Here is a 144,179-nt window from a genome sequence, read left to right on the forward strand (position 1 = left end):
TTTCACACATCCCCTAATATTTTTCATTTTTTGTATAGTAATTTGAACAAGATTACAAAAGTTAAAATATGTTCATACCTTTTTTTAATTTAATTCATCATTTGATAATATATGTTCTTGTTCTTTGAAGAAAGATTTGTAATTTATTTTTATTTGATATAAATTTTAAGTTTATAAATATTATTACAAATAAAGATGGTGCAAAGTAAAGTCATGTCATTTTTTTTCTTACTTTTTAAAAGCAAATTATTTTTATAATAAGTTAGTCAAATATAAAATTTTATATATGTTATAAATTTTAAAAATTTGAATATAAATTTTAAAAATTTAAATATAAATTTAAAACTATTAACTCATATATATAAATATACATATATACATAAAATAAATAAATATTTTCCTATAAGTCACAATCTTTTTTTTTATAAAAAGAAACACAGCCACAACGAAGCAAAGTATCCCATAAGCAAGGAAACCCAAGTAACATTTAAGAATAAAAAAATAAAGTAAATAAAGTTGCAGCTATTGTTACTCCCACTATAAATCTTCGACCGTTCTCTAACTAATTTAATTCTTGGTGATAACTGATATGGGCCTAAACGACAACTATTTATATTAAGTTTGAAGGTTTTTTTTTCTTTTCATTCCCTATTTTTTACTTAATTAATACAAATTTATATGGTCATTTAATTAATAAAATATTTTTATTTAATTTTATTTTAAAAATATATGTAAAATATTAAAATATTTCTACTTTTAATTTGTAAAAAAATTTTTAAATCTCTCAAACTCAATGAACTAAATAAAAATTTTGAAAAATGAATTTGATTCAAGTTAGAGATATTTAATTTGGAATTGTTTTTTAAAATTTTAATATATATTATTCTTATTTTTCACTTTTCACAAGATTCCTGTTGACATTGTCATTTGATTTTCAATATGTATATACATAATTTTTTTTTTTGAAATTATAGAATTTTTAATTTAATATACTAGTTTCTTCTTTTACATTTTTTTGTTACATTGCAAACACCATTTTGATAGTTTGTTCTTTTTGCATATTATTAAAATAATATACAAAGAAATGAAATATTTTGTCTCTATTCGAATTTGTACATTAATGCATATAAAATGTAAATATAGTACTATAAAATTTAATAATTTTTTTGGCCAATCTAACATTTAATAATTAAAAACATATTTTATTAACTATTCATATTTACATGGATAAGTTTTATCATAGTAATATTAATAAAAATAAATGATAGTATCTTATATTAAGTACTTTAATTCGTTTGAAAATACATTTTCAAATTAAAATAAAAATAGTGGATTTTTTACTAAAAATTTTTTTAGCAGTGAAATTAGGATAAACATTTTTTGAATTAATTAAGAATTTAAATTGGACTTGATTCTTGTGAAAAAAATTAAAATCATAAAATTTGATTTCAATAAAAAAAGTTCGTAAAATATAATAATACAGTAATCTTTTTGTTAAAATAAAACAATATTCAAAATAAAATAAGTACAAAAATAAAACTAACTAGCTTTTCACCCATGCAACTCATGGGATTTTTAGTTTTCATAAAATTATTTTAATTAATTAAGTTTCTAAAAATATTATTTTTTTAAATTTTAAATTTATATGCTGTAGTTATTTCAATTTGAAAATAAAGTATAAAATTTTTTTATATATAATTGTACTTAAAATTGAAGAATGTATTTTTTTTTATTTTTTCCAATAACCTATAGATTGTGTTTAGAAACTTAAATTTTAAAAAAATATATTTGGATTTTACAATTTATATAAATATATAAAAACCAAAACCTCTAATAAAAAAAATATGATGTGGTTAGTTTACATTTTTAACATATAGATAATCTAAAAAATTGACACATGTTCAAAATTAATTATGCATTTCAAATTTAAAATTTAAATTTTAATGATAAAATAGATTTAATTTAAAACATCTCATTCCCATTATTATAAAACCCATTCAATGATTTTTATATTATATAAATATATAAAAGCCAAAACTTTTGGCAAAAAAGGAAAATGTCAAATGTGGATGGATTATAATATTAACATATGAACAAACTTTATCTATTATCACATGTCCTATATTAATTATATTTATTCATATTTATTTTTCTTTAAATTGATGTGAATTGAGTTGATTTCATAAAAAATTTTAAATATTTAAATGCATTAATTATATTTATTTTCTTTTGAATTTTCAATTGACATATCTTTTATTTTCAATAAAATATCCTAAATTATAAATCAAAGCTAAATAAATGATGCATTATAATCAAAGAATTTCTCAATAATTCAAAGAATTAAAACACTATAATTAAGGTCATTAAACATTTTTAATTATTCAAAGAATTTCTATTGAAATCTAATAGGAAATATTATAAAAAGTTAATAATTACTATAATTACGGTCAAGAATTATCTCCTTAATCAATTATTTGATACATTCATATTTTATTAAATATGATATTCAACTAAGTAATAAATGTTTTATATATAATATAATAATTTTATATATTTATATCTTATATCTTATATAAATATATAAAAGCCAAAACATTTAGCAAAAAAAAAAAAAAAAGTCCAATATGGATGGACTATAATATTGACATGTGGATAATTTTTAACAATCACCACGTGTCCTATATTAATTATATTTATTCATATTTATTTTCCTTTAAATGGATATGAATTGATTTGATTTCATAAAAATTTTAAAATATTTCAATGCATTAATTATATTTATTTTCTTTTGAATTTTTAATTGACTTTATTTTCTTTTGAATTTTCAATTGACTTACTTTTTATTTCCAATAAAATATCCTAAATTATAAATCAAAGCTAAATCAATGATACATTATAATGAAAGAATTTCTTAATGATTCAAAGAATTAATAAACATTATAATTACAATCATTAAATATTTTTTTAATGATTCAAAAAATTTCCATGGAAATCTAATAAGGAATATTATAAAAAAAATTTTATAATCACTATAATTACGATTAATAGTTGACTCTTTAATCAATTTTTTGATACTCTCATATTTAATTAAATATGACATCCAATTGAGTAATGGATGTTATTCGTGTATAAATATATATATATATATAAATAATATACTAATTTTATATATTTATATAAGATTAATGATACATTATAATGTTAGATTTTTGTCTTTGTTATAAGATTAATCATACATTATAATGTTAGATTTTATATATAAGGGTTGTGATCATTAAGTTATGCATCCCATATACAGTAATTGCTCAAAATAATTTAATCAATAATATGGATCATAATTAAATCAATGATACAATATAATCAAATATAGAAGTCAATGCATATATATATATATAATTAATTCTCCATTATTAATATTTCAATCTCAACCAATCTATCAAAATAAATATTTTCTTAAATTGACAAATTAAATCAATCAATATATTGTTATCATAACTAAATTCAATTTTTACTTAATTTTATAAATGATTCAAAGAATTAATAAACATTATAATTATGGTTATAAAAGATTTTGTTTAATGATTTAAGAATATCTAAAGAAATATAATTAATAAATACTACAATTACAATCATAAAAGAGTTTATTCTCTAATCAATTATTTGATACATTTATATTTGATTAAATATGATATCTATTTAAATAATTGATGTATTTCATATATTAATATAGAAAAGCAAATATATCAAATTAATTATCCATAATTAAGTTAATGAAACAAAATATTTCAATCTCAATCTCAACCGATGATCATCATTTACTCACAATTTTTATTATTTCAATATTAACTTTCATAATTTAAAGTTGTCTCATTAATTAATGTACAACACACCTTTTATATAAATAGCTCTAGGTTTTTTATTTTGACAAGCAGTGCATCCCTAACCACATTTTACTAATTTTTTTATCTTTTGATTACCACTCAATTCCACTTCAATTTTCATTCCAATTTTCACTTTGCATCATTTCTTACTCTCCATTGCTCAAAGGTTTTATCACTTTATACTGATATTTTATAACTCTTTAGCCATGATATTAGCTTTCTTTTTTAAATACTTTTTGTTGTTTCTTAAGTATCATTTTGTTTTTATTGCAAAATTATAATTGATCTGTTTCATAATATATATATATATATATATATATTAGTTTTTTTGGATTTATATGGCTTATTTAATAAATTATTTATATTTTACTGGTAACTAAGGTTTCTATATGTAGTATGAACATAAAATTAAATAGACAAAGGAGAATGGCAATTTTAACACAAAAGCAATCTTCACAACATATTATGCCACGTAGACCAATTGAAAATAGATTTTGAAGCTCACATTCTATCATGAATATTGGAAGTTGCTCTAAATATCAATCAAGAACCATTCAAAAAACACAAAATACCAAAAGTATTTTTGAAGTATGAGATTTTTGAAACCTTGTGCACTTACTATGGTGTAATACTTTGGTATGAAGAATATATAGTGAAATAAAAAAAGGTCACGATACCAAACTTACAGTGAATAAGGTGTATAATTTTGATGCTTAGTTTAAATATAAAAAATTATTGGAATAGTTATATATAAGCTTATTATAATGGTTATATTTGTTACAAAGTTATATAGTATAGATTATAATTGAAACTTTAATCAAATTATGTATTGTTGCTTATTTGTCTCTTTACCTCCATTTGTTAAATTTATTGACTTATCAAGTAAAAGTACACATTCTTCAAAGATAGTAGGAAATACTTAAGAATCAGATACCGCATTTTCACTCAAATAATTTATGAAAGAATCTCCTGTAAAAAAAGTTTGTGCATAAGATTGATTTCATGTTGACGAAAATTTTAATTTTTTAGAATCGAAAACATTATTGTCTTTTGTTTAGAGATTATTTGGATTCAACAAATTATAGTTTAAGTTTCTTTAAATTTGATAATAATTGCATAAGTATATTTAATATGTAATTAACTTAGTTTATTATATTAAAATATACAAAATTGAAATAAAAAAAATGATTACATAAATTTTGAGGTGTTCATAAATTTCAAAGCTTATATTGTCATTTTAGAAAAGAAAACTTTTATTATATATAAATTTATTGATATATGAATATATTTTCGTGTATTGCGCGTGTTTAAAACTAGTTAACATTTATTTTTAAAATGATTAATTGACTAAAATAAATTAAGAACCGAATCAAGAGTAATGGTATCTTAAATTGAGAGTAATTTATTATTGATAATTAGAATATTTAAGTATAATATGTATTCAATATATTTGGGAGAAATGAAAAAAGAGATTTTGAAATTAATATGATAATGATAATAAAATTAATTTGATTTGACATATTAAAATTAAATTTAATTGATTTGATCATCTATTAATTATTTTAAAATCAATATATTAAATATATCTTATATAAATATCCAAACATAAAATTTGGAAACAATATAATCATTTAAACAATTAATATATTTTTTATAAAAATAATTTATTAATTTTATTACTTTATTTAGACAAATTTCAACTATAGTTAAAATGGTACCACCTAATACTGATTTGATTTTTATATTATGTAGTTTTTCATATTTATAATTTAGCATCAAGTTTAATCTAAAAATAACCAACAACTGTGTAGGTTATTGGTATAATACTAAACTTTTAGTTAAGTGATCACGGTTCTAATTCTGATAACTTTAAATACTAAAACAATATAATCTAAAAATATCTATTAAAATGCATGTACATAGAAAAGCAAAAAAAAAAAAAAAATCAATAAATACATGACTAAAAATCATTTAAGACTTTAAAAGCTTGTAATACATAGATAGAGTCAAGGTGTGATAAAAATAATCTTAAATATTTTAACAATGCATTACTTTCATAAAATCATTTAAGGTTGAGCTTTCAAGATTAAAAAAGGTAAGAGCTTTTCTAAAGAATCATCCCAACACTTTTCTTTTTGCATACTTCTTTTTTTTTTTTTTTCTTATTATCATTATTATTATTATTACTTTTCACATTCTTTTCATTTTTTCTTTTTCTTTTATTCTTCACAACTTTTTTTTCTTTTTGCAAGCTCTTTTTAGTGAATGATTTATATTATTGGCTTGTTAATCGTTTTAAAAAATGTCATGTTTCTTTTAATAAATGTATTTTATTTTATATATTTTTAATTTAAAAATTAATTCAAAAAATTAAATTAATTAAATTATTAATTTATTAATTGCTTTAAATTACTCTCATTGAATTCGTTGAAAGATGTTAAAACTTTGATTGCCATTATTAATAAATAAAATAACTTGATATCTCTTTTTTCAATTATAAATATTTAACTTTTGAATTATATTTATTAAAAAACATACTTTCCATTTTTTTTAAAATAAGACTTATTGGCTCTACCTTTTAAGCTATACGTGTGTGTATATATATATATATATATATAATTTAATATATTAATTTTAAAAATGATTAGCAAATACTCAAATCAATTAAAATTAATTTTAATATATCAAATCAAATTAATTTTATCATCATTATCACATTAATTTCAAAGTATCTATTTTTTTATTTTTTTATTACATACACATTATATTTGACTATTTTAATTATTAAGCATAAATTACTCTTAATTTAAAATATTATTACTCTTGATTTAGTTTTTAATTTATTTTAATCAATTAATCATTTAAAAATAAATATTAATAAGAATCATTGAATTGAATGTGTTTTACAATAATAAAAATAAGATATTGTAAATTAAATTTATTTTATCATTAAATTTAAATTTTAAAATGTATAATTAATTTGGAATATATATCAATTTTTTAAATTATTTACATATTCAAAATATAAACTATCCATATCAAATTTTTTTTAAAATTTTAATTTTTATAAAATGTACATTAAAAAAATAAATAAAACTAATATAGAAGGACAATGTGAGTCAACGCGGTCTGAGATTTCAAATAAACTTGAGCGATTAAAGAGCGACAGCTGTCCAACTGCAGAATGTTGACCTAATTCTGTTTTCAGAGAATCTAAAAGAACGTTTCCTCGTGATTAGTATGTTGGTGCAGATATTTTCTTCTCTCACTTCATTGTGACGATTTTGATAATAGAGGACAGAACGTTTCATTTTTTGGTTTAAAAAAAGAAACAGATCTATCTCCACTTCCTTTTACCCTTTTTACTGTGTTCTTTCTTCTCTGCATCTTCACTTTGAATTTCATTTTTTTGTACAGTGTCATTCTGCAATTGCTTTCTTTGAGCACTTTCATTGCGATCGCTGCATATTAATGGTTGTGTTAAGGGCTTTTTCTTTGTTTTGATTCCCATTCCCTTTAGTATTTTTTATTTTTTGCCTTTCCTTTCTCTGTTTTTGTTTTTATTTTATTCCGTTTCTTGATATGCTGTTTTCTAATGCTTTTAAGAATATGTTAAGTCCGTGTATTCAAAAGCTTCTTCGAGAAAGTGCTTAATTCTATACTTTTATTTCGTTTGCTTTTGAAATATACAAGTTCACGTATGATTTGATTTTCTATGTTGTTTGATTCTTTTTAACTTCTTTGGATAATGTTATGAGTTTGATGTGTTTTTTTTGTACTTTATTTGTTGAGTTTACTCGCGGCCTTTTGTTTCGATTTTTTTAATGTTATTTTTTTTCTTTAATCCGTATTTTGGAAAGTTTATTAATTGCTATTACTAGCTTCATTATACTATTCATTTTTACTTCACTGAAATTGCATGCGATAAACTAAAAATCTTCAACAAAATGTTTTTGTTTTGTTGATTTTGATCTTGGTGGTTGTGGCCGGTGGTTGATGGTTCTATGTGTAGGGATTATTAGAGATGCTACCCATAACTGAGAATTGAGAAGTGGGATTGATTATCTTTTCAAGTTCGAGTGCTGTTATTGTATGGTTAAATTGTCAAGGGATAGTATTGCTTTAATGAAAATGAGTTGGAATTTCTGTAGAATACTTTTGGATAATGAAAAAGAGAAAAGGGAGTAAGGAAATTGATTATGTTTTCAAATGAAGAAAACAAGTAAGAAATCAAATTGCTGTCTATAAGACATGCTATCTGGATTCGTCTTATTAGACCATAATGTCTGATTTACTTTTGGATAAGCTTAATGGAGGTAAAATATAAATTGCTGCACTATGAATTGTCTATTTGTGGTACAAGGTTATTTAATGCATTCAGGTTGTACTTTGTTTGTCATATTGGATTAGAAACTAATTTTAATTGAGTTTCTATAATGCTGTCATTTGCGTTTCCTATCTTTGTAATAATTAATTGAAGTTCTAACCTATATTAATGTGTAAAATATTGCTTAAAAATCTTTTTCCTTGAATTATTCTGAATAGGTGTACCATCCTTAAAGTTATAAAAGAAGTGTTTTATCATTATCATTGCTCATTAAATTCGATTTCCAAAAAAAATTTATGCGATTCATTTTTTTTTTTTTTTTTTTTGGGATAAGAAATAGTTGTTGCCTCTTCGGTGAGCTATGGTTTTATTATCATAATGATATTTCATCCGGGGGATTGGGGAGGGGGTTTAATAGATTTGTATTGATTGATTTTTTTTTTTGGGGTGTATTTACATATAAGGGAATCGCTAAAATAGTTTGATCAATTGACCTCTAAGTTATGCTACCAGTAGTAATTTGTTAAAATTTTATTGTTGTTGTGATATTTGAATTCAGTAACTGGTCATTAATCTTTTCTCCTCTGATAATCCTTTTGGGTTCTTAGGTGAAGTATTCAAGCCGTAAGAGTAGCACTAAATAAATTCCTTAACCTTGATGGAAGTACGAGTCCAGTTTGTAAAATTTTCTGTTCTTTATTGGCATGTCTGTTGGCAACTCTGTCTACATTGTTTGCATTCAGGATGCAAGTGTCAAATATGGTAATTGTCCACCACAAATACATTCAATCTTCTTAATTTTTCCCTTATACTTGGAGGATCACCCTTGATACCCATGTAATCTTTGAATTGTCCAGTACAGGTGTGCTAGGAAAGTAAAAGAGTTGGAGCAACATTATATGGATTGTTCAAGGGCTGATATTTTATAATTTTAAAGGTTTTGTAGTGAACAGAATGGGTTTTTTTTTTTTTTTTTCCCTGAAGTTTAAGGATATTTAATGGATAGTTTATGGCTTTAATTTTCATTAGATCATGCTCTGTATTTCTATTTCAAAAGTAACTTAATTGTCAGCTAAAACTGAACTCCTAGAATTGTCACTCCAATGCGTACCCTTTGTCTAATCCTTATCAGTTGAAGGAAGCATGATCGAACTCTATTAGAATCTTGATTTTTTAAAAAATCTTTGGCATCATATTAGCTTCTGATAGATTAGAATCTGTCTCAAATAAGATATAATTAAAAATGGCTTGCATAAACTCATTATGCAAATTAGTACAACATGATGTATTTGAAAATTTTAAGTGCTTGGTTGTCTGATTTTATTGAAAATTCTAGCTATGCCATGTCTTTGGTCTGAAAATTGATTTATATTAAGAAGCAGCTTCAAAAAAATTCAATAGAAGGATAACAAAGATAGTGGTTAAAACTTAGGTACTTCAAGGGTAGGTAAACAGACAAAAAAGTGCACCCCATGCTGAAAATTTTGGAAACTCTTCATATGTACCTTACAAGGGCCTTGAAAAGATTATTTATAGTTAGTATTTAGTAACTTTAGGGTCCTGATCTCTGTGATTACTTGTACATTCCTTATACAGATTTCCAAGCAAATTAAACTCACATGCTTATCACTTGAATTTTGAGAATATGAAGGTTTTTAAATAGAAAGTTGAAAATGTTTAGCAGTATACTTTTTACTTTATTGTTTGTGTGTACTAGTCCAATTGGACCAAGGAAATCCAGTAGTTTTGGGCCGCTATCTGGCTAAAGGGGCTGTTGTAATGGTGGTGGCATTGCAAGTAATTTAGGTTTGCCTCAAGTCAAGCTTTACTTGTTCTTTTGTTGTTGGTGGAGATCGAGACTTGGAATCTTTGGTTGTAGCATTAGTTATTTTTATATGATACAGATATTTAGAGCTTTTTTTGAGTTGATAGGTGGAGCTAGAAGCTGACTTAGAGGTATAGAGTTATATAGGGCAAACCTGTTGGGGAAGTCCAAAGCTAAACCTTGTAAAAAACCATGCGAATTAAGAAGATTATGTGCTTGGAAAATTTGGGTGTATGATAGATTTAGTTTAGTTATTTTCATTGGATATTCATTAAATTAGAGTTAAATATCTTACGACTCTTATTGTTGAGAAATAAATACGTGAAGTCTTTGTACATTTACCTTACTATAGTTGCCAAATGTTTACATCATTCTAGGGTTTACTTTTCATATTTCGTAGCACTGCTGATTACTCTAGGAGTTGTTCTGTAATTTTTGTTTTTCATATTTATTTTCAAATAGGCTTTGATGGCTTCTATGTGGCATTTGATTTAACTGCACAATTAGAGAGGAGAGGAGAATGTGATCTTATAGGAGCTTGAAATCCAATTGTTTGGTCCTGGCATACCAGTTTAAAAATTTGGTTCAATGGTTCTTCATTTATAGCATTGAAACATATATCGACCTTTCAGTTTGGATTATGGGAACTACCTTTCTTCTAATTGAAGGCAAGCACATACTTGAGTGGTGCTAAAATTTTGATAGATTTGGTCATTTATTAAACTTATAGGTTTGTGGTCTTTTGTTGTGGTAGCATATAGCCTGTTTGATTAAATAGATATAAGTCATTTAACGTCTTGTGCTTAGAATCCTTAATTCTTAAAATTATGTTTTACCTTGTGCCTCTGGCTTTCATCTTAGGATCAAGTAGCATAAATAATTGGTTGCTCTTTATCAATAGCTTACCTTCTTCTGTCTCTAATTATTTTTTAAAAATTATTTCAAATAACAGAAATGTAGTTTTCGTAAGGGTTTATCTACATTCAAACTGAGTTGTTTTTTTATTAATCTGCAATATAATGCTTTGTGCTCAATTACTGTCTCAATGGTTTGTTGTATGACTTATAAGCGTAAGGACTACATGGTTTCTGTGGTATAATAGAGAAAATTAGTTCTTGTTAATAGTTATCAGAAGGCTTCTCTTCCATTATTAGTTACTTAAGTCCTTAAAATATCATTGGACAAACTAGTTAGCTAAGACATGCTCACATCACCTCAATGGCTCTAAACCTCAATTGGGATCTTGTCATATCATACAAGCTGGAATATCTTCACTTATCTGGGTGTTCATGTACTTCTGCTTGATTATGTTATTCCATCTTGGAGTTGGAAAATTACCTAGAATCATAACTTTAAATCCCTTTTCATTACTTGTCTTAAGATATTGGCGAATTTGGGGAGCACTTTGCCTGCAGTCAGCAGATGACAACTTGTTGAATGGATGAACCTGTAAAGCACAATAATTCTCCATATTATAATTCAAGGAAAAACAGCATATATGTTTTCTTGAAGCTACTGCCTTAACTTTTCTGGAAGAAAAATTTTCTCCTGTAACTGATACACATACTGACAGATCTTCTCCTCATGCGTTTAATGCATCATGTTTAATTTTCTCATCTTGGAATGTGAGCCCAAATATCATGATTATCATGTTTATCACTGCAATAAATCCATGTGCTTTTTTAGTCAGATGCAATGTGCAGCCTAAGATTGTAAAAAATAGATTTTTTACCTTATAGTTCTGAAGGGGGTACTTACCTGACATCCTGCCTGCCAACATGCCACTTCTGGCATTTATGACTACATTTCTGTTTAACTAACATGAATCGGATTCAGGAGAAGAGTGCTGATACTATAAAAACATTGAAAGTTTCAAGGGTTCAAGACTTCTGCACTGAGCACGAGAACTGTTCTTTACCTGCCTGCTGGAAATTAATTATGCTAATTATGTGTATGGAGTGGGTTTCAAATTTCTTGTAGCTCCTTTTCCTGTGAGGATATTATAGTGCGAGAATATGGCTACCTTTATTGTTATAACTCTTTTCCCAGCCTCCCATGATCCGAATAGTTTTTCTCCTTTTGCTCAATTCTACGAAGCAGTTCTAATTATATTCTGTTTTCATATCTACGTTTGATGTATGCATGAATGCCTGCAGTTGACTACGACCTTTTCACATACTATGTAATTATATCACCTATTATCATCACATTTATCAGTATGAATTATTTGATTTCAAGTAGTTGTTGATTTTCTCCAATATAGTCAATACAATTACTGACGAAGATGAAACTTAGTCGTATAACCTTTGTATTTGACCTTGAGGATTGATAAAAGGTAAAATTACTGAGCAGTAAGGAGTACGCTGCTGAAATGGCGACTATACCGGCAAGGTAGTGTGCTAAGAAAGTTTTGGCCTGTCTAGATCAGTTACTAAAGCATGTTTTTTGTAATGTAAATCCCGCAAATCATTTCTTATTTTCAAACGAAGTTGCTTGTTATCCTGTTAGTGCTCTATTAATTATGTATATTCAGTTATCAGTTCATTTGATTCCCCCCCTCCCACTCCCTTTTTTTCTGTTTTAAGTTTTTTCTTTCATCAAGGTCAAGGATGCGAAGCTATAAGCAAAAAGAAAACCAATCTAAGAATTTTTTTATTGGATAAAACACGTAGTAAAATTGCAATTTGCAGTCAGTAAATCAATTTTGTTGAACACAATAAGTTCACAAGGCAGCAGAGTAACACCAGACACAAACAGTGCATTCTAATAATTGTGTAAATTACACAGGATAACTTGTTTCTCTGTTCATTTTACTGCAATTCTAAAGTTTATTTCATATGAAATCCTTTTCTTTATGCTGAACATACTCTATCTAATAGCTGGAATACGAAAGCTCACTGGTAGAAGCTTTAGTTTTTAATCGTGGACAAGTTGTTGATAGGTTGCTGATGATGTCCATTGACGGTTGTCTGGCCAGCTTGCTAATGCAGTTGTAATCTGTTGCAAATTTAAGAATTTATTTTTAGATTGATATTGAAGTAATTTGCTTTCTTAGTTTGTTTTATTTACTGTAGTTTTTAAAACAGTATTGAGTGGAAGAATTACCCAAACTTTGTTGATTTTGCCAGTGCATCATTCTTAGGAGGTTGGGGCTGGCTTAATTGGAGATGAACAGGTGCGTGCAAATCATATCTGATGTTGAAAGTATAATTTGGGTGCGAGCTTCTGCTAGCTCCATTTGCTTCCCTTGTTCCATAAACCTGAGACGCAAAAATTGTGCTGTAGATTATCAGGAGGAAAAATTTTCATTTGCTTAAATTTCAAGATTATTTTAGGGGTCTTATGGCCTAGTGGTTTTAGTTTGTCATTTTCATTCTATTACCTTATGAGAACCAAGGAAAAGAGAGGAAGTATGAGTCATAGGTGAATATGAAATATTCTTAGTACTTATCTATTTATCTAGGCCAATACCTTCTTTTGAAGTTCAGTATTTTCTTGGCGGAGGAGGTCTACCTTGTTATACAGTTCTAGATTCTCCTGATGAATGAGGTGTCCCTGCCATTGAATAAAGGAAAATTACACAACCAGAAAATATCTACAGATGTAAATCTGAAAAAATAAAATTGCAGCAAAACTTTCAAAGAAACCTTGCTGTTTAGCTCTTTGATTTCGTCTGTTCGAATTTGGTCCTACAAGAAAAAAATAACAGAGGAGCAGTTGCATTAAATATTATCATCTGATCTTGAATGCTATAGGTAAAAATTTCATCCAATTCTGAAGCTGTCATACTTTTTTCATACGGACACTTTTCAAACTCATTTCAAGTTGGTTTTCCAGGTTCTGTAGATCTTTGACACTTAAACCAGATAGTTCTTCTCCCATCAATTTCCTGAAACACATCACAATCGAATGTTACATAAGCTATTGTTTATCTTATGTTCTGGATGATCCCAGTATGTCATGTTTTAAAGGTTCTTATAAGCCATCAATAGTGTCCTATTAAGAATTCTGTTAATAACAGTGTTTTAAGTGATCTTACCTTTTTTAATATCATGTTATGCATGTCATACAATAGATACTTAACATTTTATGAAACCCCGATAGCAAGCATTGCTGTTGATTTTGTGTTTTATGCTATCTAGCCTTGAAAATTCCTTGTTTTAGTGGTTTGTTTATAAAATTATACATGAGATCTGTATTAAAGGATGGATCAGATCCAGTGACAATTGACAAAGATGGGAGCTAGTTTTGGTCTTTTGGGATTGGCCTAAAATCTAATTCCAAAATCAATTGATTTTAGTTTTCCTTTAAGTCCATCATGTAAGTTGGTGCTTTTTCTTACGTTGAAATAAGAGAATTCTTATCCATGTTCACCCTAAAGTTTGAGGCTAGTTGTGTTAGAAACAAGTAGAGAAGATGCTTGAGGTTTACATATAACCAGTACAATCATGAAGAAAATGATATGTGGCAAAACATGGTGACTTTAATATATTTGTTTGGGACAATATTTTTTTTAGTTTTTGGAATTGCTTGTTGAAAAGCTCAATTTGCTAGTTGAAAACATAATTCATAAAACATTTTGTTATATGCAATGGGCAGTGGGACATAATCAGAGTTTGGAACCCTTTGATTACTACATTCAAAAGACCTAATGTTTACTAAGCTTACTGAGGATATGTAAATATAAATAAAATAAGATTTTATAATTAATTTGTTTATTGATAGGGGACTGTTCAAAGCTTTGAAAAACTACAAAACAACAAAAAATGAGATATTTATAAGCTAGAAAGTTGTCTTCTACCTCACTTGTTTTTTGCATCCAAAAAAAGTTCAACATAACAAAAGTAAAGGATGAACCGGTACAAAACTAAAGGAATAATCAATACAAAAATGAACATAGACAAGAAAATTTGTGAAAAAGAATGCCAAAGAAACAGTGGGGTTGGACCGCCATTTTCTTCCTTCAAAGCTCACACATATTCAAGCGAGCAATTGTTTTCTTTGTATTTTGATAGTTGGTGATTATGATAGAGTATTTATTTAGTATTTGAAAATTTTTATACTATAAAATTATTTGGTGTATGCAGAGAAATAACCAAAGAGTTTTTTGAAAATAAAGAACATTGTCAATTCTGAAGGGAGATTATTGAGTGAAAGATTGTTTGGTTATATATATATATATATATATATATATATATGTAGAAGTTTTTTGGTATTGATAATTAAAGAATTTTATTATGCTTCCAAGCTATGAAAAACCTAGAGAACATTTGTAATATATTATATTTAAAAAAAGAAACATAGCAATTTTTGTTGTACTTGAGTTAGTTTGTATTTAACCATTTGTATATTTAATATTATATATTCATTTGTCCCGATTGAACTTAAATCTTGGGTCCATCCCTGACATTCATTGTACTTGTATATTTTAAGAAAGGTAAGCAGAGTTACACATTGAAACTTAGTTCTAAAAACAATGTAGCTGATGCATTTATTACTATCAAAAAATTTTGAAGTTGGGGCATGATTTGTGCACTTCTCAGCAAATTTACAAAGATAAAAGTATTGTATAGTCTACAAAAGCAGCTAACTTCTTGCATTAAATCTATACGTTCAGAGATTGTTAAAGAGTGTTTTAGTGATGAATTAGTGGAGGTTTTTAGTACCTGTGGTATTCTTGCAAGTGTTGTAGTTGTTGCCTCAAGCTTGCTGCCTCCCTTTGCCAAAACTATCAAGTACAAAATCAATTATTAAATAAGAAAGACATATTCTTGAATGTGATGTATTATATGTAAATTAGTATCATAAGAGATGTAAATATTGAAGTACATGATGAAAAACTTGGGAGATTAGTCTCCATTCAATGACAATACAATGTCAACTACTTGTGAGTTACTTGGACTTGACTTAGTTACTCTGACTCAAACTCATTTTGTTGTTGAGCTCACATAAAAAATAAGCAAGTAGAGTGAATGCAAGTGGTTTAATACTTAGACTGAAGCTATTTGCAAGCCTAATTTAGCATTTGAATTTTCACATATTTTATTAAAAGGCTTGGTCTCAAGCGTGAGCTAGATTCTCCTTTGATGATAATAAAGCTGAATTAAGTTGAGTGTTGACTAAATTTGATGCAGAATGTGTATGCTTTTAAAACTTCTTGAACAGGCAAGGTTTTAAACTGTTATCTGTCTCTAACATCATGCTTGATAGGAAGGAAGACAGACAAAAGGGAGAAAATTGAGGAATGGAAAGAGGGAAGAAAAGGAAGGAAACTCAGTTTTTTTTCCTTCCCTTTGTTTGGTAGAGGAGATACTAAATGAAGAGAAGCAAAGTTAACGGTAAACTTGTGAATGTAATTATGATCTTAGTTGAATGAGTGGTTTCCTTTCACTTGTGCAAGGATTGGGTTTTGAGAGAATGGAAAGGTGCAAATTCACTCATTTTCCACTCTATATTTCCTTGTGAAGGAAAATAAGGTCTCTTCCATCTTTTCATTCCAACTCTTTTCTTCCTCTTTTTCTGCTTCCAAACAGTTTTTTTTTTTTTTTTTTGACTTTGGGTTAGATTTTATTTGTCTTTGTTGTGCCAACATTCTAAATTTTAGAAATTTCTACATAACTATCATTGAAAAAATGAAGAATTGGCTATGTATCTATATTGTCCTAACGTTGTCTCTTATATCTCATGTTACTCTTGTTTGTGTCTTGTTTTTTCTTGGAATTTATGCTATGTTTGGTAGGAAGGATGAAAAATTTTTTAATCTAATGGTTGAGATTTATAAAACATGTACTATTTTGTAGCTCAACTATTAGATTAATGCTTTTTCCATCCATTCCTCTTTCTATTCTTCCGACCAAACAAACAGCAAAGATTTATGATCTCCTCTTAATACTTGGTTCCTTAAGACCATGATTAGATGGAGGTAATATTTCTGTTGATGTAGTGACTGCAAATCAAAATCTGTAAACATGAAGTTCTTTCTAAAAAGTTTGAGTGTGTTTTTTAATGATAGCTACTATAAGTTTGTTATTGGGATAAGGTATATATTTTGCTAACGGCTGAAGTGTGGTGGTTTATTTGCTGAAAACTTGCTTTCAAATGATTTGGTGGTCTATAGGTCATCACCTTAAGATTGTGCTTGTTAGAGGGTAAAGGACTTACACTCATCACTCGAGCCATAGGTGTATTTATGCAATGTCCTGGTGAGGTTGGGATTAGGCTATGGCTGCAACCTCATGAGGGAGTGCTCATGTCCATGCAGCAAGCCCCTAAAGAAAGGCACATTGTTGGTAAGTTTTTGCATTCAAGTCTTTCATGACATTGATTCCTTGGTAGGTAGGGCTCCTATGCCACACCCAAGGAGATTTGTAATTACTGGTAATTTCCTTTTCCATTTATCTATTTATGAAAAAGAGGTTATATAGGTTGTTAGCATGTGCCGGCTAGTAGATTGGCTATTGAAAAATAATATACTATTTTTGAAGGAAAAATAATTTATTTTAATTTCATAATGTTTTTGTTTGGGGGACAGGGAAGGGTCGAAGGGGACTTGGATTTGCGAAGAGTGCAAAAAGGTTATGTGTAGCTTATTGAAGTCATCTTATGCTCTTTGGAGGAATTTATTTATGAGAGTGTAACAAGTTATTTGTCCTCCACCATTGAAGTCACTCTGCCCCCTCCTAGTTTTTATGCTTATAGTGTGGTCAAACTTGGTGCTTTCTAAGGAGGAGAACAATGTTCCTTTCATAATCTTTTTGAGTATAGAGGTATGATCAGCTGATATGTTCATTGCGATTTATTACTGTGTATTTTGTGCTATATTGGCATTTTGTGACATTTGCATATTGATGCCTCTTATCTCTTTGTTTGCTATTTGGTCCTCACTAACAATAACTTTAATTCACCACTCACAAGCAAATGGGCTAGAAATCAATCCTAGATATTGGTTTAGACTGATTTTCCCAATCACCACCCAAGTGGGCTGGTGAATTACCCTTTTTTTGTTTGGCCACATTGAGAGCACCTGCACTTCAGCTATAAGAAATTTATTAAGACTTTGTTGTTGACTGTACCATCTATTGAATATCCTTGTTTGAATTTACTGCAACAATGCCCGTGTTAGCTTGTTAACTGTTTTAAAGTAAGATATTTGAAAGAATAATGATATTTGGATGCTAAGTGTGTTATCTTCCAATGGCTAAATCTTGGAGGGCTGACAAAATTCATGATACAAGAATGCAAATTGATAGCAAGGTATATCCCATGAAAAATGATACTAAGCTATTTCAAAAATACAACTGCCGAAGTGCTATGGGCATGCATATGCGATTGAGCGGATAGATTTGTTGATCAGAAAAATGAGTGTCATGCTTTGAAGTTGTTTATGCCTTCATGAATTCGACTTTAGACTAAAAAAGAGATACTTGATCCCATAATGCAAAGCAAGGAAACTTAGTGATTGCCTTGTGGAGCAGTGTCCTGACCTACTTGAGGTAACAAATAGTGGATTTGCTGAATGTATGATAGGATTGTTGCTTTAGATTTAGAGCAGAGGGTGGCAGCTTAGTTAGGAAAGACAGTAGTTGGCTAGAAGTAGTGATGGAGTCTACTGAACATAAACCTGCAGATGCAGTGGAAAAACACTTGTAAGTGACTTTGGGTACACCAAAGGGAGGTTATGATTTTTGAATTGTAATGTCACTTCTGAGAGTATTTAACCATCCAAGGATCTGATTGGGGCAAAGGAAAATCAATCTGCAATGTAAACCGTGAGTATGCTTTTCTTTAAGATCCTTTACTAAAGCTTTTCTTGAAGATCCTTTACTAACACCATCAATGATAGTTTGATAAAAATGCTCAATATCTGGCGACCCTTCCAAATATTTTGTGGCATCCAGTTGGTGGTTGTGGTAATTTTTGCCTTTCGACTTTAAATATTGGTGTGCAACAACAGCATGGGAGATTCAAGTATGAATCTCTGCCATTAGCATAATTATTACTGACATTTCACCTGGTAGTTGTTACTAATCTCTTCTACTAATGGAAAAATTCAGGTTTCTTGTCTTGCTATTTAGTAGTAAATCATGAATGATGCAGCAGGAATTCATTTTTGTGGTCCACTTGAGGTGCCACCAATATACTATCATGGAGACTCCGAGAGGGGTTGCAGGGTTTAGTCTTGTAAAGCCTTTGTGTGATGGTTTCTTTTACCCTTTGACTGAGAAGGAACACCATGATGGTTTTGCTGAAAGGGAGATACTCGTACGCTTGGATGGTTTTCATTTTTCAATATGTTGAAGTTTTCCTCACACTACATTTCTTGGTTAAGATGTGCTAGAAACTCCTTGCTGAAGCTGATATATGAGACGTAGCTGAAGTTTAAGACATTTTTGTGGCATCATTTCTTCTCAATCTCATATGGTTTGCAGGTAATAGACTTTTTCCTTAGCACAATGACTGGCTTGGATTTGCACACTATTCATTCATAGATCTATGGGTGCCCATGCTGGAAACAATGCTTTACACTCCATGAGGAGAAAGAGGAGCCCCTCGTGCCAGTTATGTAATACATCTTACTGTAAAACTTGGTAAGCATGAGCTTAACTCAGTTAAGTACCCTTATCAATCCCTTTGGTTCATCTAAGAGATCTGGTCTGTTTTGATATGTTTACCTATACTGTTTAAACCAACTTCCAGCATCGAGGATGTAAATCTTGCTTTACAGTTTTTCAAAATAGAGCTGTAGTGATATTCCAAAGCCTTCTAATAGGAAGTTTTTGGTAGATTTACGTTAGCTCTCGGCCATGCCTTGTTGCAAGCATATTGTTATGCACTAGGGGATGGGATATTTTTCTTATGCTGTGTGGAGCAGCAGTATATTTTCATGGTATGTTTTTGGAAAGTGGGAAGCTGATGACCGGCAGAGATCTTATATAGTCCTTAAATGACTATATCTACGGGAAGTTGGAAATATGACGAATTTTCCGATTGTCTGGCAGCACAACATGCCATCGGTATGTCTTTTTCTTCCCTTCAGTGCTCCACTTGACAATAAATGAAGTATCAGCCAGGTTCTTTATTTTCTGCTTCTCTTTCTTTTCTTTGATGGTCCTAATTTCGGAAGAAAGTTGGTCATAGCTTCACATGAGCATGGTTTCTGTTTTGTTGCTTGGTGGTTCATCCAATTTGTTGTGCCTCTTTTTGTAGTTTTCCATTTACTTGGTACTAGTGAGAAGCATGCCTTTGAAGCAGGAAGTCATATTGTTATTAGGTATTCTGAAATCGTTCGGAAAAAGAAAAAAACAATGTAGATGATCGTCACCATAAAACCACATATCGCCAACAAGATTAAAAACTTCATCGTTGTGTTCACTGATGTTTATTGAACCTTTAACCAAGACAGTGAGTTGCTACATGTCCAGTTACCTTGAGTTGTTATGCGCAAAAGTATAATGAAAAACACAGTCATGTCAAAGGTTTAATTATTTCTAGGCAAAAGTGGACATTTTAAAATATTAGCCAAACCCAGAAGTTAAGTCTTTTTTATGATGTTCATTTCCTTCACTAACTGCAAACTATGGTTTTTTTTTTTTTCCTTCCAAAACTTGATCACTTGCTAAAGAGAAAGTAGGGAAAGTGCCAATTAAAGCAATTTAAAATTTCAAACTATAAGCATATTACTACTTTCAATGTAATGGCAAGGCTAAGAGAAAGCAACCGGAGTTTCGTAAAAAAAACAGAATGTGTGTGCATGGTTTAGATAATGAAATGAATACGAGGATTTGTAAGCAATTATGAGACGGTAATTTGTGGAATAAATGGAAGTAAGTGAAGGAAAATTACCTTGACTTCAGAAGCGGGATTCATTAGTTGATGATGTTCTTTTTGGTTGTTGTAGCGATCGATGACAGATTTCATGCTGATAAAAGTGAGTCAACATCAGTATTGTAAAAGGCGGATGCCACTTCGTAGTTCCTGTCGGTACACTTGATGGATTTGGGCACTACCTTACTTTTGCACAGTGATTGTGTTTCTAAGCATTACTAATTTATTATTATTGTAGTGGCTAATTTTAAGAAAATATGAACGTATCTTCCAAATTACCTAACCAATGAAAGAATAAGGATTTAAAGATCAACAACTTACTTTATGGTATGAGATGATGATGATGATGAAATTAATTAAGAGTAATTAGTAGATGAAGGAAAATAAAAAAAAATGCACGTAATAATTAGTTTATTATTAACAGCTTGTAACTAATGTTATCATGGTAAGCAACTGTCTGTCTTATGATAAACTAGTCTAGTGTAGCTACAAATAAAATTCTGGCAAGAAATGACTAAATAATTAACCTTTTTGCTAAGTACATTAATGGTTGAATCTATCATAGGTTATAGATCAATTATTCAAACAAACCTTCAGTACATCTTTCTGCCATCATTAACACTTCGAATTAAAGAGTAGCAATTAATGTTATTAATATTAATCTCAAGTGAAAGCGAAATTTGGTGAGAAATTACATCTTCCATCTTCATCTGAATCAACTCACACCTTCTTAGATTTTTGAATAATTAGATTCACACTTTGTATGTAATGCAAGTTACTTATTTTTCAAATATGAGGATTTGAAAAATCATTTCATATACTTTGTTCATTAGAACGAGAGAGAAGGAAATGCATTAATCATTTACCTGTTCAAAGATTGCATATTTTATCATTTTTCTTTTGTACAAAAGAGATTACTCTAAAAGATGTTATTGGGTTTTATACTTGTCGAGAGTTTAGTATGAGGTGTGTGTAATTATTTTTTGATTTTGTTATTTTTTTAGAATTCTTACAAGATATTAGGATTATATATATTGCTCAAAGTTAGGAATTTTTGCCCCCATAAACTCATCTACTTAATTAATAAACTCATCTACGTTATATTGCTTATAAACCAATAAAAAATGGAGCCTCAATATTAAGTTAGTTGGTATCCACCAATTTAAGATCCATGTATAGTGATCTAAAGGAAAAACTATTAACAATATAGGATGTTTTTAGTGCTTACTCATGTTCATGCATGCATAAGCACATTCGCAAAATACTTAAGTTTCATCATACAATTCTATTGTAGAAATCTGATTCTCTTACATTAGTGTAGATCCAATTCTTCTATATTAATGCAGTTTAATTTTTTAATTTATTTTCAAAATATTTCTCATTTACTTTTCTGAATTAGTCAAGTATTCTAATTATCAAGTTTTTAGGGATTTGTTTTTATTTTAAAATAGAATAATTTTTCTTTTTTTTAGTATTTATTATTTTTTATTTCATGTAAGTTGTTTCCTAATAAGGAACTTCACTGTTCTTATTTATTTAGATGTACTCTTTATTGTTGATTGAATAAGAAAAAAATAAGGACAATTGTTATTTAAGTTTTTTTATATGGTATCAGAGCTAAGATTTATTTTCATTGCCCTTTCTTAATTTGTTACGTGGAAGGTTTTTTTCATCTTCGCCTACACATGATAAGAGCTTGTTAAAGTGGATTTTTCACATCTAATAAATTTCTAATATCCTCCAGTCTTATATTTAAGTTGGACCCCTTCATTTACTATAATTTAGTTTTAAATTAGATGCTTAACATGATATCATTAGACTGTAACCACACGAGTTTCCATTATGACTAACAGGATTGAGAATTTTTCTTCTGCAGAGGTATGGCATGAAGAAAGTAATAAATAGGTGAAGCTTCAACAAATCCTTCAAAACAAGTTTGCAACCTCTGAAACTAGTTTACTAGCACGAAAAAGTAATTTCCTAAATGCATTAAGTGTTCAACGAGAAAATACACAACCTTGGATTATTGATTCAGGAGCATCAGATCACGTGATTGAATATGCATTCTTATTCAACACATAAGTTTTGCTATGATAATTCTACTGTAAAAATTACTGATGGTTCTCTCTCAAAGATGGTAGGAACATGTTTTATTGTAGTTTCAAAAAACATAACACTCGACTCTGTCCTTCATGTCTTTAATTTAAGTTGTAACATATTTTTCATCAGTAAGCTTACAAAAGATAGATGTTGTGTCACTAAATTTTTTAGCTTATGAGAATTTTAGGAATTGGGCTCAAGGAGGATTATTGACAGTTCTAGGATGTCTGTAAGGCTTTATCTTTTTCAAGATGATACACTTGAGGGACCATAAAACTCTTGTACAGTCTTAACCTCTAGTATTGGTAAGGATGACCTTATCATGTTATGATATTATAGATTAGGGCATTCAAATATTTCATACCTATAAATGTTATTTCTTTCATTATTCAATAACATCTCTAAAGATTTTCAATGTGAAATTTGTTAACTTTTTAAGCACACTCAAAATATTTACCCTAGTTTTTTCTATAAATCATTTCGGCATTTCGGCATTTCTCAATGATTCACAATGACATTTGAGGATTGTCAAAAGTTAACAATATCACAAGTTTTAGGTGGTATATTACATTCATCGATGATTATACTCGATTCACTTGGAAATTCCTTATGAAAAAAAAATCCAAAGTTAACCAAATCTTCCAAAACTTCAATAGCATGGTACAAATTTAATTTCAAGCCAAAATTCAAGTTCTAAAAACTAACAACGAAAATGAATACTTCAACTTTATTCTTGATCCTTACCTCAACAATCATGGTATTATCCATCAAAGCTTTTGCGTTGATACTCCACAATAAAATGGGATTGTTGAATGTAAAAATAAACATTTGATAAAAGTGACAAAATCTCTCTTGTTGATTTTCAATGTGCCTAAATATTTTTGGGAAAAAGCTATCCTCACTGTAACCTATTTGGTTAACCGAATACCTTCTCGAGTTCTTGGCTTTAAAATAACTTAGCAAACTCTTTTCGTTTTTTACCCACAAACTTGGTTGATCTCTTTCATTCTTATCAAACTCTTTGGCTACATTGCCTTTGTTTATGTTAGTCAATAAAATCATAGCAAGTTTGATCCCAAACCTTTAAAATGTGTATTCTTTGGTTATTCCCAAAATCAAAAAAGTTATAGATGTTACTCATCCATCACATAAAGATTTTATAACTCTATGGATATCACCTTTTTTGAGAATCTTTCATACTACAGTAAGAATGATATTCAATGAGAGAATACTACTCAATAATATCAATTCTTAGTTGTTGACTTACTAATTTTTCAACCAACCCCTTCAAAACTAAATTCTCAACTAGATTTCCAACCAACCATTTCAAAATTAGAATATCAACTAGCCCATTTAAAATTAGATTCTCAACCTGCCTAACCTATTAGTCATTTAGATTCAGAAATCCAACCTATTCAGACAACTTTTAACTCTACAAACCTAAAGGTTATGCAAAAAAAAAAAAAAATGAATAGTCTATTCAAGGAAGTAAAATCACAGGAAAAAATAGACAACTGTACATAATCTAGCACTAAAAATCAACCTGATTCGAGTTTTCAAGTACCTAAAACCAATACAGATAATGTCTTTATTGAATATGAAATTGAAACTTATGAGCCAATTGGTGACCTAAACATTTCTATTGTATTAATAAAAGGTGTAAGATCATGCACCTGGTACTTTATCTGCAAGTGTATCTCACATGACAAGTTAAATATAAACTTTCGAGCCTTTACTACTAATCTTGACAATGTGTAAATTTCAAAAAAAATTCAAGAAACCCTTAATGAATTAAATTAAAAGATAACAGTTTTTGAAGAAATCAAAGCACTAAAGAAAAATGAAACATGAAAAATTTTAGATTATTGCATTAATAAAAGGTGTAAGATCATGCACCTGGTACTTTATCTGTAAGTACATCTCACATGACAAGTTAAGTACAAACTTTTAAGCCTTTACTACTAATCTTGACAATGTGTAAATTTCAAAAAAAATTCAAGAAACCCTTAATGAATTAAATTGAAATATAGCAATTCTTGAAGAAATCAAGACACTAAAGAAAAATGAAACATGAAAAATTTTAGATTTGCCCCAAAAAAATTGGTTGGATGTAAGTGAAGCTTCACAATAAATCACAATATAGATGAAAGTATAAATATATTTAAAGCTAGACTTGTTGCAAAAGGGTTGACTTAATCCTATGGGATAGAATATGAGGAGACATTTGCTTTAACAGTTAAACGTAATTCAATTAAAATTCTATTGTCATTAGTAGCTAACTTAGATTAGCCTTTTCACCAACTTGATATAAAGAATGCATTCTTAAATGACGACTTAGAGTAAGATGTCTACATAAAAATTTTCTCTAGTTTCAAAAGGCAAGACATCATAGGCAAAGTGTACAAACTCTGAAAATCTTTGTATGGACTTAAACAGTCTCCTTAGGCTTGATTTGAACAATTGATCAGGGCAATGAATAATATGGATTCCTTCAATGTTAATTTGACCATACTATGTTTGTTAATTGCACTAATGAAGGAAAAATAGTTATTCTTATTGTTTATATGGATGATATCATTGAAGATCACAATAAAAGAATAGATGTTTGAAGCAACTTTTTACAAAAAAATTTGAAATGAAAGACTTCGGTTTCTTAAATATTTCCTTGAAATGAAAATGGCTTGGTCTAATAATAGAATATCAATATCTCAACATAAGTATATACTTGATCTACTCAAAAAAATTGACATGACTGGAAGCAAACTTGTCGATACATCCATGGACTCAACTAATAAAATTAGAAGTAAAAATGAAAGCTTTCTTACTAATAAAGGGCGATACCAAAGACTAGTTGAGAAGCTTATTTACTTTTTTTACACATGACCTAATATCGGGTTTGCAATAGAAATGGTGAGTAGATACATGAATAATCTAACCAAAAAACATCTTAAGATTGTTCATCGCATCCTAGAATACTTAAAGAAGAGTCTTGACGAAAGTTTATATTTTAAGAAGTTAATGGATAGAGCAGTCGAGGTGACATAGATGCTGACTACGTTGGATCAGTAATAGATAGAAAGTTCATTATTGGATATTGCACTTATGTTTGAGAAAATTTAGTCATTTTGAAAAGCAAAAAATAAGCTGTTGTATTTAAGAGCAGTGCTAAAAATGAGTTTAGAGCAATGTCCCATGGTATTTGTAAAAGAATTTGACTGGTGAGGTTACTTAAAGAATTAAAAGTTTAAACTGTGACATCTATGACACTGTTTTATGACAATAAGGCTACTATAAGTATTACCAAAAATCTTGTTTATCATGATAAAATCAAGCACATAGAGTTGGACCGACATTTCATAAAGGAAAAGATAAAAAATTGGTAGATCAAACTAGCATATATCCTTACAAGTTCACAAATTATAGGTATTTTGACTAAAGCTCTTCCTAAAAGCATTTTTTACGGTTTGAAATTTAAAATGAATATGATTAACATTTATAACCTAGCTTGAGAGGGAGTGTAAAAATCTAATTCTCTTACATTAGTGCAAATTTGATTCTCCTATATTAATGCAGCTTAATTTCCTAATTTATTTTAGGAATATTTTTCATTTACTCTTTTAATTTAGTCAACTATTCTAATTATCAAGTTTTTAAGGATTTGTTTTTATTCTAGAATAGAATAATTTTTCTTCCTTTTATTATTTATTATTTATTGTTTCATGTAAGTTATTTTCTAATAAGGAACTCCATTATTCTTATTTATTTAGATGTACTCCTTCATTGTAGCTTGAATAAGAAAAAATATAGACAATTGTTCTTTAAGTTTTCTACATCCACCAAACATTCTTATTTTAAAAGATTGAATTCCAAACAATTGATTGATTTAGTGCAAATAGATTCTTTTGGTTACTTTCTATTGTTTACTTTTAAAAGTAAAAAGCACAAAATTCATTTGAACACAAAAGCAAATATGTTTTTGAAGGATTATATACCTTAAATTAGTTTCACTTTTATAGATTAGAATGCAAGAAAATATGTTTTGGATGGACTAATATATAATAAAAAGTTCACTTATCGATTACAACATTATACTTATTTCAAGTAATTGTATATCATCAGAAGAAAATTCATTTTTAGCAATAAAAGTGTATGAAATGGTTTATACAAATATTGCTAGATAGTACATCTTTTTTAGCATAAAAAGTATTATGTTGCAATTGGTCACTATAAAACATTTCCGAGCAATAATGTATACAAAATTGTTACAAATGCTTTTTTCATCACAACTATTTGTAGCATCGTTTAAATACTTCATTCAAGATTTAATGTTTGGATCAATTTTTAAATAAAGATATAATTTTTAATTTGGTCCAAATTAAGAAAAAATATTTCAAGTTTACTCAAATAAAATTTTTTTTACAATAGCGAATAACATACGTGATTTAATAGCGTTATATCTTGAAATATGCTACTGACATATCATTTTTGCACATATGGCATGGTAGCGTTAACTTTTTAACCTCACTTATGTAATTAAAAAATTAGGTGATAATATATCAAATACTAACTTTTATAAAATTTTGGGCAATTAAAAAAAAGGTAAAATACACCATTGGTCATTCAACCATAGTTATAATTTTAAAATGACTACTTAACTAGTAATTTTCTCAACTTAGTCACTTAAGTTTAAGTAAGTCTTTTTTTTTTTGTCATTTAAACTTTAGTCTTTAACAGCATTACCACATCAACTATCAAGCATCACGTGACATTGCCATGTCAGCTATCAATATGCCACGTGTCATGTCAAATGACGTAATAGTGCTATGTGGTGCATAATCGCTGACATGACAGTCACATTTGTACACAGTTAAAAACTAATTGTTGAGTGACGAAAAAACAAAACATTACTCAACTTTAAGTGATTAAATTGAAAAAAAAATTAATAGCTAAATGATCATATTAAACATACTAATATAGTTGGGTGACTAATTATATATCTTACTTTTAAAAAAATCTTAACCTAATTTGAAAAATTAATCTCAAATTTAAATGATACCATTTTGGCACTTTATATAAAAAAAAATTAATTCTTATTTTTCTTCCTTTCTACTCTTTCATACTTGAACCTCTCTCTAAACTTACTTTTTTCTTTCACTAAAATTTGAAAACACCAAAGAACAATCATATCTTGCTTGAAATCGATCCATCTCTACCTTTACCACCATCAGCTGCCATTAAAGTCAAAATTTCTCTAAAAGTCATAAAAAATTCCTCATTTCCTCATTCTTCTTTTTTTTTTTTATAATTAGGTTCTTCAAAAAATATTTAAATACTCATAAATCTAGCCCAAAAGCCTGTGACGACTCCACCTTAAGAGTTTCATCTCGCCACTTTAAATGCCTTTATCTTTTAATATGTTTCTTTCTTATCAAATTTGAAGTTTCAAAACTCTCTAAAATGAATTATATCTAAAAAATTAAGAAAGAGAAAATCACCATCTTTTAACTTTTTTTTTTGTGTGTTTTTCTTGGTTGATTTTGGTTTTTTCCTTTGGTTGTTAAATTATGGTTATTTTTTTATAACTTTTTTAACTTTTTTCTTTTTTTTTTTTTTAAGAAAAGACTTTTGCTTTTTGAGTTTTTGGATAAAGGAATTATTGTGTGGCGAAAAGAAAAAAAGTTTTGATTTTTTTAAAATATTTTTTCACTTGATAATTAATTTTTTTTTCATTTAACAAAAAATTTTATAAATTGTGACAAATTACATATATACACACATGTTGGCAAGCTTAAATGTCATCTATTACTATTATTTAACTTAATGGCATGTGTTATCATTCTCATCAACAAATCCTTATTTAAGTAAATAAAAAAATGCTAGATCTTTAATTGGATCAAATTAAAAATTATGTCCTTAATTGAGAATTAGTTCAAACATTAGACTTTGAATTGAGAATTTAAATTTTTTGTATATTGCAACAAACCCTTTTTGTAGCATAAAAAATCTTATGTTACAAAAGGTGTTGCATTTAATTTTTTATTACAAAATTATGAATAAAAATTATTGCAAAAACTTTTTTTAACACAACTATTTACAACATCTTACATTAAAACATAAAAATTTTGTTGCTAAAAGTCACATTTCTTATAGTATGTTTGATTTGGTATTACATTGTATCCATTTATTCGTTTTTAATGAGATATAATTTATGTTTTAGACTTTCTTTTTGTTTTATAACTTGAAAAAGGTAAAGACTAATTAGCAAAACAAAAAAAAAATCAAATACAACTTTAATTAAAGGTTTATTTACTATTAACCTAAATAAAAATGTTAGGTTGTCTCAAATTTTGGGGATTTGTTTTTTAAGCTAATAACTTAGGGATGGAGAAAATTTTTAGCATAATTAGTTATTTTCTTATAAAAAGGAAATATTAATATCTTTTATTATTTTTTTAAAAGAAAATCATGCCATTCAAAAGAAAATGCCTAAAAGAATGAACCTTCTAGCATTGGATTCATTGACAGGTTGTTCTACAAAATTTTCTTTTTTTTTGCTCAAATGAATGTTCTACACATTTTTAAATGCTCTCAATTCCATAACCTGCAAACTTTATGGAATTCAACTATATACATACATATATATATATATTTATCCTTTGAATACAATACATGAGTACCGTTCTTTTTAATTTTTCTCTCAACTACCAAGGCACAACCCTCCTAAAGAATGGATAAAAGCATACATTAGGCTCTCCAAGCTAATATGAAATAATGTAAGCTAAAATTACACATCATTACTTTAAAATTTTCTTTGTTTTCTCTCCAGGAAGAGTTGATAAATTCCCTGTGAAAATTTCCTTTAATCTTTTACATGAAGAAAGACAAATACATTCATCACAAGCTCAATATTAAGTTTCTCTTTTATGGAAATACAAGTATAATAGATCATTAACAAGACATAATAAGCAAAAGCAATACACTGATATATACTAAGCCCGTTGTGATAATGCTTCATAAACTTATTATGGTATATTGATATACATTATTGGTTTTTCTTTGATGGCTTCCATTCTTTGATGATTTCCATTCTTAGCAACATATTGCATGGTTATTTTGCCTTAAGTATTTTAGAGGTTTTGTTGCAACTTATGTATAAGTATTCTAAAGGTGTAATATTAGCTATTATGGTGTTTGTGATCTTTAGTTTCTCCTTTAATTAATTTGTTTTTAAATTTCAAGTAGAACTTTGTTCTATGTTTAATTTGCTGGTTTTTTGTTGTTTTTGCAATCTCTTGATTGCTTAATAAATATTTTTGGTTGCATTCAAGTGTTTGATTTCAGGGTTGGTGTATGATCAATCCCCTGCTTAAAGAGTAAAGCTCAAATCTTTCTTTTTCAAAATTAAGAAAATGTTTAATATACCATCAATATGCATAAATCTTCAAATTATTTTTTCATAAAAAAATGATTTAGGTTTACATATATATATATATATTATACTAGCTAGTGAAAGGTATATAGTAATAGAAAGTCTATAATCTATCCATCATGCATGGGACAATAAAAGCAAAAACAATATTGTAATATCAAGTGTATAAATAATGTATTAAAAAAGACATTAATGTAGCTTCTTTATAAGATTATAATCATATTAATTAGGGAAGAGAAAAGATGAACAAGAAAGATAAACTGAGGTCATCCAAATTAGGATTGTAATTGAATAGAAGAAAAATGAAGCCTTAGTTAGTTTAAAGATGATGTTTGGAAGCTTCCAAATGCACAGAATTCAACTACAATGATAAAACATTATTACTATATATAGTTCAATCCATGGATTTGTAAGTTTGCTTTTCAATCCATTGTTTAAAATTGTTGTATTTGGATTTTTTTTTGGTTGCTAAATCAGGTTTGATTTTATTAATAGAAAATGAAACTTGGTAAGAGGTAACCCTCTACCAATACAGCCCAAACTACCATAGTCCTTCCATAACAAAACTACAAAACCTAGAAATCATAGGCCACATGATTCATTCACCATAACATAAATATATTTGATCTGTCCACTACTACTTTCCCCAGCACATGTCCCATTCAATTCGCCTTATAACAAATGATAACCTTTTAAACTAGAAATATCTCTCTACTTAATACCTCAATTGTTGAACAAACATCCTTAAACCTTTATGGTCGATTGCTCTCACTTTGATACTAGCTCATACAAATTTTGAGTCAGACTCAATTACCAACACACCTTATGCCTCTATACTGTTTTCATAAAAATTTCTAAGGCCATTTTCATGGCCAACAATTTAGCTTCATTAAAGTCTTATATAACCCCACCAAACCAAAAAACATGGCTAACTCCTTGGCGTCTATTGAAATTGATACAACCACCTTTTGTTGATACCAGAAACCTATCCAATTTACTTCTTTTATTTCCAGGACCAATCCAAGTATAATTTATCCCATTTAGTTGGATAACAAGAAGTTCACTATCGTAATATTTAGATTTGTAAAAGATTATGACTAAAGGGGAAAGTTTGTGTTGTAATATTTAGAGCTATTACTCCTTTCTATTATAAGAAAATGAACTAATTATACTATACATAAATGTAATATCTTTAATGTTTTTAAGTTATTGTTATAATCTCAAACTTTCTAAACTTAATATTTGCATACATGTTAACAACAATGTAAGGAGAACTTCACCTTTTTACATGGCAAATTCTATTTAATGTTGACTTTAAATGAAGAGAAGAAAACCCAAACTTTTTCCTATAGTAATTAGTATTAATATTTTCATGTAAATCTAAATAGCCATCGATCGTTTCTCAGATAACAAAAAAGAGAGAGAGGGGGAGAGAGGGAGAGAAAGAATTAAGAAGATTAAGAAGATCTGACTGACCTAGTGCTGGCATAATCGTAAAGCTTGCCGGTGCTAGAAAAGATGATCAAACCGACCTCAACATCGCAAAGGATAGATAACTCCCTTGCTTTCTTCAACAACCCATTCCTTCTCTTAGAGAAAGTCACTTGCCTACTTGTTGAATTATCTATCCTTCTAATCAATATCTTTCCTCTTCCCATCTTTTCGTTTGGTTTGTTATAAACAATCTTAGCTAGGGTTATTCCCTTCGCTTCTCTTTTCCTAGATCGCCATAGTTATCATCCAACAAATACCTCAAATCAATATCCCAAAAAAAAAAAAATACACCAACACAAAAACATAACATATACTAGTCAAAACCAAGTAAAAAAAAAAAAAAGGAAAACATGATTTTGAGCTATAAAAAGATTTATAGATTTTTGCAAAGAAATATAAAGAAAAAAGCTTACTTGTTTTAAACTGATTGTGGAGAAAATAAGTTGAAAGATAGATTCAAAGAGACGCAAGCCTTTTCTTTTTTTTTTTTCTTATTTGGAGAGAAAGCTTTTTAGAAAAGAAAATATGAACTCAAGAGGAAAAAAATATTTATGCTCTAAATGGAAAGCTAAAAACGGTTTTCTACCATTTATGCTCCAAGTAAAACCTCCCTTTAGACCTTTTTGAAGCTTACTTGAATTTTTTTTTTAAATTGAAGAGAAATATATATTTTTAACCCTTTTTTTAATGGAAAAAATGATGAAAGCATGCATATGCATGTGCATGTGTTTTAGTCACTCTGATTTCCAAGTTTGTATTAATTATTTTTATTCTCTTTGCTTATTGTAGTGGAAACACTTCTAGTATTTACTATGTATCACGAATCGATCGAATTTTCATCTTCTTTAAGGTTGGGGCATTTCAGTGTCATTGCTCTAGCATTGTCTGATGCAACCATAGGCAGATTCATGTGGAAGACACAATCATCGCCCACCACTAGTTTCTGCCTTTGCACGCCCTTTTCGAGCTTAGTCCAATGGGGAAACAGTCGTACAAATGAGCCATAGGCTTTGGAGTTTTACAATGATTTTGAGGACTTGATCATTTGGTTTTTAACTTATATATACCCATAATTAATCTATAACATACATAAAATCAAATTTATGTTTATTATAATCCACCTTGAAAAGGCATATATATATTTATAGCATAAAGAAATTATCACATTTACTAATTTAAAAATAAGAAATTATCACATTTACTTATAAAAAAATTTAAACTCTATCATTGAAATTAGTAAAATGGCATATATCATTTAAAATATTAAAAACAAAAAAAAAATGTAATGTGAAATTATTTTTTAATTTTGTTTATAAAATTAAAAAAATTTACTATCCAATATATAAAAATTGAAATCTATAACTTTACTAATTATTTCACTTTATTTTATATAACTTTTAGGGGGACCAGTCTACATGTCTCCAAGTCATTTAATATTGGATTAAGTGTGAAGTGTTTGTAGACAGAGCTTCTGATTGGGCAGACCCATGTGATCAGGATTCCAATATCCAATTGAGATACGGTGTTTCCTCGTAATAGTAAAGTCCTAGGATTAAAAACGCTCTAATTGAGGAACAGAATTTAAGTACAATACTAATGGAACTACCTGCTAAGTTTTGATCCCTTCAAAATATGGAGCTTGGCCAAGTGTCAATCATCATCAGTACATCATGGGTTAATTTTGACTAAGTACAAAAAGTTTGGTGCATACCCCCATTAGTCACCATCTTTCCTGGTTTTTATACTATATATACGTTCTTGGCAGATGTGATTTCCATTAGTCAAGGAAAATAAGGGAAAATAATTTACTGGCTTTCAATGCTAGGAACGAGGAAAAGAAGCAAAAGAGTTCGAACCCCATTGATATATACATATATATATATATATATATAGAGAGAGAGAGAGAGAGAGAGAGAGAGAGACCAATAAATGTTAGGTATCGATTTTAAATTGGCGAAAACTATCGCCTAAATGAGCTATTTAAGTTAATAACGGGTTCAACAAGTACAATAATTTAGAAATGATAAAAAAACCTTGATTGTTTTTCATCAAGATGATAAGAAAAAAAAAGTTGATTAATCCCTTAACAGATATTAATTGCATTTTTAAAAGGTATTCACACTCAAATCCCAATTTTAATATGGGAATTTGAATAGATTAAAACGTGTTAACACTCAAATCCCAATTTAAAAATGGGAATTGGAAATAGTTTAAAGGGTGTTCACACCCAAGTCCCAATTTTAAACTAGGAGCTAATTTACTTGGATTTTACGTAAAGAGACGATCATATTCAGAACTTGTGATTAATTTAAATTAATCACATGCTTGCTGTACAGGCAAAAGGATACGTGTTGCAGGTTTTTGCAATATCAAGCCAAAACCGATCTCCTCCACCTACTTTTTTCATACATATTGGAGAAGGTTAAGCAACTGATACACGGAATCTTGCAACTCCACCAATGCTATTCCAATAAAAAAAAAAAAAAGTATTCTTTGGTTTTTCTGGGAGAGGTGATTCGCGTATTACTCTTTTCTTCATATTCCTCGCATCAAAATATATTCTGATTTCATACCTACCCTCAATTCAAAGTGATCAAATATACGAAGAGTTGTTATTCATGTTTAATTGAAGGTTTATACATATATATATATATATAAATTATTGAAAATTTGAAGTTGATCATTAGAATTAAAAATTCAGGATTATACGAATAAATCACATGATTATTAATAATTAAATATTGATTTAATATTTATATATATTTTGCATATTCAAGGATTATTATATGAATTATACTTTTTGGATAAATGGCATTCCATTAATCCAGAGTAATAGAAGGCTTACTACCAGTCAACAATCAAAGAATGAACCTTAACACTTTTTTATACAATCCCTCAATTTTACATACAAAACTAATAAAAGAATTATTCATAATTTTTTACGAATTTTAAAAGACAAAATTTTACATTAAAATTATGTCTTACAAAATATTTTCAATGTTTTATATGAATTATATTACTTTATATACTGTTAATAAAGTTTTTAAAATTTACAATTAAAGTTAAAAAATTGTCAAATTTTTTTATTTATTATAATTTTTTAAATATATATAGAGTGCTACTCTAACATCGATAGATTTTTTAGACTTTACTAATTGTGTATTAATTATTTTTTTATATATTGTGATAATATTTTCATCACACCTTTTAATCAATTTTTATATCATATTTTGCTTGCAAATTTAATAGAGTGCATTAACTTTTGTTACATATTTATTTGTTATTAATTTTCGAAACAATAGTTCAATTATATAATAATAACTGTGGGTCTAATCGTAAATAGCATAATAAAAGTTTCGCTGTCAATCAATCATCTTATTGTTTTTAATTTCCAATTAAGAATATAATGAAATTATATAAAGATTCGAAGTATGACAATAGCATATATATCGTCATTAATTTGATAAATATAGTGTTAAACTTAATTTAACAGAGTAAATTGTGATGAAATGATATAAAAATGATTTTTAATTGGGAGGAGAAATCTGTTTTCGTTAGACATTTAAACCTGCAATGGATATATATATATATATATATATAACATAATTTTATTTAAATATATAGTTTTCTCAAAAGATATCTTGTTTCAACTTCATAAATAAACTATTCTCTTAATTTTAGAAAAACCTTTCTATTTTTTTGATTCTATAATTTCACAAATTGATTTGACCTTTCAACCTACAAATTAAAACTCTACAATTACTTAAGAGAATTTTCAAATAAAAAAGTATTTAATTTCAACAATTATTAATTTCTTCACTCCATTATCACAATTAATTCATTCATGAAGAGGAAGTGAAAAGTTTAATTCATTAAACCCATAGATGATAAAATCTCTCCCTCTTTCTTATCCAACTATTTTCATATCAATATGTTTAATGTTGTTGACCTTTCAAAAGCTCTTATAAGAAAACCTTAAACAAAAATGATACCAACTTTTAATCTTTCAGTTTTCATCCAGATTTTGTTTCTAAAAAAAAAACCTCTTCGATTTGTAAGTATTTTTTATATTTTTACTTAAACTCTTATGATTTATTGATGAAAATACTCACTAATTTATAATTTTCTTTTGCAGAATCCATAAGTTAAAATACCTAACTTATAAATTCGAAAGATATTAAAAAAATCTAATCATGAATTTATTAACTTGTGTTGTAAAATTCTCAACCCATTTCAATTTTTTTTTTTATTCATGACAGATCTTCACATTTGTTTTTAAAAAGTTTACTATTTCAAAGGTTAATAAAATAGATATGTAAAAATATATTTTAGTGTTTTTAATTATTGTTATTATTGAATTGTAACATCATGCCAGAAACTACCCAAAATATATGAGAGAACATTAATGTAAAATTTTTTAATTTTATATATTTTTAGTCATTGATTTCAATACATTAAAGGATAAAATTAAACTATTTTTTTTATTTGTTTTTCTAATTCATTTGATTTATTTAAATCAATGATTAAAAAAATATAAAATTAAAAAAAATTTCACTACAATAACTGGATCCTGAGGGATCCATATATACAGTGTAATTCTTTCACTTTTTTGAACCTTTAAATCAAAATTACTAAATTTAAAAATATTGCTAGGTGGGTTCCTCCAACATATATATATATATATATATATATATATATATATATATTACTAGGTAGGGTGCCACGCATCCACCGCTCTTTTTTTTTTTTTTGTTTTATCATGCTATTCATCGAGTTTTTTTTTTGTAAAATTTACCTAATAAAAAAAAAGAAACAAACGGTGAAAAGTTAAAAATAAAATCAAATGGAGATGATATGTTGATATCTCAATCGACCTCATATTCTTATAAAAATTATTTTAAAAAAATGAAAAAAAGTAAAAAAGATAAAATTGAAAAATAAAAATCATAAAGAGTGCCATATGAACAGTTCATCATGTTTAAAATATTAATTTTTTAAATTAAGTTTCAAATATATATAATTATAAAATTAAATTAATAATAAAATATATACTTTTATATATACCTTGAAATAAGTTAGGTCAAATTATCCTAAACAAGCTTCTATCCCCATTTTATTTCTCATAATTTGACTTATCCCAAATCGATTTTGACTTTAAAAAATAAAAAAATAATTGTTTTCTTACAAATTTATTTAAATTAAAAATAAAAAGTTGGCAAAAAATGAAAGAAAAAATTAAAAAAATATATATATAATGTGTCACATTGACACCTTGAATGTGAGTGAAATAAAAGTCAAAATAAGCAAAATTTATATAATGGACTAATGAATTTAATAATTATTATATCTTAATTATTTATAAATATAGTATTTTTATTCTTAAAAAAAGTTACAAAACCAAAAAGAAAATCCATATAAAGCAAGTCCCATTTTTTATAAATAAAATCTAAAAAATATTTATTAAATATAAAAAATTTGAGGAAAAAAAAGAAAAAAAAGTGAATTAGCTTAAATTTTAGTCATGTACTGTTCATCTTTACATTACCAAAATTTAAGTTATAGATTTTGATTCAAATAGTCATGAATTTAATTTTAATCCAATGTCCAAAAAAATGTAAGAATTACATTAATATAAGTGTAAAATTACCCTAATCTTATCATTTAAAGATCCATTTACAATAATATAACTCTTACACTTTTTCAGACTTTTTGATTAAAATTAAATCTATAACTTATTTGAATCAAAATAATATTTTTAAATTTAGTCATTTTGATTCAAAATATCCAAAAATATAAAAGTTACACTAATATAAATAAATATTTTTTCGTATAAATTAATTAAATTAAAATTTAAAACCTCATGTGATAAATTTTTCAACATTTTACTAATCGAACTAGATATTCAAAACTTTGGACATATAAAATTGAGCTTGACACAAATATATGCTACTTGCGCAACAAAACATGCAGGCGCAACTCAAAACAAATATTTACAAACTAAAATTTTGAAGTCACGATCTTAAGACCAATAAGCTTATAAAACAGGATTGAAATCCTCTTTCTCGAAATTAAAAAGAGTACAATATATCTTGGATAAAATATGTCATAAATTAACGTGGAGTTTTTAAACTTTAAAAGTTTTTAAAAGTTAGAGGATTGACAAAGTGACTCATTAAAGTTTATTTTTTGGAGAAATTAATAAATAAATGAATTTGGTTATATATATATATATATATATATACTAATATTAAAACTTAAATATTTTAAGTTAAACCCAAATAATATTGAAATTTGCTCATTTTTGTAAAAAAAAAAAAAATGTAATCTAAGAATAAAAAAAATAATTACAATATTTGAATTTAAATTTTACACCTATTGAATATCATCTTATATGATTATATATAAAAATTAAGTTCTGAATTTAATATGATTTGCTTATTTAAATTTTAAAATTAATGAATTTGATATTAAAAAATAAAGGTCAATGACTATATTTTCGTTTATAAACAATTCATTTAATTATAACTATAGAACGATGATAGATTAATAACAATATAAATATAATTTAAGACTCAAGACATCTTTCCTACAATAAAAAAAAGGTTAGTCAAAATATTTATTTAAGTAAAGCATAAATACCTTTTAATAAAAAATTTAAACTAAAAGGATCTATTAATCGATCCACAGTTGTTGGTTTCAATATTTATTCTTTTCATTTTATTTTAATTAATTCCTTTGCTAAGCTCATGTGATGAGAACAAAGGAAAAGGCACTTCAGGCAATAGCAGTCGGTTGGTTTGGGCTCATTCATTGTATACTACGCTAGCATGAATATGATACTTCGAAACTTGGGGAGTACTGGCAATTGGCAAGGGTGCCTCAAAATTATGAACCTGCCTTACAGATGGTCTTAAACTGCAATTAGGATGGGCACACATAATCCCACAATCATCAACCGTTCCATTTGTTCCATATCAAAATCCGTGTACAATTTCTCATTGGCCACATTAACAAGTCTTCCATTTTCATACCAGCCCCAAACCCAACCAATCAATGAGATTTCAGCTTTCTTATTCTGTTTTTGATTCAATCGATCTCCTTCCACAAGCAATTTCAAATGCAACCACACCAAAAGCATATGATGCTTTGCTAGCTTTTCCCTTGCTAACATATTCTGGTGCCATGTAGCCAAATGTTACTGCGGGCCTTCTTGTCCAGATGCCCAATACCTGATCCATTAACCTTCCTTGCCTAATCAAAATTTCCTAGCTAGCCCGGCGTTGAAATTGGAATCCAACATCACATTGCTTGATTTAATATCTCTATATTTAACATATATAGTTCCCATTCTTCATGGGGATAAAGCAATGCACAGGCCAAACCCAGGGCAATCGTATATCTTTGTGCCCATGGAAGTGGACTTCACCTCCAAAGAGAAGAGATTCAAGGCTACTATTGGGAATAAGCATCAACCCTCCCTCGCCAAGTTTTCCTTCAGCATAGTTATTTGTGGCTTGAACCAATTCAGAAAAAAGAACCTCTTAAACCTAGCTCCATGCTCATATTCATGAATGGAATCTTTCTGCTCCGAGTCCTCCTGTTTCTTCTTTTGATTGATCTTCTTCCTCAAGAAAAAGACCAATTCTGCGATGGTCGACCCAACAACCAGAAAAGATCCACCAACTACACACAGTCCAATATTTACTCCTCCTTGATTATTAGGTCCTACTGATAATTTTGTTGAAATATTTGTAGACCATCAATTTTGTTCAAGTTTCAGTTTAAGTTTTTGAGTTTTATCCGGTTCATGGGCTAAGGCCCGATTTCTTCTTCAGGCCTGAGCCCGTTTCTGTTTCATTGAAAAGTCATCATGTTAATTTCAATGTTTGTATGCATTATTTGTTTGTTAATAAATTAACATAAAAAAATAGAATACGAAGAATTAGCATATTTATCTATATATACATAATTAGATTCCAAATAATAAATATACTCATTAATGATGTATAAATGTTACATATTAAGTTGTTAATTCAATATTTATTTGAAGTAAAAAGTAAAATACGAAGGGTTAGAATATTAATTTTTTATATTTTCACATTTTAATAATTAATGATTTAAAAATAAATATTTAAAAAGAGAAAAAAATATAAATCAACTTTTCAAACTTTCATAATTTTCTACTACCAAAGCGAATTAAAATGATAGAAAAAAATCTATAAAATATTATCATATTAATTTCAATCTTTTCATAATCAATTTATTTTTAAAAACTTTCCTAATTCTACTAACAATTGAATTTAAGAAAAATGACAAAAATGTGAATAAGTCATATAAATATTATATTAATTTTAATAGAGGGATCAAATTACAAAAGTATAAAATTAATATGTTTTACACCATTTTATAACTTCGTATATAATAAATGTTTTTTTAAACCGATAATTAAATTTAACAACATATGTGTACCTATCATTCACATAATGTTTCAAATCAATTCAATATTCTTATAATTTCGATTGAGAATAATATCATTCCAATATATACTAATGATTAACATTTTATTATTATCACACAGATAGTTATATATTTTAAATTTACTTGAAATTTGGCAAGAATGTTTTATTTGAATAGTGCATAAAATTTAATAGTTGGATTATCAAATATAAATTAGATAAAAATAAATCTTTGAATATGATTATTTAAATTTTTTTTAATTTTATTTTAAAATTATTTTATTTTTTATTTTAATTTTTATTTCAATAAAGTAATATGAATATATTATTTTTAAAGAATAACTTTTTAAAATTTAAAAAATTTATATATGTATAAGCGTGTGTACATATATACACATATATATATATTTGTGCATATATATATACATTATTTCAGTATTTTTTAAGATAAAATCTTATTCATGCGAAGTAGAAGTAAAAAAATTTATTCTAATATAACATTAAAGTAAATTTATAGACAATAAAATTTGAACTTAAGATTTTAAATTTTTAAAATCTTTTCTTTATGACTAAATCAAGATCTCGAAAGCATTAATAATTAATTAATTGTTGATACTGCCGATTGAAATTTTCAGTTTCCAACAATTTGTGTAATTGTAGATATTCTTTTTTATCACTTTACTAAAATGTGTATTAATTCTATTAGCAGTTATGCAATAGATTATCAATTACACATTATTTTTATCAATTACACGTTACTTTTTAAATTTATTTTTATTTTTTGTCAAATATAATTGGTAAATGGAACACATCTTCTATAATAATTATAATATAATTAATTAATTATAATTCAAAATTATATAAAAATCATCAAAATTTTATATAAAAGTCTTATTTATAAATGAAATTTTATGTAATTTTTTATTATAATAAAAAAATTTATAAGTGAAATGTTTCCGGTGCAATGGCATGTTCTAAAGTATTGCTGAAATTTGTCACTGAAAAAAATGTGCTTTCAATGCTCTGATCAACATTTGCTAATTACAAACAGGCTGGCACGGCTGAAACTTCCTTCTCTTCCACGACGAATTTTCTTTCCCCAGTTATTTATTATTTCCGCGTAAGAGTTGTATTAAGGGGATGTCCCGTCACACACGCTTTCAATTTTGAGATTTTCCACAAGAAGAAAAAGCAACAGTCAAGCCAAGTACCGTGGTCCATACGCACCCAAAACATAGTTGTCCTATCCTCAATAATTCAATGTCATGGGTCCATGTGTTTTATCCAAGGTATAACTTGAGTTAGATAAACTTGAGAATAAGAGTTCAATACGGGTCAAGCCGAATTGTTGTTGATGGGTCAATAACAGATTAGGAGTTCTATCATGAGTTACCCTACCCGGTTCATATTTGAAAAAAATATGTTTTTTTTTTTCTAAACAAACTTCACCACCCATAGCTCTTAGCACTTCAAACATAATCTGAGTCGGATCGTAAATAGAGACAAGGTTCTCAAAAATTTTGAACAAATTTAATTTGGCTTTCAAAATTAATATAGTTTGTTAATTTTTGTTAACGCTCGTTTATTTAGTTAATTTTTTGTTAACATGGCAACCCTTTGGATTGTTTGGATGGAGCACATTCAATCATCACATCATCTTTATACAAAGAAATGGCTTGTTTCTCATTAAGGAAATGGCTCATTTAGCATCTTTAATAACGTCTCATCGTATCAAAATTGAACACTTAATCTCTAATTTACATTAAATTATTAAATATAATATGTTCTTATTTGAAATTATTAAATTCAACGTGAATTCTACTTAAGCTCTACATATCATTCTCACCAATTGTTAGATAATCACCCATTATTTTATATATAAGATGAAAAGGAAATCTAAGTACATAAGATAATTTTTATATTTCATACCTAAAATATCTTTTCCTCCATTGAAACTTCTCACATACACATCACCTTCTTTTTTACCTGACCTTTTATCTCCATAAACTTGAGTGTCAAAATATGTCTTAAAGAAACAACTCTAACATCACTTGACCGTTTCTTTTAGTTACAAGTTTAGATCTTCTTATCCTCAACCTTTATTCCATTCCAGCTAAGATACTCAAAATTATTATCAATAATTTTATTTGATTATTTTATAATTATCATTAAAAAAGTTAAAATTGCACTGTTATTTATTTATTATGTCCATCATCAATCATTATTTATAAATCTTTTAAATTAAGACTTATAACAAATATTAAGTGACAATCATGTAAATTTTAAAAAACACAAATTAACTTTCTAATTTTTCTAACAATATTCCAAGTTTTCAACACTATTCTATTGTTTTTTCTTTTATCGAGTATCGACTATACCTTTTTTTTATTTTTTATTTTTTTACCAAGTTAAAATTATTTTTAGGTTTTGCTGGACATGAAAGAAAAAAAAAGGTGATAACGAAAAACTTGTTAATTTAATAATTAAAATTTATAACAACTTTTTTACTTTATAGTTTAACTATTAAATGAACAAATTTTTTTATCTTCATTGCTTTTCATCTTTCCAACCAAACAAATTCTTAATATTTGTTTATTAATACATATATATAATTTATATTTGATGTATTATTAGTATATAGATTTTATATATTATCAATGAATTAGATAATGATATCTCATTAATGAAACGAATCAAATGATGTCATCTCATTAATGAATAATTTTTTTTAAATATTAATTTTGAGTAAATTTTTTTAAAATATTAATTTTTATGTATTTATTTTAAGAATTGATATTTGTTTATTAATGAGATGACATCATATGTATAGAGTTTATGCATTAATAATATATCAAATATAAATACATATATATATATATATTCTTAGTTTTTTGGCTTAGTTAAATACATAAAGGTTATGATTTCGAACTATGAGCTTTTTTCTTTCTCTTATGAACTACACGTATCTTATATATCAATATATATATATATATATATATGTATGTATATTTTTAAATTTCTTTTCATCATATACATGGGAATCTTAATTTATTTTTTTATGTTTTGTCGGGTTCTTTCTTAATTTTTGCTATATACTCTATAAATTGACATGTATTACCCATTTATGAAAAGCTCTTCTAATATCGAGTTTTGACACTTTTGCTATTTAAAAATATATATATATATATATCATCAAAGTCAAATTAGGGCCAATTTATAAAAGATAGAAAAATACTATAATATATAATCTCAAATTTTGAATTTTATTAAACTTAAAATTTAATCCAAATATTCTATCTATTTTTTTAAATGCCTAAAAAGTGGATTTTTGCAAGGCTGCCACGTGCAAATCTCTTCCCTTATCTCCCTCCTTTGTAAAAAAAATGTTTCAGTTTTATTTTTTAATATATTTTTATTTTTCTTTTTTTATTAAAAAATATTGATTAAATATAATAATTATTTATATATAAATTTTAGTTTTAAATTATTTATTTGATGTATTTTTATTTCTGTATTATTTTGTTTATAAATTGATAAAACTTACAATTATATGAATTTATTATGTTTTAGTATTATATTACTTGCATCTATTATATATTAATAAAAAATATGACATACTTCAAATTATATATATATATTTTTAATTGATCCCAAAGCCAAATATCATGATCGGGCGCTGAACGTGAACATTGCTGCTTCAAGTTGCCAAAGACCAAAAACTTAAACCTCCCTTAGATTTTTGGCCAAAAAAATTCTGACTGAAGTCCTAAATTAAAATTAATCTAACAGTATCATACAATAGACTGCCGTCAAAGGAGTCCCAAAAGGGCTCAACCATTAAGGATAACTTAATACAAAAGGGCTCAGCCATTAAGGATCACAACCGTTAAGACATGTTTTATGTGACTTAATTACGGCATACATGGATTACAGAAAAAAGAAAAAAAAATAAAAAAACCCCGTGATCCGATATCTGAATAATTAAATGGACCACTTGGCAAATCATCACATAAAGTGGGTCGTTTTTTATTGTGTCTTTGTATTATGTTTAAAATTATTAAATTTACTCTTATAGTTGGAAGGTTTTAGGCACCAGATTTTTGTAGGTTCTGTTTCAGTCTATAAGATTTTTAAAAAAATTAAAATAATAAAAAAAATTCTTGAATTTTATAATTTTACTTAAATAAATTTTTATACTCTTTTTGCATTTAAATTAACTCTTAATCTTTAATTTACACTAAAAAAATCTTTAATTTTTAATTTAAACCTAAATAAGTTCTTAATATAAATTATTTTTTTCATTTGAAATAAAAATTTATTTGAATACAAATTAAAATTTAAAAATTTATTTGAATAAATAAAAGTATAAAAATTAATTTTAAAAAATGAAATAGTTTAGAATTTTTTTTTAGTATTTTAGCTTTTAAAAAATTATTGGAAGTATAGAGACTAGAGTTTGAAAAAAAATGAAATAAAATCGACATGACATCCATTTCAACTCAGGCATATATGATTTGGGTCGGGTCAAATTCAAATGTAAGTGGATCTGGTACATAACCCAATTCGTATTGACCCGAATCACTCGGTTTGGAAATCCCAATTCGGGTTGCAGTCTTAATTTTTTATTTTTCCTTGACATAGAAAGGTTCTGTTTACTTTTCATGGGGTAAATTTGTTAGCCTTGCTTTTGCATTTCTTCTATTACATCAGGACTCGTCTACTATAAGTAAATGTCTTTAAAAGTAGATCGTGCTTGGTTCTTCATCATTTAAAAAATATTTTTTAAAAAATAAATTATTCAATTTTTTAAATTAAAACGGTACATATTTATATAAAACCTCCCAAATCATATAAATTGTATATTTAAAATTAATTAACAAAACATCAATAAAATTTGAATTTATATTTATTTAAATCTAGATGAATAAATTCACTTGTTGAGTAATTTTTTTTATTGGTATTTGGCGATCATTTAATCTTTAAAACGCGTTTTATATTCATGGATGACTATATTTTTTCAACCTGATCAGCGAAAACCAACACGTCGGTATCGTGCGAATTGGCATAAATGCCCATCTTATTTCCAATGATTTAAGCCATACATTGTTTGAGTACTTCGTAGCAGAAGCGTGTTGACTGTCGACAGTTTTGTGGAGTTCTTGTTGTGTCTTGAAAGAGAGAGCTCTAACTTTATGTTTGTGATCGATAAATGATCAGCTAATTGAGCCAGAGGCAGAATATCGTCCGCATAAAACCTAATGGAGTTACGCAATATTTCTTTAACCTTTTGTTTTTTTGGTTTAGCTCTGTTCCTTCGCATGGGAACACAAGGTTCAGCTTCAATATCAGGAAGGATGCTCAGTTATTCGGCAACAAACCAGACTTACCCTCAGGATCAAGGCTTTCTAACTGTTCATAATGCTGCTCGTAAGGAGGTTGATGTGCAGCCTATGACTTGGAATTATACGGTGGCCGCCTATGCCGAAAGTTATGCCTATCAGAGGAGTACTGACTGCAGCCTCGTGCATTCAGGAGGGCCTTATGGTGAGAATCTTGCATGGAGCAGCGGTAACCTTTCTGTATCTGAAGCTGTGAAAATGTGGATTGATGAAAAGAGCAATTATGACTTGAAATCTGGTATGTGTGCTTCAGGCCAAGTATGTGGCCATTATACTCAAGTGATTTGGGCTAATTCAATTCGTCTTGGATGTGCTAAAGTAGGATGCGATAATGGGGGAACTTTTATTGTTTGCAATTATGACCCTCCCGGTGAGCTTCCAACTGTTGCGAATCAATCCGAGTCATCCTACGTCACACTAGTAGACGCGCCAAGTCTTAGTTCTGCAGCAAACGTTGTCCCAGTGGTAGTAGCCTCGTCAAGTCCTAGTTCTGCAGCAAACGGTGTCCAAGTGGTAGTAGCCGCGCCAGCGCCAAGTCCTAGTTCTTCAACAAACGGTGTCCAAGTGGGAGTAGCCGCGCCAAGTCCTAGTTCTGCAGCAAACGTTATCCCAATGGTAGTAATTGTTGGAGCTTGTGCCTTGATTTTAGGCCTAGGTTTCATTTGGTTCATTTTATCAAGGAGAAAGAAACAGGAGGACAAAATAGATGATCACATATCTGATGTGTTCTTTGGTGGTGAATTTCAAAATGGAATGGCACCAAGGAAATTTTCCTTGGTAGAATTAGCTAAAGTGACAAGTAATTTCAATGCAGAAAAACTAGGAGAGGGAGGGTTTGGTGCAGTTTATAAAGGGTACTTAAGGGACTTGGATGCCTACGTTGCTGTTAAAAGGATTTCAAAGGCCTCAAAGCAAGGAATCAAGGAATATGCATCTGAAGTGAAGATCATTAGCCGATTGAGGCACAAGAATCTGGTCAAGCTTATTGGTTGGTGTCATGAAAAAGGGGAACTGATACTCGTTTACGAGTTCATGGCTAATGGCAGCCTAGATTCTCATCTTTTCAAAGGTAAAAGCTTGTTGACCTGGGTGGTGCGATTTAAAATTGTGCAGGACTTGTCATCAGCTCTGTTCTATCTACATGAAGAAGGAGATCATTGTGTTCTACACAGGGATATCAAAACTAGCAATATTATGTTGGATTCTAGTTTCAATGCTAAACTTGGGGATTTCGGGTTAGCTAGGCTAGTTGATCATTCAAAAGGGTCACAAACCACTCATTTAGCCGGCACCTTGGGCTATATGGCCCCTGAGTGTGTTTCTTCAGGAAAAGCTAGTAAGAAATCAGATGTCTATAGCTTCGGAATTGTCGCATTGGAACTGGCATGCGGTAGAAGATCAATTGAGCCCAAATATGAAGAGTCCCAGGCCTCATTGGTAGCCTGGGTGTGGGATTCATACGGAAACCAAAGGCTGCCTGATGTAGCAGACCAGAAACTATGTCTGGACTTTGATGCTAAACAGATGGAATGCTTGTTGATGGTTGGACTGTGGTGTGTCCATCCAGACCCGAATTTAAGACCGTCAATAAGGCAGGCAATTCAGGTTCTTAATTTTGAGGCACCATTGCCAAAACTTCCATGTACGAGGCCCACTCCCACTTATGATGTACCAATGGCTTCTGGAAATAGAGCAAGTGAGCCATGTTTTTCTACTTTGGGTATTACAGTCCCGCGTTGAATTGATCGTACGTGTTTGTATAACCAAATTTACATGTTGCAATCATTTTTTTTAAACTAGAGTTTGGTGGTACAATTTTTTTTTTTTACAATTTTTATGGTTAATTATCTTCAATTGCAAAGGGCCATAAATACTTTTAGATAATATTTTGGGTCAATTGACGCCACTTTTTTTTTTTAATTTATATAAGGTTTAATTAAATTTTTTAAGCTGGTCTAATTGACAAGAAATTGTGAAGATATACTAATAGTTTGTAGAAGAAATAATGTTATAGCAGGTATTTAATAAGGTTTATATTTGTTGTTTACATTTATTATGTTTGTAACAAATCATGTTATACCAAGTATTTAAAAACGATTATATATATTATTGTATTTAAGATTATCAGATATTAAATTTTAATTATTGAAATTAAAAATCTAATATTTTATTAATAGATTATATGCTATTGGCATTATATATGAAATTTTTAATAATATATTTTTACAATACTAGATATATTATATATTCTAGTAATTATATAAAATACAATAAATGAGAAACTATCTTTAACACTACTAGTCAAAATTCCTAATTTTCCACTGACTACACAGTATTGTATTGTATTTTGCAATTTGGTAAATATACACAGGCCATAAATTTTGTAACTTCTTAATACCCAGGCCGTGAACTTCATGGCTGATAAGATTTCTGCACATTTTATGCTCTAAGCATTATCAGAATTTCAAGCCAAAGAGTTTAAGGATGCATTATTCTTTTAAGAGCAATGGTACCAAAAAAGAAAAAGAAAAACGGTAAAAATATCCATGAAGTTCGTGTAAATAAATCAAACCTATTGTTCTTGGTTATATATATATATATATATATATATATGTATATGTATCATGTCAATCTCCGAGCAACCTAGATCGATATTTTTGAGTGGTCGTTGTTGGAAAATGCTTTCCCTATTTTAACTAAGCCAAATTGTTGCCCAGTAAGCATTAGTATGAAAGTTGTAGTAGCTTTTGAAAATTACGAGAACTGAAAAAAAATTAAGCTGTGGTTTAGCATTGTTATTAAAAATAGTTTTTGTGTTAAAAATTATTTTTGATTCAATCATAAAATTAAATAATAAGATAATTTTGGCTTTTCAATTTGAAAGTTTAAATTTTCAATTCAAACCAAAAAGTTCTTTCAGAAGATTGCTGCGGTAAAAAAATATATTTGGAATAAAAAATCATTTTATTCATTTTATAATTTTAATATTTTAATATTATATATATTTTTTAATATTTCAATTACTTATAATTTTTTTTTTACAATAATATCAAATACTTAAATTTCTAACCACATTTTTTCTAATTCAAAAATTTTTTTACGACAATAATAATACTAGACTAACACTAAATATATAAAAAAAAAAATTGTCATGTGTTTTGTTACACTTACATTTGCGATCACGACACTAAATGAACCTTACTTTTAAATATTTAATTATGGAGTTTTTGACTTTTATGGTGGAGTTAAAATAGACATAAAAGATATCGATTCAATAAAATATATACATAAAAGATTTAAAACAATAAATTTTTAAGTTTTGTTCGATAAAAACGAAAAGAAAGTAAGAAAACTTTTTCATTTTAATGATTAAATTTCATAATATTTTTAATTTTTAACTAAATTATTGAATTAAACACTTTTTTTTCTTTCCCATCAAGCCCGGGCTCTTGTTTTCGCCGGAGACTATTGACTTGATAGAAGTCTTTAAGTCTTTGCAAATTGCAACGACCACTCTTATTATTCACAGACGACAAGCCGAACAAAGTTCAATTTCTTTCAAAGACTTTTGTCTCTGCCTGTCTACCTGTTTGCGTGTCCACCGTCCACTTTTTTTTTTATTTAATATTGTACAAATTAGAATGATGCTTTTCTTGCAACAATTTACAACAACAAAACATGTACTCATAAATTCTATCCATCTGTTTTTTTTTTAAGAAAAATTTAAAATAAATAAATTATTTAATTTTTAATTAAGATAAAATATATCAATAATTTAAAATAAATAATTATAAATAATATATTCAAAATTAATTCAATAAATAATCATTAATAAAATTCGAATCGAAAATTTCATTGTAAAAATTTTTTTTTAATTAATTTAATTAATCATTTGTTGGTATTTTATCTATTTATTAAATTATAATAAAAAAATAAAATAAAGATTGATTAAAAATAAATAAATGCCTTTATATGCAACGCGACATCAATTTCAATATAATCATTCTACGTAAAATAATTAAATCATGCATTATTGTTCTCTAAACAGATTACAACTTTTTCATTCAAATGGAAATTTTATTTTTTTCCTTTTAAACAAAAAAAATAGTTAACATAACAATCAAATGAAACTTTAGGACATTATATTAAATATTTGATTTGTACATAAATACATTTAATTTTATTGGAATAAAAAATAAATTTTATGTTATAAGAAATTAAGACATAAAATAAGAGAGTGAGAAGAGATTTAGATTAATATTGAGTTAGTTAGATATTTTAGACAGTAAATATTCAATTATATTAAATTAACAAAAGTAATCAGATTAAAACTTTTTTTGGTGCATTAAAAGTTTAAGTGAGAACTTGCATTGACTTTATAAATTATCTATCAAATAAATCATTAACAATAAAAATTAAATTTAAACCTTGAAAATGAAATATTTTACTATTACCGATTCAACTACTATTGTTGGCACATCCATAATGTTATGCGATCCATGTTAAAATTCTAGATTGTTATTTTGACTAACTTATTACTTATGCTAGCCAAAAAATCTTGAAAATCATTAGGAGTACTTTGCATTTGCAGCACCTTTCCTCGGTCCTTACCCTGAAAATCATGACCTCTCAAAATGTTGACAGCTTATATCTCAAATATGGAAACCTGCATTTCTCTTCATATTATGCTTCCTTCTTTTGGTTTTGCTTCCTCTCTCAAGGGCAACAATAATCGATGATGACATCAATTTCAATTTCACTGCTTTCAACCCAAATGTGCATGACATTGCGTATGAAGTTGATGCATAACCATCAGACAACGTAATCCAACTCACCAGTAACCCAAAAAAAGAAGGTTCTGAATAATAGTGTTGGTCGAGCCACGCATTACAAACCAATGCACCTTTGGTACAATTCATCTGGGAATCTCGTACTTGCAGATTTCACTACTCACTTCTCTTTTGTCATTGATTCCCTCGAGGATAGTTTAAAGGGTGATGGTTTTGTGTTTTTCCTTGCTCCCAATGGCTCAAAAAATCCCGCCTCAATCCGCAGGCGGTCTGTTGCGACTTCAAAGTAGAGATCCTACTTGTAACCTTAACCCTAAATTTCTTGCAGTGGAGTTTGATACGTTTTCCAATCATGTGGATCCCGAGGGCATGTGCGGCCATTGATTTCAACTCTATCGTGAATTCTCTTAGCCCTTTCGAATGGTGGATGAGTGATACTGCAAATGGGGGAAAAGTTGATGTTTTCATCAGTTACAACTCTAGTAAAAAAAAAATCTGAGTGTTTTTTTACTTGATGCCAATGATTTCACTCATAATAATTCATCTAGTCTTTCTGCGGTGCTGGATCTTAGCATATATTTGTCAGAATGGGTGACTTTTGGCTTCTCAGGAGCCACTGTATATTTGTTTGAGATACATACTACTTGGAATTCAGCCCTAGCTTACAAGATGCTATGAATACAACCTACCAGAGTAATCCTCCAACAGCAACACCTGCAGCAGCAACGAGCCCAACCAGTCCTGCAGTCAACCCAGAAGGAAGAGCAGGTCATGGCTATGGGTTGTTTGGGGGTTGCTGGTGGAATTTTTGCTCTGCTCCCTGTTTTGGCTCTGGCTCGGTTTTTCTGTTAGAGGAAAAAGTACAGGGGCAAGGAAGATAATACCATGTTTGTCAACGAAGAAATGGAAATGGTGACTGCAACTAGGAAGTTTCATACGAGGAACTGGATGTGCAACCTGTAATTTTGCTGATGAAGGTCTGCATGGGGAGGGTGGTTTTGGAAAGGTTTATTTAGGCTTCTTAAGGGACGTGAATTGCAATATTGCTCTCAAAAAGACAACTCCACAATACCAACAAAGGGAGAAAGGGTATGCATCAGAAGTGAAAACTATTAGCAGATTGAGGCACAGGAATTTTGTCCAACTCATCGGTTGGTGCCATGACAATCAGGAGTTCCTCATAGTCTACGCGTTGCTTCCAAATAAGAGTCCCGATTACCAGCTATTTAGAGAACCATGCTTTTTGACATGGGAGATGAGGTATAAAATTGCTATGGGCTTGGCCTCAGCGTTGTTCTATCTATAGGAACAATGTGAGCAATGCGTGCTGCATCGAGAAATCAAATCAAGTAATGTTCTGCTGGATTTGAGTTTCAATGCCGAGTTAGGTGACTTTAACCTGGCTAGGTGTCACGGGTCATACGTTTCTTAGACTGAAACCACTTGTCCATACGACACCAAGATTATTCATAGTCGAAGTTAGCCTTTCGCGAGTCCATTTTCTCACAAATAGTTCAATGTTGATCCTTCAAGTCGCATACTCATAAGTCTTTCCTGGTTCTAATCTCGTAGGGTCGCACCTCTATGGGAGGAACTAAACTCCCATCAACTCATCGACTCACGATTCCCGTAATGGCCCCAAACACCTATCTCTACTTGCAGGCATCAAGGTCCAGAGCACTGACCCTCGAATTTTCATAGGGGCCTGCAGCCTTAATTCTTATGATGTTATTGCTTTCTGGCATGGTAAGAACCCAATACAATGCCTGCCTGTATCGTACGCAATCTTTTATGCCAAGATCCTGCAGGCACAACACCGATGTTGGTCAATAGCCAGCTCGGAGCCTCTAGGCTCATATCATCCCACGAAGCACATTTCTTAGAGCTTCAGCCCTTAGCCTCATTTTAGTTTGCCCGCACGCATAATGGACACTCATCATCATGCCCGTCCCGCCTCTAGGACTCAGGTGTGCTACCCCAGCTGCAGCACCCCTCTACCGATTGGCCACAAGGGTCTAGTAGCATGTCTGCCTGCTAGCTGCTCATCCTTCAGCTGGATGATGACCGTCATACACAAATACCATATAATTATCCTTTCAACTCAATGAAGGAAAATCGAAAGGCATAGTGAATGCTACCGCTTAACCCAATGGCTCAATGCAAAGGTATGATATGAGGCCCGCTGACCCCAACCATCCCTAGGCTTATCATGAATCGAAAAGACACTGTACCACACTCGTGACCCTACAATGTCCACCGATCAAAACATCACATGTGCCTAGGAGTAGCTTACTTCAACTAGCTAGGCTCCCCCCTATCCACTAGCCAAGGTGGTGGTGGAAAGTTGACACCAATCGTCTTCCTATAAAGAGTGTAAGAGATTTTTTAGGTCTCTTACTAGGAATTATAAAACTGTTCGAAATGGGGATATTTTTTTCCTAGCCATCTTAAGGCTTTTCTTCAGCTAACTCAGGGTCTCATGACCTTTCTCTTAGTCACCATGATTCTTTAATTCAACTTGTTGCTCTACTAACCCATTCGAAGATGCTCACACATGGCCTTGACCGACAACACCTAATTGGTTACTCGGCTCGAGGGTGCTCACCCACTGGCTCAAACTTGCCTGTGCATCTTATGGCCCAAGGCTCTCACTGCCCGCACATCGTATCAACAACATGTTCTCATGCTCAAAATGCCTAAATGCAGCTCCAGGACCATAGTCCTTCCAACCAGGCCTCGATCGCTGTTCAGCTCAGGATCAGTTATGGTAGGACCGAGGCATACCAGGGCCTGACCATGACATTCTCCCCCATTTACTATGTCGATGCCCTAATTGATGCCAAGACCACACCTAACTCTCTTATTGCACACGGTTGACATTTTTTCATATATTTTTCACTTGTGTTCTCAAAGATTAGGTCGAGATCCCATCACATGAGGCATCATTCATAGTACTCGTCCATTGTCGATGTAGATAAGTCTCATCCCAATTCCAATGCACCTCTATCTTGTTTCCAACTCGGTCCATCAGACTCTATCTCGATTACCGTAATACTGTTTCACCCATGAGCACATCATGTTACGACCTTAAGGCACCTTTATCAATCATGACCCTCAGTAGAATGAATGACCATTTACTTTGCCACACATTGGTGTTTTCCACTGGATGTGACCTATCACACTAACCGCACGTCTGTGGCACTGACTTTTTGATATGCCCCTCTGGACGTAGTGCTTTAGGTCAACCGCATTCATACGGTACCACCCATGATAGACCCTAACATGGTGGCATTCAAACACTTTGGTCATCTCACAACTTGGGTCATTTTGGTCCTTCTAAGGTCACTTTTCTAGATGTGACCCTCTGGCCAACTGTCTTCGTGGTGGCACCTTAACGCGCTACTCATTTTCTATCTTAGACTCAAACACCATGCTCAATAAACTCAGGCTCCACTATCTTAGCTCAGTTTCATCGGGAATCACAAGTCTCCCCCACTTTTACTCAAACTCGATTCAGCTCCTACACGCAACCATATCTCCATGATGGTTCCACAACTCATTTGCCTTAACTCTAGCATAGCTCATAGGGCATCTCAAAGCCCATTTACTGCTCTAGGATCCACCAATCCAAACGATCACATTATCCACTGACTTGTTTAACTCGAGGGTTCGCTAACCCATTTAATACTAGGGTCCACTGACCCACTCGAACTCAAGGCCATCCCATTTGCCAGCATCTATTCAAAAGATTCCATATTTGGCTCAACTCAATCAACTTATCTCTGCCTTGGTCAAATCTCATCTAGCCCATTGACTAGATACACAACTCCAATGCCAATACCCTTGGCTTACTCTGCTCAATCGGTCCTCTAACCCACACAGCTCATAAGGCTTTATCAATTGGCCAATTTCGCTTGCTCATTCCATTGAATTGCACACTATCATGGCCCACTAACCACCACATCTCAAAAGGCCTTCCCTATCGGCCAACACAAAGCACACCAACCATCACAACTTACGGCTTCAATCCTCAGCCAACTGGAACTCCTCTTCCTCTGTAGAATGGCTCTACACTTGGACCCAAATACTTGGCTCATACCCTCGCTAGGGCACTTGTACCATACAATAAGTGCATACGTTAGTAACTGATCTCAATACACATGACTCGTGTCTCTCAGGATAAAAATCTTTCAATCAACATGGCCTTACTCAATACCATTTCATGGTGTATGCCCTTTTCATATTTCGGTCTCACCATGATTTTCCCACCATAAGGGCATTATATGCCTACACGTGCCAACACCTTCTGCTAGGTGAGGCTAGACTCTTATGCCCTTTTGTTTGGCATCCAAGAGCCTACTCCAAAACTATTCCCCTAGGCCAATTTATCCCACAACACACATTGTTGGCTCATTCTTGAGCCCTCATAGCGACAGAACCGCATTCGTATCTTAATAGCTCTCTTTGAGCTTAGCACTGCCTCAATTTCATGTTATCATGCCTACACCTGGGGCCATATTAGTCCTATCTTTGAGCCGAACTAGGCTTTGATACCAAAATGTCATAGGCTGCGCGTTTCTTAGACTGAAACCACGTGTCCATGCGGTACCAAGACTACTCATAGTCGATGTTAGCCTTTTAAGAGTTCATTTTTCCACAGACAACTCAATATTGATCCTTCAAGCCGTATACTCACGAGTCTTTCCTGACTCAAACCCAGTAAGGTTGCACCTCGATAGAAAGGAACCCAACTCTCATTAACTCATCAACCCACAATTCGTAGGGTGGCCTTGAGCACCCATATCTGCCTGTAGGCATCAAGGTCTGGAACACCGACCCTTGAATTCTCATAGGGGTCTATAGCCCTGGTTCTCATGATATTATTGCTTTCTGGCATGATAAGAAACCAACACCATGCCTATCTGTATCATACGTAATCTCTTGTGCCAAGATCCCGTAGGCACAATACTGATGCTAATCAACAGCCAGCTTAGAGCTTCTAGGCTTATCTCATCCCACAAAGCACATTTTTTAGGGCTTTAGCCCTTGGCCTCATTTTAAGCTACCCACACGTATGATGAACATTTAACATCATGCCCATCCCTTTTTTGGGACTTAGGTGTGTTACCTCAGCTATAGTAACCTTCTATCGATTGGCCACAAAGGTCTAGCACGTGCTTGCCTACTAGCTCACTCATCCCTCAGGCTAGATGGTGCCTTTCCTACGCAAACACCATTTAATGATCCTTCCGGTTCAAAGAGGGGAAATCGAAGGGCATAGCAATTGCTATCGCCTAACCCCATGGCTCAACGTAAAGGTGCGATATAAGGCTCGCTGACCCTAACCGTCCCTCGACTTACCATAACCCGAGGAGACACTGTGCCACACTCATGACCCTACGATGCCCTGTCCACCTAGACACCACATGTGCCTAGGAGTAGCTCACTTCAGACTAGTCAAGCCCTTGTCTGCCTATTAGCTAAAAGGGTGGTGGAGAGTTGACACTAGTCGTCTCCCTATAAAAAGCGTAAGAGATTTTATAAGTCTCATACCATGAACCGTAAGATTGTCCGAAATGGGGATACTTTTCTCCCCAACCATCTTAAGGCCTTTTTTCAGCTAACTCAAGGTCTCGTGACTTTCCTCTTGGTTACCATGATTCTCTAATTCTGCTTGTTGCTCCACCAACCCATTCGAAGGTGCCCGCACACGACCTTAACCAACAGCACCCAATTGGCTACCTGGCTCAAGGGTGCTCACTCACTGGCTCGAACTTGCTCACACATCCTACGACCCAAGGCTCACACTGCCTACACATCATATCAACATGTTTCCCTAATCAAAATCCTGTACACAACTCCAAGATCACAATCCTACCAACTAGGCCTCGATCGCTGCTCAACTCAGGGTCAATCGTGACAATATTGAGACACTAGAACTTGATCATGACACTGGGCTTGTTGACCATGGACAAGGCCACGAGGGTTTCGAACAACTATTATGCTTGGGACTGACGCCTATGTAGCAACAGAGTGTCTTGAGATATACAAAGCCATTAAGGAATCCGACATATACATCTTTGGTATTGTTATGTTAGAAATAGCCTCCGAAGAGCAGGCTATTGATGTGATTGATAAAAATGGCAAGAAATTCAAAACTAAACTAGTGGAGTGGATTTGGGAACCATATGGGAGAGAAAGTATTGTTGATGCAGCAGACCAACGATTGTCTGACCATTATGACAACGAACAAATGGAACGCTCGATCTTAGTTGGGCTGGCTTGTGCTCATCCAAACTATTTAGTCCGCCTATCAATAAGGCAGGCTGTTGATACCCTTGGTTTCAAAGCTCAAGTGCCCGTGCTACGACTGGAGATGCCAGTTCCAACATACATTGCAGCTCATCAAGCCAATATTGTTGCATCTTCTGCATCGAATTCATCCCATAACAGTGCCTCCACCAGAAACCGCACCCAATTTCAGGCACTGGTTCCGTTGGTGATTCCTTGAAGGATAGTGCAAAGATTCCAGCATCAGATACAAAATGATCTTTTGCATAGAATATTAGGCACACTAAGCTGCAAGGGAAAAGCCGCCGGTAGTATTTTCTTTGTGAGTTTTTGATAGTTAATTTTGTCTATTTATTTGTAGTGTTGGCTCATTTTTTTTCATTTCGATGCCTCGTTACGTCCTAGATTTCTCCGCTTTTTGTATTATTCTTTTCGTTAAGATTGGTGCTGAATTGGGCAAATGGTAAAAACTGTGTGCAATTATAGACAGAGTCCCACTAGAAAGGTAGTTCATGGTTCCAACGTTCAGCAACAAGGTAGCGAACAAGCAGGATTTTGAGCTTTTATCTCGTTCTTGTATTTGTTTGGTTTTGAGCTGTAATTCTTGCTTTGATGGTTGATAAAACTTTAATTGCTTAGCAGAATGAAGAAAACAAAGAAGCTTCAATTTTTGAAATTACGGGTTGACAAAATATTTTGATGACAAATAATATAAAAGTATACGTTAATTAATGCTTGAAATAAGAAGGTTTGAATTGCTGCTACAATTTTGCAATTAATCAATCCAACAAAGATTTATATACAAGTTCATTATTTAAAAAGTATGGCTTTACATAATTTTTTATGGATTTTATATAATGCGAAATTTTAATTGATTAATTATACTAATAGGTGCTCTTTAAATAATAAAGAAATGATATGTTTTTAATGAAAAATTATCAGCTTACATTAAAAAAAAGTTTTATATTTTTTTAATCATTAATTTTAATAGATCTAATAGATAAGATTAAACTTTTTTTTCACTTATCTCTCTTATCTATTGGATTTATTAAAATCAATGATTAAAAAATATATAAAACTTTTTAATTTTTATTGGTCTAACTTTATCTCTCCTCATTTTCAATTATTTGCATTTTCAATTTTCTTTTCATTATCGATTTGTGCAAACTAAATTTGATAAATTCATTTCAAAAGTAACCAATTAAAATTTGAAATTAATGCAAATCCAAATTTAAAAGTTAAATTCAAGTTGACAATCAAGAGTTAAATTAATGGTTATGCAAATATGATGAAGACTATATATACATGTGAAATGTAAAAACCAAAAAAAAAAAGGTTTATTATTTGAAATAACTTACTAAATTTAAATGAAACCAAACTAATTAAAAACAAAACATATAATTTTTATATATTTAACATTATACACGTATAAAAAAAACCAATTACATTGATTTTTTTTTTTCAAAAAGCTTTATTTTTTATATGTTTTATTATATATAAATTTGAGGATGACCACCGCGTTGTTTTCTATTTTTCTTAGTCCCAAACTCTCCACTTACTTTCCTTACAAAAATGGTTGAGGTCAGTAAATATTGTATATTTCCTTTTAGGGTTTAAATTATATTTATGTTTGTGAGGATTTGATTCTGTTACCTTGTGGCTCAGTTGCCTGCATATGGATTTTCTTATGTTGAGTCTGTTTGGTTGATGCCGTGAGGCGATGACCTTATGTTTTTAATTGCTTTTTGCTGGCCTGTGTGGGCTGCGTTGATTGTTAGTTTTCCTTTTTCCGTCCCGTTTCCTTCAAAGACGCAACAGTATTCGCCATTTAATCTTCTCAACCTACCTACAGAAAACTACGTTTGTTTGATGTCAGAAATTTGCTTGAAATTTTCTTCCCAGATCTTTACTGCTCACCAATCCACATTCATTGTTTCAAGTTGTAACGAATTTCAGTGCATAGAGTTTGAACAAGACAAATACATTTCAAAATGGCTGTACCCAGACATCAAAATGAGAGAACTATAATCGTTCGACATAAAATACCATTGGAAAAAAAATACATGGGAACACCCAATTTTCAAACTTGCTTTCTAAGGGCAGCACACCATAAAGGGCTTTTGAAGATTGACGATATCAACGACATGTCATAATGAAAATTAAATTAATTAATCTTATTTTTAACTGTAAGGTACAGTTTCTAGAAGATGCATCTCCTTGAGATGGTATGAAGTATGAATTACTTGAAATATTTATGCAAATAAATGAACAACTTGAAATAGCTGTTAATTTTTAAAGAAATCACAATGTTGACCAAGAAAAAAGACAGAGCAGTATGGAGACTTTTTCCTCTAACTGTAACGATTTTTAGGTTAAAAGAAGATGCTAGTTTCTATGCCAACCTCCCAGCTGCCAATTATGGCCATCTTCAGCTTGATTAAGTCTCTCCTGTTTAAGCTCTTGACAATCACCGTTCTCCTTTGCCTGATCACTCCCTTCACAAACGCCTTATCGTTCAACTTCACAAGTTTCACTACTAATGATAACAACATAAGTTATCAGAACGCCTACCCAGCCAACCAAGCCATTCAGCTTACAGCAAACCAGAGAGATCTTCGAATGACTGCAAGTATTGGTCGAGCCACATACAACAAACCGATGCACCTCTGGGACAAAGCATCTGGAAATCTCACGGACTTCACCACCCGTTTCACCTTTGTCATAGATTCACAGAACAGTACTTCTTATGGAGATGGAATTGCATTCTTTCTTGTACCTAAAGATTCAAGAATTCCAGATAATGTCACAAAAGGCGGTAGTCTTGCTCTTGCAAGTGATGGTATGCAACTAAACACAACAGTCAATAGATTTGTAGCGGTGGAGTTTGATATTTATCAAAATACTTGGGATCCGGAGCATGAACATGTAGGTGTTGATATCAACTCTATGCAATCGATTAGTAATATAACATGGTGGAGTGATATCATGGCAGGGAAAAGAAATGAAGCTTGGATTAGTTATAATTCCAGGACGCAAAATTTAAGTGTTGCCTTCACTGGATTTAGAAATAACACTACAGTGATGCAACACCTTAGTGCTATGGTTGATTTGAGGCTTTACTTGCCTGAATGGGTTACTTTTGGATTCTCCGCAGCCACGGGGAATGCATCTGCTATACATCAAATTTATTCTTGGGATTTCAGTTCAAGCTTAGAAATTGATAATAATACAGCTGCCCTATCTCCAGAACCTAATCTTAACCGCAATAGGAGGAAAAACAGGACAGGTTTGGCAGTAGGATTGGGAGTTGCTGGTGCTTTGGTTGGTGGAATGGTTTTGGTTTGCCTTGCTATTTTCTACAGAAAGAAATTTGTGAAGGATGAAGACAATGATCATGTCATTGATGAGGAAATAGAGGATGAATTTGAGAGAGGAAAGGGACCGAGGAAGTTTTCATATAATGAATTAGCTCATGCCACTGACAATTTTAAGGATGCAGGGAAGCTAGGTCAGGGAGGCTTTGGTGGGGTCTATAAAGGATTTTTGAGGGATTCCAGTACCTATGTTGCTATCAAGAGAGTTTCAAGCGGATCAAAACAAGGGATAAAGGAGTACGCATCAGAAGTAAAGATCATCAGTCGATTGAGGCATAGGAATCTAGTGCAACTTATCGGCTGGTGCCATGACAAAAAAGAGCTCCTACTTGTTTATGAGTTCATGCCCAATGGTAGCTTAGATTCTTGCCTCTTTACCGAATATAGCTTATTGACATGGGAGGTAAGGTACAAGATTGCCCAAGGATTGGCCTCAGGATTGCTGTACTTGCACGAAGGGTGGGAACAATGTGTGGTGCATAGAGATATAAAATCAAGCAATGTTTTGTTGGATTCGGAATTCAATGCCAAGCTTGGAGATTTCGGGCTCGCAAGGCTTGTGGACCATGCAAAAGGATCACAAACTACTGTTTTGGCTGGGACAATGGGCTACTTGGCACCAGAATGTCATATAGCAGGTAAGGCCAGCAAACAATCAGATGTGTATAGTTTTGGTATTGTAGCTTTGGAGATAGCCTGTGGAAGAAAACCGATCAACCCAAAGGCCGGAGAAGGTAAAGTAAATTTGGTGGAATGGGTTTGGGAGCTGTATGGAAGAGGAAAACTGCTTGAAGCATGTGACCCAAGGCTACATGGGGAATTTGTTAAGCAGGAAATGGAGCAACTGATGATTGTCGGGCTATGGTGCGCGCACCCGGATGAAAATTCCAGGCCTCCGATGCAGCAAGCCATTCACGCACTCAATTTCGAAGCTCCATTGCCCATTCTCCCATTAAAAATGCCAGTGCCAACATATTATGCTCCTCCATTGAATGTTCCTTCATTTCCATTGTCTTACAGAGGCACTGATTCTGAGGGGCAACAAAACCAATTTTCAAGTTATAGTTATAGCACCAATTCCTCACAGTTAACCACATCTTCAACATCTTCTGCATCTACATCTCTTTTGTTAGCTCCTCGAGTTTAAATTCATTTAATTTTTTTTCCTGAGAATTTTTCAATTGCTTATGTTGTCTGTTCCCAAAGTCATTCTGTTTGTAATTATTTTTGGAGAGCTGACAATGTTAATTGTTTTGGATTGATCACGCAGCATTTATCTAATTTCTCTGATATTGTCATAAACCAAAAAACAAAAAAAAAGGTGTTTTAAGATTTCAAAGAATTTTAGTAACATACTTTTAGCTACATTGCTTTCGCTTTTTTTTTTTTTATTTAATTTATAGTAACTAGCAATATGTCAGCGCGTTGCAAGAGGTTCAAAATTTTTTTTATTTGTATTTAATAATATTCTTGATTAATGTAATAAATCAATAAATATAATTTTGTTTATAATTAAAAAAAAGCAATAATTAATAAAAATTTGTCAATTAATTGATGGATAATGTATACATTTTATTCTCATAACTTATATACAAATCAAATTCATATTTATTCTTTCAAATTTGTCATTACAAACATAATTAAAAATATTAAAATAAACAATTAAAAAACAAAAAATTAAAACTGAAAAAAAAAAAGAAAGACCCAAGTAAAAAAAAGCCAAGTAGGACTATCACATGGACACCTTCATTTAAAAATGGCATAGGGGTAGGTTTATACTCATTTCAACTTTAACTCGATATCGAATTATTATTTTTTACACCTAATCTCAATCTAACATATATATATATATGTATAATCTGCATCCAACTTGACTTGATAAAAAATAACTTCAATAGTATAATATTCATAAAAATATTATTTTTAATATAAATTACATCTTAATTATATATAAATATAGTATTTTAATAAATTAAGAATTAAATAATAATTTTATTAATATAATACATATATATAAATATAAATGAAATAAAAATAAAATATATATTCTTATACATACCCTAGGATCGGATAGGATAGAGCATCATAAATTCGCCCCAAATCCTACCTTAATTTTTTAAAAAGAAAAATCACCCCACATTGACTTGATTTCAATTTTAAAAGAATCATCTTTGTTGGATCAACTGATTGAAACCCATTGAATATGGGTTATTTTTGCATCATAACCTTCATTGACTGCATATTTTTCTCATTGAAAAAGAACAAAAGCAAAAAAAATGAAAAAAAAAAAAGAGATGGCTAAAAAAATGAAAAAGGAAAAGGAAGCCAAATATATGTGCCACATTGACATTACAATTGTTCATTTACTTTTCAAACATAAATAAGAAATAGTAAAATAGACAATTAAAAAAATAAAAGAAATTAAAAAATAAACAAAAAGAAAGGGTCTAAGAAAAAAAACCCAAATAGGGAAGCTATTAGAATTTTTCGTAAGTGAGCCACTATTAATTGGCGATTTTAATTTAATAAAACTAACTGATGGATTTAATCTTAATACGGGTCAAGCATGAGAACCCAATTAATTTTATATGATCACCTAAATATGGGCTTTTACACATCTTACTGAGTTTGTGTGGTTTAGTGATTGTGTAGGCCTTTAGCATGGTAAACCTTTAATAAGGAGGTTACCAAGGTTATTTAATAACAGGCTAAGATCTTCTCTTTACTTTTCATATTTGATAATTGCCCATTGAGAAACTGCTATGAAAGAGAAAAGAACGAAGAAGAAGATCATAGCAACTTCAAGATCATTTAGCTTATGCAATTTCATGGTAATTACCTAAATAAGTATGCCTGATCTCTTTGATACATATATGGTGTTCTAATTTTCACACAATGATCATGGGTTTATGCTTACATATGGTATTAAAGCCCGATTTTGTGAAATTAAGACCTTAATTTCATAATTGTTTAACTAACTTTTGGATTAATTGCTTGTTAGGGTGATTTTTTATGTTGTCAAAATTTTTAAATTTTGATTGTTATTATGTAAAATTAATTGAGGGCTTTTGTTCCTCTCTAAAAGAGGATCAAATCCATATAAGGATCGTTTTCTAATTCTTTGTATTGAGGGAAAAATTGGGATTCAAACTTTTTAGTTACAATTTTGGTAAAAATTCTTGTTTTGATTAAATCATCAACATTTTATATGTTTGATTTGAAATTGATTCGTATTTGATGTTCCTAATATGTTATAAGAGTTGATCAAAGTGTTTAATTTCATAAAATGTTGTTGTAAGATTATTAGATTTAAAGAAAACAAAAATGGGTTGTTTATGAGTTTGAAGAATTCAAAAATTTTCTCAAATTGATCCTTTTTATGAGTTTTGTAGAAAATGTGTTTCATTAAATTTTTGAGACTTTAATTTGATAAAAAAACACAAAGACAAATGCATCAAAAATGGAGAAAACCACCCACAAACCTTAACAGGTCAAGAAACTACCCTAATCGGGTTAGGCTAACCTAGTTGAAGGTTAAAGAAGGCCAACATGTGAGCCAGGTGAGGCCTATGTACAAAGGGCAGCACGTGTGGGCCCTTCTGACAGCCATTTTTGTCTTGATTTTTTCAGACATGCTTAGAATTTAATTTATGATTTTTCTATAATTTTTGAAATTTTTTGAATGCACGAAATATTTATTGTTTAAAATTCATGCATTATTCAAAAATTATTATATTTTTGCATATAATTTTGGTTGCTTTAGTTCATGATAAAATATTTTAGCATGTTGAGAGTTTAATAGTAGTAGGTACTCTCCCTAGTTAGATCGAAATACTTATGTACTATCGGGTTGAACTTTATGTGCATAATTGGTTAAAAATTAAAAATAGTTTTAAATTAAGCTCAAGACCCAAGTTTAAATACAATAAACATTATTTATAAGACCTAATGAGATATATCTAGGTTTAGTATCTCAGCTGGAATGGTCCACTGTATGTATTAAGGTTGAGTATGCAAACTAAGAATTTTGGACAATTAATGAAAATTTTCGGTTTGAAAATTTTTTCATTAATTGATATAAGTGTTTGGCTGCCTAAGTGGCTCACTTATTGAAGTTAATGAAATATTTTATTATTCTAAGGTTATAAGATGTTTGTTAATCTTATCCATTTACCTACCTAAAAAGGGTTTATGTGTAGGGTAATTTGTTTTGGAACATAAAATATCATGGTTAAGGGTATATCGGTCTAGAAAACCTATATGCCTAAAGGGGATAGGTTTTCAAAAACTAAGACATTATCTTATTAGTTTTATGTGAAAAGTTCCTAATCGTGTATTGTATTCTCTGCCCAAATGGGAGTTTGTGATTATGCACCTAGACCTTTCAATAATTGTTAGCATATCATGAATTGTTGCTAAACAACTTGTGATATTGCCCATTGACTAATACTACATTTTATCTTGAACAATGACTTTTACTATCAATAACAATCAAGTTACTATCGAAGTATTTCATGGGTCTAATTATAAGAGATGGAATGAAGATCTGAACTTCATTTTGATTATGAGCGAGATAGACATAGCCTTGTATTTTTAAAAACCTGTTGATCTTACTGATGAAAGACTACTAAATAAAAAGAATTTTTTATCAAATGGGAAAGGGTAAATCGCATGTGTCTATATGCCATTAAAAGGCTTGTCTCTGAACACCTTTTGAGTGGATTGGATACCAATGAGATTATTAAGAATCTTTACAATAACATTGGCAATAGATATAAAAAATCCAATAAGTCTAAGGTCGAGAACCTTATGAGAGAGCTTACGAGTATAAAATATGATAGTGCAAAAGTTGTTAGAGATTTCATTATGAGAATGGTCCACATTCAAACCAAATTGACTTCACATAAAACTATCATCCTTGACAAATTCATTCTTTACCATGCCTTTAACTTGTTACCTATTGAATTCACCTAGATCAAAATAGCCTATAATGCTATGAATAAAGTTTGGAGTGTTAATGATCTCATCTCAAAATATGTTTTTGAGAAAGGAAAACTTTTTAAAAAAAAAAAAAGTGAAAATGTTCATCTTACTACCGATTCCAAACCTAATTATTAAAGGAATTATGCAAAACCTATAAGATCTATTCCTAATGCTCGTAAGAAAGTTCAGAACAAGAAATGATAGTGTGGTAATAGTCAGACTAAAAGGGTATGAGGTTTTAAAGCTATCATCAAGAAAGATATCAAGTACTTTTTTTGTAAAAAAAATGTTATATGAAATATGAGTGCCCCAAATATAAGGCTTAGTTAGAGAAAAAGAATAAACAAGAAGGTAATTCACTAACTCTCGTTTGTTTTAAATCCTACTTTATTAGTGCCCCATTGAATTCATGGTGGCTTGACAGTGGTGTAACTGTTCATATTGTTGTTACTTTGTAGGGGTTCAAAACCAAACAAAAGTCAAGTGAGAAAAAGGCCAAACTTAAAATTGGAAACAATGCTGAAGTAAACGTTAGTCATGTGGGAATAATAGGTGTCGTAACAGTTTTATGTTCGTTCGACGAATTTGAAAAAAAATAAAAAAAGAGAAAGTCGCCACCAATCTTTTTTGGCTAGGTGCGATTAGTCATCTATTAAAATTTATCCTTCTAATTAGATTTTAAAATTAATTAAAATTTATTAAAAATATAATTTTAGAGTCTGCGAAATAGTTTGGGTTTGGGAGTTGGTTACGTTTGGGGAATGATTAGCACCCCCATAGCGCCCGTTTAAAACGGTACCAATTAACTATGTGTTATCCATTGATTTAATAAAAACAGTTTTATTTTCGGTATTTAAAAAATAATTTCCTTGATTTTTCATTTATTGGAAATTATTTTTTTAAAATTTTACTTTATTTTTTAATGCTTAAATTTTTTTTGAGAAAAATAAATTAGAACCATTTTATCAAAATAATTTTTAAAATGTTCCAGTACGTGGGTAATATTAGAATAACATTTTCTCACCTAGAGATTTTTTAGGTATCGTTTCTCGGAATACATTATAATCTTATCCTCAGAGGCTCAAAATTTACTTTTTTGTAAAAAAAATTATGTCGTTCATGCAATGCATAATGTTACCATATTGATGCACATATTTTATTCTCTTTTTTAGAAATTTTATTAATTATTTTATTTGATTTTTTATTTTTTAATTTAAATTTTTGAAGAAAAAAGTAATTTTTATTATATTGAAATTTTTCTATAAATATTCCAATACATTGATAATATTTAAAAAAAATCTTTTTACCTAAGGATTTCATAAAGCATCACTATTCGAAATACTTTCAGAATATCATCATTGGATAAAATTTTATTTTTCCTTATTTATATTACTATTATTTTTAATTTATTATTTAATTTTTATTTACTACTTTATAACAAAAAAAGATAATTTTTATTGTATTGAAAATTTTTTTATAAATACTCTAATACACTGATAGTATTTAAAAAAATCTTATCACCTAGAGATTTTGTAGGTATCACTACTCAGAGTACCTTTAAATCCCATCCTTGGATAAAATTTTTTTTTCTTATTTTTATTACTTATTTTTAATAAATTAATTAACTTTTATTTTTTTATTAACAAAAAGAAAAATTTTATTGTATTGAAAATTTTTTATAAATACTCCAATACACTGGTAGTATTTAAAAAATCTTCTCACTTAGAGATTTCGTAGGCATTACTACTCGGAATACCTTTGAATCTCATTGTCGGATACAATTTTTTTTCTTATATTTTATTATTTTATTGTTATTTTATAACATTTATTTTTAAAAAAATAACAAAATTATCACAAATTTTTACTATATATTTCACTATTTATTTTTATTAATTATTATTATTATAAAATAAAAAAATATTTATTTTAGCAAATTTAAATATTTTAACATGCATAAATATTAATAATAAAAATTTAAAATAAAAAATAATATAAAAAATTCAAAAAAACTTTTTTTTACCTGAACTAGATCGGTCAACGTCCGATCAACATTAGTTCGGCGATTCTGCGGTCCAGTCAATAGTTCAACGATTTGATTGAATCTGATCCGATTCAATTGACTTGGTCAGAGGCTATTGAAGAAACGGGTCAACGGGTCGATTGACTCAGACACCAAATCGGGTTACGGGTTAACACACGGATCTTAGGGTCCCAAAACGACGTCATTTTGGGCTTGGCTTTCTATATAAAATCAAATTTTTTTCAGTTCATTCCAAACCCCCTTCAAAAAAAAAAAATTTTAGAGCTTTAAGGAGAGCCCGAGAGCTCTGCACCATCCGACTTCCGAATCGTCACGTCGACCACCGTCACGGTCACTGCCAACGATTGTTGTCGGTGGTCATCGGTGGTCGAAAAATACTAAAATGCTTCAAAAAGCTCTCCTTGATGCCCTATTTCCAGATCTGATATTTTTTTCATCGAAAATAACCTCGATTGACGTAGATCGGGGCTTAAAGTTTCTATCTTATTTCACTTTTTATATACAAACCAAAACTGATGTATTTTTTATTTTTTGCAAGTCTTGCTTGGTGTTGGGCTCATCATCGATTAGGCGATGACTGTGATTTTTGTTTGCATGGTGTTTTTTTTTACAAAATTTTTTTTTTATTTTGGAAACCTCTTTTTTTTGTAAGGTCCCCTCTTGATGGTGTTTTTGCAGCTCTATTTATAGAGAAAAAAGAAGATCAAAATCTCAAAAAATCTAAGATTTTGATCGCCTATGATTAGAGCAGTCATCAGTTGTCAAAATGGCTATCGGTGGCTGCTAGAGCCGCTGGCAACTTGCAGGCGACTGTTAGAGCCGCTGCCAGAAAAAAAAAGAAAAAAATATAAATAAATAAATAAAAATAAAAATAATAAAATGGTGTCTACAGCTGCTTTTCTTTACCTATTTTTAAGAATAAAAAATAAGGCAATGACAAATAGACAACCATTTTATTCAAAAAGGAGAAACATTGAGTATAAAACCCTTTTTTTAATTTAAAAAGCTTCTCTAATCAAACACTTAACAACTTTAAAATTCATCATTTTGGAAAAGTTATTCTAAGCAGATACTCAACAATTTTAAAAATTCATCTTGAAAAAGTTTCTCTAAGCAGAGGCTTAATAACTTTAAAATTCATCTTAAAAAAGCTCCTCTAAAGTAAATGCTCAATAATTTTAAAATTCATCTTGAAAAAGCTCCTTTAAGCAGAGGCTCAACAACTTTAAAAATTCATCTTGAAAAAGTTTCTCTAAGCAGAGGTTCAACAACTTTAAAATTCTCATCTTGAAAAAACTCCTCTAAGTAGAGGCTCAACAACTTTAAAATTTTATCTTAAAAAAGCTCCTCTAAGTAGAGGCTCAACAACTTTAAAATTTTATCTTAAAAAAGCTCCTTTAAGTAGAGGCTCAACAACTACTTTAAAATTTTCATCTTGAAAAAGCTCCTCTAAGCAAATGCTCAACAACTTTAAAATTAAACTATTGAAAAATAACTTTGAATATTACCATAAAAGGGGACTTAATATTAGATTTCACTACTAAAAAGATGTTAATGACTTCGGATATCACCACCGAAGAAAATGCAAATGATTTTTTAACATTCAGATATCACCATCGAAAAGATGTGAATGACTTTAGATACTGTCACCGAAAGAAACTCAAATATCATCATTGAGAAAATGTAATTCAAACTTTAACATTCAGATATCACCACCGAGAATATGCAAATGACTTCGGTTATCATCATTGAGAAAATACAATTCAAACATTGACACTCAAATATCACCATCGAGAATATGTAAATGACTTCGGATATCACCACTAAAAAAATGCAATTCAAACCTTGACACTCGGATATCACCATCGAGAATATACAAATGACTTCAGATATCGTCACAAAAAAAAATGCAATTCAAACTTGGACACTCGAATATCACCATCGAGAAAAGGCAAATGACTTTGGATATCGTCACCGAGAAAATGCAATTCAAATCTTGACACTCGAATATTACCACCGAGAAAATGCAAATGACTTCAGATATTACCATCAAGAAAATGTAAATGACTTTGGATATCGCCACCGAGAAAATGTAATTCAAACTTTGACATTTGGATATTACCATCGAGAAAAGGTAAATGACTTCGGATATCGCCACTAAGAAAAAAGAAAAGGCAAATGACTTCAGATATAGCCACCGAGAAAATGCAATTCAAACCTTGACATTCGGATATCACCATCGAGAAAATATGAATGACTTTGGATATCGCCACTGAGAAAATATAATTTAAACTTTGATACTTGGATATCACCACTGAGAAGATGTAATTCAAATCTTGACACTCGGATATCACCATTGAGAATATATAATTCAAACCTTGACAAGATATTACCACTAAAAAAATGTAAATGATTTTTTTAATGTACGAATATCACCACCGAGAAAATACAAGTGTAAATTCAAACTTTAAACTCGGATATCACCATCGAGTAATTTTGAAAATGTCTTGGATATCACCACCAAGAAAATGAAATTCATACTTTAATACTCATATATCACTACCGAAAACTTTGAAAATAATTTATCACAATATTTTTCTTGAACGTTGCCAATCTCACTGAGTTAACAACTTTTTTGCCAACTAGATTGGTTTTAAAGTTTTCATTTTATGCCATCTCATTGAAATTCTTGAAAATTTTTTATCTTTTGAATATGTTTTTGCCCTTTTTTTTTGTTTTTCTTCGTTAATGTTTCTAAAATTAGTGAACACCATTATGAGGCAAATGAAATGCAAATGTCTTTTCTTAAATGATGCTCATGAGATGCAAATGACTTTTTTTAAAAAGATGTACATGAAATACAAATGTCTTTTTCAAAAATGCTAATGTATACATTTCTATCAACGATGGACAAGCTAATGATACAAATGCAAAGTCAAAAGATTCAAATGCTCAAAATTTCCTTTTGCTAAAAAAAAACCAAAGTCAAGATATGCAGCTGCCTAAAAGTTTTCTTTTCTTAAATTTTCCAAAGCTCTTTTCTTTCAATCCTGAATCTTTCATCTCATTTCAATTTCAAATCCTTTCCTTGCTGCTCATTTTTCATCAATTTTGCTTTCTTTCTTCGCAATTTGGATTTCTCGACTTTTCTTCTTATTTTTTTCATCTTCAAATTAAACATACATATGATCAACTTAAACTTGATGAAAGTGAATAAATCATCGAACTGTGGTGAAACTTAAATGATTAAAAAATATTTCCCATAGTGCCATTATTTTCTTCAAAGTTTTTTTTTTTTAATTTATTTACCTTCCCTAAAAAATTACCTTAATCAACCTTTATTTGACTCTTAAATCTCTAAAAAATAGTGATCATTATTATGTACATATATGAATAGAATGGTAATTTTCTCAAATGGTTCAGATGATTAATTGTTAAAAGGACTTTAACTTGATATGAAAAATTGAATTTTTATCCAAGCTTAACAATAAATTCTTTTGGAAGGTTTTTTTGTAGTTAAATCATATTTGACACTCTTTTTAGTATCACAATGTGGTTTTTTAATAGATGTCAAGATCAGCTGTGGTAAATTCAATATCATATTGGGCGAGGCCAAGATTTTCTATGATAACCCTTACACACATCTCAATCATTGGTTGCGATAAGTTTTCATGTTGCAATCTCATTATTGCTCTAGACAGCCCATTTTTAGGTTTTCACCCTAGAACTTCATTCTTTCATTTTTTTTCTTTTTTTGTTTTTTTTTTATGATTTCATTGTGCACTCAAGTATTCTTGTAAAAAAAAAGAAGGACAAAAGTGAAGTTGGTCATAAAAGATTCTGCAAGAAACAAACTCTTCAATTTAAGCATCCATATTTGATGAAAATGGACTTTTCAAGGTATGTAACGTAAGCCAGGGTTCGAGGTTCTGAAAGAATAGATAAATAGACTCAAAATATGTATTTAAAAATGATCAGACCAAGGATCATCATGTGCAAAATTTTTTTTTAGGCATTCATCCCTTTTATTTCTTAGTCGTAACATCCAATCATCTCTTTTTTTTTCTTTATCTTTTTTTTTTCGCTTCCACTTTTGCTCTTTTTGCATATTTCAACATTTGCTAGAATATGTTCAAAACTTTTAAACTCAATTTGTTTGACATTTGCCCCTACTAAGGCATTATTTCTTTATTGAACCATGACTTCATCAAATAAATCTTTCTTCATATTTTTCTTCTAATGTAAAAGGCAATCCTTGATCAAGGTTCATTTGGAAAGAATTCACTAGGTTTAAAAGGGTAGCAAATGGATAATTTCTTATTTGTGAAAGGATAAGGAAATATGGCCATTTATCATCTCAAATCTGATCATTTGTACCAAAAAGTGATTCCTTGAAAAATCAAAATTTTATTTTTATCACCTCTCTTTTTCCTTTTTCTTTTTAGGATGTTTGAATATCTAGAGTGCCCGATGTAACCATCAATTTTTTTTTATTTTTTTATTTTTTTTATTTTCATAACTCGCATCACAACCAATCTTTGTCCTATCTTGATAAGTCAACAAGGTTTATGTGACAATGAAAATCATGTTAAAAGGGTTTATCTGGGTCCCAATTGCGTACATCATCATGAAATTACCTAGTTCCCTAAACTAGGTAATCTTAGGGTAACTAAAAATCATGTTCTTCTATCAGTATGCCCCCTAAACAAAAAAAAAATGGTGTGTTTGTATATTCATGGCTATTTCAAAGACTTTTTGTTTGAAGCATAGTCTTGACACCCATCAAATCACCAACATCTAAAAAAAGTATCATATTTGTCTGATTTTTAAGAAACTCAGAAGGTTTTTTTTTTTTTTTCAATTGGTCATTCCAGTGTTTGCTATCTTGATAAAAGGCATCACAAAGTTCAAACTTATATCTTTTAGAGCATTAAAGTTTTTCAAGTGATGAAAAGGACACGAGAATATTTTAATCAAATAGGTTTATAATAAATATCACCAAAATTTTTTAGACTTTTTATTATGAAAAAGAAAAATTTTCATTATTTTATAAAACCTTAAGAGAGAAAAAAAAATTTCTCAATTAACATTCAGATTCAACTTCATACAAGTCATAAAATTCATATGCATGTCTAATACGTAAGTGAAAAGGATCACACTTTTTATTTTGAATCAATCCACTTTTTTGCAACACCAAACAAATTATCCATCATTTTCCCAGAAAAGCCATAGAATCATACTCCAATTCCTTATTTGTCCATTGCATCAAAATTATTCATATCAATGCTTTAACACCCTTGGTTCACCTCTTTTCCAATATATCATTTTTCATTTATTAAAAATTATTTTTTTTAATTTTACTTTATTTTTTAGTGTTCAAATTTTATTTGAGAAAAATAAATTAGAACCCTTTTATCAAAATAATTCTTAAAATGTTCCAATACGTTGGTAACATTAGAATAATATTTTTTTACCTAGAAATTTTTTAGGTATCGCTTCTCGGAATACCTTAGAATCACATCCTTAAAGGCTCAAATTTACTTTTTGTAAGAAAAACTATATCGTGCATGCAATGCAGAATGTTACTATGTTGATGCACATATTTTATTCTCTTTTTTAGAAATTTTATTAATTGTTTTATCTGATTTTTTATTTTTTAATTTAAATTTTTGAAGAAAAAAAGAATTTTTATTATATTGAAGTTTTTCTATAAATATTCTAATACACTGGTAATATTTAAAAAAATCTTCTCACATAAGAATTTCGTAAAACATCACTACTCGGAATACTTTTAGAATTCCATCATTGGATAAAATTTCCTTTTTCCTTATTTATATTACTATAATTTTTAATTTATTATTTAATTTTTATTTACTACTTTATAACAAAAAAAAGATAATTTTTATTGTATTAAAAAAATTTTTATAAATACTCCAATACACTGGTAGTATTTAAAAAAATCTTTTCACTTAGAAATTCTGTAGGTATCACTACTCGAAGTATCTTTAAATCCCATCCTTAGATAAAAATTTTTTTTCCTTATTTTTATTACTTATTTTTAATAAATTAATTAATTTTTATTTCTTTATTAACAAAAAGAAAATTTTACTGTATTAAAAATTTTTTATAAATACTCCAATACACTGGTAGTATTTAAAAAATCTTTTCACTTAGAGAATTCGTAGGCATCACTACTCGGAATACCTTTGAATCTCATTGTCGAATAAAATTTTTTTTTCTTATTTTTTCTTATTTTATTGTTATTTTATAAGATTTATTTTTTAAAAAATAACAAAATTATCACAAATTTTACTATATATTTCATTATTTATTTTTATTAATTATTATTATAAAACAAAAAAATTTATTCTAGCAAATTTAAATATTTTAACATGCATAAATATTAATAATAAAAATTTAAAATAAAAAATAATATATAAAAAATCTAAAAAAAATTGAAAATTTTTTTTTTACGTAAACCAAATTTGTCAACGGTCAGATCAACGTCGGTTCGATGGTTCAGACAGTTTTACGGGTCAACCAACAGTTCAACGGTTCGATCAATGGGTTGATTTGGTCTGATCCGGTTCAATTGAACCGATCAAAGGCTATTGAAGAAACAAGTCAACGGGTCGGTTGGCGCGGACCCCGAGTTAAGTCACGGGTCAACACACGGATCTTAGGGTCCCAAGACGACATCATTTTGGGCTTTTGCTTTCTATATAAACCAAATTTTTTTTTCAATTCATTCTAAACTCCCTTCAGGAAAAAAAAAATTTTAGAGCCCCAGGGAGAGCCCGAGAGCTCTACACCATCCTACTTTTGGACGCTGCATTGATTATAGTTAAGGTCACCGCTGGCGATTGCTGTCGATGGTCGTTGGTTGTCGAAAAATGCCAAAATGCTCCAAAAAGCTCTCCTCGATGCCCTCTTTCCAAATTCGATGTTCTTTCCACCGAAAACAGTCTCGATCGACGTAGATCGGGGCTTAAAGTTTCTATCTTCTTTCTCTTTTTTTATACAAACAAAAATTGATGTATTTTTTATTTTTTATAGGTCTTGCTTGACGCTAGGTTCCTTGCCAAGGACTATGATTTTTATTTGCGTGGTGTTTTTTTTGGCAAAAAATTTTTTTTTTTATTTTGGAAACCCTTTTTTTTTACAGGGTCCCCTCTTGATGGTGTTTTTGCTACTCTATTTATAGAGCAAAAGAAATATCAAAATCTCAAAAAATTTAAGATTTTGATCACCTACGATTATGGCAGCTACCAGCTATCAGAACGACTGCCGATGGCTGTCAGAGCTGCTGGCAACTTGTAAGAGGCTGTTAGAGCCGCTGCCAGAAAAAGAAAGAAAAAAAATAAAAGAAAGAATAAATAAATAAATAAAAATAAAAATAATAAAATGGTGTCTACAATAGGTTTAAATTCGAATTCTAGCTTTGAACTTGTTTTGGAGAATTTTTTTATGTACCTTCTTTTAAAAAGAATTTAATTTCAGTTTTTATATTAGACAAACGTGCTTTGGCATTGAAAATGGAAAAATTGACTTGTTTTTAAATTCAATTATTGTTGGTAAATTTAAATTCATTGACAATTTATATAAATAGTGTTTGGCCTTTAATAATGAATAAAGCTGTAATAATATTGAAAAAATAATGTCTAAAAAATCTGTGATTAAAGAAAACTCTTCTTTATTATGGTATAAAAAGTTGGGTCACATTTCTGATAAAAAGTGTAAAGATTAATAAAAAATGATATTTTACTATCCTTTGATCTTTAAAAATTAGACACTTATGTTGATTGCATAAGGGGTAAACTAACTAAGACTAAAAAGAAAGGGCAACTCGTAGGTTTAACCTTTTGAAAATTGTACATACTGATATTAGTGGACCTCTTACATCTACTTTTTATGGTAACAAATATTTTGTTACTTTTATTAATGACTATTCTTGCTATAGGTATCTTTACTTGCTAGGTAAAAAATCTTATGCTTTTGATAAATTTAACATTTTTAAGATTGAGGTAGAGAAATAATTAAAGAAAATCATCAAAGTTGTTAGGTCTGACTGTGGTGGTGAATATTATAGCAAACATTGTGAAAATAGATAGCACATGGGATCATTTGCCAAATACTTACAAGAGTGTGAGATTGTTGCTCAATATATTATACCTAATAGTCCTAAACAAAATGGTGTGATCAAAAGGCAGAATCGCACCTTTAAGGATATGATAAAGAGCATGATGAGTAGTACCAATCTTATTGAATCTCCTTGAGGTGAAGCTATTAAAATTTCCTTGTATATACTCAATAGGTACCTAGTAAATTTATCCCTAAAACACCTTTCAAATTGTGGATTGGTAGGAAACCTAACTTGAACCACTTTTAAGTTTGGGGATGTCTTGTAAAAGTTAAAATCCATAACCCTTCTGAAAGAAAGATTGAACCCAGAAGTACCCATTGCTTTTTTACAGGATATCCAAACCGTTCTCAAGGATATTGGTTTTATTGTCCTACACATGGAACTAAGCTTGGAGAGTCACAAGTGACAAAGTTTCTTGAGCTAGATATTACTGATAAGGGTATGGTAGAGATTACGAACCATAATGAATTTGTTAAACATGTTTCTATTTCTTTGCCTATAACACAATGCCATATTATGCCAGTGGCTATAAAAAGAAAAAATTAAGAGCGACTAGATAAAGTCATCTTCTTATTGATCTTGCTCTTGTTGATGTATTACAAGTTCAAGAAAATGAGATTGAAATAACTCTAAAAAGATTTATTAAACAAAAGATCAACCACCTCTAATGATTATATAATTTATCTTAGATAGAGTAACGATGATATTAGTCATGTTATTAACCCTGTGATTTTTGGTAAAGCTATTAAAAGTCCGCAGTTTGGTGTGTGGATGGATGTAGTGAGGGATAAGATGAATTCTATAGCTTAGAATGGTGCCTAGAAGCTTGTTAAACTATCAAATGGGTGTATAAAATCAAGAAAGATTTTAAGGAAAAAATCAAAAGATTCAAAGCTAGACTGGTGGTAAAGGAATTTACTTAGAGAGAAGGAGTGGATTATAATGAAACATTTTCACCAATATCTTCCAAAGATATTTTTAGGATCATTATAGCCTTGGTAGCACATTTTAATTTAGAACTTCATCAGATGAATATAAAGATAACTTTTCTCAATGGTAATCTTAGAGAAAAAGATTTATATAGTACAGTCTGAGAGATTTTAGGAATACGAAATAGAGCATTTAGTATATCGACTTAAGAAGTCAATTTATGGCCTTAAGTAAGCTTCTAGGCATTAGTATTTGAAGTTTGATAAGGTAGTTATTGTAGACACCCCATTTTGTCCGGGATCCTTTGTCAATTGAGACTAATCCTAGCTCAGTTACAGGGATTTTTATTCATTTTTGTTTTAGATTTTTTTATTTCATATTTATCAATTTTATTTTTATTTTTATGATTTATTTTTTTTTCTTTTGATTATCTGATAAAAAAAAGGGGCTGAAAGCTTGGTGATTGTGATGATTGTTATCTAGATGCTAATTTTTAGCATTGGATGACTAATTGGAATTGAATTGAAACTCTATCAGCATGGGTCTATATATCAACAATATACAAGCTGGAAAGCAGAGGGAAAAAATAGAAAAAAAAGATAGAGGAGGAATCCGAATAGGGGGAGAAAAGATAGAAGAAGAATCCGAATAGAAGAGGGGGAAGGGAAAAGAAAACAGAAAACAAACAAAAAGGGGAAACCCCCATCGCCACCAAGCCCTCGAGGCTTCCCAACCTTCCCTTCATTGACCTTTACTTTCACTCTTACTTTGCTGTACTAGCTCATACCTTCGGGCCAGTTGTGAAACTCCAACTTGGGAGCAGGATTGTTATCCTGGTGACCTCCCCATCCATGACCCGAGAAGTACTTAAATACCAAGATTTATCCAATGTGATGGAATTGCTCCAGGTTTGAGGGGAAGGGGACCTTCTTGGAGATCTGGAATGTCTAATGATTGGGATTTCCTCGCATTTGGTGCTTCTAGAAATGGGCAAGTTGCTTCAAAAATAATAAATACGTATCTAATAATCGCTTCTTCTTTCAGGTTGTGTTTCTAGTTTTGGCATTTTATTGAATAAGAGGAGATCTGTGGGAGCTGAGTTGAGTTGTTTTATCAGAGATCTATCAACGTTCCCATTCAATTCGTCGACAGAGCTCTTTCATTTTTTTTTTCTTATTGATTTCTGACACTTTTGATTTTCTGTGGGGCCTGTTTTGAATCTGCTGTCTCTGATTGTATTGACGATTTGCGTAGGCCTTATTGCTGGCATCTTTGTCTTCTCTTCATTTATTTTTTTTTTAGCTGCATAATAACAGTAACACTTGTACAAGCTTTGATATTTCTAGGGGTTCATCTGTGGTGTAAGATAAGTTGAATAAGTCCCGGAGGTTTCGCAACAAAAGCGTGGATTTTGATGATAATCTGTTATGTGCAGAAAATCCAAGGCTGATCTACATTAATGATTCGATGAGAGCAAATGACAAGTACGGGTTCAGTGGGAATGAGATTCGGACAAGCAAGTATACACTTATCATGTTTTTGCCCAAGAATCTTTTCATTCAGCTTCATCGAGTGGCCTATTTGTATTTCCTGGCTATCGCTGCTCTTAATCAACTTCCACCTCTAGCAATTTTTGAGAGAACTGTCTCTTTTCCCACTCTTGTTTGTGCTTTATGTCACGGCAATTAAAGATGGTTATGAGGATTGGCGAAGACACGGGTCAGACCGAAATGAGAACAACCGAGAGGCACTAGTTCTCCAATTGAGGGAATTCCAAATGAAGAAATGGAAAAGGATAAGAGCAGGAGAGGTCGTCAAGACCCACGCTGATGAGACAATTCCTTGCGACATGGTTTTGTTAGGGACAAGTGACCCTAGTGGACTTGCCTACATCCAGACCATGAATTTGGATGGTGAATCAAACCTGAAGACAAGATATGCTAGGCGGGAAACAACTTCTTTGGTATTTGAAGGTTGTAATATAATGGGGCTGATCGGATGTGAGCAGTCTAATAGGAATATTTATGAGTTCACAGCCAACATGGAGTTTAATGAACAAAAATTCCCCCCCCCCAGCCAATCAAACATTGTTTTACGTGGTTATCAGCTGAAGAACACGGAATGGATAATAGGCGTGGTGGTTTACGCTGGGCAGGAAACAAAAGCAATGCTAAACAGTGTAGTTTCTCCTTCAGAGCGAAGCAAGTCAATGGAACGACTTCGAAACATCAGAATCTCCGTTCACATCGACTCGGGCAAGACCACGCTAACGGAGCAGATTCTCTATTATACGAGCCGGATCCACGAGATCCATGAAGTTCGTGGCAAAGACGACGTCAGAGCAAAGACGGACTCCATGGATTCAGAAAGAGAGAAAGGAATTATTATCCAATATGCTCTCACTTGTTGCACCTAGAAAGATTATCAGATTAATATAATCGATACTCCGGGTCATGTTAATTTTACGATTGAAGTGGAGAGGGCGCTGCGTGTTCTTGACGGTGCCATTTTGGTTCTGTGTAGTGTTGGTGGTGTACAAAGTCAGTCAATTACTGTTGATCGATAATGAGAATATATGAGGTTCCGAACTCACCTTTATTAACAAGCTTGATCGAATGGGAGCTAATCCATGGAAAGTTCTCAACCAGGCAAGGTCTAAGCTTCGACATCATAGTGTAGCAGTGCAAGTCCCAATTGGCTTAGAAGAAAATTTTTAGGGTCTTATCGATCTCGTGCAACTAAAAGCTTATTATTTTCATGGTTCCAGCGGAGAAAAAGTTGATGCTGAAGAAATACCAGCAGAAATGGAGGCCACAGTTGCAGAAAAGAGACGGAAACTGATTGAAATGGTTTCTGAAGTGGATGATAAACCTGCTGAAGCATTTCTAAATGGTGAGCTTATTTCATCAGTTGATCTTGAGCTGTGGACCATGGCAAACCCCTACACTTGGGTTTTGTGTGCAGCAATATTTGCAAATTAATACTTTTAAGCCCGAAAAGTTTTGGGCATTACGTCCCTACATTATTCAGAATGGTTATGAGCTTCATCTAGAATGGAAACGTCAAAAGTTGTTTGACTTAGATGTTGCAACAATGTTCCAAAAGTTGGTGACAGAGAATGGAATTCTTGAAGTAATTGACGTATCAGAAAAACGGAAAAGCAAAGGTCGACCTTCTGGTTTCAACACAGTGAATCTTTTGAAGGCTGCTTCAAGTGCATTAGGTTTTGGACCTCAGACGGCCATGCAAATTGCTGAACGCTTATATACACAAGGAACATATGCTGGTGATCATCCACCTATAACTCCAATGGGACCAATGACTGAGGATATTCTTGGAAGCGATGCCTGGAAATTGTATCAATATGGCTATCAACATTTTATAGGAACGGTAAAAAAAAATATTTTTGAGGAAAAGTTGAAAGTATCAATTTTCTTTAAAAATAAATTTTCAAAAAAAATATTTTGAGGAAAAGTTGAAAGTATCAATTTTCCTCGAAATTAAAGTTTCAAAAGATATTTTGGGAAAAAGTTGAAAGTATCAATTTTTCTCGAGATTAAAATTTCTAAAAAAATATTTTGGGGAAAAGTTGAAGGTATCAATTTTTTCTGCACAAAAACAATAATTCTTTTCTTCCTTTTTTCTATTTTTTTTAATGTTAAATAATCCGACGACGGAGCCTCTATAAGTGAAACAGTAGTTTCTCTTGCATACTCTTGAGGTGAGAAAATTTTCTCAATTTTCTGCTAAAAGTATTAGAGTCAATTGAGAATCATTTTCAATAATTAATTACTTGGTAAAATTTTAAGGCTTATTGGATAACATAAATTTAAGCTGGTACCATCTTTTGATGGGCGTTGGGAGGGTGCTATAACCTTCCTCACGCGTAACCGAACTCTCGAACCCTGTTCTGATTAGTAGACTTGAACCTATTCTTTCAAGGACCCTTAAACTTAGGTGTTCCCTGAAAGGACAGATTCTTTAGGTGGCCAATCGCACCTAGATAAAAAAGATTGGTGACGACTCCTTAAAAGTCAATGTCTAGCGAAAGATCCCTAGATCTAGACGTTATGACAGCTTGGCGACTTCGCTGGAGACTTTGAGAGTCAGACCAGCAAATAATTTATGTTATCCAAAAGCCTAATAAAATTGAACCTTTTTGTATATATGTGTTATTATTCACTTATGTTTATTTACTTTGTTAATTATGTCATTCATATGCATGTACATAACATGAGCTCTACACCCGAGCTCCGTCCTTCTAAGAGAGAGTAAAGTACCTATTGCTTTCATGAGGTCTAATGCCTCCGCAGTGGCTAGCGAAATACTCCCACTCAAACTGAACCTTTTTCGCTTGTAGCCTGTAATGGGTGAGGATTAGGATACTTTACTAGTCTGTGATGGACAGGGATGTAAGAAGCAATTTGGGAACCTTTAGACTTTGACCTTAAATCACATATAGTGAACCTTAAGATTGCCTAAACCTAGGATAGAGCCATTTTTACCCAATTATAGATATATCCTGAAATTAAGACACAAAAAGGGTGTTTGTCTAATCATTTTGATTGTTTAACTTTGTGCATCATTTTCATTATCATATGAAACATTATGCATCAGCATCACTTTCATTTCATCCATGGAACTAACTATGTTGTTTGTCTGATTGTATGCATCTGCATTACTTTCATGATCATGTTTCAATATAATCATTTGCATCTATTTCATATTAGATTTCATTCAGAAAAATGTACATTTCATTCGTGCATCAAAGCATCATACATAAAGCATAACATAGCATTTTTAATCATAATTGTGGTGCTAGAGGTTCAAGGATAGCTCCACCAAGCAACTCCACTCACCAATACAACACAAGAGCTCGAGCCAAGCAAATGGAACAAGAAAATTCCAATCATTTCGAGAGATTAGAGAAAGTTCAAGAGAAGTTAGAAGAAGAGTTGAATAAGATATTAGAGGCTTTGAACAAGCTAACCGAGGGGAAGGCAATAGAGGAGAATGCTAGCCAATAAGAAGAGGATGACCCATTGTGCCCTCCTGGTGTTGAGCCACATCAAGCCTAATCTGTACAAGGTCTACCACCACAGCGGTTTACCTATCCTGTACCCAGAATGCTATCAGCTTCAAATTAATGACAATTCTTGTCGTTACTGAAAAGGTAATAGAATCAATATCAGTCCCTAACTTGGATGATCTAGAAGAAAAGTTGAGGCCTAAGGAAAATGGGACTTTAGAAGCCTCAAAAGCTGAACAGAAGATGAACATGTTAAAGAAAATGCTGCGAGCAGTGGAGGGAGTTAGTTTTTATAGCTCAATTGATGTTGTTGGCCCTGTTTAGTTCCTGATGTGGTTATTCTTTCAAAATTCAAGGTACTGAAGTTCGAGAAATACGACGGTACAAAGTGTCCAAAAATTTATATTACTATGTATTGTCAAAAAATGACTGCCCAGTCCAATAATGAAAAGCTCTTAATGCATGCATTCTAAGACAGCCTCACTGGCTCTACTACTAGGTGGTATGTCCAGTCGGACAAGAATCGTATTGGTTCTTGGAACGATATGGCTTATACTTTCATTAGTCGATACCAACATGTAATAGACTTGGTCCTTGATCATCTTTCTTTACAGAATATGAATAAAAAAGTAACTAAATCATTCAAAACCAACGATGGAGGGATATTGCTTCTCAAGTGCAACCTTCTTTGACTGAAAAAGAGGCCACCGTATTGCTTGTTAGTACTTTGAAGTTCCTCTATTATGAAGAGATGATAGGGAATGCCACAAAGAATTTTGCTGACATGGTGATCTCAGACGAAATCATTGAGAATGGCAAGATGAAAGGAGAAAAAACCAAGAAGACACTCAAGAAGAAAGAGACTGAAGCTCAAGCTATAGGCTTTGACAGATAGTTTAGAGGATATCAACCCTATCTACCCTCAGATTACTCTCTATACTATCTTACTGTGAACAATGCTTCATCTTATCCATACCAACTAGCCCTCATAACCGCCTAATTCATCCATATACCAGCCCATTTTTATCCCCCAAGCTCTCATATACAGCCTTAACAGTCAAAGTCCTACAAGACCCTAAATTCATCCTATTAGCCTGGAAAGTGGTTCACGAGAGCAATGGACTATTCGAGAAAAACTTGTATTTGATCCAATTTTCATGACTTATACGGAGTTATACTGAGAGCTCTATAATAGTCATCTGATTACCCCCAAGCCATGTGGACCCATTTAAACCATTTCATCCTAAGTGATATGATCCTACAGCTCATTATGACTACCACTATAGAGTTGCTGGCCATTGCACTGAAAATTACACTACTCTAAAGCATGAGGTGCAATGGTTAATCAAGGATGGAATGACTTCAGCTTCTGGCACTGTTCATGCCAAGTATTTACGGGCCATCGTTTCTAAGATAACAGAAAAAAATTTGAATTAACAAAGCTTGAGCAATTGATTACGATAAACTACTTGATGAAGTAACTTGGGACATTGATGATGTTGCTGGATGTTTTGAGTACTATATGTACCTTGCTGAAGGTTTAGATGCAAAGTAAAAGATTGTGCTGTAATACTGAAGCCTTTCAGGTTGGTACCTATCACCTGTTTGGAGCTGGCTAACGTATGTAGGAAGATTGATTTTCCTTCAGATGTCTTGAATATTTTGACTGGATTGGGCCTAAAAGTTACGATTCCTTTGGCATATCATCCCAATGTTGACAAGATTACCTTTACCAGAAGTAATACAACAGGGAGCATGATAATGGAAGCAGCCGCTCAAATGGTCAAGCCTGTATCTTTAGAACTCGATAGGAAAAGCCCAATCATTTTGTTTGAGGATCAAGAATATGAAGTGTCACAATGAATCAATGGGGTGAGATAAAAATCCTTCACCTGGTTACCCAGGGGCATGATTTTAAAGAGGATGTTAAAACTGGTTGAATGCCACTTGTCATTCTAAGAGTTCTTTTAAAGTAATGTTAGGATTTCTTTTCTGCAATATGATTTCACTTGTTATCATCTTAATAAGGGCAAGTTAATACATTTCATTACATTTTCTCTTTCACTCGATCATTATCCCATGCCCTGTTACCTTTCATAACTTCACATTCCCATTCTCAAATTTCAGATGATGAATATTTAGACAATGATAACAGTAATTCTGGGATTTAATTTTGAGAACTCATCCACATTAATATGAGAAGATGATTTGAGCAAAAAGTAAGCTGTTATTCGAGGTGAAATAGATATGTCTTGAAGATGTGCAATCTTTTATACAGGTTCATGAGCTTTGTTTAATAGATGATGTTCAAGAAAGGTATTCACAATTGAGATGAAAAATGACCATATTTCTTTTACCATTGGAAAAACCATTTATTGCTACCCCTTTGAGCCAATCATGATTTTTTTTTCTTGAAGAACCCCAACCAAGGATCACCCTCTACACTGGGGGGCAATTTTTGAAAAAAACTCATAAAAAATCTCAAAAAAAAAAAAATGCCACACATGACTTGGGGCAAAGTAATGAGAATCCTTTGTGTGAGGAAAGAAAAAGTAGTGAAACGATGTGGGGCAAAATGCCAAGTTGTATCGAATGATCCTTTGGTTTTGAACCTTTTTAATACATGTTTTGAGCCTATTATATCCATTTTTTTATGACCCTTCACCTTGGCCTACGTTACAAACTTGAAAAGTTCATTTGGATCAAGTGTGAATACTCAACTTGAATGGTCATATGTTGAGCAAAGATATGCTCATGATGAAGTAATGGAATCATGCTATGTATAGAAGATATCAACAATGGATGAAAAATGAGAAAAAAAGAAAAAAAGATGATGAAAAAAAAGAAAAAAAAAGAAAGAATGAATGAAAAAATGAAAAAAGATTCAAATTGAAAGCCTGAAAAGGTGATTTTGGTAGAAAAAGATCCAGCTCAAATGGCTCACATGAATGGAAGATCAAAGACATTTGAAGATTCCTCAAAGACTGGGGCAAAGTTCACCAAGCTCAAGATAACTTCAACAATAAATGGAATGAGTGTTTGAAAAAAATCCTAGATTAATGTTGAGAATTGTCTGAATCTTTATCATTTGGACATACCATCCATCCAAATGACATGTATCCAATTTATTTCCTTTTCCATTGATTATCTTTACCATAATTCACCTTGTATTCTCTTATTGTTACACCCCTAGAATGAATTGAGAAAATGCTTGATTGCATTATATTTGTCAAGATTTGAAATGATAATGAATGAATGAATATGTGTTTAAAAGAATCTTACATTCATTTGAAAAGAAATCTAAGATGATGGTGGTAACAAAATGAAGAAATGGTAGAAACCTAAAAGAGATGATTTGAAAAGATATATGAGGTGATCAAATGAAGAATACAATGGGACAAATCTTGAAAAGTGATATAACCAAGTGATGAGTATAAGGATGAATTGGTCGATATGACTTGCAAGTTATGATTGAATGATGAGAACAATCAGTGGACAAAGTTTGTTTTGAAATGATTAATGTTGAGACACCTATGAATAATGACCCAGTGATGGTGGATGAAACTTGTTTTGAAATTTGTTAATGCTGAGAAATTCATTGAATGATGGTTAAATGATGATCGATTAATGAAGCTTATTCCAAAGTATTGAGAAACTGAACAAGAAAGAATGTGAGTGGAAAAGACAATTGAGAGCTACACTGGTTCGGTCTTAGAAAAGCAGTGTAATTGGATCTTTGAAGAATCAAAGGGCTTGATGCCCAAGAAAAGCTTGAGAAACTTGAGTACCATACATTGAACGGGAATTAATTGGCCAACATTTGCATAGCATGCATTGAAATTCATATGCATTTGCATAGCATACACTACTTTCAGAAAAGTATAGTGTATAAATCCAAGAAGCAGGGGGTATTCCAAGATCCCACATAGAGAAGACAGATATGAAGATATTTTGTAAATTTGAGAAGAAGCTTGTCAGGTAAGTTCCTAATCCTTGAAATAGGATGTCTTTTGGTATCAAGATTGATTTATAAGACCTTTGGGCATAATCTCCTGAAATTCCATCAAACATAACTTTCAACTCCTTTGGACATGATTGTCAAGGAGCAATTTACTTTTCAAAGACGTGGTGCCTCTGTTTAGAGGAGCAATTTACTTTCAAAAGTCGTGGTGCCTCTGTTTAGAGGAGCAATTTACTTTCCGAAGTCGTGGTGCCTCTGTTTAGATGAACAATTTACTTTTCCAAGTCATGGTGCCTCTGTTTAGAGGAGCAATTTACTTTTTGAAGTCGTGGTGCCTCTGTTTAGAGGAGCATTTATTTTTTTCAAAGTCGTGGTGCCTCTGTTTAGATGAGCAATTTACTTTTCAAAGTCGTGGTGCCTCTGTTTAGAGGAGCAATTTATTTTTCAAAGTCGTGGTGCCTCTGTTTAGAGGAGGAGCAATTTATTTTTCAAAGTCGTGGTGCCTCTGTTTAGAGGAGCAATTTACTTTTCAAAGTCGTGGTGCCTCTGTTTAGAGGAATAATTTACTTTTTCAAAGTCGTGGTGCCTCTGTTTAGAGGAGCAATTTACTTTCCAAAGTCGTTGAGCCTCTGTTTAGAGGAGCTTTGAAAAAAAAAACAAAAAAACAAAAACAAAAAAAAAGTTGCCTCTATTTAGTGGAGCTTTGTTTATGTTTCTCAAAGTCATTGAGCCTCTGCTTAGAGAGCTTTGATCAAAATTTTTTTGAAAAAAAAAAACAAAACCAAAAAAAAAAAAAAAATTGCCTCTATTTAGTGGAGCTTTGTTTATGTTTCTCAAAGTCATTGAGCCTCTGCTTAGAGAGCTTTGATCAATATTTAAAAAAAAAAAAAGTAAAAAAACAAAAGGGGCAAAAAAAAATCCAGTTGAATCTTGAAGGGATGTCTACGTCTTTGCACAATTTCTGTTTCACAGAAAATGTGCAAAGAGAGGCAGCTGTAGACACCCCATTTTGTCTAGGATCCTTTGTCAATTGAGACTAATCCTAGCTCAGTTGCAGGGATTTTTATTCATTTTTGTTTTAGATTTTTTTATTTCATATTTATCAATTTTATTTTTATTTTTATGATTTTTTTTCTTTTTTTTTCTTTTGATTATCTGATAAAAAAAAGGGGCTGAAAGCTTGGTGATTGTGATGATTGTTATCTAGATGCTAATTTTTAACATTGGATGACTAATTGGAATTGAATTGAAACTCTATCAGCATGGGTCTATATATTAACAATATACAAGCTGGAAAGCAGGGGGAAAAAATAGAAAAAAAAAGATAGAGGAGGAATCCGAATAGGGGGAGAAAAGATAGAAGAAGAATCCGAATAGGAGAGGGGGAAGGGAAAAGAAAACAGAAGCCAAACAAAAAGGGGAAACCCCCATCGCCACCAAGCCCTCGAGGCTTCCCAACCTTCCCTTCATTGACCTTTACTTTCACTCTTACTTTGCTGTACTAGCTCATACCTTCGGGCCAGTTGTGAAACTCCAACTTGGGAGCAGGATTGTTATCCTGGTGACCTCCCCATCCATGACCCGAGAAGTACTTAAATACCAAGATTTATCCAATGTGATGGAATTGCTCCAGGTTTGAGGGGAAGGGGACCTTCTTGGAGATCTGGAATGTCTAATGATTGGGATTTCCTCGCATTTGGTGCTTCTAGAAATGGGCAAGTTGCTTCAAAAATAATAAATACGTATCTAATAATCGCTTCTTCTTTCAGGTTGTGTTTCTAGTTTTGGCATTTTATTGAATAAGAGGAGATCTGTGGGAGCTGAGTTGAGTTGTTTTATCAGAGATCTATCAACGTTCCCATTCAATTCGTCGACAGAGCTCTTTCATTTTTTTTTCTTATTGATTTCTGACACTTTTGATTTTCTGTGGGGCCTGTTTTGAATCTGCTGTCTCTGATTGTATTGACGATTTGCGTAGGCCTTATTGCTGGCATCTTTGTCTTCTCTTCATTTATTTTTTTTTTAGCTGCATAATAACAGTAACACTTGTACAAGCTTTGATATTTCTAGGGGTTCATCTGTGGTGTAAGATAAGTTGAATAAGTTCCGGAGGTTAAGCAACAAAAACGTGGATTTTGATGATAATCTGTTATGTGCAGAAAATCCAAGGCTGATCTACATTAATGATTCGAGGAGAGCAAATGACAAGTACGGGTTCAGTGGGAATGAGATTCGGATAAGCAAGTATACACTTATCATGTTTTTGCCCAAGAATCTTTTCATTCAGTTTCATCGAGTGGCCTATTTGTATTTCCTGGCTATCGCTGCTCTTAATCAACTTCCACCTCTAGCAGTTTTTGGGAAAACTGTGTCCCTTTTCCCACTCTTGTTTGTGCTTTGTGTCACGACAATTAAAGATGGTTATGAGGATTGGCGAAGACACGGGTCAAACCGAAATGAGAACAACCGAGAGGCACTAGTTCTCCAGTTGGGGGAATTCCAAATGAAGAAATGGAAAAGGATAAGAGCAGGAGAGGTCGTCAAGACCCACGCTGATGAGACAATTCCTTGCGACATGGTTTTGTTAGGGACAAGTGACCCTAGTGGACTTGCCTACATCCAGACCATGAATTTGGATGGTGAATCAAACCTGAAGACAAGATATGCTAGGCGGGAAACAGCTTCTTTGGTATTTGAAGGTTGTAATATATTGGGGCTGATCGGATGTGAGCAGTCTAATAGGAATATTTATGAGTTCACAGCCAACATGGAGTTTAATGAACAAAAATTCCCCCCCAACCAATCAAACATTGTTTTACGTGGTTATCAGCTGAAGAACACGGAATGGATAATAGGCGTGGTGGTTTACGCTGGGCAGGAAACAAAAGCAATGCTAAACAGTGTAGTTTCTTCTTCAGAGCGAAGCAAGTCAATGGAACGACTTCGAAACATCGAAATCTCCGTTCACATCGACTCGGGCAAGACCACGCTAAAGGAGCAGATTCTCTATTATACGAGCCGGATCCACGAGATCCATGAAGTTTGTGGCAAAGACGACGTCGGAGCAAAGACGGACTCCATGGATTCAGAAAGAGAGAAAGGAATTACTATCCAATCTGCTCTCATGTGTTGCACCTGGAAAGATTATCAGATTAATATAATCGATACGCCGGGTCATGTTAATTTTACGATTGAAGTGGAGAGGGCGCTGCGTGTTCTTGACGGTGCCATTTTGGTTCTGTGTAGTTGGTGGTGTACAAAGTCAGTCAATTATTGTTGATCGACAATGAGAAGATATGAGATTCCAAACTCGCCTTTATTAACAAGCTTGATCGAATGGGAGCTGATCCATGGAAAGTTCTCAACCAGGCAAGGTCTAAGCTTCGACATCACAGTGTAGCAGTGCAAGTCCCAATTGGCTTAGAAGAAAATTTTCAAGGTCTTATCGATCTCGTGCAACTAAAAGCTTATTATTTTCATGGTTCCAGCGGAGAAAAAGTTGATGCTGAAGAAACACCAGCAGAAATGGAGGCCACAGTTGCAGAAAAAAGACGGGAACTGATTGAAATGGTTTCTGAAGTGGATGATAAACCTGCTGAAGCATTTCTAAATGGTGAGCTTATTTCATCAGTTGATCTTGAGCTATGGACCATGGCAAACCCCTACACTTGGGTTTTGTGTGCAGCGATATTTACAAATTAATACTTTTAAGCCCGAAAAGTTTTGGGCATTACGTCCCTACATTATTCAGAATGGTTATGAGCTTCATCTAGAATGGAAACGTCAAAAGTTGTTTGACTTAGATGTTGCAACAATGTTCCAAAAGTTGGTGACAGAGGATGGAATTCTTGAAGTAATTGACGTATCAGAAAAACGGGAAAGCAAAGGTCGACCTTCTAGTTTCAACACAGTGAATCTTTTGAAGGCTGCTTCAAGTGCATTAGGTTTTGGACCTCAGACGGCCATGCAAATTGCTGAACGCTTATATACACAAGGAACATATGCTGGTGATCATCCTCCTATAACTCCAATGCGACCAATGACTGAGGATATTCTTGGAAGCGATGCCTAGAAATTGTATCAGTATGGCTGTCAACATTTTATAGGAACTGTAAAAAAAAATATTTTTGAGGAAAAGTTGAAAGTATCAATTTTCCTTAAAAATAAATTTTTAAAAAAAAATATTTTGAGGAAAAGTTGAAAGTATCAATTTTTCTCGAAATTAAAGTTTCAAAAGATATTTTGAAGAAAAGTTGAAAGTATCAATTTTTCTCGAGATTAAAATTTTTAAAAAAATATTTTGGGGAAAAGTTGAAGGTATCAATTTTCCCTGCACAAAAACAATCATTCTTTTCTTCTTTTTTTTTTATTTTTTTTAATGTTAAATAATTCGATGACGGAGCCTCTGTAAGTGAAACAGTAGTTTCTCTTGCATACTCTTGAGGTGAGGAAATTTTCTCAATTTTTTGCTAAAAGTATTAGAGTCAATTGAGAATAATTTTCAATAATTAATTACTTGGTAAAATTTTAAGGCTTATTGGATAACATAAATTTAAGCTGGTACCATCTTTTGATAGGCGTTGTGAGGGTGCTATAACCTTCCTCACACGTAACCGAACTCCCAAACCCTGTTCTGGTTAGTAGACTTGAACCTATTCTTTCAAGGACCCTTAAACTTAGGTGTTCCCTGAAAGGACAGATTCCTTAGGTGGCCAATCGTACCTAGATAAAAAAGATTGGTGGCGACTCCCTAAAAGTCAATGTCTAGCGATAGATCCCCGGATCTAGACGTTATGACAGTTATTTCCTTGGGTTTTTAAAAAAATAAAGTTAATCAATGCATAACTTTAAAATCAATAGGAGTAAGTATATTTTTCTTGTTTTGTATATAAATGATATCTTGTTGGCCTATAATGATATTGATTTGTTGCATGAAACTAAGCAATTATTGTCCAAGATTTTTTACATAAAAAATCTTGGGGATGCATCCTTTGTTCTTAGGATTGAAATTCATAGAGATAGGTCTCAAAATCTATTAGGACTATCGAAAAGGTCTTACATTGATCGTATGCTTAGTAGGTTTAACATGCAAAACTATAAGGCTATGGATATGCCCATTGTAAAAAGTGATAGACTTAATCTTGGTCAATGCCTAAAAAATGATTAAAAAAAAATTTATAAAGAACACACAATATTCTAGTGCAATTAGGAGTCTCAAGTATGCACAAGTTTGCATTAGGTTAGACATTACTTTTGTAGTGAGAGTTCATAAGAGATATCTTTCTAATCTCGATATGGACATTGGATTATTGCTAAAAAAATGATGAGGCACTTGCAAAGACTAAAGATCATATGTTTGTCTATAGAAATGTGGACAATATTGAAATAATTGGGTATATAGATTCTGACTTTATTGGTCATCAAGATGACATGAAGTCCACATCAAGGTATATTTTTATGTTAACTAGAGGAGCTGTGTCTTGAAAGAGTATAAAGCAAACACTTTTAGCTTTTTTTACCATGCAGGCCAAGTTTATAACATGCTATAGAGCTGCTACACATGCAATTTGGCTTAAGAACTTCGTTTTAGGTCTTCCCATTATTGATTCCATCTCTAGACCATTAAAGGTTTATTGTGATAATAAGTTTGCTATGTTGTTTTCTAATAACAACAATAGCACTAGTGGAAGTTCTTAAGCTAGCGATTTTATGAAAAATGGTGAAATTGTTGTTGAATATATTGACACTAACAACATGATTAATGGTCATTTGACTAAAGGGTTAAGACCTATAATATTTAGTAAACATATTAAGAGTATGGGTATTCTAGGGTTTTTTGTGGAATTCATTAGTAGGAGTATATCATTGTGTTTTATACTCACACATCATAGTTTATCTTTATGTTGGACCCTTATGTCTATATTTGAAATATCTATGTGATATTTGATTCCATACTTGAATAATAATCATCATTTATTAATATTCTATGTTGTTAATTATTATGTTAGTACATGTACACTTTGAAATTTTAAAATTTGATGTACACACGGTAAAGTCTTAAGACTTGGTATCAATTTTAAGATTTGGTATCTGTCTTAAATATAACTTTAATAACTTTTGGGTATGTTTTATAAATGATACCAGCAAGTGACCTCGAGAATATTAAGAAGACATCCAAACATATCTAGATGCCATGGAGATTTCTCAGCAAGTTTAGAGATATCTGCAAAAGGACTGACAATGAAAATAATACATTGAGTTCACATTTAGGTGTTATTTTTTTGCTATATAGCCACACTGAGATCCATTGTCAATAGAGTCTCTAATACTTATATCTGTGGATTAGTCTTATGTGGCATAAAAGCTATCATGATTCAGTATTATATGGTTTTATTGGACAAGATCATTAAAATATTATCTCAATGGCTAAATTATTTAAAAATTATAATCATATCAAAGTAAAGTAAATCAGCCTGGAGTCTTGTTTTCAAGTCAAGTTTTCTTAAAATCAAACAACCCAAATAATATTGGCCAAATGGGAAAATGTTAGAATTTTTATAAGTGGGCTACTATTAATTGATGATTTTATTTTAGTAAAATTGACTTATGGATTTAGTCATAATACGAGACAAGTATGAGAGCTCAATTAATTTTATGTGATCACCTAAATGTGGGCCTTTACACATCTTATTGGGTCGATGTGGTTTAGTGGTTGTGTAGACCTTTGGCTTGGTAAAACTTTAATTAGGAGATTGCTACAGTTAATTAAATAATAAGCTAAGGTCCCTTTCTTCACTTCTCATATGCGGTTACTGCCTATTGAGAAATCACTACGAGAAAGAAAAAAGTGAAGAGGAAGATTATAGTCATTTCAAGATCATTTCGCTTTTGCAATTTCATGTTAACTATCCAAGCAGATATGCCTGATCTCTTTGATACATGTATGGTGTTTTAATTTTCACATAAAGATCTTAAGTTTGTGCTTACAAATGCCACATTGACACTTTCATTTTAAAATGGCAACGAGTGAGCAGGTTTATACTCATCTTGACTCTAACCTATTTTTTAATAATTTAATTTAATTTCGATTTCGACTCAACTCCAAGTTATTATTTTTTATAACCAATCTCAACACATAACTCTACAACTCACATCTAACCTACATTAATCAAAATTTAATTAAATGATCTAAATTTAGTTAATGTTCATAAAATTTTTTTAGTATAAATTATATCTTAATTATGTATAAATATAATATTTTTATTAAATTAAGATATTAAATAATAATTTTATTAATATAATATATATTTTGATAAATATCTGGAGTGAAGCAAAATACCTTAAACAGCTAAACCCATCTCAAACTTGACCTTTATTTTTAAAAGAGAAAACTTGACTTGATCTTGAATTTTTTTTTTAAATGCACATATTGAATCAAGATAATTGAAAATAGATACGAATTGTTTTATCATTCGTATCTCTATTGACTTATTTCTTACAAATTTTATCTAATTAAAAAAGTTAAAAACAAAAAAAAAAAGAAATCCAAATGGATGTGCCATGCAAACACTTCCATTAGTCTCATTTTCTTACAAAATTCAATGTATAAATTAAAAAAAATAAAAAAAAAAAAGCAAAGAGCCAAAAAAAGGAAAAAAAAATATGTGTTACGTTAACACTTCCATTTGTATTATTTTTTTAAAAAATTATCTAATTTTAAAAAATAAAAGTATTTGGAAAAAATTAAATCAAAAATATCAAATGAATCCCACAAATTTATTTTAAAAATAAAAAAATATTTAGTAAATATGAAAAAAAAGAAAAGAAATGAAAAGAAGCAGAAGCAGAAGCAGAAGCGAAAATGGAAATGGAAGTGGAAAAAAATAATGAAAAATGAAAAAAAAAATGAACTTATTGGGTGCACGTGACACCCAAATGAGTAAAATTTAATATATAGACGAAAGAAAGTTAACAAAAGTAACAGTATAACATGTGAGTGAAGTTAGATTTATCGGGTAAGTGTACTATAAGAGAAAGAAATATGGATGAAAAATTAAGAGATAAGTTGATTTGTGAAGAAAAGAGCAAATCATTTAAAAAGAAAAATTACAAGATGAGATGATGAAATATAAAGATTTATTATTTTATATCATAATAAAAATATTTAATTAAAAGGATTTTTTTATATATAAAATATTTATTATCTTTTGTATTATAATAAAAAATAATTAGTTAAAAGAAAATTTTAACATAAAAAATTAATAAAAAAGTACAATTAGTTGACAATTACAAATTGATAAAAGTTCAAAACTTTATGTTATTAATAAACATAAGAGAAACTTTTAAAATAAATTAGCTATCAATAATAACTTTTAAATGTACATATTTATCTTAATTTTGAAGGGTTATTGATATATGTCTATTATAAGGTAGTAATACATATTTTTTAATTAAATATATGTATAATATATTTTATTTGCAAATATTATAATTTTAGATTAAATTTAAAATTGAGGTAAACATTATATTGTTTATCAATTTAAAAAATTTTTTTTCATTAATTATTTTTGTCATAATATCAATTGATAAATAATCTTGTTATAACATCTCACCTTCTAATTTTCCTAAAAAAAAATCTTACTACGTCAACCATCTTGGTTTAGAAAAAAAAAAAAAAAAGAAAAAAAAGAGTTGAAGAGGTGAAAAGTATTAATACATTGAACAGTTGAGAGAAGGTTACAATTAGGTCAAATTCTACTAAATTAGTAGTATGAATTTTAATATACAAAATATTTATTATCTTTTGTATTATAATAATAAAATATAATTAATTAGAAAAAAAAAGAAAAATATGTGCAATTTGTTAACAATTACAAATTGATAAAAATTCAAAATTTTATATTTGTTAATAAACATAAGAGAATAAATATTAAAATAAATAAACTATCAAAAATAATTTTTAAATATCAAACATAATTTTTAAATATATATATGCACCTTAATTTCTTAAAGTTATTGGTAATTTTATATTTTTTTATTAAGCATATATATAATAAGTTTTTGGGGACATATTATAATATTATATTCTTAAATAAAAAGTAATTATATTTTTCATTAATAAAAAATTGATACTTTTAATTAATTTTTTGTTATAGCATTAATTAATAAATAATTTTACTTTAATATTTATTTTGTAATTTTTGATGAAAAATACTCTCATGTCTATGTTTTTTTTAGAAGATAAGAATTCATTTTTATGTTCAAAAAATACAAAAAATTGAAAAAAAAAAAAAAAAGAGTGATAGGCTAATGACACTTCGAAAAGTAAGGGAACGTTGAAGTTTAGGTCAAAGTTAATAAAATTAAATATATAGATATATAATAGTATCAAGTTGGCCTCTAAGACCCCACACCAAACCAACCAATAATAATTTTTTTATAGGGTCATTTTTTATTATTATGATAACGGTGATGGGTCAAGTACTTCATCCAATTAATAGAACTTCTTTGTTGACCTCATCTACTAATTACTCGGATGACCAATTAATCCCACATTTAGTCAACAATGATTGCAGAACTTTTTTTTATCTGACCTAAAGTATATATACACAACAATGTTACTATTATAATACTCTACTATAAGAAATCATGTGCATTTGATTGGCTCCATAATTAATTTTGAATTTGAAACGTGAGTGAAATTGAAAAGGCTAACAGATATTAGAATGTTAGAATTTTAGTTTCAACGATTAAATTCGATATTTTAAGTGAAAAAAAAAAGGGAAAAGTTGTGGTATCAGTTTTTTCAATACAAGTGCGGATTCTTCTAAGCTATGTATGTAGGCTAGCTATTTAGTCATTTTGTCAAAGTCCAGGACTACGAGCTTTTACCAAGTCCTATTGACGACTATGGAGCAAACACTAATGTAGAAAGTGTCGCACAACCGGCAAAATCCTGCCATCACCTAAAACAAAAGCAAAACTACCATATTTTAGTCTCTTCCCTGAACCATATATCCCTTACTCATTTTAGACTTTTCTTTGGTTTCCACTTCCCCGATGGATTCTCAATCTTTTTGCTCATTTCTCTTTGTTTTTTCTTTCTATCTGATTTGCTTCTCCGTCGCCAGCTGCTTGGAATTCACTTATCCTCCGGCCAGCTTCGACCCAAACGACGCCAATGTTATTGTTAGAGGTTCAACTAGAGGTCAATCAGAATTTGGGGAGCCGGTGATTCGACTCATTGATCCTGATCCTGTTACAGGGACACGCCAAAATGCTAGTGGCCGAGTTTACTACCACGAACCTTTTCAACTGTGGGATCCCAGAACAAATATGATCACGGATTTCACCACTAGTTTTGACTTCGCAATCTTGTTTGGCGAGCAGCAGTATAATTCAAGTGTGAGTTCTGGTGGTGTTGCCTTGTTTATAACTTCAGAGGAGTCGCTGACTGCTCCTAGAAATTCTGGTGGAGGATGGTTGGGGCTATTCAACGAGACCATTAATGGGAATTCATCGAACCAAATTGTTGCCGTTGAATTAGATACGTTCAGAAACGAATGGGATCCTAGCAACATCCATATTGGCTTTGATGTCAACTCTATTGATTCCAAGAATAGCACAAATTGGAATGAGGATCTGGTCAGTAATAGTACCTATCACCGTGCCACGCTCTCTTACAATGGAACATCTAAGGCTCTTAGTATTGTTGTCGAACTCGCAGATATTTTTGGTCAATCAGAAGCGTTGAGTCTCACTTACAATGTGGATTTAAGTACAGTGTTGCCGCCGAAGGTGTATATTGGTTTCTCAGCATCAAGCGGACAGGCAACGCCAGCTCAATTGATAATAAGTTGGAATTTTACCTCAAACATGAGTCCAATTGAAGAAGGTGATAACAATAATAAAGGTTTTGAGATGTGGAAGGTGTGGTTAATCATAGCAGTGGTGGTCTTTTTTGTAGGGGTGGGACTGATAGTTGGTATTTTGTGGAGAAATTCAAGAAGAAAGAAACCTGACGCAAAAGAAGAAGATTATCATGATGAAGAACTAGGAATCGATGACAGCATGGACATGGATTTTGCAAAGGGAACTGGACCGAAGAGATTCACCTTTAAGGCATTGGTTAGTGCAACTGGAAACTTTTCAGAAGAGGGAAAACTTGGGCAGGGAGGGTTCGGAGGTGTCTATAGGGGTTACTTGGCAGAGGAAAACACCGAAATTGCAGTCAAGAAAATAGCTAGCAACTCCAATCAAGGGAAAAAGGAATATGTTTCTGAGGTGAAGACCATAAGTCGTTTGAGACACCGGAATTTAGTTCAACTCATTGGTTGGAGCCATGAAAATGCTAATTTCCTTCTAGTTTACGAGTACATGCCTAACGGAAGCCTAGACACTCACCTTTATGGCAAGGGTAATCGTCTACCATGGCCAATCAGATATAAAATTGTCAAAGGATTGGCTTCTGCCTTGCTCTATCTCCATGAGGAATGGGAACAATGTGTGATTCACAGAGACGTCAAGCCAAGCAATATAATGCTGGATTCAAACTTCAATGCCAAACTAGGTGATTTTGGTCTGGCTAAACTTCTAGAACATGGCCTTGGCTCGCAAACAACAATTTTAGCTGGGACTATGGGCTATTTGGCCCCTGAATACGTGATCACAAGCAAAGCTAGCAAGGAATCTGATGTGTTTAGCTTTGGGGTTGTGGCCCTAGAGGTGGCTTGTGGGCGCAGAGCTGTGGAAAATAACAAAGAAGAGACTAAAATGGTCTTGTCCAATTGGATTTGGGAGCTACATGCGAATGGAAAGCTTCTTGAAGCAGTCGATCAAACATTGAATGGAGAATTTAATGAAGACGAGATGAGATGCTTGCTATCTGTTGGATTATGGTGCACTCATACAGATTATAAGCTAAGGCCTTCCATAAGGCAGGCAATTCAAGCTCTCAATTTTGAAGTCCCGTTGCCCATTCTTCCACCCCAAATGCCAATGGCTTTGTATTTTCCTCCAGTTGTTTTGAATCAATTCGATTTTACAAACACGTATGAGGCCAGGAGCCAAGCCACTTGTTCAACAGCCACTACCTCAAATCCAAGCACCTTATTTGAATGCTTTCATCCAATTTCCTCATCTGAAGAGGTTTCAGCTTTGGTTCACACTCACGGCTGTTAAATCAACATGTTTTTCCCTTTTAATTATTTCATTATTGTTCATTCTTGCCTGAAACATGTTCCTTTCTAAATGTATATCAATTTTATCTGTGACCAATGTGGTTGGTTTTGGTATTTTGAAGAAGAATGAAACAGAAGGGGAAATTAAGGAAAAAAAATCTAATGAAAGGGTCAGAAAACGTGTTTGGACCTTTTGTTCACTTGATTTAACCTTTAAGCCATCTTTCATAACTAGAAATTCATCACACATCCACCCCTTTTCAAAAACAAATTTTACTAGTCAGACATGAAGTCAATTTTCTTTTCATAATACATGTGAATCAGTCAAGTTCACTGTAACATGTTCTTCTAAATTTAATTTACCAGAAAAAAAAAATGCACTGCTATAACTATCCGTTCAATTCTGATTTTAGTATTTTGGTTTCTTACTTGCATGAACCATTAATTTTTAAAAAACAAATTTTCTAACTATAAAAGGTTTTCATTTTCTTCTACTTTCTGCTGCAATTTTTCTTTTTGGTTTTATAGTCACACTATCCATTTTTCCACTGAAAAGAAAAGGTCATCTTTCTTTGCCAGCTATGAGGGATATTGAGAAGACCAAAAGCGGTAAAAGTTCCATGGCGGCCCGCGAGAGTCGTTTAAGGCTTTAAACCGTATTCTAGACTCTAGAGATAATGGAAAACTAGTAATCCATTGACTGAGCATAACAAACTTGTCGTTGGACCCAGTCCTAAATGCGTTAACAGGTTGGTTTCAGTCCAATGACGAGACTTCGCGGCAGCAACAGGGGCCAATGAGAACAGTTTTTTAAATCCAAGTCGGGTCAAACTGGCACGATTTTTCCTTTTGAACTTGTAGTATGGGTATGTTGTTAGTTTTAATAAATTTTAATAAATTTTTAAATAGATATTTTTAATAAAAATATTGAGAAAATTTTTATTATTAAATAAATATTAATTAAATTTAAATTATAAAAATAATATGTTAAATAATTTTTTATATATTATTAATTTTTATACTAAAATCTATGCATCTATATTAAAATTTTTATTAAATCATTTTTAAGAATAAATTTTATAAACTTTACCTAAAACATTTCATATAAGTGTTTTTTTGATTGGAGTGGATCAACGGACCCCACTCAACTCTAAAAAATTCTCTGAAAAAAAACTCTAGAAAAATGGTGCTTATATTCATTAGTAGTAATTTTATTGTAATTTTCTTATTTGACCCCATAAAATCTAAAGATAATTTAACATGAAGGGTCAAATAAGTAAAATTTTTAACTATTTTTATGGTGATAATGAGCAATATATAGGTAAAAAAATCTTTTAAAAAATTAATATTAATATAAATATAAATATGATCATACACTATTAAGCTTTTAAAATGTAATATGGGACAAATTTTAAAATATTTTTTTTCATATCATTTTAATATATATTTCTATGTTTTACATCTTTTTAATTTCTACTCATTCAAAACTATCATTTACTGTAATATCTAAACACGTGTTACTTTTTTGTTTTAAAAATCGAAGGTAAGCACAAGAATATTTTATTGTAATAATTTTTATTTAAATAATGAGATAATATATTTAATATTTGTTATCTATATAATACTTTTAGATTTATCCTAAAAATTTATTTAATTATAAAATAACGAAAATATACATAATCGGACTTTATGTTATGATCCCACTGAAAATTTTTTACTGGGTAGCACCACTCCAACCAGGTGAAATGCAGCCCTTTTCCATGTCAAATACCGACCAACCATCATCAGCTATGTGGCAGGTAAAATAGACACAGTTACTTCTACATCCTACTCTGCTTGCAGTGACTGACATACAACAATTAGTCCCCAAGAACAAGGCTCTATCCCCAAGGCTCGCCATCTTGGCCCATGAAAGTTTTGCTTTATTAAGCTGGAATACTTCTACATCATCCACAAGTTTGATTGATTTTCTAGAGATGAGGAAAACCAATAAGATATTCCCCTCAGATTCAAGCAAATACTCTCTGAAATGCTTTGGCAACACAGAAGGAACAGCCCTTTTCGAACTCAAGGCTGTGATTCTAGGATGAGATTCTGTGGCATCTATCACTGCAAGTGTTCCCTGCAAACTCAATACATAGAAGCTTCCATTAAACCCAATAGCATTAGTAAATGTCATCAAATGCTTCCCTTCTGATTTCATCGAACAATGTGGTTCAGTCAATGTGCAATCTTGCTTCACCCATTCCCTTTTTCCTTCTCCGCCTAGTCGATAGAACACAAACGCTGGACGACTAATTCCTGTCAAGACCATGGCTGTACAATTCTTAATGGATAAATTTGATGTCACCACACGCATTAAAGGAATTCTTTCATCCCATTCTGGGAGTGGAGAATTGGAATATCCTTTAACCGGATACCAAAGATAAATACGGTCTGAAGATCCAGAGTATGAAAATGTGGCTCCTTTAGCCACTATAGCATCATTTGAGTAACCAACATAATGCTTCCAATGGCTTCGGACTGGTGGTCTCGCCCACCTTGAATGATACCAAAACCAGAACCACCTTCGGTAAAACGAAGCATTTAGATTAGGCTCAACGTAACTTTCGTCATTGTTGGCATTCATCTCATCAAACAGTTGAAGACATGGTGGTGAATTATTATGATTGCATTTGCTTGTTGATGCTCTGCATAACTTGGTCAGCCCTCCATAACTTATATTCTGCATCAGTGCTGGCTCCTTCGCGATTATGTCGACAAGTTTTTGTGGAAGATCTGGCCATGTGACAGTGGGCGGAGCTTGCTTTTTCTTGTTCTTCGTTTTCACTTTTGGAGCCATGGGAGTAGATTTGTGTACAAGAGAAGTTTGAACTTTGAAGTTCAAGCTCCGAGAAAGAGCTTAAATTTTACATCCATTAACGTAGCATCCAAGTTTTCAAATCTGTCAACCATTAAAAATATACAAGACGAAAAAGGAAGAATCTCATGATATGAGTTGACTTGAAGACCTTGGGCAGCACGGTTTAATTTCTTACTATTCTTACGTCGGTTGGTCCATGCTTTCAAGTTTCAAGGGCACGAATTAATCCGGTCGAAACTCGAAACCAACAAAATATATTTAATTATATTCTATGATATAGTTTCGGATCCAGCCTGAAAAGAATTTCATTTTACCATATTCATTACACTAAATATTTTGCTGATAAAACAAAAAAAATTGTGAGTATTGAATTTTAAATTTAAATATATTTTAAAAATAATTATATAAATTAATTAAAGAATCTTATGATACGAGTTGACTTCAAGGCCTTGGGCAGCACGGTTTAATTTCTTACTATTCTTACGTCGGTTGGTCCATGCTTTCCAGTGTCAAGGACACGAACTAATCCGGTCGAAACTCGAAATCAACAAAATATGTCTAATTTATACTCTATGATATAGTTTCGGATCCCGCTTGAAAAGAATTCTTTTCATTTTACCATGACACTAAATATTTTGCTGATAAAACAAAAGAATTTGTGAGTATTGAATTTTAAATTTAAATATCTCGTAAAAATAATTATATAAATTAATTAAAATAAATCTTAAATTTTAACTAATTTTATGTAGGTGGAAAAAAGGTCATGAGTAAAAACCATCCAATCTTCCTATCTCTTCATGTCACATTATATAAAGTGGATTATAACAATTTCTTTAATTTTTTGAAAGAAAAAAAGAAATAACACTTAAAATCAAATACTAAACTACATCACGCATGAGACGTGAGTTTTTTTATTAAATATTTTATTTGCATGTGGACCGATTGTGCTACCTAAACATAGATCAGACTTTTTTTTATGTGCGTAAACCAAAGGGTATAACCCCCTATAATTGTACAGTATAGGCCTTTGTAAATTGTAATTGAGGCGTTCGGTGTGTCTTATAGCCATTAAAAGATATACTTAAAAGGGAGAAAAAGATAAGTACTAATTAATTTCATATTTTTAATATTTTTAATGGTTTAAAATTATATATATATATATCAACAAGTGATTGATTCAATCAATTAAAATTTATCTTTTTCAATGAAAAAAAATTTGGATTCAACTCATGCTGGTAGCCATTTATTGAAGTCATCTCGAATACACGATTTACAACCACTTATTTTTAGTTGTCAGGTATCTCGAATGCACGACCTACAATCATCTATCTTAAGTTATTAGATACATCATATTTTACTCTGATCTGAAAGATTTAATAATTTATTTACTCTCAAATTTTTTTTATAAAAAAAATTATATATATTTATACACCATTGTATGTAGATATAGATATACATGTTATTTCTAATTTATCTCACTAAAGCAGCTAGTAACAACCAGCATATATGTTGGATTAATATAATCTTCAGCGTCTTGGTTCGGCCCCAGCCTCCCCCCTCTCCTCCTGTTATAGGGCTCTAACCCCCTTGAAACAAAATATATATATATATATATATATGTTGGATTGATATACATTTTTATTGAAAATAAAAAAAACTGTATTTTGGAATTTGGGCGGAGAAAATTTTGAAATTTTTTTGACAATTTATTTTGGTTAAATTCAAAGGAAAATAATCAGTGTCCAATAACATTGTTTAAAGTGATATATTTAAACGTGAGTATTTAAATTATAATTTTTTTATTATAATATTAAAATTATTCAATCACAATCAGTAATTATGTGAATGTTCACCACATATAACAATGAACTTCACATAATATTTTGATAGATCTTATATTATTCTAAAATTTGATTGATTAATTATAGTATAATTATTACAAGTGATATGCTTTTTATTTAAATAAAAAATATATTAATGCATTATTTTTAAAAATTTATGAAATTAGTATACGGTCTAAATCAGTGCTCATAATTCATAAACACCCCTTGACAGATCCAAATTAAAATTTTTGGATGAAAGAAGTGAAATTTAAAAGATGAAAAAAAAAAGATTTTGAACCTTAAATCATTTTTTTAAACAAATGTGGTAATATTATTCAATTATAAAATGAACACCTTTCAAACCTCACCGATGATATGCAATTAAAAGATATTGACTAAATAAAATTATACTATTCATGCCAATTATGTTTTGGTTTAATGATAAAAAAAATCTTATAATCATAAAATCTTAATTTAAGTTTCATTAGGTATAAATTTGATTATCTAATTAAATTATAATTTATTAATTAATTATTAAATAAATATAATTTGATTATAATATATTAATTATTTAATTAATTATATAAATATAATATTTAATTAGGACTATATCTTTTTATAATTATAATATTCATAAAAGTAATTATGAGATGCCATTGTTTTTTTTATTGTCTAAGAAAATGCATTGAAATCGGTCCGTATGGTAGAGATATTTATTGCCCTAGATTCTCATCCACCATCAAAATTTGGCCGACTCCTTTGAATAAGCGAATATTATCGTAATCAAAACTCCAACGCCCCTCGTTTTCTTCGCCTCTTGTCTTCTCGTATCCCAATAAAAACCCACACTGATCACGGATACTGTAAAATAACTGCCACCTCTCTCCATGAACAATCCCCATCTGATCTTTTTCTGTAACACTGTAAAACAAATGCAACCAATCTCTCTCCTTGAGCAATTCCCATCTGATATTTTTCTTTAACAAGTAATTATGCCCGATGGGTCTTCTCTCTTGTAGAAGGTCAGTGATAACCAAATATCAACACTCTGTTTTCCATTGTTATGAATTCTAAACGAATGAAAGAAAAAGAAAAAAAAAAACTTGGTGAAATCTGAATGCCTGTTTCTTGCTTATGTTACAAGTTTTTGAGCCTTTCAAGATTTTATTAAGAGATATAGATAATAAGAGTGGAACGAAGCTATTGGACCCACATGCAGATTCTGGTTCAGTTTGTTTTGTTGTTGATTGTCTGTTCTGTTCTCGAGTTGCACAAGCGGGTTTTTGAGGTTTTCTTGGGGGCTTTCATGATGGACTTTGTTTCATTCTTGAAGCTTTTGAGTCCAGGAAAGGAAGTTTTTGGATGTGGGTTTTTGGTGTTTGGTCGTTTCTCATATGTTTTTAATGTCTTGGGTCTGTTTCTGATGATTGGTATGGGGTTAAAGTTTTGGCAAATTGGTTTGACTAATAAGGGTATAATGCAATTTTTATGTGATGTTGGAGGGAAATCGAATGATTTGAGAGCTGGGATTTGTTCAAAACATGACCTGGATGAAGTTTATGATCCAAAGATTAGGGCTTGTCGGTCGGTTTCATTGAAACTTGTAGACAATTGCAAAGAACTTGTCAATGGAGATATTAATGGTAAAGCAAAATATGCTGTAGAAGAGGATAGTGATGAAAAAGAAAACGAATGCTGTCCTGAAGATAAAGAATTTGACGTAACGGCATTGAGGAATTTGGTTAAAATTGAAAAGAGAAGAACAAAAGCTGCTTGTCAAGAGCTTGAGAAGGAGAGAATAGCAGCTGCATCAGCGGCTGATGAAGCAATGGCCATGATTTTGCGCCTTCAAAGCGAGAAGAGTTCAATGGAAATTGAAGCTAATCGGTACAAGCGAATGGCAGAGCAGAAGCAGGAATATGATCAACAAGTTATTGAATCATTGCAATGGATTGTAATGAAACATGAGTCAGAGAGGAGTTTATTGGAAGATCAACTGCAGTGGTGCACACAGAAGTTGAAGCTTTATATGAGGGATGATGAATTAGACCAATTTGAACTGGATGCAGGCATCAGCTTTTCTCATGCTACTCAGGAAGATGGTATGCAGAATGAATTAGTTAGCTCTACTGAAACTGAAACTGAAACTGTGGTATTGTAAGTTGTTGATTATATTTCACTTTAGGCTTTAGGGTAAGTTTACTACAGTTAGGTGCTTATCTTTTCATGTTTGGAGAGTGATTAAAACGTTACAGCAGAGCTAATATCTGTTCTTTAATTTGTTTCTTCTCCAAAATTTGATTTTCTTAGATTATTTGTTCCCATACAAAATGTAGCTTCATGTCCGCTAATGTAGATCTATAAATGCATTTATTGAGGGAGCATTTAACAAAGGATTTGCCAAAGAAAGGATCCATATAGTGTGCCATATTGCATTTTTTCTCTAATTCATTGTCACATTTTGAGCATTATAAGGAATTTAGTACACACTACATCATTGATGGTTGAAGCATTTTCACTATGACCATTTTAATGTCGATGCAAAATTAAATATTAGTGATGTGTCTTCTTGGGATTGCGGAAGATGTTAGCTGCTATAGTTCCATTTCTGAGCAATGTACAATGACTTATTCACCAAGAAAGACTTACATTCTGCTATGAGCATGATATTATGAGCAAAATTTGTCTGGACTCCTCTTCTACACTTACACATGTTCGAGGTCTAATATGGTGAGTTTTCTTTAGGAAATCACATACTTTAAGAAAAGATATAAATACAGTTATTTCCACCATCTTTTAATTTGAAATTTCTCTATTTATAGGCAGCCATAGATCATACAGATATGCAGACTATAGATAGCTACCTAATATTCCAGTTAGAAGAAAAGGAAACTAGGATAAATTGTTTCTAAGTTTGTGATTTATTGTTATTTGAAATGCAAAGGGCACATTCAGAGTAGTTCTATGAGGGACTTTTTTTGTTGGACGGATGAGTTCCGGCCCTACATGGCAACTATAACAATCTTTCCTAATTTCTACAACCTTTCCACTAGAACCATGGTGGAAATATTAGCAACCGAGTTAATATTGGTTCATAATCCGTCATGTCATTTGTTAGTGAATTCTTTACTTCATATTTGTGCTGCAGTCATGTATTGGTAAATTGAGGATGTCTGCCTGTTATATACATTGCTGGTTCCATGCGTTAACAACATGGTTACAGTGTCTTTCAACAATTATTTCATACTTAAGTTTATTATCTCCCTTCTGCCTTTATATTCATTTCATTAAGCCATCTGACTATTTAGCAATTACAACATTTTCTTTACTCGTAGGAAGATTTGTTCTCTCTACTTGGATTGATTATGCTTTCATACTTTGATATCTGGAAATGTTTCATTTCTGTTATGTTCTTGAACAATCACCCTCGTCACACTGATGTGTGAAAGAATGGGAGTTATACCCAAAGTTGTTAATACCATATCCGATAATGTTTCGGTTTTCTTTAAAAAATGGGATATGCCAATACCAACAGTTTCTATTATTTCAGATTTTTTGGTTTAGTACATATATATATTTGTATAAATATACATGGACTTGTACTTAATAATTTCATTCTAGAAAGCAATCTGCGGCTAGTTTATTGCTCATTCCTTTCATCATATTGATTAATGGAGTTATCCTCATGGAGTTTGTATTTACAGATAACACCGATGCAGTGAAGTCATTATCATACTCTTTATTTCCTGGGGGTCTTTTTATGAAAATTTGTTGATTTTTTAGTGGGTTTTTCGACTCAGGTTGGCATCAATGTTCCCTTCTCAGTCCAACTGCCCTTTTCTTCTTTTACCAGCTCAAGCCATCCTTTGCGGGTGAAGTTTATAAACTAATGGTTTATCATGTGAACCTCAGGCAAGGCAGGAGTTGAATTCTACACCCAGATTAAAACAGTAACTCAACAATGGAAGGAAGCAGGCAGTGATGCCAAATTCCTAGTTTATTCATACTACATAATTGACTAATAACATATGATTTTAACCTTTGCCCTCATCTTTTCTCTAATTCTGGTTAAATAAAAAAAATAAGCTGGCAATTTTTTGTATTAATCATAATGTAATGGAAATTGAGTTGTCACGTTTTGCTTAATACTATCAATTACCATAGATGAATAGTTGTACAAACCTGAGTTTATCGAAAGAAAATTAGCCAAATTTAGATGCACCAAAACCCATATTTTGGTTGAATTTAGTTGTTTGTTTCTCATATTTAATATTTATTGGAGGCCGTCATCTTCTTCACGGCTTGCGGGCATTTTGCTGACCTTGTTGACGCTTTTATACCCTTCGTTTTCTTTCCATCTCTGATCTATGATATTTGTTTGTTGAAGGCTTTGGACAACAAACGGCCCAGAGTCATGTTCATGAAGCGAAGATCCAATTGATTGAGATTTGAGAGACGTCCGTTAAGAGTTAAGACCCAAAAAGTTAGCAAATATTAAAAGATACATTTTTTTTTAATTGTAGGCATGTCTTTAAAAATTAAAAGAAAAAAAAGTTGGAACATAAGATTAAACTCACATTATTTGGTTACGGCAAGTAAGCGACGCGCAGAATAAGATTCCTTCGAATAAGTTACTTTTTAATAATTAATATAATAATTTTTAACTGTTTGATTTAACGATCAAAATAATCTTAAAAAAAATATCAATATTGGGTTTGAATCTCAACTTTTCCTTTCCCTCATTGAATGACTAAGGTTGACAGTTCAATCTGAAACTGACAGATTCCAATCCGACCTCACCTTATAAAATCAATTTTTTTTTTTTTGAAATAAAATTTCGATCGGGTTAAATGAATATTATTAAGTGAAAATTTAGATCGAGTTGAATTCAAATTTTAGATAAATTTAACTTTGATATTATATAAAAAATTATTTTTTAATTATTTATTTATATATTTATATTTAAAAAATAATATTTTATATTTTAAAAAAAATATTTTATTAATTTTAAATTAAATCAAATTAAATATAATTTATATAATATCGATTTCGAATATAAAAAAATAAAAAAAAAATTTGAACCAAATATAAATATAAATTTTATAATTATAAAATTAAATTAAATTCGAAACGAGTAAAAACTCATTTCGACTCAATCAATTGCCGTCCTTGTAAATAATCAAAAAATATATATATAATAAATAAATAATCTTATCACATCTCATCCTCGAACCCAAAATCCACGTTTTGATCCTTTTCCCCATAATATTTTATCATTTTTGTCTATTTTCCTCAAACATAAGATACTAGAAGGCGAAAATCTTTTAGTTGTTCTCTTGGCTGTATGGAACTGATGATACTGAAACAAGCAGTCAACCATGTGGAGAAACTATTGCTTTCACTCTCGTAATTATTTTAACGTACCAGAAAATCAACCCATGTTATCAATTTTTGCCAGAGCTACTTCTGATTATTAATTTTATATAAGAATCACTGCAGTCTGCTCCAATACAACGTAATCAGAGTTCAGTCATCTCCTTCCACAAAAGGAAAAGAAAATGTTGATGCGATTTTCCCTTCAAAGAGGTAAGGAAATAGTTGAAAACAAAACCAATTGAACAAAAAAAGAAAAACAAGGGTTTTTTGATTCGTTTGTTTAATTTTGATTATTTCGCTGTTTCATTTGTTGCAGTGAAGAATTTAAGGGCTTTAAGGCCTCGGGTTTTGGGTTCTGCCAACTCTCGTTTCTCTACTGCGACTGAACCCTCTTTTAATCAGCGTAATCCTCCGGTAAGGCTTCTCTTTTTCTTTCTTCAATCATAATCAAGAAAAGACTTTTGGGGTGGTAGTTATCGTGTCTTTTTATGTATTGATTGTTGTTTTATACAGAGGGTTCCTAATCTTATTGGAGGTGCTTTTGTTGATTCAAAATCAACATCAACCATTGATGTTATAAACCCTGTGAGTCTCTCAACATCTTCATGTGTAAATATACTGGAATTTTAAATGTTTATGGGATTAATTGGTAATTTATGTTATTTGGAAAAAAGGCAACCCAAGAAATTGTTTCGTAAGTTCCTTTAACTACAAATGAAGAGTTTAAAGCTGCAGTTGCTGCAGCAAAGCAAGCTTTCCCATCCTGGCGCAATACCCCAATTACAACTCGTCAGCGTATCATGTTCAAACTCCAAGAGCTTATCCGCAAGGACACGGTAAGGATGAGACTTAATTCAGGTTTTTATTTGTGTAATAATTTTGTTATTTAGAGCCTTTTAGCTAATGAATCTATTTAATCTATGTTTTTCTTAGGATAAACTCGCCAAGAATATTACAACTGAACAGGGCAAGACATTGAAGGATGCTCTTGGAGATGTCTTTCGGGGGCTTGGTTGGTATCTATATCATTCAATGTATTGTTTGAGTTGATTGCAGAGAATACTAGACCTTGAAAATGGCAATGATTGAAAATTTTTTCCCTTTTTTATTTTGTGGACTTTTTCATATAGAGGTGGTGGAACATTCTTGTGGAATGGCAATCCTGCAAATGGGAGAGTATGTGCCCAATGTATCTAGTGGAATTGATACATATAGTGTTAGAGAGCCACTTGGCGTTTGTGCAGGGATTTGTCCCTTCAACTTTCCAGCAATGATTCCCTAATGGGTAAGTCTTCTTTTTACCCTTATGAGTTTCAATTTTCACAGCATAGTAATTGTATGTTATCCTCTGCTAATTGTAGTAAGGTCTTGATGGTTAAGATGAGTTTTCTCAATTAGCTTTTATCTATTTCTTAATGTACATGTTTGCCCTCCTATCATATTGCAGATGTTCCCTGTTGCAGTTACTTGTGGTAATACCTTTATTTTAAAGCCATCGGAAAAGGATCCTGGTGAGTGCAAACTTCAAATTCTTATGAGGTATAATCCGGGACATTCTTTTCCTAATTGTGCTTGGATGTGTTAATTCTTACAGGACAAAGGTTGCTATATGTTGTTTTACCTTGGCCGGTGTTTATAGATTTTATTTGAATGTTGATGTGCCACATCCTGCATGGATGGTACATTATAGTTTAATTTTTCCTTATAATTGCTAGTGTTTACTACCTTATTTTTTTCAGTTGCAGGGAAAAAAGAAAGTTTGGTTACCATTCTTCTCCTTTAGAACTTTATTTTTATACTTTTCCAGGGGCATCTATGATGCTGGCAGAGTTAGCAATGGAAGCCGGTTTGCCTCATGGTGTCTTAAATATTGTTCATGGCACCAATGTATGTTCTTCAGCAACATGATTTTATGATGTTTCTCCCTTTCTAATAAATCCACCTATTTGCATACTTGTTTGTTAATTGTCACTTAGAAAATCAATTAGTGATTTTTCTTAAAATTAACTGTTTGCAATACCGTCCTTAGGCAAAAAATCATATTTTCCTTCATGTTTACTGGTTGTATGAATGACATAAACTTATGATGTTCTCAGTGAATATATATATATATATATATATATATATCCTGATATATTTTGTTGTGGCAGGTCATTGTAAATGCTATTTGTGATGATGACGATATCAGAGCTATATCATTTGTTGGTTCCAATACTGTAAGTATGCCTAGCATATCTCCATTCTCCATCGGTACGCCTTTTGTATCCAAAGCACATAGATGGCTATCTATGCGTTCTCACTTCTCAGCTTTCATAATCATTTGAGATCTAAATATGGTTCACTTGATTAATATCTCAGTTCTTGCTGTTAATATCAGTGGTGGTAACCTGATATTAACAAATTTGTCAAGTGCCAATGTTTCTTTCGCCAAAACAGTGCCAAATATGAAAACCTGATTTTCATTTTATCTGCTTCCATTTCTTGGCCAATACAGACCATCTCTCAGTTCACATTTTTTAATGTCTTCCCCATGTCATTTTTTTTTTCAAGAAAAGAAATATTGGAATATGGCCTGTTAATTTTTATCTGTCTCCCTCTGATGATTCCCTAATTTTTATCTAGATGTGAACTATTTTATCATGTCCTTTGCCTAATTTTATGTTATATTTTGTGGGAAAATTGCCATTGCTATTTCTGTCGTGATATCACTGGTTATAAGTTCTAGTTTCTATCCTAAACTTCTTATTGTAATTCATGAAAGGATCATTGATGTTTTGTAAAACAGTTCTGTATGCTGGTTATATTCTTACTTGATGTTTTATTTGTATTTTTTAAAGGCTGGCATGCATATATATGGAAGAGCTTCTGCTAAAGGAAAACGTGTGCAGGTAAGTGCAGTTCATTGACTTTTGTTAGTCATACGCAAGTTATCTCTTAGTGATAAGATTACTTCTGTTAAGCTGTCTTATCTCACATCAGTTAAGTTTACAGTTTGCTATGCCTTATATTCAGGTTGGGCCTCTCCACCTTGCCAATTGGTAATAGGTTGGATGCTTAACAACTTCTATGACTTCTAAAGTTGAACTAAATTTCCTTCCTGATTCACCATTCTTCTCAGTCCAACATGGGCGCCAAAAATCATGGCATTGTCATGCCTGATGCAAACGAGGATGCTACTTTAAAAGCTTTAGTTGCTGCTGGTTTTGGTGCTGCTGGACAAAGGTGCATGGCACTTAGCACCATAGTCTTTGTTGGTGATTCAGAATCATGGTATTGTGCTTTTCCTCTTCTTATAATATTTTTATGTTGTGAATCTATGATTAGGAGATATCACTTTTGACCTTTTCCAGGGAGAATAAACTGGTAGAACATGCCAAAGCTCTTAAAGTGAATGCTGGAACAGAACCTGATGCAGACCTTGGTCCAGTGATTAGCAAACAGGTAATACATGTTTAAAATATTATCCAACTTTTACAGACTTACTGCTAGCATGCTACGGATTCTCATGATAAGGATAGTAGAAATCATTCCTAGTTTCTTTTTTTTCTTCTTTTACAATTTGAAACTCGTTCATTCTCTGGGAGGACAGGGTAAAATCTATTATTTATCCTTGGCCTACCCTTATCAAGGTATCAGGTCAATCACAAGGTTGTGTAATGGGACTTGGAGCTGGGCCTGCCAGCAAAAAGGTTTTAGCCTCCCATCCTGGGGGAAGGGGGCTAATGACCTTATTTTCTATAATTTATAATGGCCTTTTTAATGCTTTTGATTCATTCTTCCAATCTGTTTGGATCCTCAATGTTGTTATTTTTCATTGGAATTCTTCTGCATTCACAGGCTAAGGAACGAATAAGCAGATTAATCCAATCTGGGGTTGAGAGTGGTGCCAAACTACTGCTTGATGGGAGAAATATACTGGTATTTAATGTTCTACCATATTCATTTTTTGGACAACTATTCTTTTGTGGCATCATGTAGTATTCCATCTTCAAGGTTGGACAATCTTGTGAAAGAGCATAAAATCATTGATATTTTGCAACCACTTAAAAATGGTTTGTCTTGGGCCTATTGGCAGTCAAGATTTAAGGAAACTTACAGCATATAATATGATCCATAAAGAATGAATTATTATTACAATCCAAATGATGTTGCTGGTGCACCTAAGGTCCCTCCTCCATCCTCTCTTTCCTGGCTGGTTTATTGATGTCTTTCTGAAGTGGCTTAGTATGGTCCTTGTTGCTTGGGTCTTTTTTTCCCTGTTATTAACTAGATTTTCAAGCTTTCAACAAAAACCTGTTATTAACTATCTATGAGTAGGTTCCAGGATATGAGCAAGGCAATTTTATTGGTCCCACAATTTTATCTGGTGTCACAGCTGACATGGAGTGCTATAAGGTATTAATTTTTGTTTATGACTTGTAATACATCATTTAGACTGTAATCCGGAAAATACCAGGAGCCAGTGGGTAAAGTGACTCTTGAACCTCATAGAAGATACCTGACTACTCTATTTTGGCTGGTGCAGGAGGAAATCTTTGGTCCAGTTCTCATTTGCATGAAGGTGAGTTTTCTAAGCTAATCAAACTTTTGATTGATTAGCATTGCTGACTGTTAACTGCTCTTCTTTTCACACCCAATGTTCAGGCTGACAGCTTGGAAGAGGCTATAAACATTGTTAATAGAAACAAGTACATCCTGAATCAGAGCCTTTCTTGCTCCACCTAAATTACATATCTACATTTGTTTTACTTGTGAATTGTGCTCTGTTTAAGATATGGAAATGGTGCTTCTGTATTCACTACATCCGGTGCAGCCGCGAGGAAATTCCAGACAGAGGTCGAGGCTGGGCAGGTAAAACCGTGGATGAAATATAGTAGTAGGATATATGGAGAATTGCTCAGAGCTGCAATTGCATAACCCTTATAAGTACCTCTTCTACAATATGATAGGATTAACTGCAAGATCATTTCTTTGTTGCTGTAAAAGTTCAAATCTGTAACATGATTTGCATATTTTTAGGTTGGCATCAATGTTCCTATACCAGTTCCCCTGCCCTTTTTCTCATTTACTGGCTCCAAGGCATCTTTCGCTGGTGATCTTAATTTTTACGGTAATATATGCATCATCACTAACATGGTTCTTCAACTTGCCATGCGCTAATATCCCCCCATTTCTCTATTGACTTTCTGAGTTGGAAACTTGTCCTCAATTGCAGGCAAGGCTGGAGTTAATTTTTACACCCAGATTAAAACAGTGACTCAACAATGGAAGGATTTACCAAGTGGCAGTGGATTTTCACTAGCAATGCCAACATCGCAGAAGTTGTAGTCACGCTGTGGGATTGTTGTTCTTTCAGGATTAATATGTACTCTGCCGTGATGTAAATCTTTCTTTGTATCTTTCAACTGATTCCACGTAATTCGAGTTCACTGCCAACTGCCAAGTAATTTGGGGGGGGAGGGGGGGTTAAAGGGGACAATCTGAAAAATGTTTTGAATTCTACGGGGGAAAACAGATCGTTTACATGTTAATTTTTTAGTGTTGAAGTCAAAATTTCTTCTGAGCAATAGTAGTTTCGCTGAGAAGTGGCCTACTCTTCTGGAAAAACTGAATGGTATTTGACACTCCAAGAGCATAGCCTTACTAATAAATTCAGTATCAGGGACTTTAAGCTTCTTTACCTGGATTGTCTGTTTTGCATCGTATTGTGTTTTAATTGGTTTGCCATTGATACTTCACCGGAAGTCTCAACGCCAGCCGGGAACCCAAATTACTCGATAAGAAAGGTTTGATTCATAGCATTGTAGCTATGTGGCAAAGAATGATGCCAAAACACTTGACTGGAGCTTCAAATGCGAATCGCTCTACCTCTACGCTGAGCTTGATTACATTTCCAACGTCCCTGAAAGAGGGTTCTCTTTTCTAGAAGTGGCATCATTTCGCACTGAACGTATCGTAGCAAGCAAACAGCTGACGTCCTTCACATGGAATAACTGGAAATTCATCGCACATTCTAACGTCATCATCATCATACATGTCTAAATCGCAAAAGCAGACCTCTCACGAATCATTTTACGATTTTTAACATAATTTGTTTTATCATTCACAAAACTGTGATGGATCAAATCCATTAGATGGAAGTAACAAGGAAAGTCAGAAACCATCCTTAAACTTTCACGACCCAGTAATTTCAATGTAGCAACAGTGGTAAACCATCCTTTGCTCTTTGATATTCATTAAAAATGCTGAAGAACATCAAATCTTATGAAATGTAAGAATATATAGTGCATTGTGATCTATTTATGATAAATTTCTACATTAAATGCTGAAAACTAAAGAAAGCCCTGGGATAAAGAAAACTCTTTAGATAGAGACATCATGTTTATAGTCTCTTAACCTTTACATCTGAAAGATTTCAAGATCCATTACACAAACAACCCTGGTAACTCAAGCAAGCTCACCTCGTCCAACAAGACTATTCAGTTCTTGAATCCGGACCAAGTGCTTCTTTCCCCAAAGGTGACAGTTCAAGTCCTCTGAACGACTACAGTTTACGTTACATATGGTGCAACGAAACTGAGGAATTTTGATGCCAGCTAGTTTCTTCCCACCCTGTTGCTGGCCGTTTACCTTCTCACTGGGTTTTAGTTGATTTCCTGCCATATTGTTTGGTAACAAATTAATTGGTTCCTTTTTTGGCAGATTAGATTTGCTTTGATGGATTTCCAGCCATATTGTTTTAGGATTCACTGCTTTGCTGGAGGGGGATATATTATTGCAAGGAAGATCAGAGTTCTTACCAATTGAAGAAGCAGATACTTGGCCCTTGGAAGGTTGCTGCGTCTTTTGGCTTGCCTGAGTACTACTGCTGGAAGGCCCCTTATCCCTAACCACTGAAGCAAATTCTTTGCCTTTGGAAGGCTGGTTCTTTGCCTTCATTAGCTCCGCACGAACATCCCTGTGTCGTCTTCCTTGGAGATGGCTATTCAAGGTTTTCTCACTTGAGGTTGTTACTTGACACATAGCACAGGTCCACTCCTTCTGAACTTGCTTATCTGTAGTTATCTCAGGAGGATCAAAACCTACTGCTCCCTTGATTTCCGGAAGTGTGATCGTATTGTTCACTGTCTGAGCAGCATTGGGCGCTGTTTCCAGAATCTGCACGAGTAATTAAGAAAGTGATCAGAAGCTATGACTATTCTTTTATGTGTTCTGATCTATTGTAGGAAAGGCATAAAACTCAAAATCAAGAGTTTCTAGAAGGAAATAAGAAATGAGACAATACATAAAAAGCCTAATTCTCATCCATATTCTTAGTTTCGTTTCAGAGCATAAAGATTTTTCTTTCCCTCGAGAAAGGCTAGAATGTTAGGATGAAATTCCAAAGAAAAATGAGTATGAAATTTTACCAGGTTCTCCGGACCAACTTCCCTTTTCTCTGTTTCCCTTTTCTCTGTTACTTGTACATCTTTTTTGTCTTTCTGCAATATGCCAGGCTCTGCGCCCTTTGGCTACATAATGAAACAGAAAGATTGGATCATATAGAAGACTAATAAATTATGTTATATTTTACCCCATCACAACCTTGTATTCAATAATCATTAATGTTACCTCCTTTTCTTCTATTGTCTAGAAAGATATTTCAAAGACCAACAAAGGTTTTTCCTGAGAATGCAGTATTTTTCAGAGAAAATTGTCTACCACACACACACACACACACACACACACACACACACACATATATATATATATATATCCATAGCATACCTCGCTAGCAATAAGTTTCTCCAAAGCTTCAGGTCCATGCACCTTCACATATTTATCTGCCTCGGCAAGAATATTGTCTTTCAAAAATAATTCCTGCTGCTTCTTGAACCAGTTAATGATAGTTTGCACGTCTATATAGAGACATGGGTGAACAAAGTTGTTATAGACATAAAAGGCACCATCGAAGTGGGGTATCATCAACCAGCAGACGATCGTCAGCTTCATATATGGCCAGAATGGTAGCCTGGGAATCAGCATTTAGGATAGCATATAAGTCAATAAAAGGAAAACCAAACTGGAAACCCAACATTTGTTGCTAGGGAAAACGATGGTCAAAATCCAAATAAAGTTACTCTTTTAACAGAAAACTTTAGGAACACCAAACAGAACTCCATGCATTGCTGAGCAGGGAAGATTACCATTGAAGCATCACCATGAAAGCATATTCAAACAGGGAGATGAGTGAGAAGATGACCCAGTAGGTAACCAATTTCTTGGTGTCAGAGTTCGAATTAGCCTCAATTGCCTGAATGGAAGCACACCTGTTAAGAGCAAAGAAATGTTATTTTAAATGATATTGAATCTAATCATAAAGCTATAACATATATCATCAATATGAAATGTCAAAACAAAAGAGTAAAGTTATACCAATGGAAGTAGAAAAACAAACAGCAAATTCCTACATATCAATATTATAAAACATGATAAGAGAGACTTACAGAGGATAGCCCAAAGCAAAGGCAGGCCTGCAAACAATGGACGAAAATGAATGAAAACCATGATCTCATCACATAAATGAAAACAGTTAAACAAAAAAAAAAAGGCACTTAGAAAAGAAAATAGAGGAGATCTAGCTAATAGATCAACTTCCTGAGAGCAATAAAATGCAAAAGAAAAAAAAAAGAAGACAATTTTCACTCCTTCACCAACCGTCCTGTACGTCAATAAAAGGAAAAAAAAAAATACCATGCAAGAGCATCAAAGCATATCAATGCAAACTTGGCAAAAGCCATGAAACCCATCTTGAATTCAAACCCTTTTGATTAGTTTATCTTCGGAAACTGGCTTAAATGGTGGTGGTGAACCTGAGAAAACCTCCGGCAGTAAGCAAAGACTGGGAAAGAGGATGGAAACAAAAGCAGAACTGTGTTCCAATGAAAAGTCAATTTGAGTCGCTTTAACGGCTTTATGATGCTGGAGCTGGAAACTGGCTTTCAAGCTTTCTTAGTCGCTTAATGAGGAGAGTTGTCACCACGCGTGGCAGCCACGGTTTTATGTTTGATTGATGGTCGGCGAGTACGGTACACATATACGCGCTAAGGTACGCTACAGATTCCTCGTAGGAATAAAAAAAAAACATATGTTGGTTGGTACGGAGATAAGTTTCCTAGGCACGGGCAGATTGCCCAATTTTCCATTCTATGTTTAGTGTTGTGATTTATTCTTGTGAAGAAAAGAGTAATCTTATACTTAGTTTACCAAATATGGTTTGGGTTAAACTCTTTTGATGTATTCCACAAAACCTTAAAGAAAAAATTAGATAAAATTATTATTTCACGTCATATTTATGAAAAAAATTATTTATTTATTAAAATAGATATATATTATTTAATTATATCATGTGATATATAATAAATAATTATTTTTAAATGATTAAAAATAATAATTTCATATAAACCTTTTTCTTATTTTAAATTTGTAACCACTAATTATAACCATTAAATATAAATTCACACTATTTTTTAATCAAATAAGAAAAGCATTCTAATGTAGTACTTACCAGTATTAGATTACAGTATTAAGAATTTAAGATTGTTTCTACTAAAGTTTTGAAGTCTTGTGAAGCACTTCCACTTGGTTCTGCAGCTTTCAAGACAAGCTCTCTTAGTGCTCTAATCCTTTCTCTCATTTTCCTCCCTTGTTCATGTCCCAAAATTAGCTCCAAGCTCTTGAGTACTCCACTCTTTGTGAATATAAGCCTCTCAACTCTGACACCAATTTCCCATATTTCCTCCACCAGACGTCTGATCGTCCAATGATCCCCAAACATTGGTCTGCAGATCATTGGCACTCCATTTGCAACGCTTTCAAACACCGAATTTGCTCCACAATGTGTTACAAACACGCCTGTCGAAGCATGTCCCAAGACATGAGTTTGGGGTGCCCACGAAACGATTTTCCCGAACTTGCTTGTCCTTTGAAGAAACCCATTCGGTAAATGGTGCTTATGATTGTCGTTGAGAGACCAGAGAAATGGAATTTGACTCTCTTCAACTGCCTCTGCCAATGCTATCAACTCGTCAACTGGTGGGTTTGCCGCGGTTCCAAAGCTAATATACACAACAGACTTCGAACTTTGCTTGTCTAACCATGATAAACACCCTGTCGCGTCTGAATCTGATGGTGGTAATGGAGGCGGGGGTAGTTCCTGCGTTAGGAAACCAACATTGAGCAAATTTGGGAACATGGACTTGAGATCATCTAGGAGTGGGGTAGGATAAAGTTCTTGGCAAAAATTCATGACAATGGCAGTAGCTCGAGGCAAAACACACACAATTCTACTCAACATGTAAGAAAAGAATGTTTCTCTTGAATGTCTAGGCAATATTTCATCAGATAAATCTGTAACGTACATTCCAGATAACCCTGGAATAACTTCCAAAGTTTGGTGTTGGAAATTTGCACCATTTTCGTCACCACCAACATGATCGAAAAACCTGCGAATGAGATCAGTGTAAATATGGGCTGAGAGATTGTGTGGGATCGAAACACAAAGAGGGATCCAAGGAACCTGCATATCGTTAGCTATATCTGCAGCAAATGTCAAGAACATATCCGTCACTAAGCAGCTAACATTCCTACCAGTTTCCAAGACTGCAACATCTAAGCCATTTTTAAAATTTCCAGGAGCTGCCATAAGGAAGAGGTCCAATCTCTCCACTGGGTTTCCACTAAAAACATGATTCATCGGTACGCCATCCTCCATATTATAGGCTCTGATATTATTCGGAACATCAAGCTTAAAAGTAGAAAACATGGAATCATTAGATTTTGCAGTGCTTAGGAAAGAAAACTGCACATTTGGAGCTGCACAAGCCAACCTGCACGTCAGGCTTAAGATGGTTAGATCGTGACTGCCAAACGGAAATGCCAAGACAGCAACATGTTGCTCTTTTAAGTTTTGGGTCGCTGGCATTTAGGAATTAATTGCCCACTTTGATCAACTGGGCAGTTGTTAAATGTTATGTATAACCAAAATTTTGCCAATTTGGTTCTTGAATTGCAAAGAAAATCTCATAAGAATGATGGTCACGCTCTTGGGTATTTATGCAAAAGCTTATTTCTTTTATATTTATACTTGTCCTTTCTTCACTTTTCGGGATCAATTTGTGGGAACGGAAGGTTTGAATGCTAAATTACAGTGAGAGCGTTTATTATTTTATTTATGAATTTAACAAAAAATTAATTGTGATTTTAATTAGTTTTAACTATTTTAAGAATTAATGATGCTTTCAATTAATTTTAACGCTTATGACTTTATTTATGAATTTAATGAAGAATTAATTATGGTTTTAATTAATTTTAACTGTTTTAGGATTAATGATTGTTTTAATTAGTTTTAACTGTTTTAAGACTGGTAGAGTTTGAGCCATCTTTTAGACCCAATTTCATATAGGCTATTAACCCAAGATAAAGTTTGTCAAATACAGCGTCGGTTTTTTGGATGAAACGTATGATCATTTTCTTGGGGAGGGGGTGACTCAAAACCGAGCCCTCATGTCTCTTTTAAGGTCTTCTTGGCAACTAGGCCAGGAGGGGGGACGAATGTATGATCATTTTTATTTCCAAAGTTCAACTAAAATGTGCTATATGAACATGTTCAACTTTGTTCATGTTTGAATACCTCCTGACCTTTACACAAGTTTATGGTTTAAATTGTGTTCTATTCAATTGGATGAGACTAATTGCTCATGGCTTTATCTTTTGCCAAAGCAGTCAATGTTGGGAAAACAGCATAAATTAATTCATATCCTCGTTAATTGATAGTTGCTCAATCTAAACAGAAATTTGTGCTTGAATTATGGATTTGAGGTGCTTTCAATCTATTAAACAGATTATTCATGTTTCAACATATCATTTTGAAGATATGAAGACTTGCTTAGTCAAAAGAAATTCGAAATTAATCTGATGATTGATTTGTTTTTCCCTTTGCTGTGGCCTTCTCTTGAAGATTATCTCGGTTGTTGAGGGTCTCGGTGCCGTGCTAAACCATGACAGAAAGTTGAGAAACCTAACCACTGGGAAGCCCCAAGATGCAAAATCATGAGTTCTTTTGACCATGCCACACGTATTTCTGGTTCTCTAGCTTCTCTTGGTGCAATGGATGTCCTTAGCAGCAGACTGGTGCCATATCTTTGTCATCAGCATTGTGGTATCAAATCATTCTCACCTCCAATCGCAATGCTATTTTCCCAACAATTGAGAGGTTAACAAATGCCTTCAAGCGCATGATCCGTTGTTTCGAATAGCTTTTGATACAACACCATCACCGAGGAGGATTGCTATAACTAATTTACAGTTTATGAGGCTCTGTATAAGAAGCTGAAATTTGTTTTACTAAAAACTAAAACAAAAGTGTGCCCAACTATCTTTTATTCTTTAAACTTGTTGTAGCTGCATTTTGATTCCTAGATGTTCAAGTAATTACCCAAAAATTTACGAAAGTGTTCAGTAATGATCGTACTTCGAACTTGCATGTAGTTTCCTTGCATCAGGAAGACGAATGGTAATATCCCTGGAGTTGAATGTTGATATCATTTTTAAAATCCAAAGCAATGAATTGTCACCATTGAAGTATCAAAATTCAGGGCAACATTACATGAAATCGCAGGTTAGTGCAAATGGAAAGACGTAATTGTAATGCTTGTGGGGTGTAAATATATGATCTGCTGTAGATAAGCTGCAAATCCATCCACCTGAATTTACATACTAAGACATTTGATAAAAGTATCAAATTCAAAGGTTTTTCAGGTAAGCACGGAACTCTCCACAAATTTGTCGGTTGGAAAAATTATCGGGAAAATATTTCACGTATCATTTTTTTATTATAATATTATAATTATTTAATTATAAATTAAAATTATATAGAGATTTATTTTTTATAAGCGTAAATTTTATATAAAATTTTGATATATTTTATATAATTTTAAATTATAATTAATTAATTATAATATTATATTTTATAGTTCCGACAAGATAGAGCCTAATCACGCGAAAGAAAGTTACAGGTTTGCAGTGATTCAGCAATTTGCGTGTTTGGTACGATGACCTAAAAAATTTGGTGGCTTTTAGCTTCAGGGGGAAGCTCTCTTAGCCCAAAGCTTTCTGGAGTAGGTTTTGACAAAATATCATTGTTTCATGGGACACATTGTACACAGATACTCATCCCCTTCCGCTTCCGTTCTACAAAAAAAGTTGCCATAAATTCCAGTGGGCAGGACATTATTAGAAAATTTCATGTGACACATTTACAAATAATTATTAAATCTCACGTATATGTATTCGTTACATTTTATTTTATATAAAATATATCTAAAATATAAAAATTATCATATTATATATAATTTATATTAATATATTAAATACGAAATATAATTTTTATTTTTATTAAATTTATATATAATTTTTATTAAAATTTTAAGTTATATTTTTTTTATTTTTTTATCAAATTATTATATGAATTATTAAAATCATAAATTTAAATTTCATCCACCTCCCATTTTCACAAAAAGTTGTCATGAATTCCATAAAAGTAACATATATATATATATAGTGGTTGATTGATGGATGATAAGACCTTTGCAAGCATCTTGATATGACAGATTCCCGAAAATTTGGATGAGATTTTGGAAATTCTGCGAACCTGCTTTTATATGAGATTTGTAATAATTTTTTTTGAAGTGGTTTGTATAAATATTATAAAACACATCTATTTTACAGTATAAAAATGTTATATAACAATTGGTTATCATAAATTAGATTCGCAACAGAGAATTTATATAAAATTGTTGCAAATGCTTTTTATAACACTATCATTTAGCGCACCTTTCAAAACTTGTAAAAAAAAATTAGCATAAAAAGTCTTATTGCAATAGGTGTCACATTTTTTTTTATAACAAAATCTGCAATAGATATTGTTGCAAATACTTTTGTATGTAACATCTTGCAATAAAACATAAATTTTTGTAGTGGACATAGAATTTTAAATTCTATTAACTCGCAGCTGGCGAATCTGGCATCACAAAAGATTTTAGTAGTTCCTTACCAATGAATTTCACAACTTGATGATGATGATGATGATTAGGACATTAATTTTTGTTATAATATTACTAGTATTTAATCAATCTTTTGATGGTTTTGTTTAGGTTATCTAATAAAAAAGTTATTTGCGTTACAAAAGCCAACACGACCCATGCATGCTCGCGTAGACACAGCTCATTAACTTAATTCCAATTATTTTTCATTAATATTTTATATAGTAACCCCTTTTTCAATTTCATCTTTTATTAAATGGAAGTCAATAGGGCATTAGATGCGTGCTTTGGGTCATAAACAAACACATGTCAATTGTGATTGTGAAGGAAAAACATGAGTCAGGAGCAAATTATTAGAAAACCAACAAATCTAGCAGCGTTGAATGTAAGTGATAAGTGACGCAGATTCTTCCAAACCCAAAAATAAATATATAAATAAATAAACACTCATCTTTCAAAAGAAAAAGGAAAACGTGTACCCCGAATTCTGCATTTTTTTTTTTGAAAGGTTGTAAGAGTGACAATAACTATAATGACACCAACAACAATCATTAATTAAAATTGTATTATTATTTATCAGTTTTAGCTATCTTTAATAAGTTTTTAATTTGTTTTCATGAATGTGGGCTTTTTCTGTGTATGGATTCATAATTTAATATTATTTTTTCTTTATCAATACAATAAAAGGTATGACCTTATTTGAAATTTTTTTTTTATTCAAACTATCTTAAAAGTGAGTTTTTGAAATTTCATTATCACTTTAAATTAAAAAAAATTTTAATTATAAAATATAAAATCTAAAGATTTAAATTTTATCTCATTAAATATTATTTTTTCATAAAATTAAATATATCAATTTTTGATCAGATATTTAATTTTAAAATTTAATCAGATACTCAATTTAAAAAAAAGAAAAATTATTTGTAAACTTCAAACAGCAACATCATGTATACTTTACTTTCTGACGTGACTAGCAATTAGTACACCATTGATTAAATTGTCCTTCCACTGACACTAGACGTTCCTTAATTGTAGTCTCCATTTTGTCTTGTTTTGCAAACGAATGGTTGCGTAAACGAACAAAAAGATTTGGGGAAAATTTTGAACGTATTAAATTGACGTGACTTTAAAATTGTTTGGAAAACAATTAGGTTTGGATGTCGTAACGTTTAGATTTGAAGATTTATTATTAGATATTGATTTTTAAGAGTCGTTATTAATTTTTTTTATTTAATTATAATTGATCATCTAAAAAATTTATCTTTTTAGAAAACACCTAAGTTTAAGGGTCTCTAAGAGAATAGGTTCAGGTCTATTAACCAAAATAAAGTTCGAGAGTTCGGTTACGTGTGAGAAAGGTTATAGCACCCTCATAACGTCCATCAAAAGATGGTACCGGCTTAAATTTATATTATCCAATGAGCCTTAAAATTTTATCAAGTAATTAATTATTGAAAATTATTCTCAATTGACTCTAATACTTTTAGCAAAAAATTAAAAAAATTCCCTCACCTCAGGAGTATGCAAAAAAACTATTGTTTCACTTACAGAAGCTCTATCGTCGGATTATTTAACATAAACAAAAAAAATAAAAAAATAAAAGAAGAAAAGAATGATTGTTCTTATGCAGGAAAAATTTATACTTTTAACTTTTTTAAAAAAATATTCTTTTGAAACTTTAATTTCGAGAAAAATTGATACTTTCAACTTTTCTTCAAAAATTTACTTTTTTGAAAATTTATTTTTAAGAAAAATTGATACTTTCAACTTTTCCCCAAAAATATTTTTTGAAAACTTTGATTTTCGAGAAAAATTGATACTTTCAACTTTTCCTCAAAAAAAACCTTTTTTGAAAATTTATTTTGAAGGAAAATTGATACTTTCAACTTTTCTCCAAAAATATTTTTTGGAAACTTTGATTTTCGAGGAAAATTGATACTTTCAATTTTTCTCCAAAAATATATTTTTTTTGGATTCTTTGATTTTCGAGAAAAATTGATACTTTCAACTTTTCCTCAAAAACTTTTTTTTGAAAATTTATTTTTAAGAAAAATTGATACTTTTAACTTTTCTCCAAAAATTTTTTTTTTAGTTTTTATTTAAAGAAAATAAAATAATAAAACAAAATAAAAGTGAAAATAAAAAAAAAAGTAAAACAAAAATAAAAATAAAATAAAGATAAAAGAACATTAAATAATCCTAATTTAATAAATAAAAAACAATTAAATAAATATAAACAAAAAAAAACCTGGAGCGGCTTGGAGTACGGCTTGGCTCAAGGAAGAGAAACAGCTCGGAGAAGCGGCTCGGGACGTCGACTCAGTTCGGTTAACGACTCGGAGAGGCAGAACACGCGCGGGTCGAAAAACGGGTCGACGCTCAGGTAGGGTCGGATCTTGGCAAAACGCGCAGATCCTCTAGGTTATTTAATGCAAAAACGACGTCGTTTTGGGAGGGTATATAAGGCTGTTTCCTTTATTTTTTCGGTAGAAACCTTCTCTCCTCTCTCTCTCTTCCTTCATTTTCTCTCCCTTCTCTCTAAAACGGTCGAAGAACTCCGGTTGAATATTCATCGAATTCTAAAATTTTTCGTCGGAATCTGGATTTTTCGTCGGAAAGTTGATCGGTTTCTGGGAATCTTCACCGAAAATTAGGCAGCTGGCCGAAAACTTCAAACTTGGTCAAAATTATTGTCGAAAAATTTAACTTTCATCGAAAAGTTCACCGGAATCTTGAAATTTTTCAGAAATTTCCAGAAAAAAATTTCGCCAAAAATCTCCAAAAAATTTTTTTGATTCTTACAGCTGCTCTAACACTTCTAAACCTTTTCTTAGCCTTCAAAATTCTTCTATATGCCATTTTCTTTCAATCAATAGCTTTTTTCTCACTGTTTTTCTCTATTCTGTGTTCTATGTTCTGTACTTATTTATAGGGATTGATCAAAAGAATTTCTGATCAATCTCTATTCTTTTTTGGATGGGGATTCAATCTTTGAATCCAATCTGGATTCTAATTGAATCTCCATTCACGGTAGGATTCTTCAAAGTCTTCAATCTCAACCCCAAAAAAAGAGAAAAAAAATCAGATAAACGAATAAAAAAAATTAACAGATAATTAAAAAATAATAATAAAATAAATCAAAAATATTACAAGATAAATAAAAAATAATAATAAATAAATAAATTATAATATAATAATAAATATATAACTAGATAAATAAAATACATATATAAATATTAATAGAAAAAAAATAAAGATATACATATATTAATACATAGTAATAATAAATAAATAAATAAATAATAAATACATAAGATACAAAGGAAGAAAAAAATATAAAATACAAAATAAAAGCTAAATTGGGCTTACCTATTTGGACCAGGCCCAATTGATCCGGGCCTAGACCAAATTGGGTGTCTACAGCTGTCCCTCTTTGCACATTTTTTGTGAAACAAAAATTACGCAAAGACGTAGACACCCAATCAAGACTCAACTCGATATTTTTATTTTTTTTATTTTTTTATTTTTATTTTTTTTACCAAAGCTCCTCTAAGTAGAGGTTCAACAACTTTGAGAAACATAAATGGCTCATCTAATCAAAGGCTCAACGACTTTGAAAAATTAAATTGCTTCTCTAAACAGAGGCACCACAACTTTGGAAAGTAAATTGCTCATCTAAACAGAGGCACCACGACTTTTGAAAGTAAATTGCTCATTGACAATCATGTCCAAAGGAGTTGAAAATTGTGTTTGAAGGAATTTCAGGAGATTATGCCCAAAGGTCTTATAAATCAACCCTGATACCAAAAGATATCCTATTTCAAGGATTAGAAACTTACCTGACAAGTTTCTTCTCAAATTTGAAAATATCTTCACATCTGTTTTCTCTATGTGGGATGTTGGAACACCCCTGCTTCTTGAATTTATACACTATACTTTTTTAAAAGTAGTATATGCTATGCGATGCATATGAATTTCAATGCATGCTATACAAATATTGGCCAATTAATTCCTATTCAATGTATGGTACTCAAGTTTCTTAAGCTCTTTTCTTGGGCGTCAAGCCCTTTGATTCTTCAAAGATCCAATTACACTGTTCTTCTAAGATCGAGCCAATGTTGCTCTTAATTGTCTCTTCCACTCACATTCTTCCTGTAAGAAATCTCTTCCCAAATTCAATATCCTAATCAGGAACTGAACATCTCGATTCTGTCTTTATCACTCTTAACTTATTCAATGTAATGTAAAAATCTTTTCATGTTGTTATTCATTCATCAATCATTATTTCAAACTCAAAAAGTAAGAATGTATTTGCACATTTCTTCCATGGTGGGGTATTAAGAAGAAAAGAATATGAATGGTTGAGAAACAGTCATCAGAAAGAGACACAAAGAATGAAATAGAATGTCTCTTATTAGCAAAATGTTAGCTAATTTTAGCCAAAGGAGAATTACAAGGATAAGTATGGGGATAAAGCCCAAAATGAACAATCAGATAATCATGATAACACATCTCAAAGTTTTTTCTGAAAACCCAACCCTCTGATGTACTTAACAACTTAAAACTCTTTCGAATTTGCTAGCATCCATATCAACAGACTTTTAAATTCGATGCTGTATTCTCCTTATCTAAGCTATTTTTTCAAGTTTTCAACTTAGACAAACCCCCTATGACTCAAACCGCCCTTTTAGGGTTTTCGCCTTGAATCTTCCTTTTTCATTCACTTTTTTTTTCATTTTTTTCATTTTTTTTCATTTTTTTTCAAGCATAGTATTTCTTCACAGCATCAGAATTTATAGGATGGGATAAATCACTTCCATCCATCTCAGTCAGTATCAGCGTTCCACCCAAAAAAGCTCGTTTCACCACATACGGTCCTTTTCAATTCGGAGTCCATTTTCCTCTACTATCGTACTGGATTGAGAGAATTCTTTTCAAGACCAACTCTTTTTCTCGAAAGTAACGGGGTCGAATATTCTTATCATGAGTCCTTATCATTCTTCTTTGATATAGCTACCCATGGCACAGTGCAGTCAATCTCTTTTCTTCTATGAAATTTAACTGCTCATAATGTTCTCGAATCCATTCAGCTTCTTTCAACTCAACTTCTTTTAGAACTCTTAAGGAGGAGATCTCTACTTCCACTGGTAGTACAGCTTTCACCCCATAAATCAAAGAAAATGGGGTTGCCCCAATAGAGGTGCGAACTGACATTCGATATGCATGCAATGCAAATGGTAACTTCTCATGCCAATCTTTGTAAGTCTCGGTCATTTTCTCTAAAATCTTTTTTATGTTCTTATTGGCTGCCTCAACTGCCCCATTCATTTTCGGACGGTATGGCATCGAGCTATGATGCCTGATCTTATATTGAGCACATATTTCTTGCATCATCTTACTATTTAGATTCTTGGCATTGTCTGAAATAATTCTCTCTGAAAGTTTATACCTACAGATGATCTCTCTCTTTATGAACTTGTAAACCACAGAGCATTTCACACTTACATATGATGCTGTCTCTACCCATTTTATGAAATAATCTATCATCACAAAAATGAATCTGTGCCCATTAGAAGCTTTTGGGGTGATTGGACCAATGACATTCATGCCCCACATTGAGAATGGCCATGGTGGTGCCATAACATGTAAAGCAGATGGCAGAGCATGGATCTTATCAGCATATATCTAGTATTTATGGCATTTATGAGCATAATCAATGCAATCATTCTCTATCGTTAACCAGTAATATCCTGCTCTCATGATCTGTCTCGCCATCATATGTCTACTAGTGCGTGCCTCACATATTCCATCATGCACCTCTTCAATGATTTTTTTTGCTTCAGCCTTATTTACGCACCTCAATAATACTTGATCCTTGCTTCTTTTGTACAGGACATCCCCATCCAGGAAAAAGCTCATAGCCAATCTTCGAATGACCCTTTTATCATTTTTTATTACTTGCACTGGGTATTACTGATCCTTAATATACTGTAGGATGTCATAATACCAAGGCTTTCCATCTTCTTTTTCCTCTACATTAGAGCAATAAGCTGGTATATCCTTAACATCTAATTTGATGGGCTGAATGTCAGTATTATCATTAATTCGAATCATTACAGCCAAAGTAGCCAATGCGTTAGTAATCAAATTCTCTTCTCGAGGTAAGTGGTCAAACTGAACATCTTCGAATTCTTTCATCAACTCTAGAATATACTTATGATATAGAACGAGTTTTGAATCTCTCGTTTCCTATTCTCTTTTCAACTGATATATAACTAGAGCTGAATCTCCAAACACTTTTAGTACTTTCACTCTTCTATCTATAGCAGCTTGTAAGCCCATGACACATGCCTCATATTCAGCGATGTTATTTATGCAATTAAAATTTAATCTCGCTGTTACAGGGCAGTATTGTTCTTCTGAAGAGATCAAAATTGCCTCAATTCCATGTCCCAAGGCATTAGCAGCTCCATCAAAGTACATTCTCCAATATTTTTCCCCATGCTCCCCTTCTTCCAGTTGGAAAATAGTCATTAGGTCTTCATCAGAGAATTCTAACTTCATTGGCTCATATTCTTCAGTAGCACGATCTGCAAGAAATTCTGCTATAGCGCCTTCTTTTTTATTACTTTTTGGCTCACGTATATAATATCATATTTCGAGAGCATTACTTGCCATCTAGCAATTCTTTCAGATAAAAAAGACTTCTCAAAGATGTACTTAATTGGATCCAGTTTCGCTATGAGCCACGTAGTATGATAGAGCATATACTGTCTGAGTCTTTTGGCAGTCCACGTTAATGCATAACATATTTTCTCCAATGAAAAATACTTGGATTCATATTTCGTGAACTTTTTACTCAGATAGTAAATAGCTCTCTCATTTCGACTAGCCTCATCTTGCTACCCCAACACACATCTCATTGAATTTTCACATACAGTTAAGTATAAGATTAAAGGTTTCCCTGAAACAGGTGGCACCAATATTGGAGGGTTCGATAAGTATTGCTTAATCTTATCAAACGCCTCTTGACATTCTTCATTCCATTTTTCAGGATTATTCTTACGGAGAAGCTTAAATATGGGATCACATTTGTAAGTAAGCTGAGAGATAAACTGAGAAATGTAGTTCAATCTCCTCAGAAAACTTCAAACTTCTTTTGGTGTGTTAGGAGGTGACAAATTTTGAATGGCCCGTATCTTATCTGGATCAACTTTGATTCTTTTTTCACTAACCACAAAGCCTAGCAACTTTCCTGATTTTACCCCAAAGGTGCATTTGGCTGGGTTTAATTTGAGCTAAAATTTTTTCAATCTCTCAAATAACTTTCTGAGGCTAGTGACATGATCTTCATCCTCATAAGATTTTACAATCATATCGTCTACATACACCTCGATCTCTTTGTGTATCATGTCATGGAAGAGTGTTACCATGGCCCTTTGATATGTCGCCCCAGTATTTTTTAACCCAAAAGACATGACTTTGTAGCAAAAGGTTCCCCACATAGTCATAAAAATAGTCTTTTCCATATCATCTGTAGCCATCTTTATCTGATTATACCCTGAGAAACCATCCATAAAAGAGAAAATCGAATGCTTAGTCATATTATCTACCAGTGTGTCGATATGAGGTAAAAAAAAGTTATCCTTTGGGCTAGCCTTATTCAAGTCTCGATAGTCTACACACATTTGTACATTCTCATCCTTCTTAAAAATTGAGACTATATTGGCTACCCATTCTGGGTACTTAGCCACTTGTAGAAAATCTGCATCAAATTATTTCTTTACCTCTTCTTTAATCTTTAGTAGCATTTCAGGCTTCATCCATCTCAGTTTCTGCTGAACTGGCTTACATTCTGACTTTAAAGGCAATATATGCTCTATTATCTCTGTGCTCAGCCCTGGTATATCCTGGTAAGACTAAGCAAATATATCTACAAATTCTCAAAGTAGGTCTGTCAATCGTTACCTATCTCCAGATGAAAGTGAAGTGCCCATTCTGACCTCTTTCTTATTCTCTTTATTTCTCAGATTCATTAAGTCCACTACCTCCTGATGAGGCTCAATTGACTTATTTTCTTGTTCAATCATCTTCATTAGGTCTGGAGGCATAACATATTCTTTAGAATTCTCTTCATTGTCAAGTTCATCAGTGTTAATTGAATTCTCAAAGCTAACCTCTTGATTGTTATCATGATTATCTTCATGTTCATTTAAAGATCTGAAATTAAATGAAATGGGATATGTTGGCAAGATGTGCTTGGAAAGATAAAAATAATGAAGACACAAGAAGAAATGAATGAAAATGCATCCTTCTTATTTTTTATTAAAAATAATAAAATATGAATGGCCCAAACAAGAAAGATCACCCCAATGCCTTGGGCAATAGCTATTGGGATGTTACAATTACATTGTATTAGAATTAAAAGTCAAAGGCATCTTGATGGCACTCCAATTATTCAGCTCATAATCTGGTGGACAAAGGCGAACCCACTCCTCTTGATTAAGCCCTACTTCATCTTCAACAGCATTAATGGCTAACTAGGTAAAAGTGTCTTTCACACTTTTTTTTGTATCTGAGTACATAAATCCTCCAGGTCTGAAAGTTTCATACAAGTGTGAGATAAATATCAGTCTTGCTGTCTTTCTTGATGGCCTTCTTTTGACTTTCCACTCTGCCATCTCAAAGCCTAGGCCTACCCTGTCACTATTGTCTATTATTATCGGAGGTTCTTTTATTCCCTGTAAGTTTTTACCTAGCCCAAGTCCTGGATACCAGCCCTTGTTGATGACTTGGCTCATCACTATCCTTGAAAAAGGTTGATTTTGAAATCTTTCACCTCTAGAATTAACCAATTCAAAAGATCGATAGGAGCATTCCAATGCTTTTTCGGCAGCCTCTACATATGAAGTATTAAATGGTTGGATCACTAGCATGTCTTTCTCCCTAACTACCACTACTAATTGACCTTCTACATTGAACTTGATCTTCTGGTGTAAAGTAGAGGGCACAGCTCCTGTCATGTGAATCCATGGTTTTCCTAACAGACAGCTGTAGGATGGAGAGATATCTATCACTTGAAACTTTACATTGAAAGTGCATGACCCAATTTGTAAGGGCATCTCGATATCCCTCAGGACTTCTCTTTTGGTCCCATCAAAGGCTCTCATAATCATCTGACTGTCCTTCATATAAGAGTAATCAATAGGTAACCTTGCCAAAGTTGACATAGGCATGACATTGATAGCAAACCATTATCGATGAGCACCTTGGCTATGATATGGCTCTTGCACTTGATTGTGATATGCAGAGCCTTGGCATTTCTTTTTCCCTCCAAAGGAATCTCATCATCGCTAAATGAAATGTGATTTGGCATGACTAGATTTCCAGCCAGGTGGTTCACATATTCAACAGATACGTTATATACCACGTATGCCTGATTTAACACTTTCAGTAAGATATTTCGGTGTGGCTCTGAGTTCAGTAGTAGTGATAATAATGAGATTCGAGCTGGCATTTTATTCAACTATTCCACAACTGAATACTCACTATGTTTTACTAGCTTCAGGAATTCATAAACCTCTCTTTCTGATACTGGCTTCGGACGATCTTTTTCAGGTTCTATTTCAGGATTATTCCATCTTTCTCCTTCTTTAGCCTTCTCTTTTCTAGCTTTTTCTAGCATTTCTAGAGTGTAACACCTCTTACTTCGAGTAATGCCTCCTACACCAGTTATATTGGAAGCGTCGACTTTGGAGACATCTTCTTTTTACCCCTGAACTACAGTGTCATAGCCATATCTCCAGGGTACAGCTTTATTATCTTTGTACGGGAAAAGAGTTAAGACTTTAAAAGTTACCGGCTTGGGGATGAGTTTGTCTATGATTGACTTCGATTTGTTTCCACACTGAATTATCACTGGTTTTAGAAACAGCTTTACAGGCCTATCAGTCATGGACACCTCAACATTCTTTAAGTCTTCTCTTTCTTCATAGACCTCCATCTGATGTGAATCCAAGAGTTTTTGCACCTCTTGGTGAAACTGCTCACAGGTCTCAATGGAATGGCCTATTGCTCCATTATGATACTTACAACTAGTACCAGCTATATATGCTCCATGATAGCTATGTGGACTTACTAGTTGTATCATGTCAGCTCTCCGTAAAATATCGAATAGTTGGCTGAGAGGTGTTTTAATATCTGCCACTCTTTTCTTCACATAGCACTCATATTTTTCACTTATAGCATTCACATTATGATTTGACAAAAGATTGCCACTAACATTCGGTGCAGTTACCCCTCCCGTATCAAAGTAAATCATCTCATCCTTGATCAACCGTTGTACTTTGTGTTTCAAAATGGTACAATTTTTGGTGGAGTGACCAGCAATCCCATAATGGTAGTCACAGTGGGTTATGAGATTGTACCACTTGGGATAAAGTGGCTTGAGGGGTTCCAATTTACTTGGAGCAATCAAATGACTATTGTAAAACTCCTTATATAATTCTGTATAAGTCATTGGAATTGGGTCAAACACAAGATTTTCACGGGTAATTCGTTACTCCCGCGAACTACCAATGGGGTTAGTTGGGCGATTTTAGGGTCTTGGGGTAGGTTGATTGTTAGGACTGTATATGGTATTTTGAGGCCTATGAGGGGTTTGATATGTTTGGGGGTATGATGATTGTACAAATGGTTGGTATGGGTGAAGGGAAGTGTTATTTACAGTAGGGTAATAGGGCAGATATTCTGGTGGTGAGTAGGGTTGATAACCTCCAAATTACTGTCTATCAAAGCTCACAGCCTGAGCTTCAGTTTCTTTCTTCTTCGGGACTCTCTTGCTAGATGCTTCATTTCCTTCTAGCTTACCATTCTTGATGGCACTCTTAATAATTTCTCCCAAAATTACCATATCAATAAAGTTTTTTGTTGCATTCCTTATCATCTTTTCATAATAAAAAGGTTTTAAAATGCTAACAAACAGCACTGTAGTCTCTTTCTCGGTCAGAGGAGGTTGTACCTGAGAAGCAACATCCCTTCACCTCTGGGCATACTCTTTAAAAGACTCGTTTGCCTTTTTCTCCAGATTCTGTAAAGTCAAACGATCAGAGGCCAAATCGATAATATGTCGATATTGATCGATGAAGTCATGTGCTATATCGTTCCAAGAACGAATGCGGGTTCTATCCAGCTGAATATACCATATGGCCGCAGAGCCAGTAAGACTATCCTGAAAGACATGCATTAATAGTTTTTCATCATGAGCATGAGCTGCCATCTTCTGACAATACATTGTGATGTGAGTTTTGAGACATTTTGTACCATCATATTTTTTAAATTTTGGTACTTTGAACTTATGAGGAATAACCATATCAGGAACTAGGTAGAGCCCAGCAGCATCAACTGACCCATAAAAACTAAATCCTTCCACAGCTTGTAGCTTTTGCTCTAGCATACTAATCTTGGAGCTTTTCTGAATTTGTACTCTTATCTTTTCTTTCTCTTTTTCTTTTAAATCATCTAGATCAAGAATTGATTCTACTGCCTTTTCAGTAAAGACTGAATTTACATAACTATTATAATGCCCTGGGTTGGAAGCTGACGATATTCCAGGATATGTTAGATATGTGAAGTGTTACGGTGGAACCTCTTGAGCAGACTGGGCTTGAGGTGGGCCAAAACTTGAAGGATATAAAGGGTCAGGCACTTCTTGCAGCGGGGGAACTTGTTGGCTTGTGTTTTCTTCAACTCTTTTTCCTTTATTCATGCTATTAAGAGCATCCAGAATCTTGCTCAACTTACTTTCAATCTTCTCCTGTGCTTTTTCTATCTTTTCAAATCTATGAGAATTTTTCTGCTCCATTTGCCTTGCTTTGAATCTTGTGTTGTATCGATGGGCAGGGTTCTCGCTAGATGGAGCTATCCTTGAACCTTGAGTACCATATCTTAGAATTAGTAAATTTGCATGACTATCACATGGTTACTTTATTAAATGTAATGAATGAAAATGCAATGAATGAAAAATGCATGTATGCAAAGAACATTTACCTTAAAAAAGGTATTCAACTAAAAAATTTCATTTATTCCAAAAAACTTTTATCTACATTGAGTTTATCATCCTAGAATTATAGCCATAAAATTGTTTGATCTGTTCATACTGGGCCTTGGCTTCTTCGATGAAGTTCAACAGATGCTGTCCATGCTCTCCTACTGGGGTCACCATTTGTCTCACTGCCTCTGCCTCTTCCACCATCTCTCTTGCCTTTCATACCCCTTTACAGATTTTGGTCGTTAAGTGCTCAATGTATTTATGCCTTTTTAAGTTCTCTCTTTTACCACACCAGACTTGGTATGATAATTCTTTATGTTTTCTAACCAATGCAACAATGTGTTCTCCTTGTTCATCCAACTTTTGACTTAGCCTGCTCAAATAACTGTTTAGCATGTTAATTTTTGCCTGTGCTTCGGTACTTTCTTCTTCTAATTCCGCATACCCTTGCTTCAATCTTGTATTTTCCTCAGTCAGCTTGACAATGGTTATCTCTTTGGCTTTTTCTCTCACACATAACCTTTTATGCTCTTGGTGCAGCTTTGTTAGATCTTCAATAGTTGTATCACGTTCTCTAGCAATCTTATGAACGTTGACTTCATGACTTTCGGCTCTATCTTTCCACTGGACTTTTTCTTCTTGAAGCTTTTGGATTTCTTGTTTTAACTTGCCCTTTTCAGACTTAAATTCTTTTGTTGCCAGCTCTAATTCTGATGGTGTCTCTTCGAGTTTTTCTTCTGTTGGTGGTTGAGAGATTTCATAAGTGAATACCATTTTTTATCTTCTTTTTATTCTCCAAACCAAGTACCCTGGGATGATTTTATTAGTAAATGGCCCAGGACTCACTCTTCGAAGATTTTTCCATGCTTTAATCATCTCATTCATCCTCTGAAATGCTTTTGACTCACTATAAGAGAAATCTAACTGATGAAGCCCATAAGTCATAGGAATGAACTGCTCTCTCCCAAATTACCTTCTCACTAGGAGTGGTGCATAATTGGTCACTCCCCATAAACTCAGAAGTGGGACCACTGTACTATCCCCATATTGATACAACATAGGCTCACAATTCATCCATGGGGCCAACCATCTCACCCTGACGCTTTCCAATTTTTGTAGGAAAGTTATCCATTCTTGTTTAAACTTTCGTTTTGACCACCCACTTTCACAGAATTCCTTAACTGGAGCTTGATTACGGATATAAAGCTTCAAGAAAGCACCATTTCCCTGTTTAAAATGGTTTTTCATCCATAAGTATAATAACAGTATGCATCATATAAAGCGTCCTTCATTCCGATGATAATAACTCAAAGATCTGATAGTCTCTGCTAATATTATCGTTAAAAGATTACAACCATTGATCACACTCTCGAAGAAGTCAACCACCGCTATCTCAATATGTCCTAAAACTTTTGGAAAGATTACCAGTCCGTATATGGCCAAGGTAAATATATCTAACCCCCATTCTTCATTAGCATGTTGCATCAGAAACTCATGAAAGAACTTTCAAGGTAGGCAAACATGTTCTTGTTTCTTCTTTGTATAAGAATTCATAATTTTCTTGTCTATCCCCATGAGTTGAGCCAAACTTTTACGAAATCTTGACTTATGTTTTTTGACATATATCTTATCAGGAGTCTTGAGATGCAAACCCAACAAGATCGAATATTTTTCGATGGTGGGAGTCATATCAACTTCATTAAAGATAAAACACTTGTATGCAGGATCTCAGAATTATGTTGCAGCTCTGATTAGTTGATCATCAATAATTACTGCCAGAAGGTGTACTATATGCCCATGTTTTTGACAAAACTGCTCTTATCTTCACAGACTCATCTTCTTCCAGATATTAACCAGATCCTCTAAATTGTTTTGTTTGAAGAGGATAGATGTTTCTTGAGACAGAGTAGAATCATACCCGATTGGCAAGCAATCTCCCATCTTCAGTTGAATCTTTTCTGATTGGGCCCTTACTTCATTGGGTGTCCCACAAGGTACTAATACGGATGAAGAACAAACTAGTCGCTCAGTGGAGTCCATGAAAAAATTTGTTGAAGACCGTTTTTCAAGCAAATGTTCTTTATGCAACTTTATGATATGCGTATGAACCAATGCAAAAGAATAAGAAAAAGGTTAGTATACCCAGAAAAAAAATAAATAACTAAGTAAATTTAAACATCACACAGAGTAAAAAGGATGAATCCTATACTTTTTGGTCAATTCTAAAAAGGAAGAGTGATAGCTCTATCTATAGGTTAGGCGCTCTTAAGGTTCACTATATGCGATTTTAAGGTCAAAGTCTAAAGGTTCTCAAATTGCTCCTTACATCCTTGTCCATCACAGACTAGTAAGGCATCCTAATTCTCACCCATTACAGGCTACAAGCGAAAAAGGTTCAATTTGAGTGGGAGTATTTCGCTAGCCACTGCGGAGGCATTAGACCTCACGAAAGCAATAGGTACTTTACTCCCTCCTAGAGGGACGGAGCTCGAGTGTGAAGCTCATGTTATGCACATGTATATGAATGACATAATTAACAAGGTAAATAAACATGAATGAATAATAACACATATATACAAAAAGGTTCAATTTTATTAGGCTTTTGGATAACACAAATTATTTGCTGGCCTGACTCTCAAAGTCTCCAGTGGAGTCGTCAAGCTGTCATAATGTCTAGATCCAGAGATCCATCGCTAGACATTAACTTTTAGGAGTCACCACCAATCTTTTTTATCTAGGTGCGATTGGCCACCTAAGAAATCTGTCCTTTCAGGAAACACCTAAGTTTAAGGGTCCCTAAGAGAATAGGTTCAGGTCTACTAACCAGAATAGGGTTCGAGAGTTTGGTTACGTGTGAGAAAGGTTATAGCACCCTCACAACGCCAATCAAAAGATGGTACCAGCTTAAATTTGTGTTATCCAATGAGCTTTAAAATTTTACCAAGTAATTAATTATTGAAAATTATTCTCAATTGACTCTAATACTTTTAGCAAAAAATTGAAAAAATTCCCTCACCTCAGGAGTATGCAAGAAAACTACTGTTTCACTTGCAGAAGCTCCATCGTCGGATTATTTAACATAAACAAAAAAAATAAAAAAAAATAAAAAAATGATTGTTCTTGTGCAGGAAAAATTGATACTTTCAACTTTTTTCCAAAAATATTCTTTTGAAACTTTAATTTCGAGGAAAATTGATACTTTCAACTTTTCCTCAAAAATTTACTTTTTGGAAATTTTATTTTTAAAGAAAATTGATACTTTCAACTTTTCTCCAAAAATATTTTTTAGAAAATTTATTTTTAAGAAAAAATTGATACTTTCAACTTTTCCCCAAAAATATTTTTTGGAAACTTTGATTTTCGAGAAAAATTGATACTTTCAACTTTTCCTCAAAAAAAACTTTTTTTGAAAATTTATTTTTAAGGAAAATTGATACTTTCAACTTTTTTCCAAAAATATTTTTTGGAAAAATTTATTTTTAAGGAAAATTGATACTTTCAACTTTTCCCCAAAAATATTTTTTGGAAACTTTGATTTTCGAAAAAAATTGATACTTTCAACTTTTCCTCAAAAATCTTTTTTGAAAATTTATTTTTAAGGAAAATTGATACTTTCAACTTTTTCCCAAAAATATTTTTTTTATGGATTCTTTGATTTTCGAGGAAAATTGATACTTTCAACTTTTTCTCAAAAACTTTTTTTTGAAAATTTATTTTTAAAGAAAATTGATACTTTCAACTTTTTCCCAAAAATATTTTTTTTAGGTTTTATTTAAAGAAAATAAAATAATAAAACAAAATAAAAGTGAAAATAAAAAAAAGTAAAACAAAAATAAAAATAAAATAAAGATAAAAGAACATTAAATAATCCTAATTTAATAAATAAATAAACAAATAAATAAATATAAAACAAAAACAAAAAAAAAACCTGGAGCGGCTTGAAGTACGGCTCGGCTCGGCTCAAGAAAGAGAAACGGCTCGGAGAAGCGGCTCTGGACGTCGGCTCGGCTCGGCTAACGGCTCAGGGAGGCAGAACACGTGCGGGTCGAAAAGCGGGTCGACGCTCGGGTCGGGTCGGATCTTGGCAAAATGCGCGAATCCTCTGGGTTATTTAACGTAAAAACGATGTCGTTTTGAGAAGGTATATAAGGCTGTTTCCTTTGTTTTTTCGGCAAAAACCTTATCCCCTCTCTCTCTCTTCCTTCCTTTTCTCTCTTTTCTCTCTAAAACGGCTGAAGAACTTCAGTTGAATATTCATCGGATTCTGGAATTTTTCGTCGAAATCTGGGTTTTTCGTCGAAAGTTCGCTAAAAAGTTGGTCGGTTTCTGGGAATCTTCACCGAAAACTGGGCAGCTGGCCGAAAACTTCAAACTTGGCCGAAATTGTAGTCGAAAAATTTAACTTTCGTCGAAAAGTTCACCGGAATCTGAAAATTTTTCAAAAATTTTCAGAAAAAAATTTCGCCAAAAATCTCCAAAAATTTTTTTCGATTCCTACAGCTGCTCTAACACTTCTAAACCTTTTCTTAGCCTTCAAAATTCTTTTATATGCCATTTTCTCTCAATCAGTAGCTTTTTCCTCACTGTTTTTCTCTGTTCTGTGTTCTATGTTCTGTACCTATTTATAGGGATTGATCAGAAGAGTTTCTGATCAATCCCTATTTCTTTTTGGATGGGGATTCAATCTTTGAATCCAATCTGGATTCTAATTGAATCCCCATTCACAGTAGGATTCTTCAAAGTCTTCAATCTCAACCCTAAAAAAAGAGAAAAAAAAAAGAAATCAGATAAACGAATAAAAAAATTAACAGATAATTAAAAAATAATAATAAGATAAATAAAAAATATTACAAGATAAATAAAAAATAATAATAATAAATAAATTATAATATAATAATAAATATATAATTAGATAAATAAAATACATATATAAATATTAACAGAAAAAAAAAAGATATACATATATTAATACATAGTAATAATAAATACATAAGATACAAAAGAAGAAGAAAAAATATAAAATAAAAAAATATAAAATATAAAATAAAAGTTAAATTGAACTTACCCATTTGGATCAGGTCCAATTAATCCAGACCTGAACCAAATTGAGTGTCTACAGTAAACAAAACTTTAAAATACTTTTAACAAATTTATTTAAAAGAATTTAGTATTAATATTTTTTTGAAGTGATGAATAGGCCAGATTTATTAAAACGATACGAAGGAGTATTGAAACAAAAAGGTGAATTTATTAATAACTAAAAATATAGATTTCCTGCTTAATTTGATGCTGATTGCTGGGGCTCACGCATTCCACAATCACCTCAACAAACAATTACTTTAAGCAAACGATTGTGCATCCCTTATATACTTGCTGATTATACGAAACTACAACGAGATTAACACAAAATGTTGTAAAACATTGTAATTTCATATTTAAAAGCTATTTGGATTGGTCCAAAGAGAAATGCACTAGACGAAACTTAAAAAATCCTTGACTGTTTAAAAAATTATTATAAATTATTTTTATAAATTAATAAATTGTCTTTCTAAGATATATAGAGATATGGTCATCACAATTTACACAATTCAGACCTGAGTTTTGTTCTATTAATTTTCTTTAAAGTTTGTGCAAAGTGAAATTACTAACCTCCTCAACTACGATTTTTTCAATGACTTAGCAGAAAAATTGAAAAAAAATTAAATCACAAAACACCTACCATGTACGACTCGGCAAGGATGAGGGACAGGATCAATATCCATAGATTTAATACTTCTATTGATATCGATGTTTTCTACCCAAAAAACAAAAAAAGGTGATGTGCTTTCGGCTCGGGATTATTAAGGGGAAATGAGGAGTCAGCATCTACAATTTTTCCAATATGTTAAATGACCAAATTCTTTTATTAAATAAATTTTAAAATATGAAGCCACACTAGAAGTGGATTTCCCTTGGCACTTAGAAAGGTGTTTATAAATACCCTCAAATAGTAAAAAATAAGAAAATTTTAAAAAAAATTTAACATTCAAGATTTTTTTATAAATATATTTTTTATCAAAAAAATTGATAAATTCATCAATATATATATATATATGTTATAAGTGGATATCTTTAAAAAAAAAATCCTATATCCGCCATCGAGTCACTATAATTTTTTTTTGTTATTTTTCATACATGAGTTTATTATAATTTCAAATTTCCATACGTTTGTCTTATATAGTATGTGAAAATTTGTTCATATAAACTCTTTTTTCGTTTAGCATTTCAAAATCATATATATATATATATATATTATAAAGTATTAGTTAATTATATATTATATATATTATAATACAGTATTAGTTAATTATTATGTGAAAATTACACAGTATTAGTTACTTAGATATGCTAGCTGGTACTGCTTTTGTTGAGGTATGGGGTTGGTAGCATAAGATTTGTAAGTAGCTTAGAAAAGAGAGCTCGCTTGATTTGTTAAAGAGGAAAAAAAGATCAAAAGGATACCAAAATTAAAATCTTAAGATGCATTTCCACGTTTAGATTAGTAATAACGTAAAGAAGAAAGTAGTAAAAGCAAAAAGATTGCTATGGAAGAAAGTGAGTGGATTTGGTACCTTGGCCTTTTACTTTGTACATCTTATGCTTTGAGATATAATTTGTATGACTGAAGACCTGTTTAATACACTTCTTCTTTTTTCACTTATGGATAAAATCTTGATTAAGACAAATAACATGCAAGTAATATTTTTTAAAATTTATTTAGATTAGTGATATGATAATTTATGTATTTATTTTTTTGTAAAATATTGATAATTTATATATTTATAATTTATGTGAATATAAAAAAATACATAATATATCATTTTTATTTTTATGTTAAATTTATATTATACCTCATCAAATTTTCTCCCATACTTAATCTACTTGAACCTTTAACCTAGAGTACTATTGGGGCTGATAACTTTTCTTTTAAAAAAAAAAAAAAAACACGAAATTTTAGGTAATATATTCATTAGAAATTAACTAGAATGCAGTCTTGATTGCGAACTCACGTGATGAAAACTTTTTAATCCAGGGTAAGTAGTTTTATTATACTCCATGACGAATGACGAGGTGAGATCTTTTGGGTACACGTGTAGTGAACCCATTTGCTAAGTTATGCACGTGAAGCCGCTGCGGATGATAGAGACATCACGTGATAGGTTCCCAACATTACGTACAATTAACAAATCCTGCTGCACAAAACCTCACTCGGTTTCAGTCTGTACTCTGACAGTAAAACAAAACGAGCATCTTTTTGTGGGTCCTATAGCAGAAATATTTACTCTTAACCGTGCCACTTCATATTTCAGACCAGTAGATCAAATTATGGCCTAATTTGTCTGTTTCATAATAAATCAATGCCCGATTTTCCTCTGCAATCCAAACAACCCAAGATTGTAGATTACCTCAATTTTTTTTCTTGCTTTATTTATTAAGGATAATAAATAATTTGATTACTAAATTATATTATTTTTAATAAAAAAATTTTACAAACTCTTATTCAAAAAAATCCCATAATCCAATAAAGTTGAAACGATATAAAGAGAGGGAAAAATATGTCCATATTTGAAGATGATACCAAAGGCCATTTACATCAATTAAAAAAATGTCTTTCAAAACACTAACTTTTTAAATCTAAATACCAAAAAAATCTCTAAAATCTTGTGTAAATGTTTAATTGAAAACAAAAGTATAGCCACCACGAATAACTAATAAGTCCCATATTTTAAATAAATTAATTTTAATGAAGATCCTATTATATAAGTAATTAGTTTGGAATACCCTTATTTACTTAAAAATATTTATATTGGTATTTTGAATAGAGCTTCCAAATATATATAATTTAAATATTAAAAATAAAAAACAATTAATAATCGCGTTTTTTTGGAATGACCATTTAGTCCTTGACCTTTTTATTTCTGAAACTATTTATTCAACGAAAGTCCAATTTGATTTTCAAGGTTTTCAATGTAAAATCACCCGTCAATTTCGTTTACTGATTGACTAGTTTGGCCCATTGCCATGATAATGATATATTTATTTTTCCATGCGTAAATATCTTTTATGAGATACTCCAATTTTTTTTTTCGTAATGTTACTTGTAAGATTTTGGTTGACAGCCTCGTATATGCATTTGACTGCAACTTAATTTCCAACTGCCTTTACTCTCAATATCAATTTCCCTTTTTTTTTTTTTTTTTGTTATACACAATAAGAAGAAAAAAAACGTGGATGACTTGGGTAATATTTTTGTTATTCTGTTTCCTGAGATCCCTCGACCGTAGTGGGTTGTGGGTAATATATTAAATAGTAAAGAAAGTCAAATTCAATTTCCCCATTTTATTATATTAAGTCCTTTACTATTATCTCATCGTGGAAAGTAGTATCTATTATTAGCAAAAAATGAAGCAATGTGATTGTACCTTCCATGTGAAGGTGTATTACTTATTAATAAAGTAGAGCTGTTCAATACTTGTAAATTTTTCTTCTTTAATTTTACCGGAAATAAGAAAAAAAAAAGGAAAAATAGTATATTTTTCTGTTTTTGGTACTGTAATACTAATTTCTTTTTTAAAAATAATTGAAGTATTAGATAATCATTGGAAAAAAAAAAGATAATCTGATTCTTTAATTACTCACCAAAAATAAAATACTTATAATTAAAATTAGAGTTTAACTTATTAATTCACATATATGTATCTTTAAATAGTGACATTTAATAAATTTTGATTCAAAATCGTAACATCATCAATTAATAATCTATTTTTATATTATTAAATTATGATTTTATATTATTTATTATTTTATATGGCACTACATAAGATACGTATTGAATTTTTTTTTAGTAGAATAGCCAATATGCCAAGTATACTAGCATTACTAAAAGATCAAAAGAGGAAAGAAAATTAATAAAATGACTAAAAAAAAGTATATAAATGGAGAGTTTGTTAAACCCACAGCTGAAAATGGTTTAAAATTTATTATTATTTTATTAAAGGATAAAAAGTTGTGGCCTCAAAGTGGGCATAAAACCGGCTAAGATTCATAGAACCTACTTGAAGCCAGGCCCCCGAGTCATCATAATAAAGTAGTAACATCCCAGAAAAAAGGGCAAATTGGGTAAACCACCTCAGCCAAGTCTATACTTGTAATTTTGTTACCAAACATGTCTCCCTTCTTAACCATTACCACTATATAAGAAATCCAAAAAACTCAGATCTTTGTATTCCTGTAAAAAAAAAAAAAAAACTGAAGAACAGTAAACCTCTTCCAATCTCTCCCACCCATCTCTCTGGTAGCCCTTTCTGCAGATTATAGAGAGAGAAGGATTTGATTTCTTTCTTTCTCTAAAGGGTCAAGCTTTGTGAGGAGAGAGAGGGGGGATAGTTTTGTTTTCTGAAAGGAATTAAAGATATATTTTTTAATTATGGGTGGTGGGAAGAGATTTGCTGTTCTTCTGTGTGCTGAGGATTCTGATTATGTTAAAAAGAGGTATGGAGGATATTATGGGGTTTTTGTGGAAATGCTGGCGGAGGATGGAGAGACATGGGATGTTTTCAGGGTGGCCAATGGTGAGTTCCCTGATGATGGAGAGATCGGTGACTTTGATGGCTTTGTTATAACTGGGAGTTGCAATGATGCACATGGGAATGACGTTTGGATCTGTAGGTTGATTGGTCTTTTGAACAAGTTGGATTCTTTGAAGAAAAAAGTTCTTGGGATTTGCTTTGGTCACCAGGTAATTCCTTTCAATTAATCATTTCCCTTTTTTTTTTTAAACTACTGCTACTACTACCACTTGGTTCTTAATAATTTCTTTTTTAATATTTCAAGGTTGAGCATTTTCTTTCTGATTTTCTAACTGAGAGGTATGTGTTTGGTTTTTTTATTTGAAAAAAAATCTATTATTCCTATATATTATGGTTTACTTTGATACTTCCAACTAAAATCTCAAATGTCATTTGGGGAATGGTGAAGTCAAAAATGGAGGAGAAAAAGATTTTAAAACTAATGGGGATTCTTTTAAGAGAAAATCTTAGCTGGAAATATATAAGTAGACATTGGTTAAAAAGTATGTGTATATATATATATATATATATATATAAATTGTCTAATTTGACGGCAGAAATAGATGGAAAGCCTCAAGCCAACCAAGTGTTTGATATAACGGGAATAAACTCAGTTCATGTATTAATCAAAGTTTATGTTCGGTATGTGGCCCCCTCGGCTCTTACAGGAGCTTGATGCGAGTGGTCCATCAACCGTAGCTTCTGTCAACTATGATCTGAAAAGTTTAGTACTAGTAGAGTAGTAGTACGACTTTTATTAAAGCTTGTCGGCAGCCAGCTCTACGGCTTTGGATCTGCGACCAAAATCTGCCCTCTTAGTTTGGTCAACATGTATCGACATGCTACTTCAATTTTCGCGTACGGTAACACTCTCCTTTGAATTTGGAGGTTTTAATGATCACCATTTTGGACCCTTCTCACCT

At 31.5% G+C, this 144,179-nt stretch overlaps 7 protein-coding genes, 1 long non-coding RNA gene and 4 pseudogenes across 30 annotated transcripts in view; 9 read left to right on the forward strand and 3 right to left on the reverse strand.

Annotated features, from left to right (window-relative positions):
• Positions 1–7,128: 7,128 nt before the first annotated feature.
• On the forward strand, positions 7,129–22,915 carry LOC111309062 (uncharacterized). Of its 11 annotated transcripts, none has more exons than XR_016330002.1 (5): positions 7,129–13,025; positions 13,162–13,208; positions 16,244–16,509; positions 17,151–17,322; positions 17,565–20,390. It is a non-coding gene; the product is annotated as an uncharacterized LOC111309062 (long non-coding RNA). The 11 variants fall into 11 exon arrangements; XR_002692333.2 differs by having other exon boundaries at positions 7,130–12,424; XR_016330007.1 differs by having other exon boundaries at positions 7,133–13,208; positions 17,565–19,000; positions 19,087–22,915.
• Positions 13,817–32,081, reverse strand: LOC111309061 (MADS-box transcription factor 23-like). The gene is made up of 4 exons (XM_022907885.2): positions 31,863–32,081; positions 20,876–20,951; positions 15,700–15,761; positions 13,817–13,922 (listed from the first exon to the last, which is right to left on the reverse strand). The coding sequence occupies exons 1-4, from the start codon at positions 32,042–32,044 to the stop codon at positions 13,817–13,819; spliced, it is 426 nt and encodes a 141-aa protein (XP_022763620.2). The 5' UTR covers positions 32,045–32,081.
• Positions 32,082–45,385: 13,304 nt separating this feature from the next.
• LOC111308062 (L-type lectin-domain containing receptor kinase IX.1-like) lies at positions 45,386–47,534 on the forward strand. 2 transcript variants are annotated; one of them, XM_089747897.1, is made up of 2 exons: positions 45,456–45,973; positions 46,058–47,534. In XM_089747897.1, the coding sequence occupies exons 1-2, from the start codon at positions 45,595–45,597 to the stop codon at positions 47,473–47,475; spliced, it is 1,797 nt and encodes a 598-aa protein (XP_089604023.1). In that variant the 5' UTR covers positions 45,456–45,594; the 3' UTR covers positions 47,476–47,534. The 2 variants fall into 2 exon arrangements, with proteins under 2 accessions (XP_022762146.2, XP_089604023.1); XM_022906411.2 differs by having other exon boundaries at positions 45,386–47,534.
• A 2,738-nt stretch (positions 47,535–50,272) lies between these two features.
• On the forward strand, positions 50,273–57,074 carry LOC111308063 (L-type lectin-domain containing receptor kinase IX.1-like; annotated as a pseudogene).
• Positions 57,075–59,044: 1,970 nt separating this feature from the next.
• On the forward strand, positions 59,045–61,471 carry LOC111308335 (L-type lectin-domain containing receptor kinase IX.1 pseudogene; annotated as a pseudogene).
• A 33,619-nt stretch (positions 61,472–95,090) lies between these two features.
• Positions 95,091–98,481, forward strand: LOC111308336 (L-type lectin-domain containing receptor kinase IX.1 pseudogene; annotated as a pseudogene). Its single transcript, XR_016330021.1, has one exon. The product of XR_016330021.1 is annotated as an L-type lectin-domain containing receptor kinase IX.1 pseudogene (transcript).
• A 4,390-nt stretch (positions 98,482–102,871) lies between these two features.
• On the forward strand, positions 102,872–106,609 carry LOC111309063 (protein FLOURY 1-like). 3 transcript variants are annotated; one of them, XM_022907887.2, is made up of 2 exons: positions 102,872–104,244; positions 105,943–106,287. In XM_022907887.2, exons 1-2 carry the CDS (start codon positions 103,356–103,358, stop codon positions 106,068–106,070), a joined length of 1,017 nt encoding a protein of 338 aa, XP_022763622.2. In that variant the 5' UTR covers positions 102,872–103,355; the 3' UTR covers positions 106,071–106,287. The 3 variants fall into 3 exon arrangements, with proteins under 3 accessions (XP_022763622.2, XP_089604040.1, XP_089604035.1); XM_089747914.1 differs by lacking the exon at positions 105,943–106,287 and adding an exon at positions 106,530–106,609 and having other exon boundaries at positions 102,874–104,244; XM_089747909.1 differs by having other exon boundaries at positions 102,874–104,244; positions 105,847–105,944.
• Positions 106,610–107,700: 1,091 nt separating this feature from the next.
• LOC149519934 (methylmalonate-semialdehyde dehydrogenase [acylating], mitochondrial-like) lies at positions 107,701–108,800 on the forward strand. The gene is made up of 6 exons (XM_089751728.1): positions 107,701–107,728; positions 107,835–107,932; positions 108,032–108,107; positions 108,239–108,354; positions 108,452–108,530; positions 108,649–108,800. Exons 1-6 carry the CDS (start codon positions 107,701–107,703, stop codon positions 108,798–108,800), a joined length of 549 nt encoding a protein of 182 aa, XP_089607854.1.
• Positions 108,212–113,198, forward strand: LOC111309064 (methylmalonate-semialdehyde dehydrogenase [acylating], mitochondrial-like). 7 transcript variants are annotated; one of them, XM_089747921.1, is made up of 16 exons: positions 108,212–108,354; positions 108,452–108,552; positions 108,649–108,803; positions 108,966–109,057; positions 109,258–109,405; positions 109,669–109,734; positions 110,356–110,406; positions 110,637–110,788; positions 110,869–110,959; positions 111,356–111,436; positions 111,836–111,913; positions 112,044–112,079; positions 112,163–112,206; positions 112,291–112,369; positions 112,538–112,628; positions 112,734–113,198. In XM_089747921.1, the coding sequence occupies exons 4-16, from the start codon at positions 108,966–108,968 to the stop codon at positions 112,844–112,846; spliced, it is 1,122 nt and encodes a 373-aa protein (XP_089604047.1). In that variant the 5' UTR covers positions 108,212–108,354; positions 108,452–108,552; positions 108,649–108,803; the 3' UTR covers positions 112,847–113,198. The 7 variants fall into 7 exon arrangements, with proteins under 7 accessions (XP_089604047.1, XP_089604057.1, XP_089604045.1 ...); XM_089747931.1 differs by having other exon boundaries at positions 108,452–108,530; positions 108,966–109,197; positions 109,326–109,405; XM_089747919.1 differs by having other exon boundaries at positions 108,452–108,530.
• A 582-nt stretch (positions 113,199–113,780) lies between these two features.
• On the reverse strand, positions 113,781–116,477 carry LOC111309065 (uncharacterized). 3 transcript variants are annotated; one of them, XM_022907889.2, is made up of 7 exons: positions 116,252–116,464; positions 116,005–116,031; positions 115,705–115,827; positions 115,286–115,529; positions 114,928–115,029; positions 114,319–114,676; positions 113,781–114,174 (listed from the first exon to the last, which is right to left on the reverse strand). In XM_022907889.2, exons 1-7 carry the CDS (start codon positions 116,305–116,307, stop codon positions 113,966–113,968), a joined length of 1,119 nt encoding a protein of 372 aa, XP_022763624.2. In that variant the 5' UTR covers positions 116,308–116,464; the 3' UTR covers positions 113,781–113,965. The 3 variants fall into 3 exon arrangements, with proteins under 3 accessions (XP_022763624.2, XP_089604081.1, XP_089604085.1); XM_089747955.1 differs by having other exon boundaries at positions 113,781–114,676; positions 116,252–116,472; XM_089747959.1 differs by lacking the exon at positions 114,928–115,029 and having other exon boundaries at positions 113,781–114,676; positions 116,252–116,477.
• A 606-nt stretch (positions 116,478–117,083) lies between these two features.
• Positions 117,084–118,717, reverse strand: LOC111308337 (anthocyanidin 3-O-glucosyltransferase 7 pseudogene; annotated as a pseudogene).
• Positions 118,718–142,910: 24,193 nt separating this feature from the next.
• LOC111309066 (gamma-glutamyl peptidase 5-like) overlaps positions 142,911–144,179 on the forward strand; it is a 4,181-nt gene continuing 2,912 nt past the window's right edge. Inside the window, exon 1 of the mRNA XM_022907890.2 lies at positions 142,911–143,426. Within this exon, the coding sequence (XP_022763625.1) occupies positions 143,115–143,426 (312 nt within the window). The 5' untranslated portion in view covers positions 142,911–143,114. The remainder of the gene's footprint in view (positions 143,427–144,179) is intronic.

This window comes from Durio zibethinus, chromosome 2, assembly GCF_047325235.1.
Source record: "Durio zibethinus cultivar Kanyao isolate XHJ-2024 chromosome 2, ASM4732523v1, whole genome shotgun sequence".
Lineage (NCBI taxonomy): Eukaryota > Viridiplantae > Streptophyta > Magnoliopsida > Malvales > Malvaceae > Durio > Durio zibethinus.

Bases quoted from the DNA above. Each gene is read 5' to 3' on its own strand.
- LOC111309061 (XM_022907885.2), bottom strand. From the start codon at position 32,044: ATGGGAAGAGGAAAGATATTGATTAGAAGGATAGATAATTCAACAAGT. The intron at 20,952-31,862 runs GTCAGTCAGATC...CACTTTTATCAG, and splicing joins TACGATTATGCCAGCACTAG to CATGAAATCTGTCATCGATC. The intron at 15,762-20,875 runs GTAATTTTCCTT...TGTACTTGATAG, and splicing joins ATCCCGCTTCTGAAGTCAAG to TTTTGGCAAAGGGAGGCAGC.
- LOC111308062 (XM_022906411.2), top strand. From the start codon at position 45,595: ATGGAGTTACGCAATATTTCTTTAACCTTTTGTTTTTTTGGTTTAGCT.
- LOC111309063 (XM_022907887.2), top strand. From the start codon at position 103,356: ATGCAGATTCTGGTTCAGTTTGTTTTGTTGTTGATTGTCTGTTCTGTT. The intron at 104,245-105,942 runs GTATGCAGAATG...TTTTCGACTCAG, and splicing joins TCATGCTACTCAGGAAGATG to GTTGGCATCAATGTTCCCTT.
- LOC149519934 (XM_089751728.1), top strand. From the start codon at position 107,701: ATGTTGATGCGATTTTCCCTTCAAAGAG. The intron at 107,933-108,031 runs GTAAGGCTTCTC...TGTTTTATACAG, and splicing joins TTAATCAGCGTAATCCTCCG to AGGGTTCCTAATCTTATTGG. The intron at 108,531-108,648 runs GTTGGTATCTAT...TTTTTCATATAG, and splicing joins AGATGTCTTTCGGGGGCTTG to AGGTGGTGGAACATTCTTGT.
- LOC111309064 (XM_089747921.1), top strand. From the start codon at position 108,966: ATGTTCCCTGTTGCAGTTACTTGTGGTAATACCTTTATTTTAAAGCCA. The intron at 109,735-110,355 runs GTAAGTATGCCT...TATTTTTTAAAG, and splicing joins CATTTGTTGGTTCCAATACT to GCTGGCATGCATATATATGG. The intron at 110,407-110,636 runs GTAAGTGCAGTT...CATTCTTCTCAG, and splicing joins CTAAAGGAAAACGTGTGCAG to TCCAACATGGGCGCCAAAAA.
- LOC111309065 (XM_089747955.1), bottom strand. From the start codon at position 116,307: ATGGGTTTCATGGCTTTTGCCAAGTTTGCATTGATATGCTTTGATGCT. The intron at 116,032-116,251 runs GTATTTTTTTTT...CATTGTTTGCAG, and splicing joins TGCTTTGATGCTCTTGCATG to GCCTGCCTTTGCTTTGGGCT. The intron at 115,530-115,704 runs GTAATCTTCCCT...GCTGATTCCCAG, and splicing joins TTCATGGTGATGCTTCAATG to GCTACCATTCTGGCCATATA.